The following is a 126,370-nucleotide window of genomic DNA, read 5'->3' on the forward strand; positions in this document are numbered from 1 at the left end:
GTGGTGGTGGAATAAACAAGCCAAAATCCCGTTCAGAAACAACTCTTAATGAGACGAGATTACCACATAATCCATCATCAAGGTCATCCTGAAAGATTCCGGTAATAAAAATAAGAGGAGTCATCTGCATTTAAAATCAAAACAACATCCAAATGTTTCATTTTCTGGAACAAGACCTGCTTCCTCTTGGCCCGTCGCTCTAATGGTTAGCCACCTGCTGTATGACCCACGTCATGAGGCTGCCTGCTCACATCTGCTGGACACTGAGGTAGTGATCTACTAAAGAAGAGAGACAGGCTCTTGGATCATTTGTTTATCATCCAGTGTGGGTGTAGTCCATATGCATGTTCTGTGTGAGTCACGTCAAAGTCAGCAAGACAGTCTTTCACTGAGCTCCACTGCACTAACAAAGCATGATTTACAGACATGTTGCTGGGTCTCAACTGTGGGGAAGCCCATAGCCTGCACAGAACATAAACACCCACGTTTCTGAACGACCTGGAATCAAAGGCAGAGTCAGGGTGGGCCGACTGATGTGTTGTACCGATGCGTAGCTGCGGGTGGTCAACCAGGAGAGGAGGGTGAAACCAGTCCTGGACTGTGTGATCCATTAATAAGAACCAGTCTCGCAGTGAGCCAATGTGCCACAGTGAAACTGGTTTACACTGTTTTCAGTTACATGAAAGGATCAAACCATAAACACTTTAATTCCTATCCAAGAATTTTATTCTCAAATTTGACATCTCACAGCATGTAAGATGTTGTGTCTACAGACTACTACTCTTATGAATGTCACAGTATTGGGTTTATCCCTTGTGCCATTGCCATTTAAAGCTTTATTGTATATTAGACTAAACTCAGCAAGCGGATGTCAGGGAAGAGAAGGAGTTCTTAGACTTGAATTTAACTTTTAAATTAGAATTGTTAAAGAATGTGGACACTGAAGTTTACCTGTAGCTTAAAGCTAATGTAGTCAGTTTGTTTTAAATGTGCTTTGAACTGGCTTTGTGTTTGAAAGGTGCTACACAAATAAATCTTCCCTGCTTTGCCTCAGTGGCTACACTGACATGCCATTACATTTTAGGTTAAATAAAAAGAAAGAGAGGAAAAAAAAGCATAATTCAACCTTGTAGAACGTCACCTTTTCTCTGGCTGAACATTCTTGTGGACAAAAGGTTTTAGTTTTGTGTAACACTTTGGATCATCAGAGAAATTGCAATGCAAGAAACTGATCAGTGAACTTACCAAACGTGTTCAAAAATTAAAAAAAAAAAAGGTGCTTCAGGATATTTTAAAAAGTCCTTTTTTATCAATGAAGGATATTCTCTTTTCGACAATCCAGCAATGTGTCACAATGTTTGACCAAATCTCTCAGTTACCAACAGACAACTTCAATTCAATCGTTTGTGTCCACCTGATGAATGTAATTCCAATTAGTCACCATTGAGCTTCCCATTGGTCTCCAAAAAAGTCTATCAATATTGGGCTTTTTCACACTCTAAACGATTCACTATGTTTATGAACTCATTGTCGTTATTGGGTTATTTTAGTTTTTTTTTTCTTTTGCTGAAAGCAGCTGCCTGCTGCATCTGGAGATGATGGAGAGGGGGAGCAGTGATATTGACTCTGAACTTTAAAGTTGCAGGTTGTAAAATCAAAACGAGCTGAAATATGCTGAAATGTTTTGTGAAGCTTAGGGGAACTGCAAAATGATCGTGTCTGTGGGGTAATCTACGAGAAACCACTCTCACATTTTAGATAGACATGTCATCAGAGCAGCTTTAACTAAGCAATAGGGAAGTGAGTCTGACTCAACAGAACAATCTAAGGCTTCAACCAGTCAAACAATATTTATGACGCTAGCCCCAAACACTCGGTCATGTCAGCCAAAGACTGAATCTGTGGCGCCTGGTGGATGACCAGCTGTGCCGCATAAGTGTCTCTGTCAACATTAACATTAGGCTACCATTATTCCACTGGAGAAGACCTTTTCCCGTTATGTTTCACCTGAAGGTCTTGCCAGAGTTTTCCAGTGTGGCATCAGGGGAGTGTACCTGCCATGATATGACTTTAATCTTCCGATCAAAACAGATTGCACATCAGCAGTGATTTGCATTATCCCTTGTCAGTTCAGGTGAAACTGATCATTTTACAGATGGTTTGGATTTCTCAACATCTGAGACTCAGCAACGACTGTGTCGCCAGAGTATTAACGCTGGATGATAGTGGTCACAATGTGATTACTGTGTGGAGGCTGGGGTGATGATTGCATAGCAGAACACATGATAATCCCACGGTAAACTCTTGCCAATTTAGAGGGCCAGGAAAACAATCACAGATCTTGGCCCAGGTGCTCTTCTCTGCATATCTGCGAAGAAACACAGTCTGTTTCCTCTCTTTTTATTTTAAAGATTACTTTTTTTTTTTTTAAAGTTAATGGTGACATCCTCAAAAGATGTCTGTTAATCCACAGTGTGGGAAAAAAAAAGTGACAAAGCACCAGGGGGTATACTCAAATCCCTAAAAAGTTACCACATGCAGAACCTTTATGTAAGGCACCAGAAGCGTCGCTGTCCAAAACATTCACATCACCTTCCCTCCATCAGGATACTTTCTCATCTGTTACTCAGGCCTGTCACGTCTCATCTGCTGTGGTTCCTCTGGACATCTCCACACTTATCAGCACCAGAGCATCAACATGCTGGTTTTTGCCCTCCAGAGTTTCAGCAGTATGTCATTTTAAGTGTCTCCTCTTTACTGCTTGCATGTATTAAAGTGATGAATGTGTTTGAAATGCTCCAAACCCTCTGTGCTCTGGTCCTCCGGTTCACTGTGAGCCACTTTCGCCCTCTCTTCAGGGACTTTTTCAGCTGTTTAATCAGCAGCATTGCAGGCAGACAAAATCCAGATGGGCATCACCCAGCGTTTAAGGGATAAATCAAATCAAAGTTTTTGCTGTGAGCGTTTGTTTCTATTTTTCTTCTTTATTTTGAACATAATCTTAAATTTATCCCACCAAACACAATAATGAAATCTTCACAAAGGTGGTTCTACTTATTCATTTGAAGTTTATTATCTGGAGTCTCACTTTTTTCTGAAATATCTAAACTTTATGTCCGACATTGTCTTGAAAAATGAAAGATGGCTTTAAAAACGTATTTCTGCAAAAAGCAACTGTCTGCTGTCTGTCTTTCAAGGTAAATCACTGTGCACTCGGGTGACAAAGGTAGTATCACCTCTAAGCATCTACAGTTACATCAAACAAGTCCAATACTTCCTCCCACTCCCCAGTTCAGTTGGTTGTCCATTGTCTCAAACAAAAGAACTTGACACTTTGAATTGGAGCCTGTGATGGATCGCTTTTGAGGTCAGAAGCCTTTACCGGTATATTGGTTTCATCCCAGCCCAGCCGAGCTTCCAGCCTTGAATAGATGGTTGCAACTTGTGTGAAGACTAAAGCATTATTAGGCACAGACTCATAGAGCCATTGTGGGAAAGACGGTTTTGGGGACTGGCTGCTTTTAATATATATTTTTTAATGTCGATAAGATGGATTTTGTGCTTGATTTATATGCACTGTGGTCTCTATTTGTGCATCATATTTTTCATTTTCAGAAAGCAAAGGGTTGTTGCACTGAGAGGATGATTATGATCACAGCAAAACAATGTACATACATGGTATGGTGAAGGGCAGTAGGAGGCATACATTAATACAGATTCAGAGTTGTAAAACTGATAACATCAGCAAAATGAATAATCTCCCGGCAGGACTTGTGTCCCTGCACTAAACACAGTATTCTTCCAAAATCATGGGCTTTACCTGCCTGAAACTGAAAGAGTTCATTGTATCTGCACATGTATTATCATCTAACCAACATGAATATAACTCAATCCTGATACAGGACTCTAAGAATCACACAAAGGCGCCTCTATAATACTTATATCACTAACTTTATCACCATTGGCATTCCTTTGCATCATGAGGGATGCCTATCCCACAGGGCGAAAACAATGGTTATCAGATTTTTTTTTTATTCTAAGTTATTCCGGAATGCTGCTTAAATGGACCCTGAACCGCATCCTGTTTATTTATTTCACATTTGTCAGAGCATCATTTCAGTGACAAACCCAGCCCCAGCTTTCATATGTGTTGAATGTGAATATTTTTACATTTTTAGGCACACAGGTAACAATTTCCCAGAAACACGGATTCGTTCTTGTGATTATAGAAAATGTTCCACGTTACCTACAAACCCTCTTTAGACCAGCGCTGACTCTGGCTTTTTTTTCCATTTCCTATGCGCCCAACCGCCTCGCAGTAAAAAGGGTCAAGCGCCCAGTTAAAATACACAGTGTATAATTTTATAGATTTTTCCCAACGGGGCTCCTGGTGCCGGTGTCGAGACGACAATGCGCAAGCAGCAGTGCCGCACACAGATCAGTTTCATTCTTTGTCAGTTGTGAATAGGGGCGGAGGAAGCAAACTCATTACAATCCTATAAAAAGAAAGTATCCGAGATCATAAAACACCCGGCTGCGGGGCTAAGTGCTCACTCACAGACAGAGACAAAGTGGAAACCTCTTGTCAAGTTTCTCTCTGACCCTCAGAGCATCACCATTTTAACAGATTCTATTATTCACTGTTTCCCTTCTACACTGGGCTCTGTGTTTTCAGGTGGCTGTGTCGATGGCAGTCATTCTTCTGAATATCTGATTTTCAGGAACAAAAACTTGGCCTCATCACTACGACTCTTATTTTGTAGTCGGGCAAGCGTGACGCATGGACACTGTCAGAGCGCACACTTCTCGCTGAGAAACATCGTTCTTCTGCGCCCAAAGTTCAGGTTTTTCAAGTGATTTTGCCTCTTTTTTTTTTTTTTTTTTTGATATTTCAGTATTTTTTTTTCTCAAGGATGCTCGTCTCTACATGGAATAGATGCTGTGTTTTGATGTTTCTCGTCGCTGCACTGAGGACGGGGACATCCCAGGTGTCTGAGGCGCGCCCGAAGGCGAACTCCATCAAGCCAGCTCTGTTGGAAGAGACACCCACACCCGCAACAAACGGGTCCGCCACTGTCCACAGCGGGATCACGAAGAAACATAACATCCTTGTGCAGGTAATTTGAATAATCTTGTATATTATTATATTAAATTTATAAATGGATAGGCCGGACTAATGTTTACGCACAACCTGAAACCGGTTAGAAGTATAAGGGCCAGTGGAATCATTTATTATTAGTGGTCATAATAACTTGTAGTACTTACTTATTCTAATACAGCTGGCATCTTTTAAATTTTAATTCGATTATGAGTGTGATGTCCATGTACATAGTCGCGCGTAATTGTGCGTCACGTCTTGAGAACTGTGTCCGTGGAGTTTCTTGAGCTGAACAAGTAAAATAGCCTTATGCCATTAGAACAAAATCTCTCACGTGTGAATCGTTATTGGAAATTGCAGGGATTGGACCCCTCATAAACCCTAATTGCCGTTCAGACCTGACGCCACAGCCGGGTGCAGCGCACTTCCACAGTAAATCATTAATGCCAACAGAAATGTGAGAAAAAGTTAACACTTGGTGTAATTTTCTGTCTGGGTCTTAGTGTCATTAAAGTGGTCCAGACGCTTGCTGGGATTATGAGATTCTTACTGTGGGGCCTCTGAGGGATACTCTTACCAACCACTTAATACCCACTCAAAGAGTTATCAATTCCTTCTGTTTCAACAAAGTGCCATATTATTGTAGTTTGACAGCAAACGTGGGACCAAAAGATTTGGCTGCTTTCATCCTGGGAAACTTAAAAAAAAGTTGTGAACATCATGGGTAATTTTTAGCAAGTTGGGAATTAAGAAGTGGGAAATACACTAAATCATTTCTTAGAGAAGTGGATGTTTTAGTTTTAGCTTTTGAAAGGAGGTTGGAAAACTGATATCCGTGAAGAAAAGAAACATGACATGTCAGTCAAACATAAAAAACAACAAAACGACAAAAAGGCCTTCCTGAAATGTTGATTTACTGAAAAGATCACCACTAACTGTACGCTTTAAGTAAAAATGGAAGAGTATGATTATGTTGTTCTAAAAGATACTGTTGATGCCTCACAGTATGTTGCTGAGCAGTAGATGGCACTGCCACATCTCCACCACATCCCCCTCAGCAGACAGTCTGTGTATCAGCCCACTGAAACAGCTGATTACCCTTGTCCTTACTTTTGAAGCATTTTCATTCTGCTTGATGGACTTGCCCTCTAGATTTAACACTGACTTGTGTTTATACATTTGGCCGCCTCAACCGTCTGTAATATCACTTGCAGCAGCGATAGTGTTGGATATCAGTGGAGTACGTAGTGCTGAGAGCAGCGCTCTGACATCCAGCTCAGACAGAAGAAAATTATGGAAAAGCCACTTTCTCTTCTCTGCGGAGTGTGGAGATCCAACCTCAAGCAGCACTGCCAGACCTCAATTTGAACGCCTGCTTACATCTTTGCCATTGCAATAATCTGGAGCGGTTTGGAAGGGTGGACTGAGGGGAAACAATATATGTGTGCAGAGACCACCATACTGTTATAAAAGTAAAATGCCATTGTGGATGGTTAGGGTGTGCAAATGAAGATGGTTAATAGCATTTGTGGCAGGAGGGAGGTATATATGTATGTGTGTGTGTGTGTGTGTGTGTGTGTGTGTGTGTGTGTTCTGGTTGCCAGGAGGTTTTCCAGAGTTGTAGAGTAACAGCTTCAGCTCTGCCCTGGCCAGATCGCGGCTTGACGCTGGCAGGCAAACGTCACTGACCTTCTGTCTCTCATCATACAGTGGCCATTTATGAGCAGAATAAATCAAAGATAACACGTCTGCCTCCACTGTGAGGTTGTAATGGCAGTGTGTGGCATAGATTTAGCTCAAGAGCGATTACATGCATACTTATTATCTTTCTTAATAGGTGTACAGCTCCGATTACAGCCTTGAAGCAAGCTGAATAACACAAAACAACATATTACTCAGTCATTCTCTCTTTTAAAGTGTTTCACAGCAGGCACCCCAAAATATTTTCATGTCCATCTGCATTTCTGAGGTGAATTACTGCTGATTAAGGCCTTGGTATTGGCCTTGGCCTTGGTGTAAGTGTGGAAAATGGGTATGCATCAACTCAAATTTCTCTTCATCTGCTTTATGGGAAACCTCAGTGCCAATATCCAGCAGGTAGATTTATGGTCAAGTTGTCATGCTGTTGAGTTTGTTACAATTGGTGAGGAATAGTTGGCGGATTATCACACCTCTGGAGAGTTTGCAGTGGGTTACGGATGGATGTGATTGTGAGCTTGCCAGTTATGTGAGTGAGAATCATAATAATTCACCACCATGTCCATTTTTCTCACTCAATTCTTTCTTTCTTTTTCTTTTTGCCTACTATCCCCTCTATAATCCGTAGTCAAACACGAGAACAGACATCATTTTTACACGGTGTGAGGCAGCTGTTTGGGGGCCTGATAAATCCCCTGACATTTAGAGAAAAGTGCAGAAAATTACAAAAATCTTCCAATAAACTGCCCTCATTGGCTTACTTTCAGATGCAGCAAATTATCGAGGGAGAGAGTCCAGCCACCCTGTGGAGACAAGCCGCTGAAGCAGGAAACAAGGGTGTAATTTGGTGTTTTATCCATCAGATTAGAAACGCTGGTTGAAGCCCTCGGTTATAGGAAGCATTTGACAGCTTAATGTGCTTTTATTTCCTGCAGCTGCTGACAACGTTTGGCGATAAGGGTTATATTAATCACTCAGAAACCAGGGTCAGGTTCTGGCTATCCCTTGGCGTTGAGTCAGCGCAAACTGCTGAGTGTTTTCCCCGTTGTCTCAGCCCTTTTCACATCAGCCTGACTGGAGTAAAACCGACAAAACCAAAACCTCTAAGACCTTGACAGCCGGCGCTCGTGGGTGGCACTGTTGGCTCCTTGGAAGGGAACCAACAGAAATGGATAGCACGGGCAGGCAGTGCTCACCACTGTAACCTCTGAACCCACAAGGGAACCGACAGCGTGGCTGCATTCATGCAGTACATGTCTGTAAAACATCAGCAGCCTTAACTAGTTGCTTTATTTAATTAAACACAGGGATCACTTTAACAGGCAATCTCTGAGGGCTCTGGCTATAAAAGTACAGCCACGTCTTTTCTCTCCCTGAGCCCTGCCTACCTCCTCCTCCCCAACCTAAAATGACTGTTTAGTGATCCTAATGAGCTGAGAAAGAGAGAGAAAAGGCAGCGAGAGGTGTGACTGCTTGTTAGCGCTCGGCTTCGTTTGTGCTTCGGCCCTCCTGTCCTGTGGCCTTTCCCAGTCTGTGTGTCCCTTGGGCACCGTGTGGGCCCTGCGCTGGAGCCATTAGGGGCCTCCTATTGCGACCTCTTTTACTTTAATTGGACCTGTTAATGGGAGAGGAGACCGGTGCACATCTCATTTCACAGGATTACACCTTTTAGAGCAACACACCTCCTAGATTTACCATCGAGAGCGTTCCCCTTGCCTTTGATAGTCTTTGAAGACAGTGCTCATGTGCGGTGACAGTGTGCCTTTCTTCGTGTCCGAGGAATAAGATCAACCCAGAATGTATACTTAACTTAAGGAGGGTCTAGTTTTTGGAGACTTTGGGTCCCTGCGCTCAAATGAGAAATGCCCATAAACACATGTGTTTTGAGTGATGAAAGACACAGAGCTGTGTTTGAAGACATGGTTTGTAAGAGTGACTTGTGCGCAGCCATCCCTATGTAATCTGATACTGGCTGTCTGTGCTTTCAGGGCATATGAAGTTTGTTTGTTCAGTGACATCGTTTATTTGACTCTGGCCCCTGCCAGAGGCCCCTGCCACTCATTAACACCATTCACAGTTTCAGGTTACGTGCTTGATCTCTGAAGGTCAAGTGCAATCATGACACGGAGCTCGAAAAGTGTGGATGTGGTACAAATGTGTGAAGAAGTCCTTGGCTTTAGGTTCATTGTGGGGTTTTTTTTTTGTTGCTTTTTGTTCCAGATAACTAATGCAAATACAGCATATATGAAATGCTCTACCTTGTTACTCATATAGAAATGGTAAAGGATTATTAAGGAGGGAGAGGGGGTCAGAAAAGGTGAGGGCAGACTTCTTTTCAAGGAGAGCAGGGAAGCATTATTTATATATTTTTTTCACCTTGAATTTTCACTCTGCCTTCCTTTGCAATATCATGAATAAGTACATAAAAATATATCGTTCTCATGTTCCATGGTTTATGCAGATACACTTTGTCACATGCAGAGAACAACAGCTCTGTCTCAGGCTTTATTAACGTGTTCGTTGCTGGCCCACGTCAGAAGTTTCATTGAGTTTAAATTGCCTCCTATTAAACATAAAACTATGTTGTTTGTCCATGACCTATGGAGCAACACCCAACGCCTGCACGTTTTTTCATCTGATGCTTTCCAAAATGGTTCCAAATCATTGTTGAAGAATAACTCTGTTTTATGATGTGACAATGCTATGGTTATGGTTTGGTTAGGTTTAGACACAAAATCGACCTGGTTTGGTTTAGTGACAAAAGCCCTTAAAATTAAAGTTGGGAAAACATTGATGTTTGGGTTAAAATGATCCCTTAGTTCAGGTTAGGGGAACCTTTGTAGTCATAGTTACAATAATGAACACTTGGTTAAAGATAGGGAATGGTTGTGGTCATGTTAAAAAAAAAAGAAAAAACAATGCAAAGTTAACTGTCGGTTGGAAATGGGAAATAAACAATGGTTTCCTGTGTTAAAGTCTGATGTGTTGTTGACCATCCGCATGGACCTCCTGTGTGGACTTTGTCACTCTATAACGTCACCTTACTTTGTCCTTGTGTGTCTTAAATTGGGGTACATGGTTAAACAATTTAATACTTGTATATTATTGTGGGGGATGGTCAGTGGGAGGATTCAAAGACCCCATGAGTATTGCTGGGAAACGGCCTTGCTTTGTTTGCAAAGTGAAACCCCCCTCACTTTTCCAATTATTTTCATCCTGTCCCTAAATCTGAAACCCTCACACGCCAACTAAGCAGAAGAGACTTTATTTTTATGCAAATCATATCAGCACTTTGAAATGACTGTACAGAGATAAATAAGAGATCCTGAGACCAGGGGGGAGGGTTCAAAGCCCTGTATATCCTGTAGTAAATCCCTTGTAGATTGTTGCTCCCGCACATGTAAGTTTCCTCTTCAAAGTCACGGCGCTTTACCAGCACGAAAGCATCACGAGACAGGGCCAGGGGGCTTCCCTTATGGCTCTATGTCTGTCTCTGCCTTTATCGTCTCACCAGCATACCAAGAGAGGCTGCAGAGTACACAGTTCTCAGCCCACTTCCTGCGCAGGGTCCAAGGCAGCGCTTTTATGTGCGAAAGCTGTCTAGGGAAAAATAAGGGAGCAACAGAAAAAAGATGTGAGATGAATGAGATGCATCCAAATGAAGCCCTGTCTCTCAGAAGTTGCGAATAAGGCATTTTAAAACATGACAAGATAAGGCGAGATTATCTGCCGTGATTTGGGGGTCAGCCTTGTATCATTGGGTTTCAAAGGGCTGTCTTGTGGTTTGAGTCATGATGGAAGAGGTGAGCCCCGTTCTTCTTCTTCTTCTTCTAACCCCGACCCCCCCTGCCCCCACATGCGCGATGCACTGTAATCGATCCAAGCCAGAAACACAGATAGAAATCAGAGCAGGTAGTATGAAGTACTACAGCATGTGGCCGGGGCCATTTGTCATCATATTTAGATAACAGCACATTTTTTATGTCAGGGAAAAAAAACTCCCACTGCACTTTCTCGAACTTCTCTTCAGACCATATATTTCCAGCATTTCACCATCTCCTCAGCTGTGATTACACCAATAGTTCATGGCAATATTTCTCTGAATGAGCAGTCGACACTAAAACAGAAAAACCCAGTTGGATCATGAAAGTTAATTCTAGACCTTGGACATAGTAGCTTGACAAAACCTAAGAATTTTGGACTTTATTTTGGGGAAAATACTTATTGCTTTCTTGCCAAGGTCTAGATGAAAGGATCAATACTAATTTAACATGTGAGTGTTAAGTATGGAGTTGGAGCCAGGAGATGGTTAGCTTAGCTTAACAGCTTAGCTTAGAGGGGAAACAGGAGCAAGCAGTTAGCTAGTCTCTCTGCAAAAATACACCTATTGTACCAGCAATAAAGCTAATTCATATGTCGTAACCTTTTCCCCTATTTGTATCCATACACAAACAGAAATGTAAAGGAATAATTTGCTCTTTTACAGGGAGTTATTAATATAAGTTTTTCTTGGTGGGAACTTTGACTTTCCACAGTCATAGTGCTGGACAGGCAAATAAATTGTTCTGCACAAAATAGTTACATTATGTAAACCCGTCTGAAACTATTAATTCTAGTTTCTTTAATTTCTGATTATGTAGGGATAAACAAATAGGAAACTGACTTTGGAGAGGCCAAGGCTAACTGTTTCCCTCTGCTTCCAGTCGACAGGAGATTCTTCTTTCCATTTAACTCTCAAGTGAGCAAAAAAGAGACAAGACTTTCCCAAAATGTCAAACCATTTCTTTCAGATGTTTACTGTCAAAGAAAAGCTTGGATTTCAAGATTGCAATTCAGTGAAGTTTAATACTACACTTCCCATAAACTTGATAGCATCTTTATTAGACCCTACCTGCCTGGTAAATGGCCATGTCTATCAAACACCATGCCTTTTGTGTAAACTTTTTGTTAAAAAAAAAAAAGAAAAAAAAAAGCAGTCTCCAGCTCAAGCCAAGGTAACTTTAATGACATCACTCTGCCTATTTTCTCACACTTGACGGAGCTCCTCCAGAACCACAGAAGACATCATACAAGTGTTTTTACAGGCTAACCTGTGTAGTCCTCATAACCAATAAACTGATGGCGTAAAATCAGTGTGTTTCCCCTATAAAATAAGGCCTTTGAATATTCTGAGAACAGTTCTCAACATTGTACTAATTAAGAAATATTTGGAATCCATCAAACACCAGGGCTTTCTTACTTTCATCAACACATTAAGCATCTGCATCATGGCAATCTGTCATAATGATAGATGAGCATTCAGCCTAATATTCCTGCTCATTTTTCTACGACTATCATTGCCTCCATGTGTTTCCAGCCTGAGAAAGTCAGTATGGCATCCGTCCAACGAGTCTAATCTTGTTCACTTTCTGAAGCACGAGGACACCGAGCAACAACTTCTAATGTGCTGATATATTCATATGTTTGAGAGCTTATTGAAACATGTGGTGTACATTCGTGTTTGGAGTGATGCCTGGTCTTGTGCGCATGGCCTCCCCTCTCAGCTGACCTTCATACTCCAAATGGTGTTTGCTATTTATTGTGGCTATAATGATTTTGCTCTGATTTAAACGTCTTTCATGATCATTCGTATGTTTATTGTTCTATGTTTGTCAGTGGTAAGCCATACTAAATCAGATCTGTCAGTGCAGTGCCAACTGAATGTGGCTGGCCAGCCAAACATGTTGTTCTAATGTCAATCTTCACTGGACATGATTTACACTGTCAGAATTCATATCCGGCTCTTTTTCTTTTCTTTTTTTCTTTTCTTTCTACTAATCTGCATATTTGAATAGGTATAATATTGTGCAAATGTCTGACAACTCATCAACCCATCCATTGTAATAACGATACCCTGAAATCAAATTGAATAGCTTGAAATAAGATAAAGATGTTCAGCCATTGGAGGAAACATAGTTGCCTGACATTACTCCGACCCGAGCCGGAACCCGAGTATTGATGCAGCTGTTCGAAATGTCCCTCTCCTTTGATGAGTTCAGTGCAAATTCATGACATTATTTCATTTGTCTGAGGAGTTCATTTGATTCGTGATACAATTTATGTCAAGCTTCTTTGCTCCTGCTCCAAGTCCAATGGCGACAGGACTCGCATGTGCAAGGAATTATATCAAGACAGCCGTTCCAGTAAAACTTCCCATTGTAACACATTTGTTATGGAAAAAATGAGCTTGGTTTTAATTGTACTTTGCACAGTTGTGGACAGTGGATTTTATGTTTGTAAGGTGGTGGTTTTTCTATCGTGGTCATTTCAGTCCACTTACAGAAAAGACCTGAGGGTTGCTCATGTGCTTTTCTACAGTTACTACTATTACAATTGAAAATTTTAACAGCAACGTCTCTTTCCAGAACAAACTTCTCAAACAATGAGGAACTTGTTGGAAAACCTTTGATGAAAAACAAAGTGACTCCAACAGTAACTGGGATATCTTCTATTGCCTGGTTTTCCTGCTGAGGAAAAGATAAGAGATGAGATAAAATAACATATGATAGGATTTTCTTGGATTGAATACCTGCTCGACATAATGCAATGCAGGTTACGTAATGTACAATTTCTCAGTGTTTTTCTGGTTTTGTTTTCAATCCAACCAAAATTTTGCACAGCACTTCAACACAGCAATATTGCATATGAATTTAAGAACCGATGTGGACTAGAGGGAATAGACCCAGCACAGCCCTTAGAGATTCAGTTTGAGCAGTCTTGTCTTCAGGGGATAGAGTCTCCAAAGACCTATAAACAGGAACATAACATGCATTTTATTTGGCTTGTTAACTGTTTGCTATAATATGAATTTTGCAGCCTGAAATGCATGGTGCAACTGGTGGTGCATCGATTAGAAGGAAGGCTGGGATTATGTTAGTTCTGTGTGAGCATGTGTTTGCTGGGTGTTTCTTTCCTTTCACGGCAGTCCTTCTGCAATACAGCAATCTGATCATTTGGTAGAAATTCGGTGGATATTGATGTCCTTGTGTGGGAAGATACAGAATCTCCACCATCACAAATATGAGCCATTAAACAGCCATCCCAAGACTGGAGTAAATTCCCTTTAGAAACGTACATTTTAATGACATTAGATGTTGATTGTGAACTGCATGATTGATGTGTCCATCAGCCAGTCTGCAGCATCTTTCCAGAAAGTAGCATCCTGATATGTATCATTCTGAATGAGAACAGAATGAAACCACAGATGTCATTAAGAAAGCCATTCACATCTATATCACAGCCACATGTGTGTGTGTTTCATATAGTTTTATTTTCCTTAGGCCAATATATCAGAGTCAAATATCAAAGGCAGCATTTATTGCATTGATCAGAAAACCAGTAGTTGAGCTTTTGAATTAGTCCTGCTCATGTCTGTCAATGTAAAGCCACAAACGTCACACGAAACACAACTGCAACTTATGTCATGCACATAATCTGAGCAGGTGGGCGATGCAACTGCAACCACACTGTCGCCAATACACTCCTTCAAATGCACAATGTGGTAAGAGCTGTTCATACTGTGGATTTAAAAGGCTGATATCACTGAAATGATGCACTCCAACCACTCTTTTATGAAGATGAATGTGTGCCCGTGCTATGTAGTTTGTACTGTATGTTTTCACAGAGTGAGTAAAGGCATCTTTTCCTCAGCAGGTGTATCCATGCAGCAATGATAAGGAGTGCACTGTAGGCAGCTACTGCCACAGCCCTCAACAGGCTCCCTCTCGCTGCCTCACCTGCCGCAGGAGGAAGAAGCGCTGCCATCGAGACGCCATGTGCTGCCCTGGGAACCGCTGCAGCAACTGTATGTACCTGACACATGAACACACACACACACACACACACACACACACAATTCCAGTTCATGTCAGTCTTAGTTATATTGTTACTGCAGGGTGCAATTTAGAAATTTGATTTCTTGTTTTATGCAAATAATCTGGGAAAAGTGACTTGTTGTAGGTCACTGAACAAATAGTACTACAGTATCTAGCCCAGAGACTGAGTGAAGGAGCCAATACATTTAAATAATGCTGAACACATGCCTTCAAACAGAAATCTGAACTATAGTTGCATTAAATTGATGCCCAGAGGTTCTGCTAAAATGCGCTTCTTTGCTTTAAGCTGACATAGCTGCACACAGTGACAGAGGTAACCTGCCTTCACAGTTACCTCTCCTAAAAAGTCCTGTTTCTGTTTTCATCTTTTCCTCTCTGCAGATATTTGTGTCCCCATCTCTGAGAGTGTGCTCTCACCTCACATCTCAGCATTAGATGAGCATAACAAACTCGCCACCAAAGACCACAACTGGAGGAAAAGTGGCAAAGCACATGCTAAGCATTCTCTTAAAGGTAAGATTTGCATATCTGTGGCGTAATGTTTAAAACATGTCCACCAGAAACCCTACCGTCTCTGAGCACTGTCACCTTTGTCTTTCTTCTCATCTCCTTTGCCGTCATCCTCACTAAACCCGGTCTGGATGGCTGAATCTTTCTGTTGTTCACTTTCTGCATGCCCTACAGAGTTCATGGGCGACGCCAGTCCACAAACTATGTTGATAATTACCCCTCTGCTCATATGTCAGTGTCTGGGAGCCCAAAGCACAGCATGGGGAGCCTAGAAGAAACCACAATGCCCCTGCTGTTTCTGCACCTACACAAACCCATGCAAACACTTTCCCTGACAGCGCATATAGTGTGGTGCACAAGTGAAAACCACAGAATGCAGATTTGGCACGATTATAGCTAATAACTCACCGAGCCCCCTGCTTTGCGTTCGTGTCACCTGATTTAAGGTAATGTAAGGGCCTATCCATAAAGCAATGCATTTAACGAGCCTCTTAAACCAACTCTAATGCACCTTCAAGACAGCAGGCTGTAAGACTAAAATCAATGTGAAAATAACACCACCACTTGATGTTGCTATAAATAAGGCCATTTCATTTTATTTGTGCTTGACTCACTCCCTCTCCTTAAACATTATTACTTTATAATGGCCTAACACGATTCGCTGCTTGAGAAAAATCCACCCAGGGAATCAGTGGTGTTAAAGCAGAGAACAAGCAGTCAAGGCTTAGCAGGCCATCGTGCTGATGGTTGGAACTTCATATTGAAATAACTAATCAGCAGAGTGTGGTTTTGTCAGGGATACAGGACGACTGGTTTGAATGATAAAGCAGCCTTTGGCAAGAAGTGATATACATTTAAATGTTTTCCACAGAAAAAAAACAAAAAAAAAAAAAAAACTGCATGACTAAATTGTACTAATTATGCATCCATCGGAGTAACACTGACCACCTGCCAAGAACATCAGACTCAGACCAGATGGGACTATATGGTTAATATACAGAATAAGCAAATTGTTTGCTTGATTTATGTCGAAAAGCTTCATGTGTTTCTTTGGTCTCTGACATGGCCACACATAATGCAATCTGAACTGAAATGTGAAGAAAGGGTTGCTAAACTTGTCCGTATGGAAAACATAACAGCTTAATGAACAGTGATTATACGTTTCCTTTTCTTTATTTAACTGAGGCACTATACAGCAAACTCCAAGATGCTGGAATGGTTTATAATTTCATGCGGGTCTTTTTATGTCTCTGATGAAGCATTTGTTTCTGTTTTTCCAAGTAGAGATATGCCAACTTGATATACAGTGTGGAGTTTGTTGTTGGCTGGTTCACCACTGATCAGTGCTGTTTCTTGTCTTCCTTTGTTAGGGCATGAGGGCGACCCTTGCCTGCGCTCATCTGACTGCTCGGAGGGCTACTGCTGTGCCCGCCATTTCTGGACCAAAATCTGCAAGCCGGTGCTGAGGCTGGGAGAGGTGTGCACCAAGCAGAGGAAGAAAGGCTCTCACGGCTTGGAAATCTTCCAGCGCTGTGACTGTGCCAAGGGCCTCTCCTGCAAGGTGTGGAAAGACGCCACCTCCTCGTCCAAGTCCAGGCTCCACATGTGCCAGAAGATCTGAAGCGGAGGCAGCTGCTGTCGGCATAGAGGCCTCTGTCTCCATCTGCCAGGGAAAGTTTTTTTAAAGGATGGGTTGTGGCTGTATTGAAAAGGAAAGGAGTAAGAGACAGAGACTAACAAGAGACAGAACAGACTGCGTGGGTTCAAGCTCGCTACTCAGCAAGCGCAGAGCGAATGGGGAATGCTTTAATGTGTTTGCTGTGAGTGGTCCATCCCTGCACCCACATACAAACACGCACCACCACCACACGCACACATACACCTCACAGCTTTGTGAGATCAATGAGCTCACGGTGTGTTTGCTCACAAATACAGCAAACATTTTACACAAACATTTTGATGACATTCAGGGAGCCACAGAGTTAGCCAGTAGATGCTGTGAGAGGTGTGGACCTTTTCTAGATAGAGCGGCAGCAGACGTAGCAGTCTTTTCATCAAGCTTCAACTTATATTAATAATAAGACAAGTAGAATATTTACATAGAAGCCATATTTTTTACTGCACAGCACATTCTTTACCAAAGTCCAAAATCCATTTGTATAAAAGATCAGATGTGTTTCACTACTGGATCTGAATTTTGCCATGATGCGTTGTCTGCTTTGTTAAATTTCAGTATCATATTGTTTGCTTTAAGTCTTGAAGAATTCAGCTATTACTATGCGAGACATTAACAACCAGTAACGATGTCCAGACCCCATAAATACCGGTTATATCATATGAGGAACTAATTGCATACACTGTTCACTCCAGAGCTTGACTTGTGCGAAGAATTAAAGAACATTTACATTAGAGTGATGAGTTTCATCTGGGGCATTAGCTCCTCGCCCGATTTTTAGCCACAAGAAGAGAGATAAAGTATTGTGTCCGTTGTGGGAACCTTGTTTGATCTGTCAGATACAGCTGCAATCTATTGTGATACAACTGCGTGGGTTAAAACGGTTTGCGCTGAGGTAGTGCTCTGCTGCAGACTTAGTGGTTCCGATACTAGACAGAGGATGGTTCTGCTTTTCCAATCACATGAACAGGATTCAAGGATACGATGGAAGTGCAATTTTTTCCGTTTACAAAGCCAGTAGGAATGTAGACGTGAGGAGATTGATTAGAGTTACAAAAATGCTCCATAAACCTGATGTTTTCAAAAAGAATCGCAGTTCGAATCAGCATTTTTGTGGATGGCACACGGCCTTGCATATTTTTCTGTTATTTCAAATATGACGGTATACTTTCTTCTCTGTTCAGTTTCCTGTTGTACTGGAGGTGAAGCAATGCTTTTGTCAGTACCATGCCTTTAAACAACCAGTACCTACATAGTCCATGTAATTTCACATTTGCCTCCTTTTGCTTTAATGTTTTTAGAGCATCAAATACACATATTTTGTAACCATTTAAAAATACCAATAAGCTCTTATATTGTAAATAGACTGGAAACAATGAAAATGTATTTAAGAATCAATGTATATCATGTACATATAATAAAAGTATGAATCTTAAACATTACAGCAAAATGATCTAGGTGAGAAGAGTATAAAGGGATGAGACAGGACAAGCACAGTTGGGCAAAATAATGTAGTAATGATAAAAGCTGTGTTTATAGAGAAGAGGGGAAAGGCATAGATAGCTTTGACTGATATTACAGACTAGATGCATCGGAAGGATAGTTCCTAAAAGAAATAAAAAGCACATTAATTTCCAAATAGTTTGTGTAAATGGTGTGTAAATGGTCTCAAGATTTATATCCCATTAAATATTGTTTGTGTGAATACTTCCCATTGATTTCTTTTGCGTATTTACAATGATGAATGAATAAAAGAATGTATTTTGTATCACTGGCTACACAGGACTTGTTATTTCTCATTGGATTGCTTCTTCTGTTGAGTTTTAAGACAGGTGAGATGAAAAATTAGATTACATTATTAATTTTGTTACCATTTACAGTAATGAAATGAAAATGATATAAGTTAACTAAGTAACAGAACAGGGCTTCTTTCAGACATACAAAACGTCAATTATAAATTGCTCATTCAAAAAGCATCAGTTGCTCCGCCTGCTTCTTTGCATAACATCAACGTTAAAGCCACTAAAAACTTGATTTCAGATCTTGAAGGTGCCCTGTTATGTTTACGTGTCATAAACGAGTTGAATGAATGCATTTCCTTTTTGAAGAGTTTGAAACCTGCGTTGTTTCCATCCATGTTTACTTGCTAACAGATTCCTTCTCTCTTGATTTTTGTTGGCACATTGCTGTGTTTCTTGGCATGTTACCATCATGGGCAGGAATACAGCAGGAACGCATATCTGCAACACTGTGAATGTGCTCCTGAGCTCTACTAGTGGTCAAAAACTCTACAGGGTAATTAGGTTTTTAACAATACCATCACATATATATGATTACAAACATCAATTATTATAAAGAACATAATGCGGGGACTACACCTCCAGTGTAATTACAATGAATTTATACCGTAAATAATACAAAAACATACGTTTTTAAATCAGATGAAAGCCATATCCATATATTATTACAAGTAACCTGCAGTGCTTTTGCATGATAAAAAAATTAACTGAGCTCTGAAAAGTGAAAATATTAGCAGGATTAAATGCTACCATCTAAACCAACCATCTAATCCAAGCTGAAATGATTATAATTCAAAATGTATCTTGGAGAGGGACTGATGCAATAAATCCTGAAACAGTTCAAGGGTCACAAAAACCACCGACTAACTGTGTCTGCATTAGAGATTTTTTCATGAGTACAAATAAGACTTCATAAGAACCATTATAGCCTGATGCATCGCAGATGTGATGTATAGAAAAAATGCTTTGATATCCTCCTTTTACGGCAAATGTGCAGGAAATGCACATTTGCCACACTTTTGTTGGGTAGAGATCGTTTAAGTTTTGAGTCTTATGAGTAGAATAAGTGATTATAATTTTTGAATCCTTTAAGACATATTTTAATGCCATCGTTGTCTTCACCACCTCAGAGCATGTGGCAATGTGTGCTGAGGCAATTTTGTAAACAACACTCAGTTCTTTTGAACATTATTGTACAATTTCACTGGGTCCTGTTTTGACTTTTCCCAAAAGAGTGACATATTTTTTCCATCATCATCAACAGAAGACGTGCACTTTGCAAAAACATCAGATGCAGCATCATCATTGTGGGGCTGCTATTGTTCTCCTCAGTATGTCTCATTATGTTCAAAATAAGTTTTATGTATTGGCCAAGGGACTTTTTCTTTCATATTTCAGCTTAACTTTTCATGCTGCCTCGCTGTAGATCACAAAAATCTTAGATAATATCAAAGCTGTTGAAAATTGTTTTAGCAGTAGTGCCATGCCGCTACTTCGAAACTTTTTTCAGGTTGTTGTTAAGGCAGCTCGGACCAGATGTTAGGTTTATGCGGCCCTAGAAACTGTTCCAGTGCTACAACGTATTGACTACAATGTTATTTGTGATGTACAAGCATTGTACAGTAAATTTCCCAAACCTTCTGTCAGTACACATTTACTTTAAGATATCTCCAGCATTCCAAGATAAGCTCTACTCATTTCAAACAATAAGCAAAAATATCCTTAGTTTAAACATGGTGTGACTATGAAATGTCCAAGGGACATTAGTAGGATATTTTCAGGATCTTGAAGGTGTTAAACAAGTCTTTCTTTAAATGATGGCTTCTGAGTTTGATTTGTTTTCTCTCTGTAAGTCCTCTGTAAATTGTTAAATAATACATATTCAGTTTTTCCTTCAGTCATTAGCTTGTTTTACAGACTATGTGGAAAAGTCTGGGAGTGACCTCTTATGTAAATGTGTTCACCAGATGTTCAATATTTTTATTTCAAAAAAGGTAAAAAAAACAAAACTACCTACTCTTAAAGGTATACATTTACACCATTATCCTCTTCTTCTGCTTTTCCTCTTCATCTTCTTATAATTATAACAATAGAAGTAATGTCATCTAAAAGAAATTATTAAGAACTTTTCCGCTACTTGCAACCAGTTTTGATGGATATTTCATTACCTTTTCAATTTGAGGTGGTGAGAGACACAATAAATCATTTTCTCACATTCCTTGACAGTAAAAAGCAGAAACCTGCAGTAATTATTCAGCACCACACTCTGCGCTCTGCACTTTACAAGGTTGTGTTTTCAATCCAGCAAGTGTCCAGTCTTTTTTTTTTTGTTCACATGTGCTTTTGATTGAAAGTAATGACTCTACCCTACCTTTGTTTGGATAAGGTTTCTATTTCTGAAATATTGGATGTCTTTTTATCTCCACAGACACTGGAAAGGGTACATTCATGGTGACTGGAGACTTCAGGTCGCCATGGAAAGAAGAGGTAGATACAGAAAGTAAGCACTTTTCTCCAGCCCAGCTCCAGGCCACCCACAGGCTCTGAAGTCTCCACCAAAAACCTGCTAATGAGAGAGTGACTGTCACTGGCTCTGCACTTTCCAGCATGTGTCAGCAGAAAATACAAATGAAGGAGTTCGCACAGACAGGTTTGACTGCCCATGAAGTTGCCAGCTAAATAAATATGCTAAACGATTCAGTGGAAGGCTTTGATTTTGTGCCTGTGTTGGCACCGTGTAAATCATAAATGTAATTTGGGTTTGTATGGCTCATATCATTCACTGTGGCAGAGAAGGAAAGTCTTCTCAAGCAAGCAGGCTGCGTGACTTCATCACATGGTCTTCTGCATCTGTGCATGATGGGATGTGTCAAAGTAAAAGCTGGTGAAAATGATGATGGTCATCCTTTTCATAATAATTATGGCACAAAAGTGGCTTTTATTTGTTTTGTGCTTTTATCAGTCTTAATGTCCTCATTCATCAAGAAAACAAATTTTGAGCAAAGCCAGACTAGTAGAAACTCTTGGGGAGAAATTCTTAAACATATGAAGAAAGTTGACCGCAGGAAACATGTGGTCGGATGCTTGGCGACATTTTACCCATCTGTCACAGGGTATGTTGGTCATTCTCTGATTTTCTTTTTCAGCCTGCATGGGAAAGCTCAGGAATTTACTTTTGTCCTGCAATTATAAGCAAATTATAGCAGTAATACTGTTCTGCAGGAAGTGGTGGAAGACACATGCAAAGTAAAATGATTAAAAGCAACAGCTAGTTTTCAATATTTGGTGCAATTTACTGTTGTATTGATGAGATTGACAAGTAGTTGGCAAGATTTATCTTTGTTATCTTTGGTAAATACCCTCCATTCAATATATTACTTAAAGTTCCTCTACAGACATGTTTTAAAAAACTATGTAAAAATATGCTGGTATGATTAATGTTTTGTTTAATATGGTTTTTACAGAAGAAAAGTGAAAAAAAGGCAAACTGAAGCTGGAAGCACAACTACGCTTACTTCCTCATTGAGAAATTCTGTATCAGGTCTTGTGCCCCGCCCACCACCGCTGTTTACTTCAGGTTGGCAACTGAAAGAGCAGAGAGTATCAAGATGGTTAAAGGATGACACATCAGAGAGACTCAGCCGCACACTCAGGAATTTGTTGAGGAGTTTGTATCAGAGGAGTTAGCGTAGTTATTTGTTTATTAGCTTGTAACTGGCAGTGGCTGACACAGTGTTAGTGGTTGTGCTAAGGCAAACTTTTGCTCTCTGTACCGACAAAGTTTTGATTGCCGGTGACAGAGCAGACTGAATCAAGATGGTTAGCGTTAGATGAAACATCAGAGAGACTCAGCCACATGTTTGAGCCTCAGTCGGACCCAGGCTCAGATGAGGACTCTACTGTGACCAAAATCAGTGACTAGCAGATGTATCAGAACGGTTAGCACAGTTAGCATCTTTTGTTTATGTAGTTTGTAACTGGCAGTGGCTACCACAATGTTAGTGGTTGTGCTAATGCTAACTCTGACTCTCTGAGAAGTATTGAGAAGGTTGCATGTTTATTTAGCTCCGCCCCACATTCCCACAAGTTGACTGGATTGGTTCCTTAGGTTTTATGACGTATGAATATATTATCTGAATCCATTTTTATGAGACTGGTTAAAATTTTGTTTTGGACCCCACTGCAAATTCAGAAACAGAACAACCAGTAGTGTAGTAACAAAGTCTTTTATCAACAAGTGATGGAGAGAGAGAGTTCTGGGAGAATGCTTGAGGACGAAGGATCCTAGTTATTTGCAGGAAGAGCATGGAGCTGGATGGTTGGCGAGCAGGTGAATTGTCTGAGTGGGAGCAGTGTTTGAGTGACGTGGCTGGAAATGGCAGTGAAGCAGTCAGGTTCAGCAGGAGCAGCCAGCAACACTGGAGCAGGCATGAACTGAGGTAGAGAGAAATACTGGTAAGGAATCAACCAAGGTAACAAGGAGCAATCAATCAGAATTCACACTGCAGCGTTTCAGTGGCCTGGGGTGTTACCACATAGAGCACGAAAGAATCTGGTGACAACTGAATGGAGACCCAGGATTCTTATACTGAGCTTGATGAGTAATGATGAACAGGTGAGCCAGGTAATCAGTGCTGCGCCACGCCCCTGATGAGAAGCACACACAGACAAGGGAGAGGGGACACAGTGGAAGACAGACAGAAAAAAATGAACACAGGAAGCACTGTGAAATTCTTATTGTCGCATGGGGGACTGTAACACTATCACTGGTTCACTGCAGTTCCAAGGTGGAAATATGCAGTCATTGTGTTGACTTTTAACAAGGTTAAACACTTGATTTTCATCGGAGGGTGTCTTTAATAAAAAGTTAATCAGCAAAATGTACTAAAGTATCAAAGTATTTCCATAGAAAAATATTCCCTGTCTGTGATATATTTTTAGGAATGACATCATCATTGCGAGTACTAATGCAGAAATGTGTAAGCAGCAATTTCACAGTTGTAGCTGGTCGAGTCTAGTGGTTTCCAAAGGCTCGGCTCCCTCCACAGGGTCGCAAGACAAATCTGGTAGTCTTGAGATGATTAATGTGGTAAGAAAGAAGAAAATACAAAGTTCTGCTACATAAATTTGTAATTGTTTGCAATTTTAGACTTTTCTCTAATGTTTTTGTGAAATAACAGGCCTCCTTTCAGCACCAAACAGTTATTTAAATGAAACCATCTGAGAATTTTACCGGGAAATGTCTCAACTCATGGACATTTGAAATGTGTCAAAGGGACATGGGATTTATTTGTATGGAGCTACGGGACAAAGGAAAAGGGTCTGGTTGAACCGGTTGAATTAACAAAGTGTTGTATTTTACAATGTAAAGTCGTGTTTTTTTTTCTTGTTTTTTTTACCTTAATCTGAAAAGAAGCTACTTACTATATCTGTTAAATTAATGTCACCTACCTCAAACTGTACTTAAGTACAGTACTTGAGTGAAAGTACTTGCCACTGAGAGCAGCAGGTGTTTTGATGATTTCGTTAGTGTAAGGATTACATGAAATGTCATATAGTCCATGCTGCTTTAAAATGGGAATGTTTTCAATTGCAATTCTTAAGTAAAAAAGAAATCCACTTATTTTACTTTCCAAGAAATCCATGGTGCATTTTTGGTCATGACCCTTGTTATCATCTACAGAGAACATACCTTATACTGAGGGCTATTGTAAATGTATAGACATGGCCAAAGCTATATCAGATATACAATAATGTCTCAGCCCGGGGGCTCCTTGTTGTGTGCTTTCTCCTCTATCTAAATCTACAGTCTGCTCTGATTGAAGCTGTCATTATAAGTGGCAAAGTTTTGGTTTTATCATTGCAGCAAGGTTCACGGTTATTATTTTCCATGACCTTCCTTTGCAGCAGCACATGGTCCAAGAAAAGAACCATTTTTACATCAGAGGTTATCCAAACAGATTAAGTCTCTCTGCCAACTCTCAGTCCCTGGACCCCTGCCTGGTCAACCACTGCTTTTTGTCAGTTCTCAGTATCTCTGCTCCACTGTTATTAAACAGTTGCATTAGCACTTAATGGAAATACTGCAGTGTGTGTAACAGCAGTCCAATATCCCAGTAAGACACCATTGTAAGTGTCATATAGAGAAACTGTGTCAAGTCATGCCAGATTAACTATACTGGCTGATAAATAAATCCTAATTTATCTTCTGGAAACATCACAGTGTTTCTTCCATCTGCAGCACTCGTGCAACACTCGATTCATATTTGTACTTTTTAAATGTGCCTAATTCCCACTATGATTTTCTCTCTCTCTCTCTCTCTCTTCACCAACATCATAACTCAATACTTTTAGTCTGTGGACCATTTGTTTATGCGCATCCATCTCACAACGCAACATGAACATGGGTTCTGTTCGATCATGTCTCATGGAAAACAGATGATGGTGCTGGGATACTTTTCACTGTGGGATGGGTTACAAAATGTAATGAGCAATTCTTTACTTCTTCCTCTACTGAGTCTATTAAATAACTTTTCTGCTTGGCGGTAGCTCATTCATTTCTGTTACATTTTGCACCTGCATTTTTCAGAGTCACACTAAGCTCGATTTAATTACATGTGCCACTTTAAAAAGCTACAGTAATAAATGTTTATTTTGTGAAAATATATTGCCATTATCTCAGGATAAGCTTTTCTGTGTCACACTATAATGTTTGAGGCCCCAGTCCCCCGAGATCCTTAAGATCCTCCCGAGCCGCAGGTTCACTGTGCTGAAGCCTGTGGAGGGACTGCACTCACAGTTTTCACACACATTGTATATCCCTGTATGGTATGGCTGGTGCTTGATTACGGATTGGTGACATTGACAGAAACTTTTTTTTTTTCCTGGCACACATTTGGTTCATGGGGCCACCACTTTCATCTTGTTGCTTTGTGTTTCATATTTAGAACGATTAAATTTTTTGACGTAGACAGCCCGATATAAACATTTCATTAAAAAGGGCTTTGTATTTAATTTGACCATGTGTGTATTTTGCTCTCCCAATATGTTCTGTTGATGCTGTTTCAAAATAAAGGAAAAAAAAAGGAGAAAAATGACTTTAAAGATCCCCTCCTGACATGTTTAAGACATGAAAAATATCCTGCTTTGAATAATAATTTGTCTGATATGTTATTTCCAGTGACAGAAAGTCTAAAGCTTACATATATTCCATCTACATCATTGAGAAATGCAGATTAAATGCTGCTACTGCAACAGGAACATTCACAGAGGACTCAAGCTTTCACATCACGTGTTTAAGTTGTTACCCCCGGCCAATGACTGTCATCTCAACTAGTTTTGATGTCGCAGAAACCTGCTCGCAGTAAAAGTCTTAAATTCTAAGCAAATAAAACTGGCATCAACAATGATTCCATGCAGGTGAGTCATGAGTTTATGTAGAAACCAGTTTGCTGAATTTTTTAAACCCCCCCGAACTGTATGTCTCTCATATGGGTTAATGTCCACCACTGCTCTGCGCTGTTGGACATATGTTCTTATAACTCCAGACTGTTCCACATGACTTTCCAAATAATTTTGGAATTTGGTCACACACGAATTCACATCTTAAAAGCTGTGATTCAAAGATGATTCGTATCATGTTGTTTTCGAAACTTTCCTATTGAAGTGCTAATTGCCAGACCTTTTTTTTATGGCTAAAAATGCTGTTAGAGTGGCTCTCAACTACACATGACCTGACCTTGTTTTAGTGGCTGTCATTTTTATTAAGTACGTTAGTTAAGAGCTTGTTACATTATTTTATCTGCCACCTGGGTGTATCTGAGAGGACATGTTGAGTACCAGTCAAATTCAGACGAGAACAGAAAAGGGACAAGTTTTCCGTCATTGGCAGGTTGAGATGCAGTGAGAAAGGAATGCTGGTTGATGTGCCAAACCTCAGGCATTTCCTTTCCTTCCATATTGTCTGTATTTGTATTTATTGATTTCTGTTTTTATACTTGAGAAGTTTAGATTTTGTAAAATCCCTTTTTAAAAAAAAAAAGAAACTAGGGCAGGGACACATTAGAGGAACAAAAACACATGGCATACTGCCAAAGAGTTTTAGCCGTATACTTCTGCTGAAAAGTTTCAGATGGACGGTTCATCTGGACATTAAGCAGGACATCCAAATAATAGATCCAATTACTTCATGCACAAGTTATGAATCAGACAACATGTGCTCAAACAATTTCTGTCTTTCAAGGCCTCACATCTGCATAACAGCCTGCATATATGCTCTCTGATGGATATACATCTAAATGTGTATACTCTCACGTGTATTTATATATGTACAGTATATGTATCCAGACCTTCTCAAAGCTTAAGTGCTTTCATTCTGTTTAGGTGTAAAATCATTGTCTGTGTTTTTGGAAATGTGCTGTATATCCAGCAGCACCTGAGCACAGAAGAGTTTGTTTCCGAGCTGATACCATTCTTCACGACAACGTTTCCATCATTATAATAAACCCATTTACACCTGCTTGAGGCTGATCTCCAACACACTCTGGGGGTCATGACTCTTTTCTCACTTTTCCAATCTTGGAACATCTGTTTTGGCTTCCTTGAGCTTTGCCTCTGCCAGACTACGGGGTGTTAAAATTTATGAGAGCCCCGGAGGGGACTCGTTGTTTGTTGGTACACACATTGATTTTCTTTTCAGGAAACAGCATGGGGACTGAGGCCAACTGAAATAGAGAGTAATTACAAGGGAAAGGCCACCCTGGTGAGTGCAGGTTCAGTAAGACAACAGAGAAAAAACATGTCAGGTCAGTTTGATTTAGGTACAACAAAATTAATGTTCGAATGCTCGCACTAGCTTGATGCCTGTTGTTAGTAATCATACCTAATTTTCATGCCAAACACATGTTTATGCGTGACCAATTGGTCTCTGTTACATGTCGCAGTTAAGTACAACAGACTTTTAAGAGCTAACTAAAAAAGACCTGCTATAATTCCAAGTCACACTAAGGTCAGATTCTCTACATCTTGAGCACAAACCAAATATACAATATAAAATGCACATTTTGTAATAAAAAAATGTAACAATAACATCTAAAGTGGTGTTGATTGTGCCAAACCGCAACAATCAAAAATCAGTGATGAGGTTACAGTGATGGCAGTAAAAGGCTGAATTAACAAAAGGGCAAAGCCAGCAAGTTGGGGCCCCAAACCCCCAGGTAAAAGATAGAGGCTAACGCTATATGTTCCTGGCAATCCATAAAGTGGGATTGGCTCTATATTAAATCTGTCAAATTGTGAAAATGTGAAATTGAGACTTAAAATGAGCTGTCAGGACTTTTGTAACTGTGTGATGTCACAACAAACCAGTCTCTGCCCTCAGCCATGCCCCAAGCCCAGCCCACCTGGACCCACCATCCAACCTTACAGAATTTGGTTTCTCAGAATTTTTTTTTTTAATCTGAAATCTACTTTTATTTTTATTCAATCACTCCGAAAACAGTCAGCCAATCAAAATAGAGGTTCAGAGCCTCTCTTCTGATTGGCTCACTGACCTGTTGTTACTAGAGTTCCAGAGAAAAAAGCCTGAGAGAGAGAGGATGTAAAACTAAATCGAGATGGTTTTTGGTTCTTAAAATCACAAATACATCTTCTCATAGATATCAACACATGTGTAAAATATGGGACATTATATGGAGCATTTCAAGAGAAAGGTTTTTCAGGATCAGGTATAACTGATGTGTTTGACAAATTTAATTTTTTATTTCTGACTCAGCTAAACTACCATATATCCAATAAAGAACAGCACAGAGCTGCTAAGATTAACCTAAACTCCTGATTGTAAACACTACACAGTAGATGTGTTAGTGTTGAATTTTTTGTAAATGTAAATTTTAACCAACAAAGTATTCAAAGAGTTAATAATGTGCTCTGTGGCCTTGGAAATAGGTTTCTATTATCATAACCAAGAGCAGAGGGTAACACTGTTTAATCAATTCCTTACACTTTTGCTCTTTGGAAAGGCTAAAAAAAAGTCTCTAATTTTACCAAACTTTTTATACATGGAGACAGCATCACTTCAGCATCCAAATCCAAAGTTTGACAGGCCTTCTGTGCTTGCTGTCGCTAAGCTAAGATTGGAAACTTGCTGTTTGGTGGAGGGTATTGTTTAACAGTCGACTGATTTGCAGTAATTTGAATAATTTCTTAATTAACAAAGGGTCAGGTGAGTCTTGCTCACTTGATCTTGAGTCCCTGTCTTTTCAAAATAAAGTTCATTATTTCAGCATAATAATATTGTGCGCAATGCACTGAGAGAGAGAGCGGGTCAAGCTTTTTCCTGGCCCATATTCCATCCATGGATGAGGAAGCCAGCGGACGTGATGAAGCATCGGTTCCCTGTGATCTTGGTAATGCAAACAGTCTCAAACAGTCTGATTCATCTGCTCCTATCAAGGACAAAATGACAGCACACTCTACAAGGATTTAACTGAGAAATGCTACTGCAGTTGGTTAGCATTGTCCTACTTAATCCAAACCGTTTAAGACAAAGTCTGCTTATAAAACACATGCAGAGTGTGACCAATCCTCTTGTTTGCTCTGAGAAAATTCTTCATGCCATTTACTCAGGGAACAGTCAGATGAATTCGGCTTCCAATAAAGCGAATGCTCAGTGCTTGAAATGGATAAGGGGTCAAAAAACAAGTGCTATGCTTTTGAGTGCAGCATGTGAATGTGTTTAGCGTGGAATGCAGGATATGCCATGTAAGATTCACAGCCCCGCTTTGATCAGCGCTCGCCCTGATTTACAGGGCCTGGATCGAAGATTTGTGTGTGGTTTTATTGGCGAGAGTAAGTCGAGGATAGCGTTCTCTCAGTTCAAAGGCTGTTATTTTTTTGTATATAGGTGAGGGCCATACTGACTTCATGGCCAGATATGTCAAAACAGGTTAGGTAATAGGTAAGAAAGTGTGTGTGGCGAGGAGCTGTCTTGTAGTCATGCTCAGGAGCAGTTTGTCGATGTTGACCTCCTTAAATCACTCCTTCGTGCCTGTGTGTGTTTCTTATCACATCTCCGGAATAAAAACTAAACCAAACACAATGTGAGGTCGAATGTGCTTTGTGCCTTCTCAGTTAGCATGGTGGGCGAATAGATATCTATGTTTCAGGGTTAAAACTAGACCGAATCTGTTTAAAACAGTTTTAGACATCTAGGTTACACATGTTTTTTAAATAAGTATTTAAATGACTGTGTGTCAACATGTATAGAAGGTTTACTATTCATGTTAGGACACGTTAAACAAGACAAAAAAGTTAAACTTTTAACCAAATTTGTCCCAGTTTTAAACTATATGCCGATTCATCTTTACCCATCTTTACCCACAATTCACCAAAACCATGCTTGCTATGTTTCTATTGTTACATGCATCAGTTCATTCAGACAGTTACTGTAAAGAAAATAATTAAATAAATAATTAATTTGAAGAGGGTGGCAGAGGCGTGTGTTTCAGTTTTGTTAGCACCGAGTGTGACCAACTGCAAACAAAAACAGCCTGTGTTTATTTTGCCATGGCCCCTTGGAAGTCAAGAGTAATGAGGATGTTGGTTTTGGGGGGTGAGTTGTGGCTGCCATTGTTTTGTTGCTCAATGAACATTACCATGGAGGAGTGCTTGGTTTATGTGGTAGCACCTCTGTGAAGCTAACTCTTCAGTCCCTCGCTGGGTGAATTTTCACATAATATTTCCAAGTGTAATCAGGGACAACTGGATTTTACATGGAGAAATTTTCCTTTGTTATTTCATATGCTGTAAGAATACTTGTTCACAAAATTTAATAAGATGCTCCATACGTATCTCCAGCCTCCATCCTGTTGTTGTTAACAGATAAGGGCTCTTGCACTCGCCACGATCACAGCAGGAGATCCATTTGTCAAACAGGCAAACCCGATACCGGGCGCCATTGTGCTCCTTTCAACAGCTCCAAACGGTGACACTGCCCCTCCTACTCCCAGGGGACAAGCTTTAACCCCCACCCCGTCCCCATCTCACTGTCATCCCTCATCTCTAAAAGGAGGCTTTGTCACAACGTCTCACTTTGGCAGTTTAACTTGATAGTTACCATTGAGTGCTTGTGGGTGGCAAAGGGTACAATTTCCTCTGGCTAGATAATAAACTCCAACAATTACTGGAACCTTCCCATGGTGGACCCACAGATCCTTTCTCTATTTGCCTGTCCTTCTTCCTTGATCTCTTGGTTCTCTGTCCATCTATCTTTCTATTATTCAAAACCTATAGCAATCAATCTTTGGTCCCCTCCCACTGCACCGTGGTGAAGATAGTGGAATATTCCATGCAGCCCTACCAGCAATGATTTAGCTCCACAGCTCTGCAGCAAGCATGAGCCAACCCACTCTGTAAGCAATCAAGACAATGAGACAAACACATGCACCGTCCCAAAGTCATGCAAGCTCATACTTGCTATTTATTTACACCATGAGATGCCCTGGCCTTTGCTAAACGTCTTCTTTACGCCATGTACGCCTAATTGAGCAGACTGTTGACATTACTTTTCAGTTCCTGCTGTAAAGCAGTACTGGAAGCTTCCCTAAGGTAATTTCTGTAGCACAAATTGCACAGGGCAGATGAGTATGCTGCTGAATGTTGAAATTGTTTCTGAGTCGATTCCTGCAGGAGAGCTTGTCTACAGCGGCCAAGGCTGAGCTGCGTTTATTGAAGGTTGCTTGATGGGTGGTTTGGATTCCAACAGGTTTCTCTGCTCTCTCTCTCTCTCTCTCTCTCTCTCTCTCTCTCTCTCTCTCTCTCTCTCTCTCCTCCTGGCTGGCCCAAATTCTTTAAAAAAACATGACTTCATTTACCAAGGGGGAGATTCAAATCCACACTTGTGCCTGATCATGTATTACAGCTAAATGAGTGTATTAATAGAAATGAACTCTCGCCAAATAATCTTTTCCTGTACTTGAGTGGCCACCCAGGTGTTTATGCACATACACACAGTGAATGTGCTTGGATTCAGTTTAAATTTGCGCAGTGTCACTAATCAAACTTGGAGGTTTCTTGTAAAATAGCAGCAAGCTGTGGGTGTTTATAAGAGGGGAAATGGCAGAGCATGAACAAGGAGCACTGAAAGGGCAAGAACACACAGCAATATAATGTAATCCAAGAAACTGGCCCTGTGATTAATTATTCCATTTTGAATTTTATAAAGTTCAATTTTGTTAAGACTGCTGGAAAGCATCTCTTAATATTTTTAGGAGCGAGGGCGAGAGAGAGGACATCCGTGTCTTGTGTAAAATGGTGTGATATGATGGTGGCCATAGCTGATGAGTATAGTGATTTAATCAGTTTAATTAATGACTCTCCAAATATACATTTTTTGGGTTGATACATAATAGTCAAGTATTTAGTATGAGTGAAGAAAAGCTGCAATAAGTTTGCGAATTGGTCAGAGGATTCAACTGAACTTCATGATTGTTTTTAATGCTGTTTTTAAAAACAATTTTAAAAATCAATCAACAGAAAATTACCAGTGAAAAATATTTTCACTGTTTTCTGATATTGTACTCCAAAAAAAAAACAATTAATCAAATGATTTATCAAGTAACTAATTTCCAAATCAATTAATAATGAAAATAATTGGCGGTTACAGCTGTATTTTTCTTACAGTCAAAAACCACCATTGCATAAAGGAGTTCAACAACAGCCCACATGTGTGATCCAAACTCAAACTGTGTGTTCATGGGAAAAATGCGAACCAAGACCACAAAGCAGACACACGTTAAGTGAACGTGTTGCACATTGAGGCCATTTACATGATGGTGTTCTTTCACTAACCATATGCCTCCTCTCCTTTTTCACCTGCAATCTTCCTGCCTACCCCATTGCATACACACACACACACACACACACACACGCACGCACGCACGCACGCACGCACGCACGCACGCACGCACACACAAACGCACAAACTCACACGCTCTCCCTTGAGGATGATCCTTTACCAGGCTTCCCTCACTCTCTGAGCAGCATGCTCAGTAGGGACCGGGGCATGAATGAACGACCTGGAAATCTCACTGTTTCAAATGGAGGGTGTGCGGAAGTGGAGCTGCGAGCCTGGCCCATTATGCTTCCCAAGGTTCATTCACTAAAAAAAAAAAAAGATGCACATGGGGAGAGGGAGGACAGAGGTATGGCCCCACCCAACCTGCTCATCCTCCCACCCCCACACCAGGGACTCCACTAACATGACATCATGTCTCTGTCACAGAGCAGACTGTATTGTTGTCAGTGACTGGCTCTAACTTTGTGCTGTCCCTCTCCCTCCCTCTGTCCCTCCCTCCTCTCTTCCGCTCCCTCGTGTTCTTCTCTCTCTCTCTCTCTCTCTCCTCCTCCTCCTCTGTCCTTCTCTCTTTTTGTTTTGTTTTCAGGAACAATAAAGGGACGCCAGAGTCAAGGCTGGAGACATCCTTCCTCTCTCTGGCTATTTAAAAAGACAGCTCTCCCTCCCACCCATCCCTCCACTTGAATAGACAACACACACCTATACACATGCAAACCTGCACACACACACACACACACACACACACACACACACACACACACACACACAAACACACACACACACATTGGCTGCACCTACAGCTTTACATTGGACTCTAATTTCCTTTTACAACAGTGCCAATGTGCATGCTGTGATCCAGTCAGCCATGATTCCCTCCTCTGTCTCTCTCTCTCACACACACACACACACACACGCACACACACAAAACCGCAAAACTGGGAGGTTTTCTCAGAGACACTCGAGGTGACATCCCACTCGCTTGTTGATTAAATGCTACCACCCAGTTTCATTTACCATTAGAGATAGGGAGTGAGGTCCTGTGTGGGATAGTGTTCAGATTGCTATTTTAATGTTACATTACATAACATTTGGTTTGTATTTATCATTGCCACAATGGTTTCAACAGCCAAAAACCTCCCAAAAAACTCAGCCATCAAAGGTAATATGGAGCTAAGATTAACGGCACGACACATACTCCAGATACAACTGTACCACAGACACCATGCTGTGATTCTGGATATTTCATTGCTCTTCCTGGTGTGTTTTATGTGTTGTATATTTCTTCTTTTGTTCTCTATCTGTTTGCAGTCAAAGCAAGTGTCGTCATGTATCATCGGAGGTCATGGCACTTGTCAAAGCGAGTGATCTATATTTATCTGAACTGCTTCTCCCTGTAGGGGTCTGACTGTGTTTGAACTCCGCACAATAAGCAGTTAGTCGCCTGATATGCCTGAGTGCTTGTGTAAAGGAAGGCTGTTTGAAGTATTTAGGCTTCATTTAAACTGTGACATATTGTTTCAATCAGTCATAGCACATGATCAGTACCATACTCCTAATCAAGTAGGTGAAATTAATGCTTCTCGGCTTTGGGACAGTTTTCTCTCTTCTCAAACTTCTTGCCTTGGAAACAATGAGAGACGTTAAGTGGGCTGATTATGACTCTTGAGTTCTTATGGGTCATTTACTCTCTTTTTGAAATCCACCTTTTCAGTTTAACAACAAATAAAAGTCAATTTAGAGGTTTTATTGACACCCTGTGGTACAGAACCAGAAATTACTACATTTGTTTATCCAGCGCAGCCAAGTAAGAGGTCTGTGTCCTGCTGCAGGGATGATGTAGTCTTTGGCAGGTAAACCAGTCCTTTATCAGAAACTATATCCTACACTGTCATAACAAATTAACAACTATGTTTCCCCCAAGACATTTTATGGGATATGGCAAAAAATGAGGTATCTATAACTGTTAATGGTGCACCATGTTGAGTATCCATAGTGACTGTAGCAAGATTTTCTGAAACAAATGGGTGCATGAGAAGAGCTGTGCATCTGCTTGGTCATTAGGAAAACTCCTTGTATGTGACATCAAAGAGATTCACAGACTTAACACTTTGCCACCCGTCGGCAACAAGTAATGAGACCTGACCGTTCACATGATGGAGACCTTCAGTGTTTTGTTTGGAAAAAAGGTGCAATGAAGTGTTTTTCATACTCATGGATCTCTGCATATTATTAATGAGCTTTGGTGTTTTCCTCTAGTAACTCTACCCATGCATAGCCATGCCGAATGATTGCTTTCCTTTCCTTTGGCACAGTATACCTGACAGACTTGATTACTCTTGAGTCAGACGTTGCAAGATTATACTGTGCATGTGTTCAGATATCTGTTTCACAGCATCCAGATAAAGGCCCAGTGGGGATTAGAAGTCAGCCTTTATATTAAATGGATTCATGTTTGGTACAGTTGAAAGTACTCCAGTGTACAAGAAATGTCTTGGCTCTTGTTGCAGCCTTTGTACACTAAAGAGAAAATCAGCCCTGACAAATCACACTGCGACTGTCAGGATGTCTGCATATTTGGGGTCTCTTCATCGTCATTGTCAGTACTCATCAGTAACCAATTGCTTTTTTTCTTCTTGTTTTATTCCAGTTGTTTGTTTGGGTACTTTTTTTTTTCTTTTTTTTTTTTAAATGTGGATTACATAAAATCAATGTATAATACGGCATTGATGATCATATGATTGATACATTTGAACATTTTTGCCAATCAAACCAATTTGAATACTACATACAGTGTATTATTGTTGTGAAAGATTTCAGAGATCAAAGTCAGCATCAGTGTATTTGGATGATGTGGAACTGAGGCAAGAAAATAAATACATAAATTAAATAAAATACTGCTCTGAACAGCCTGATGTAATATCATACTTTCCTTGTTGTTTTTTCCGCAAAGCTCATCACTCCTTTGATATTCATGGGCGAATATCAAAAGAGTCATGTCTGCCTTTAGCACATTTATTGTTTCACTGTTGCAAATTACTTGATTGCAAACTCAAACATCTGCATTAAAAGCCCTATAATCACACACTTGTATATTTGCATCAAGAGTTACTACTTTGATTTTATTTGAGCTCTTTATTTTTGCTTCCCAAAATATATCACTCACTTTCCAAACATCTCTGGTAGAGGATATAAAGTAACTAAATCTTTAATGACAGTTACAGTTAGTCTGACTCGGGTTTCCAAATGCTAGTGAGTGATTCAGAAGGGGAATTTCACTTTGGGCCTGGGTGTTTTGAAAAGGCTTTTACATTCATATATAAGGTGGAGCCCAATCCAAACCATTTTGCTTCCTGCTTCCCACTTTTGTCTTGCTGAACATCACAGAAACACAATAGATAGTTCTTGGGTAAATCAAAGTCTGCGTGGCAGTTACTTGGCAGTCAGCCAAAAAAAAAAAAGAAAAAGAAAAAAATAAGCCCAGATGTAAAAGGTAGAGCTGCACTGTGATTCAAACAGTGATTCACCATCAGTCAGTGGCAGTCTCACCATTCTTCAGGTGAAATGGGTAACGTTAAGTGATGACAGTTGTTCAGTCACGACCTCATTGACCATTAACTGATACACTTGGCCAAAGGCCCCTTCCAAAAGCCTCCTTGGTCCAGCTGTCTCCTCGGGCCATGAGTGACTCCTGAGACAAACCCACTATACTCACCCAACTCCAATTATTATATCAGGTCTCCAGGCTTTTGTTTTGATGCTTTGAAGGATGTTGTTTTGTGTTTGTTTGAGAAATTATGGGTGTCCGGTCTGCAAAGAGAGGAAAAAAAAATTACCTGGGATAGAAAATAGAGCGACCACAATGCTTTCACAATGCTTTTTCCTTCTCCTTTCTCTTACCAATACCTCATGGTGCAACCTGACTCCCTTTCTATTTTAGCTGTGTGTTTATCTAAGCGTCTCCATGGGACAGGCTGATGTGATTCTTTAGTGGACATCCTTTCAGTGTTCCACTATGAGAAAAAAGCAGGATTCCCATGCAATCTATTCCTCTCACACAACCAACAACTGGCAAATACACACATAGTACATGGACCCAAACACATAAATGATATATATATACATATATATATATATATATATATATAGATGATAGGTGATAGATGATAGATGATAGAAAAGTTTTATATTACATATATTAAACTAGTGATACAAAAGAGGAGGTGAACATTATCACACTATCAAGCAACCAAATAAAATACATGGGATTAACATTCTCAAAACACACAAACAAGCATCTTTAGACTTATACAGAAAAATAAGCTATAATTATTTTTCTCTATCTTTATGAGGGATTGTGATGGCATACTGTACATTTTACCCCCTGTATTATCTTCCTCTTGGGATTCAGCACGTTGGACAGCTCATTTTTTTTAGTGCCTGGTTTTGCCTCTGTCACATAATCTTGAACATTTGTTCACACATGCACAAGCCTTAAATCATATGCAAATAATTTCAGTCAAAGTGAAGTTTAGTGAAGATCCTTTCAAAGGTTCTGAAGAATAACAATTGTGAAAACCCTTTCCAGGCAAATGAGCTGCAACTGTGGTGTAATTGGTTCAGAATTGATTTCATTAGTATATTTAATCTACATCTGATGGAGAGAGCTACTAATAGTTTGTTTATCAGTTGAAATGGTTTGCATGTCTTTGTCATTATGCGTAGGAATGAGCCTGTATGGAACTCCATTTATCTCTGTGACTTTTTTTTTTGTTTACTCCTGTAACATAATCTGAAGCCTCCTGTGAGATAAGATCAGTGGAGGGATGGCTTTATACTCCTACGTGACACTGAGCATATCTCTCAATCAACTGCTGGATGATAAGGCAGACATGACTGACAGGGTTTAAACTGAGGGTCACTATGCTAAGATTCAGAGCCTGAGATTTATTATGGTTAACCGTGAATTGGATGGTTGCACTTTAGACTGTGACTGAGGCGCTGTGGTAGTTTGGCATGTGAGCTTCACTGAGGAGAAACAAGAGTCTATAGTCATGCTATAGTGGCTTTGTGGGGCTGTACTAAGGCAATGTGGTGCCATAGGGCTAAATGCTAACATCAACATGCTCACAGTGAAAATGCTAACATGTTGATGCTACCAGGAATAATGTTAACCATGTTCACCATCTTAGTCTAGCGTGTCAACATGCTAACATTTGTTAATTAGCACTAAACAGAAGAGCTGAGGTTCATGGGAACTGCATTTATTTGGTCCTAAAGCAAAGTACTGGAATGGACAAATGAAAACCTTGACCTGAAAGTGACAATATCACCAAACTTAGTACAGTTCCAGTACTAAATTTGTAAAGTAATCCAACCAACAGTTATTGAGACATTTAATGAAAACCACATCTGTCAACCCCACATTGTGGCGCTAGACAGGATCACTAAAATCATGGGAATTCTTTTTCTGGGAACCATGAATATCTGTACAAAATGTTGTGCCCATCCATCTTGAAGACACTGAGATGTTTCACTGGATAAGTGAAAACTCTAAACTCATGGTGGTGCTTGAGAAAAAGTCAGAGGATCAACATAGTTATTAGGATTCATCCTCTGGGAAACATGAATGCCCTGTACTAAATTTCATCATGACAATCCATTTCCCAGTTGCTGAGATATTTCTGTCTGAGAGTGGTGCACTGCCTGACAGGGTGTTGACATTACCATCCCCTGTACAGCAAACGTGGCTAAAAACAAACTCCGGAGATTATTCCTTAAAAGTGAGTGCTTCACCACTGAGCAAGAGATCTGTCAGGTACAGTCATGGCTCATGTGTTTTTCCACTCAGGGGTGTCATCAGAGCCCACCGTTTTGTAACCAGGACACACACACACACACAGTGGTGAGTCAGCAGCATAGTTCAGGTGTGTTTTTTCGGGGTCTGGAGTTCAGCCTGGTCTGACTATTAGGAGACACTGAAGTCATTACACTCAGTATTTCCATTGTCTCAAGTTGTGTTACTGGAGAGATCGTTTGTGTGAGTGGTCCCCCGAAATACTGTTTGCATTACTCACAGCTGCTGAGCCGTATGCAGCTGAAAAGCAGCGATATTTAAAATGGAATCACCTGTTCCACATCTGAATAGATTAATGGCATAATTATCTTAATAATGAAATACTATATGTACTATTATTACTAATAATTTTTGTATGATGGTATAAAACCCTTGTCCTTTTCTCAATGTCAAAAACATCCAGCTGAACTACTTTGATGAGGGATCAGTTTGTAGAACACGCCAGCATATTTCTAGGATATAAAAGGTTAGCCTGGCCTCAGTCTAGTTTACAGTTTGATTGTGTACATATGTAGTTATTTAGTGATTCAGCGCCAGGATGTCAAAGTCCTGCAAAGTCAGCACTTCCCTTTTCTGTCCATGAACGAGGGGGTTTTCCCCAAAATACTATATGGGCAAATAAACCAAATCAACAAGCATTAAAACAGGAACATTATATCCAATGTGGCAACTCCAGTAAGGACTGTGGGCACCAATAATGCTTGTCTTCGTTGTTTATACCTAAAACAGCTGCTCCGCTGAGTGCACCGCATGTTATTCAAGACAAAGCTGGATTACATGGTGCCTTTCACTAATATCACAATATCGCTTGTCCGCATATGGTAATTGACTGCACGTACACTCCATCTGCTTTGATGTGAGTTGGACTTTGTCCTCAAACAAAATCCCTGACAGAGCTTAGAAAGGTAAACTGATCTCATTCTCTGAATAATAATACATTATAAGACAACAACCACAGCGAAACAAGAGCTCCTTGTCCAAGTCTCACTCTGTAAATCAAATAATTGTGTTCACTGATTCACTAGGTATAAAATTACCCCCACCCTATACTTCTGACTGTCAGCCACCTTCATATCCAAGACCCCATCACCATAACTGGTGGCATATAAATCAGTTATGGTGTTATAAGAAGGCCCTTTAACAGGCAAGAAGCCATAAACCAAAATAGGTAAAGGGCCTCAACTTTAAGCCTTAATTTGTTCAAAAAAGCTCCCATTCACATCTCCTTTCCTTGTTATCTTGAGTTTCACTTGTGGATGCAGGGGACAGTGGTGTCCTTGTTTGATACTAATTATGGTCCTCACCTCAAAAGTTTCCCCCTGGGAACTTCCCTCCTCCCCCTCCTCCAAGGGGCCTAAAGACACACTCAGACTGACTCATTAAGTGTCAAGGAAAATTAAGACAAACCAGAGCTGTCTGAGAAGGCGAAGCTCCGCTGGAGTCTCACTGGAGACTCTCTCTGTCAATTGTCTTATCTTCTCTGGCATGTGGAAGTCTCTCCTCAGGCCTGCTGACTGCTGAAAGACGAATGAGCTCATCAAGATGCTAGACCCTGAGTGGGGTTTCAGTGTTGCAGCCCCAGACAATAGTCTATATGGTCAGTTTTGTGTGAGGTGTTTTATTTTTAGCCTAAAATGGGTTACCAAGCTGATCCATGATCTGTGCCGACAAATATAGCCCTCACAAAATGTTTTGAGTTACACTGTTTCTCATCCATCTCCTAAGACAAATGAGGTTATAAGAGTGAAGGTTGCAACTCAAAACACATGTCTCAGCAGCCTTTTCCTTTTTCATTCTTTGGCAACAGGTCCAGTAATTAGGGAGGCTAACCACATCCTTATTTACTCAGTTCTGATAGAGTTTTTCAAAACTTAAATCTCTGTTTCTGATATAGTCTTTCATCACTTAGCGCACTGATAAGAAATGAATGGCTAGATGTACCAGCCTAGTATGGATCAGTATCACCAATGGATCAGATAAGCACAAACAAAGCATTTTGCTCAGAAGGATAATTATACAGTCATATAATACTTCCTCCTCCTCTTCATCCTCTTACACGTTGCTGCAGAGATGAATGAATCGGCATGAGCAGGACTTTCCTCCTGCCACTTTGAATTGGCTTAAATGTCAACAGATGAGAAAAAAAAGGCGATTCACCATGCTAAAGGTCAGCTCAATCAAGCACATTTAACTCTTCAATGAAATGCATGAAGCCTATTCTTTGTGTGGTGGGGATGGTAATTTAGTGGTGGGGCTCTGCCCTCCTGTGGTCAGCACAGAAACTCTCAAGGTGTCTCAGAGGTACAATGAATTATCCTGTTCAGTGGTTTCTGTGACAAATAACTTTGAAGACAAAGACCCTTTAGTTGTATTTGGTTAGAAATTTTCCCCTTGTTTTGAGTTATGCGGTTTGTCAGGACAAATAGATCTTTTTCACAGTAGACTTTTTGACATGCCTCTGTAGCAAAAGCACAGGTGTAAATAACAAAGTGAACGACAGCTGAATTCCATTTAGCTGCTTCAGTTTCCTGGTATTATGCATGTTGGCGCACTGTCACACTGTCATGGGAACCAAAATATACCTGCGCTTTTCCTTGTATGACAAGTCAAAACATCTGCTGTGAAAAACTATGTTGCAGTGGGATGAACATGCTGCCAAAATGATGTCGGTACATTCAAGAGCACATATATAAGTTCTTTAAATTTGCGGGGAAGTGCTTGGAAATATACAAAAGACTAAAGGAAATAATCACATGACAAGTAATGACAAGAGCAACAATGGCAGAAAGTAACTAAGTACATTTACTCAAGTAGCCACTGTATTTAAGTACAATTGCAAGTACTTTACTCAAGTATTTCCATTTTGTTCTACTTCAGACTTCTTTCCCACTACAATTCAGTGGAAACATTGTACTTTTTACTCCACTAGATTAATCTGATAACTATATGTACTAGCTACTTTATAAATCCCAATTAATCAAACACTACAAATGCCACCATTAAGTTGTATGCCTCCTCCAACCAGTCAAGTTGCAGGAAATATGGTCACAACCTCCCCTTCTGTTTCTGATTAACAACATTGAATAATGGCCAGATGTGTTATTGCAAAACATCATGATGTAAAAGGGAAGTTGACCTTTGACCATTTGGATACAAAATGTCATCAATTTGTCAATCATTTTATCCTATTTGATGTTTGTGTTAAATTTGGTCATAATTAGCTTAAGAATTCTTCAGTTTTGGCCAAAAACATGTTTTGTTAGGTCACAGTGACCTTGACCTTTGATCTTTGATGACCAAATTCTAATCAGTTCATCCTTGAGTCCAAGTGAAAGTTTGTACCAAATTTGAAGAAATTCCCTCAAGGTGTTCCTGAGATATCTGGTTCACGAGAACAGGACATACAAATGGACAACCTGAAAACATAATGCCTCCGGCTATTGCAAACAAGGAGGCATAAAAATGTTGAAATGTTATTTATTACCAGTACTAGCCAATGTATCATTATGTTTTATTAGTGCTGCTCTGTCTATTTCTTGAAAATGCCAGACTGGAAGTGACTGCGGTTGTTTTGGTTCTTACTAAGTATTCTACAATCAAGCTAACGAGCTACATATCCCTAGCAAATTAAATATTAGAAAATACAGATACAAATATTTCTTTATCGTATAAAGAACTCTAACTTGCATCTAAATTTATTCTTGACCATTATAAGTAGCTAATCTTAATGGTTCACTTACTTGCTTTTTAACCACATCTCAAAGTCATCTCTAGTGTCACTGGGTGACCTAAGTGTAAAATTTAGGTCATGTGCATTCACTGAATTCAGACTGTGAAATGTGCTTGAAAGCTCTGACAGCCAATTGGTGGACCTTCAACATTTCAACATCTACATTATCTTACCTACATCTATATGTTCATTCAAAAAGGAAAATCGTGTGATGCAGTTGAAAGCTCCAGAACAGCAAATGAATGGAGATTGTGGTGAGATTATTTTGTCTGCTGGTGTTTCCAGGGTCAACAATGAACTTTTATATATCAGAATTGTTCCTTATGTCTCATACTTTCATCTTTGTTTTTTTGTTTTTTTCCAACTTCTATGGCACTTTTTTTTTTTCGGATGACAGCTGTATTTTTATACCATGTGATTTTCATGCATTATGTTCTTTTCCCACTTGCATTTTTATTGGATGACTGTGTTTACAGAGTAACTAGTGAGTTTCCTACTTTAAATTGGAGCTGTCACACAACATAGCCTAACCCAGACTGTAATTCCTGTGGTTTGTCTTATTGTTGCCTGAAGAATTAAGGTAATATGACAGAGAAGTCACGGCAATTAAGCAACGAGTGAAGACGCTGTGCAGGAGTTTGTTCACTAATGCTACCAGCTGAAAATATCTTGGCTCTTCAAATTTCTATCCAAATAGTCACGTCATTCAGCTGAGATACTGAAATGTTGGCTTCTATGTATCCAGTGCTTTAAAATGTCCAGCAGGGCCCATAATATGGATAATAGACTTCCTCCAGTTGAAAAAGAAGCTTGGATATTTCTGTTCATTGTGAACACTGGCGAAGCATGAAACCACACACAGAGGGGCATGCAAGAGCTGCTCTTTCAACTACAGCCAAAATATGTTCATGGAGGTTTGTCTTTCCCTCAGCACTTCACAACATTTTCCACCCAAAACATGTTTCTGTCCATCAACTGCTATTGATAAATAAAGCTGATGATTATAATTTGTTGGTTGTTTGTTTATTTCTGATCTGGGCTAAATTCTGGTCACATTTTAGCACATTTTCCAACCACCTACCATGAGGGAGTGTGGAAGGATTTTGAGGATTATGTCAAACGATCACAGAAAAATGTATTTGCTACTTCTTTCAATTATAAACACAATCTTTCTGAATTTAAGATTCAGGCTTCATAAAATTGTGTGGTGTCACAATCAATCAAATTAATTCATTACAGCTTAACTGATAAATTACTTACATGTCTTCTTTTTTTTTTTATGGTGGTTACTCGGTAAGTCCTTAATCTCAGTGAAGAATTTACTTAAAAAGTAAAAAGTAAAATTGCTCAAGATATGGGGCCACTATTGATCCAACAGCTCAAGGTAATTTGAATGGGGGAATATTATTGCTACACAACAAGCACAATGAAATGGATCAGCAGCTAATATATCATCTTTGAAAATAAATTGGTTGGGGTTAGGTTGGATAAAACACAAAAAAAACCCCAAAAAACAAAAAAAACAAAACAATACGCATTCATCGAATTGACAGGACGCACACCCAGAGGGTCTTGAAGTAATCAAGAAACACACAATGTCTTGATTCACACCAAATCAGAACTTGAAAAATTGAAATACAAATCATACTGTTCAATATGAATCATGTCTTTTACCCCCAAGGTCTGCGTTCCTTCTGAAAGACCTGTCATAATATGACTTTCACGCTTTTGCCACAAACTGACGACTTGGCCTCAAAAATGAGAAATGTTTTCCTTATTGTTCCTTGTAGAACTTCAAACCCAAAGTTTAGAAAAAAATAATATTAAATTTGCCTGTTAGTCATAGTTACCAATACACCAAATCCTGCTTTCAGATGGATGGATAAAGCTCCATCACATCAAAAGAGTTGTTTGGGTTTTTCCAAAATTCTTTCTCTTTTTCTTCATATTCAGTAATGTCTGAGGTGTATTTGTTGTTTGTCCACCTCCATAAAGGCCTGTTTCTTAACTCAGGTCAGTTTGAGGACATAATATCTTGGAGGATAAAGAATGAGGTGGGAATAATGAAACAGCAACACCTACAGGTCTTCTTCATTTTAGATTTTGGTATCGAAAACCAAACATCAACAATGCCAAAGCCCAGAGAATAGTTGCAGCAGCTGTACATGACAAAAGCAAAGGTGTTGTTTTGATGTATGGGTTATCACAAAGCAATTCATGGGCCAGCTATTTGTGAAATCACTACATACTACCCCAAAACTGCCCACCCACTGGAGAGTCAGCACACAGAATAATCAGGAATAATCTACAGTTAGATATGGATGACATATGTGCAGACACCGCTTCACATACTGCGCATCAGTTACAGCTGAAAATTCAGTTGGGGAACGTGTGGTCTGCAAATGTCTGAGTCAAAATATCCTGGAGGGAGCATTCTCTCAGGTTGCAACACTCCTTGTGGTCACAGAAAACCCAGAAGGAGCAATGTGGTTTAGGTGAGAATACGCTTCAGCGGAGGTCACTTATTAGAACTGTCTGTGTCATCTAAACCCAAAATGAAAGGTTTTCCTCTTTGAGGATCTCTAAATAGTTATTTTTACTTTAAGTGCATAGGGGTCCTGGAGAGGACAGATTAAATCATTTAAAAGCCTCTCCCTGCACTTCTTGAATAGATGTAGTACTTGGTACTTAGGCCAAGGTCTCCTACTGCACTGAAGCTTCAGTGATGTCCATCACTTGTAAGTCACTTTGGATAAAAGCGGCTGCTAATGTGAGGTAATTTAAAAAGCATACATAGATCATAGGACGCTGTCTGATAGGCAATCAGGCAAGCACCTAAAAAGTAGTTGTTGACTATTTGTGCTGCAACATAAGTGTATTTATGATTAAATAATGACACATCATCACTAATGTGAAGCACTCGAGCCGATATATTTTTCCCAAGGGCTTTTTTTAAGAGCTGCAGTTCTAATCAATACTGTGCCATCTACTGGCAACAAAAATAACAGGAGCAGCTGCAGGTTAGTTGATATGTGCCATCTACAGGTAAGGAGAGGAATGGCTTCTGCAATCAACACTTGTGCCACCTTCAGACAATGGGTATTACAGTTACGAACTGATTTCAACAGCTGCTGTTTGCATTTCACATTTTACATTACATACGTGCAAAATGTGAGTTATGTGAACTGCAGTTAGCTGAGAACATGGGCTGACTCAGTTCTGCATCTGGTGCAGAGAACTGGAAAAGACATGAGTTATTGAGATATATATATATATATATATATTGACTGGACAGTGATACTCTATGATTATTTTAGTTTAGCCAACAAGAGATAAAGGTGTGGTACCACTGATGCTGTTCTTCTACTTCCCTTTAGGAGGCAGTTTGGAGAGAGTGCCACTTATTCCCAGTGACTGAGCAGCTAAATGAGCCTGATAAACGTGAATGTGTGAGTTTGTGCGTTATGTATAGCCTAGTTCTATGAGACACTTTGCATCTAAAAAAAGACAGGGTGGTATGCAATCACACATAACCATAGATCTGTCTTCCTACCATAAAGTAAAAGAGAAGAATGTGCGGTTGAACATTAGCAAATATGCGACATTTTCAGAGTACTTATGAATAGGATTCAAATAGTAAGCACAAGTTCTGCGCGATGGTCGAAGTTGACCCATGACAGATGTTTTTGCAAAGTGGATGGCCTTAATTACTGGTGATGTAACATTAGAGGCTCTGGTGCACAGCTCTCTGTCTGTTTCTTCATTGTAGTCCGATACTTCCGGAGGTGGACGGACTTTTTCTTCTGAGGGGACAATAAAACAAAGCACATGGCACTGGCATCACAGAGCCTAGATTGAGATAATGACAGTGGGCCAGGAGATTGTAGTTCCCGAGATGAGTACCATCTAAATAGCCTCTACAAAGGGCTTGAGAACCCGATCTGTTTTTGTTGGGCTTTGTAGTAAAACTTCTCCGATTCATCTCCTGCTCATTAAAATTCCTGAGACTAGATGAAGTGGAAACCAATGATGCTCGCTCAAGTCCTGGACAGTATATATGCTTTAGAGTTATAACCTCAAAATCAAAGCACAATCAAGCTAATGTGCCCGAGGAGAAGAGACAAACTTTGAGAATTAAAAGCAAAAACACAATTGTATTGATTAACTACACTTTATAGACCATGACTGTATATTTTAGAAGTCAAAAAAGGACTGATTGTCATAGGACAGATTCTTATTCTTAAATCCCTTTATTGATCTTCAAAGCATTTACTTCCATCCATCACCATCCTGTTTCTGAAAACCCTCATTGTCATCACTGACGGTGATTGCCAAGTAAACACTGAGCTATTTCAAGCAGCTCTGTTGTTTTATTTGATTCCACTGTTGCTCATGGTCTGGGCTTTGCACACTCCCTTGCCGGCGACTTCAAAAGCAGCTCCCTTGTAGGTTGCAACACACTGGCCGTCTGTGCGGAGGTCTGGCTGAACCTGTTCCCATACCTTCTTTTTAGGGTTCAGCTCTTTGTCTGGTTCACCTGCAATGGAGAAGTCAGATTGATATATTAGACATTCTCTGGTCATCCATCACACATGCAGGATTTATGGATCCAGTGGTGATGTTTTATGAACTTTTTGTGGTATGTCATGCCCGCATATAACCTACTCAGACAGTGTTTTAATATTGGAGTGCTAAGACACATTGATGGATGACTTTAAATTTTCCTTCATGGATTTTTCACATTGAGCATACACTGACACAATCAATATAACAAGCCGAAGCCAATAAAAATTGTGAGCAAATGACCAACAGTTATATTGATGATTTATCAGGCTAATTCTAATTTTATTCCTCCCACATGAATGGTGAATAGTGTGACTATCTACCATGTTCTATTACAACATTAGCTTTCTGAAACTTCCATTTGTTCTTAGCTGTAATTCAAAACATCTAAACTGAACTACTCAGAATCAAAATATGCATCCAGGGAAAACAATTAAGTGAAGTTCTCATTTCACGATGGCTTTGTTTTTTTGATGTTGCTTGGCACTTGTGAAAATTCAAAGTCGGTACTGGCTGGCTTCTGTCGGGTGTCAACTTTTTTCCTCTCTGCACAGCCATGTCAGGGTATGAGGACACAAATGTGTTTCATATCCCAAGGCTGTGATTTCTGCTGGTTTACAACCCCAGAGTGGCAACAATCAAGTTTTGATCAGAAGCGTGAAAGAGATTTTGATGAGCAACTTGCGCACATTCTTAAGTTCAAGCAGAAGTACTGGGCCCCATTAGTCAGGCAAATGGGGGCAATTACAACCATACACTCACACCAGCAGTGGAGTGGCTCTATAAGTGAATCTATACCACAGGGCTCTGGTGGGAGAAAAGAGGGAAACAGGAAAAAGACAAGCGTTTTTCACCCCTTATTTCCATTATATTAACTTAAGAAAACAGCCCACCACACAAACAAACAATCAACCAATACAGTCTTTGCTCTACTTCCACTTCTGTTTTCTCTTGAACTGTGTTTTTATGGAATTGTTTCAATATGACTCTTATTTTTTAATGTAGCATCCATAAAAATCATTCAGGCCAGCTTTTGGAGTGGCTGGGACATGTGTACTGCAGCAATGAAAGCCTTGGCTGATGGAGTCGTCCTGTGGGTACTTGGTTGGACCACAGATCCACCTTCATCACATCCTCCTCTTCAATTTTTATCAAAGGGATCTCCCAATTTGGTTATTGTTCTAAAACAATATGTCAATAACAAGACCAATCAAATCTTCCCATATTCAGCTTGGAAAGCTTTTAGAACCACTGGACTGGATTTGGCGGTGGTTTTTCTTTTCAGGGCTACTTCGCACGAAGGACTTTGATTCTCATACGGTCGAGTTGATGTGTTCATTCGTATGTTCATGTCGTTTCTCTCACAACAGTTTACATTAGTTAAACTTAACGGGACAGTTAAGAACTTATCTTTCCAACTGGCTATTAAAAAAAAAAAAAAAAAAAAAAAAAAAAAGTAGGTTACATTCCTAGCAATGAACAATGATTAGTCCGTCAAATCAGCAGTCACAGACCATTTAGCCACCACCAAACAGAGCTGAGGACTCCTTTAATGAGAGCTTTGAGTGGGGTCTGAGAACGCATCATGATTGGTGTCTTCAGAGGGATGTATGTTGAAAATGGCAAGTTTTTTCTGGCAGCAAGAAGGTTCAATGACACCCTTCATTTCCTAAAGACAGAGGTACTTTGTAGATACTGATTCTTTCAGTGGAATCAACTCAATGACAATCACTCGATGGTGATGAAGCATCACGAGTGTCTGGATGATTTGAACATCTAAGATTTATGCTAATGATTAATCAGTAATCGGGTGTTGGTACCTGGGAAGCCCTGGAAAGTAACTCTGTCCCCTGGTGCTGCTCCAGTTGGAGGATCAAGGATTTCGACCTTGTCTGGTGAGCTGGCACACATGACCATAGCCTGGGACACCACTCCTCTCATCTTGGCTGGCTTCAGGTTACACATCAGGACTGCCATGCGATTCTGCATCTGCATAGTGGACAGGAGATTAAATACATTTTTACAGTCTATAGGCCTTACACAATAGAGAAGAACAACAAATTATACCCAATTTACTGAAGCAGAAAAAAAAAAAAAAAAAAACACCTTCATCTGATGTGGTCTGTTTGGCTTCGGGACAGAGAATTTCATAATCCAATATAAACCATAATGCCAAATACCAGTCTGTCCTTTTAAAATTATTGTGTCCAATGGGTTTATGCCTCATTTCATAACCCAAAGAGAGCAAACAGGAAAACATTAGATGCTTGAGCCTGGAGACCTCTGCGGCTCACCAAAATTTAAAGGAAGACTAAGCGTAAGTTTCTGCCAAAAGCTGAGAAGAAGAGAAATCCAGCATTTCATCAGATGATGTATGCCAGATCTTAAGAAATAATCATACCTTTCTTTGAAGGACATCCTTTTAGGAAATGGCAACATAAATCTAAACTCACTCATGCTGCTCTGACAGAGTTTTGGTGGTAGTTTTCATTTTTCATCTGCATGCAGTTTTGGCAAGCTGGGGATAGTGTGTGAATGTTTTGTAACGGTATTTACAAAATAGACTGTTCGACTTGAGCAATATTTCATGTGTACTGCAGACACTTGTCCTAACTGTTATTTTATGATTTGCCCGTCTCAGTCTTGTATTACTGAATATTTATCCACACTCAAAAGCACAGCCAGAAAACTTGTAATGTATCTCCTCGGATATTCCCCTCCTGCTTGCTTTGACAGAAATAGATAAAGCCTCATATAAATAAGACAGTTAACAAGAAAGTCAAACAGGAATTTGATTTTAGAGTTATTTCCTCTATGAGTAATAAGCCTGTGTATATTCTCATTTGTCCAGGTCATAGTATCCTAAAGGAGTTTTTTTAAAATCGAAAACAACTGGACTAGGTTATTTGTCTGTGAAGACGTTTCACCTCTCATCCAAGAGGCTTCATCAGTTCGTGTACGCATCTGACCAGGCTAGGACTGGTCCTACTTTCTGGTGTGGAGACCCAGGTATTTAACCTCTTGTGGGCGTTCACAAGGATGATGATGTCACTGGTTCCCTTTTGTGCTCCAAGTGTCAACGACAGTCGTTTGCATGACTGTTGGCATGACTGTTCCTCTATGAGTAATGTACTGACAGACACATAAAAAGCAGCAAATAGCACTACCTTTCTCACTGCACTCAGAGAGCACTTCTTAAGGCTGTAATACTAAATTCCACTGCTGCAACACACGCTTAGATTTGAAGAAACAACTGCGTAATATTTGTCTGTGCGCATGACAGAAACTGTGCTGCTGTTGTCCGACTGTGTTTTTTGTACACATGATTTCAGCAGGCATACATTTAAATGATGAGCACTGTCTACCTATGATGTGGAAAAGTAATATAAAAAGTCTTCCTGGTCTAAAAAACCTAAAAACAAATTCTGAAATACTGTCGACCATAAAAGTAACTGGTGCTTCTCGTTCAGATGAAATCCTACATACAGCTTGTTTTTCTTGAGGAACAAATCCAAACGAAAGAAAAATAAACCCTAATATTTGATGGAGATTGTGAATCACCAACATAAAATGTGTTTTACCACTAAATAATCAGAACAGCCATCCCAAGAAGTCACTTTTAATAGATGAATAACTTCTTATTATGACCATAGTGAGTCATAAATGTGGAAGTGTACAGCGGTGCTTTTGCGTCTAGTGAAAACGAATCTCAAGTAGAGAGCAGTTTATGAAGCTAATATAAAAATCTAATTTGAAGTCTACATCTTCCTCCCTCATGAGCAGGCAGTGTAGTATGGCTATCTTATTGGCAGGTGTTGCTTTTGACAACTACAGGCCTGTAATCTGAAACCTGATGGCACATTCAGTGACCTTCAGGTTGGATAAATACCATGAGACAACTACAAGGGAACTGGCTTTTCTACAGAGAAGTGACTTTTAAATTTTTTTCACCTTTGCATGCAGGAAACATCCCGATAGATTCTTGAGGAGGTAGCCAACGCATCACTTTACAAAGATCCCACTTCTAACTTCTTTTAATCACATCTAAACAACTAACATTGTACCTGGTCCAGAGGTATGTGTTTGACCAGTCCGCTGACCACTGTCCTGAGTGAAGCCTCTCCCACATCAACCTGCTCCACATAGAGGCTGTCGGCATCTGGGTGCTTCTCGGCTGTGATTATACGTCCAATACGCAGGTCCAAACGAGACACATCCACCTTGACATCCTCTTGGCTGGGAGCTGCCTGCTTTTTCTCTGCTTTCTCCCCTCCTGGCATCAAAGAGCAGAAAATAATGTCACACCCTGCCTTGAAATTTCACATTTCACTGCTTTGAATTTGGTCTGTCAGTGAAAGTTTGTAATGACAATTTGGTTGGGTGTTGTGCATTTCCGGCACAGAATGTCAGACAGCTGCTATCCATTGTATGTTGAGGAAAGGTTTTCTGAAGGGAGGCATCTCTGATAGTTTAAATGCTATCAAACTTAATGTGCATGATTTTATAAAAAATGTTAGTTTAAAAGCACTGAGCATATTTCAGCCAGCTGATATCTTTCCAAGGGAAATTATAAAAACAAATCATAGCTGAAACAATGCAGGGCATATGTCTGGAATCTGATTTAATTTCCTCCCGTAAATGAAAACAAAGTCTACCAATGACAGACCTCAGGGTGGCATGCGTTTCATGTGAAGTAAGTAAAATGTTAAGGAAAAGACAATTAATGTACTCTTCCTAGAAGTGTGGGCTACATAGCCTAACTAAATGACAATACCAATACCCACTTTTGGCTGAAGGTGAGCTCTACATGATACAATGACATTGCAGAATAACAGATGCTTCCTCCCAAAGAGACAAAGTACCTTTCACTGACTCGCCTGGCTTTCTTACACACATTAATTCAAGTGGATTGCACTGATCAAATGATCACAGTCTTTAATCATTCCTCTGAGCCCACACCAACTCTAAAGTTCCAACCCTCTGCCTTTGATATTCAGCATCCCTCCCTTGAGTAATCTTTGCACTGCTGTGTTGACAGTAACATTACCAGGACTCCGCTAAGGTTACACATCGGTTTGTAGACTAACAAGTGATGACTGTTTGGATGAGGTGAGAACATAGCTCCATTAAAGTAAGACACAATTTCAGCATGTACAATAGCTTATCAAGAGGTGTAAGTATCTCTCATTAATAGCTCTCTGACATCTGTATATGAGAAATACCAGCCACTCCAATGAATTTGTCAGGGTCTTACTGCTTGTTGCATCCTCTCTCTAAATCATAACCTCATAAACACATCCAGGACAGATTATACGCGGTCTATGCCTGACAGTTCTTCTAGCCCAGATAGCACATTGCTGAAACAGAACTAAATATCTGAGCGATTTGTTGCTAATTAATTGAAATTCTGTGCCAGGGATTTTTTTGTTTCGTTATTCTAAACGTATCATAAATGTAAAACAGTCAAACTGTTTAACTTCTTTATACTTCTTACACAGGGATACTTTAGTTTTTATGATAAGGATCTTGGAATGACGCACATCCACTGAATAGTCAGTCATTCTCATATGCTGGTGACATTAGACAAGGTTCCCTCCTCACAAATCATTAAACAAATGAAGCTTCATTAAACATATTCAAACTGAGGCCCAGAGATCTTGGATCCATTAAGAGGCAGATATTGCTGCTTTATAACCATTATCACCTGATATTAGAAATTCAAATAGAGAAACATTTTTGGAGAAGGTCAGATGATATTTGCATCCAGCCAGCTGCTGATAGGAAAACTGGATCTTCAACAAAACCCCAAGTTCAAAAAATAACAATAAATTAATATTGATGAAGACAGAGTAAATCCTTTAGTGGCGAGAGGTGAGTCACTTTTATTGCTTTAATCTGATCCTGCCAGCAAACTGAAAATGAAACACATGACAAGAATGTTGCTTTATAACATGTCTAAACAGGCTTGATTTAACCGTCTAAAACTGTTTTATTGGATGTGAAAACTTCAAAAAGATTCCTAATAAACTCCTGCAATGTGCCATATTTTTTTCATTCAGCCATTACCTTTTTTCTCAGGCTTCTTCTTTTTACTCTCTTCCTTGGGAGCGGGACTCTGGACAGCAGCAGCAGGGGAGGCAGAGGGTGCTGCACCAGTGGGTTTGGGAAGGGTGGGCTTCGAACTGCACTCAACAGTGGGTTCACCTGATGGCATGGCCACCTCCCGTACTACAGGAAGGACGTATGCAAAATGTTGGTACAAAGAAAGGGTGAAAAAGTGGATCAAGGTTACGATCAGAGACTTTTTCTCAGTCATCTGCGATGACTGATTTTCTCTGCACAGACTTGCGTTCTCTCAGTTGTCGTGTGAATGAAAGCACAGACAAGAGCACAGCACAACTACTTCCTAGACGGGCCTTTTCACGCACAGAGCTGGTTGCATCAACATAATACGGTGAAATGATACAGAGGGAGCTTTATTTACACACCAAGTGGGAGGACTGCTCTCCTGATGCAAACAGTTTTGATGGGAAAATGACACAGTGTCCAAGCTGATGGAAACAAGGAAATGGAGCCATAAAGCAAGGAACAATGTCCTACAATAACTCCCCTGAAAAAAATAACCCCTCATTTAAGGCGCCTGATGTTTGAGTTCCTACAAAATCTTGTGCCTGTGTCTGACAAACATCGGCCTGCAGGCACACCACCATCACCATAATGCTTTTAATTACCTTAATTGTATGTTAAGACCTGAGATCAGGACCTTTCCGGTTTACCTTGGAATTATGGGCAATAACCTTTTAAACTCTTGACATTCCACTTTAAGTTTCCTCTCAAGGCTTTTTACATTTAGAAAAAAAAAAAAAACAAACCACTGTGATATCACATAATGATACTTACAGCGAGCAACCCCAAGATGCCACATTTTTAAAAATATAATTACATATATAATATATACATAATATAATTACTTTATGCACATTACCCAAAATTAAGCCAGGCATGTCTGGAATCTCTAGATACATTAGATCTCGACAAGAATTTTTAATTAAAGCTACACAAATCAACATTGTAATTTTAACAATGGAGTCTTCTTTTACCTCATCGTTTTGGTTTTTAGAATCTGAAAACTCAACTCTCATCAAACAGGCTGCCAACTGCAGCAGACAGTTGCTTCAGAGAAAGAGCTGAGATAAACCCACTGTAAACTACCTGCTTGACAGACAGACAAAGCTAGAGTCTAGCCAGTGAATACAGTGGAGCATTTAGCAGCTGAAGAGACAGATACTTCCCTCTGGAGTTGGTGGTGACCAGAACAAAGCTAAAAAGGAGAGAGTACTGGACTAACACTTGGATTTGTATAGTGTTTGTAATCATATTTGCAATAACAACTTCATTAGATAATAATAGGACAACCAAATCAAGTGGGTCCAAAAAGTTAATGGAGCAATAAATTCTTTGGGTTTGAAAAAAAAATGCTCGTTTGCATGATACAGTTTAAAGGAGCCACAGATTTCCAACTTTAAGATGGTGTTGGAGTAAATTTGACACTGAACTTCAATTGTCACCATTTTCATTCCTTGGCTGTGGAAAAGTTGTTTTTCTGACTGGCTACTATTATAGTCACATTGACTAGTTTGTTTTTCTCATCTCAATAACAAATCAGCAAAGCTGAAATTCCTTTCAAAAAGGTTCATATTTATCTGTGTTTTGATTAAGCTATTTTATGCCACCTTAAAGCCATTGAAAAGAAACCCCAAAAATAAACATCACAATTAGATACAATATGTGGAAAAACACAGCCCCGGGTGTATTGGAACACATTCCTTCCACGTTCCAACACTAACATATTGAGTGCTTTTGAATAAGGTTAAATTGCTTATTTCTTCCAGTCCCCCATTTATTCCTGCAGCTTCTTTCTGGAAAACATTAAATGTGTGTTAATGTGTGTGATCTGAGCTATTTGGCCTTGAACGTATGTCAGACGCACAATAGCTGACAGACATGTTGTCCCCATCACTCTAATGGGGATTCTTGAGGCGCTATGGTTGCTTATAATAAAAACAAAAAAAGATCTAGTTATAATGGGCTGAAGCGAGAATGTACGAGATGTTATCATTGATAGTACAAACCAAACAATGCTCTAATGAGCAACAACTGACATCAAACGTTCCTAAGTCAGGCACACACAACTGCCTCTATAACTCGATATAAAGGATAACAACATCAAGGTCTTTTTAAAAGACAAACAAACATTTGATCTGCAAAGAAGTCTTTGCTGGGAACCAAACTCAGCATACCTCCCCTCCTCTTCTCTTTTTCCAGCAGCTGTTTTTTCAGTTCCTCGATGTCATTCTTCAGTTTCGCATTCTCCACCATCAGTTTCTTCTCTTCTCTGACACTGGCCTGGACGACTGCAGTGAGGGAAATTCTTATTACCACAGCACAGGAATTAAATTTCAACTTCCCACAGGGCATTTTAAGAACCGTTTAACTAGTACAAATATATTACTTACTAAAATATGTTGACTGCTGAAATCAATATTGTGAGTCTTCTGGGCTTAAAGACGTCATGAAATTGTGAACTAATACAGTTTTCGACCCTTGGTATAATTAATCTTTCTCAATTTGTGCAGGTGATAACATTCAAAGTGTTGAAGGATATGGCATTATTTAAACAACTGCAAGAAAAATATAGTCTATCTTCCCTTCAACACATTTATTTATTTTCTAGTAAATCTACAAAACTGTATATTTGACTGATGTGACCATTTAAATTATCCTCAGTTTTATAGAAGTGTGTTATTTAGTTCACAAATTAGTCTGAGGCCTCAGGTTTCATATACTTGCTAGTGGCCCTGTGGAAATTTTACTCATATAGCCTTTATCTAGATAAAATGAAACTGTAACTTTATGTAAATGGACTGCATTTATATAGCGCTTTCCTAATATGCCTCTCATTTGTTGACAGGGTTGTTGTGTTTGGGTGTCAGTGTGTGGCGTTCTCTTACTGGCTTTCTCCTTCAGCAGCTGGATTTGCTGTTTGAGGTACTCGATGATCTGGTCAGCCTCAGCTGCTCGCTGCTCCAGCCTCAACAAAGGTTTGTGACTTGACATCTTGAACAAGGAGCGAGCCAGGAACCTAACAGACGATAAAGATTTATAGCCATCTCACCACTATAACTGCATGATGAAAACAAGCAGATATTAAGGCTGAATAATACACTAAAGTCATTATTTTGGGATTTATATGCGGAGTATGTTTCCTTTCGTTTTAAATATAAGTAAGGGCTCATATATAGTGAATACTTAGTAACTTGCCCTTTAAAATCAACTTGTGTGACACTATGAAGAAAGACAACAAGACTAGGTCAAAACCTAGTTTGGACCGTGTTGCATTTGCATTCTGCCTAGTGCCCTTACTCTCTATGCTCACACACACACACACACACACACACACACACACACACACGCACACACACACGCACACACACATATATATATTTTAAAATGTACACACAGCTGAATTCCAAATTCATTTACATGTTTTTCTCCTTCTACAAGCTGCTGCTCTGCACTCCTAAAATTTTATAAAAATGATGTCATCTGACAAAATCACCATTCACATAAGTTAAAGACAATGGCTGTGCTGTGACATTGGCTACATTTACTTGTAAAATGATCACTCAGAGAAAAAAGTTAAAAGCTCATTTATGTCAGCTGCCATGCAGTCAGCATACAGAGATCTGTCTGCGAATGGAAGCCCGAGCACATGCTTCAGGGGGCAATACTGGCGGCTCTCTTTTATGGAAAGTAGTTAAGCTTTGTCCAAAAACTCGCTGGATTTGTCGCTAGGTTTGTTTTTTAGAAAGGTTAAGAGAGAAAGGTAAGTTGGCAACACAGAGTTTGTGCCAAATCATTTTGAAAGGGCAATGACCAATGGTGAAAGTCCAACAATGGTGTAACCTTATAAGTCAGTCAGTCAGTCAATGAGTCAGTTAGTCTGTCAGTGACATTCGTGTTTATAGGGCTGGGCCCTGCTGTTGCGGTCCAGTCAAAAAGAGATGGTATTTTCAAGTACCATGCTGAACATCTACAAAAGATACATGTTTGGAGTTACAAGGTTTGCATTCCAGTACAACCCCACCACAAACTGCAGCCTCCGAAATGACCACAGAGCAGAGTCAACTTCTCTCTGACAGTCTCAACAAAAAGTGAGCATTGTAATTTCGACAAAGGTGGTATGTGTTACAGGGCTCTTCTATAGTATTACATTACATTGTTTGTTTTCCTATTTTTGTGTAATATTCCATACTACACTGTTTATATGTTGAGGCAGCATTTCAACTACTGTTTAATACTGTATTCCTAAATAGAAAATAAGGCACTGTGGATCCTAAATTATCCCATAAATATGTCTGAAAGAACAATCATACTTTGACATGTTTTCCATGACCTACAGCCCCAGTATATTTTAAACGATGTGTTAATGCAATTTTCATGACAAATATAGTTCTGCCGCTTCTCCAAAGTGACAAATCTGACCTTTGCCCACAAGGCATGTTGAGAGATAATCAACACATGTTGATTTTCATAAAACTGATATTGCTGCAACATTTCAGAGTTTAAAAAGCACATAAAAGCCCTGACAAGGTCCATTGTCTTTCACAGTGGTGGTATGTCATTTCACACGTGTTGATGTGACATTCAGATTTATAATCTAAAAAATCATACTAGCATTACATTATACATTCAATTTTGAAGCTAAAGTTCAAAAAGGGATCAGCCATTCTTGTGCCACTCAACCAAAATACAGCTGGTCATCAGTTTGGGTTTGGGGTTATGTTCCTTTGTCTTACTGAGCATGGCAAATTACTTCTTGAAGAAAGAGGAAAAGAAAGATTTTTACAGGCGGAGGCATGGAGAAGAAAACTTCTTACACATATTACAGGGAGGCGCTGGAAAACAACAGCTGGCCCAAGATGAAAACAAAATGTTGGGGGATGAGGAAATTAGAAACACAAAAGAGCTGGAGTTGATAAAATCAAGGATCAAAGCATTGTTTTTAGAGAAACTGAATTGATTTAAACAGGACCAGTGGTGGAGTAATAACAAGAGCCACAAAAAGGCTGATCTCATTTGGATAACCTCTGAAAATGGGTCCTGGGGCCGAGGTATGGTCCGTAGCATTTAAAACATGAAGAGGTCGTTGAAACTTTGGATTTCAGATGGAAATAGTCAAATGTGTTAACAATATCAAAGTGACGTGAGCTTTCACTGGCCTTCAGCCTGCCTAATGTGCCTGTCTTCACTGTATGGGAATTAAATATATCTTTGAATCATCTTCTGGTTTGCAACTGTATAAATTTAGCTGGTTAACTGCACTAAACAGAGGACAGCTGGTGCTCAACTGGTAGAAGGCAGCTGCCTACTTGCATTCTTATCAATTTACTAAAAACAGCCATGACTGTTATTTTAGTCATGCAGTTCACACACACATTTTATGTCTAAATGTATTTTCAAATTAAAATATCAAAAGGTAAGGCTGTATAGCTATGCACTGGGTACACATGTGGTTTGAATCAAATCTGTAAATTTGTTACATTTAACCACCAGCTTTCTCTGGTGCGGTGGTGGTGTGTGAACAGACCCACCAGAAGACAAGTGTTTCCTCTTTTTATGCTCCATTCCCACAGTAAAAACACACTGTAGGAGGAGAGTTCCCTACCTGTCTGCCAGCCAGACCATTGTGAAAGAAAAGTCAGCGCAGTATGCCAGCACCACCTGAAGGCATTAAAAGGACTTACACATTTTAATTCATAAAATGTGTAGCCCTCACTCAAGATGTATGTGCCCTCCGCATATTCAGCCTCTAAAGGGATAAAACTCAGGCATGCTTGGCATCCAAGAAAAAATAATTGATATTTTTTTTTGTAGTTGTAATCGCAGCCCAGCAATAATTTGAGTTTGAAAAAGTCAACAGACAGAAGCCTTACATACAGGGCACTTGATGTAATCAGTTAAAATATGATGCATTGTCAAGTTGAAGGCAAGGACTGTCCCCGATGACCAATGCTCAATTCAGCATTTGTCTTCATTATTTTAGATTATATAACTATTATTGTTTAAATTATAAAATCTAAAAAACATGTCAAATGGCCATCACGTGTGGCCATATTTTGTAAACATATTAAAATACTGAATCTACTACAGAGGTGGGTCTAGGGATAGATCCCCATCCATAAGTAACACAATAGCAGAATATGCCTATTTTGGTCATGGGTTTCAAACACTTTCTGTAATAAAACATTTAAAAGCAAAAATCTTATGCAATGGTGGACCCTGGGAAAAAGTGTAATCAAATGGTGGTCAAATTTGTGTGAGTTTAGGGGTTTTTGATGTGAAAAAAAACTTTCAGAACCACTGTACTAGAGTGTTACTATAAAGTCCCATTAAATACAGATATAAAATTAACTGATGATAATTTTGATGGTTAATTGCTTAAGTCAGATATCATGGACAAAAACATAATATGTAATGTATATTATGTTTATAATATGTTTTTCTGTTGTAAATATGATGATTTATTAATCATTTGTTTCTCTAATGTCATGATTTATTTTACTTATACTTTATAATTCAACTGTATAAAATTTGAACACGTTTGGGTGTCTGGACGAAATACACAATTTAAGATATAATAATCTTGTTATTTATGTTAACCTTAAAGACAGATGAAAATCACATAATTATTCAATATTGAAACTGAACTCGTTGGCTGCAGCCCTAGTTTAGTACTGATAAAGATTATTACCTCTGTAGTTTCAGCCATTTGCAAATCAAAGTAATCAATCAAGAATGATCTTATTCCATATCGTGGTTGTGTTAATCACTGAATTAGATTTAAACGTGTATTGTTGAGAACAGATTCCTAAACACTGAATTGAAAATTACTTCGCGTTGCGTCAGTTAAATCAGTAAGCAATTTACTGTCATGTAGCTGTCGCTGGTAAGGCACTAGCTAGAGGGTTCCTCAGACGTTACTGACAGCTCACGATTCAAATACAACAATAGTTAGTTAACGCATTAAAATAAAACACAGAGGCTTTATAAACAAACATAAAAAAAACTTACATTGACTATGAGCAGCAGACCCAACACGTTTCAGGCAGCGCTGGGGGCTTGACAGCTGCAAGTGTTAGACCAGCTAGCCGCAGAGAGGCTAATTCAAGCCCCCAACGGGTAGATCTCTTCACCATCCGGATGTGAAGCAGGAGTGTTAAGCCCTCTCCGTTCGCTGGCCACATGTTCTATAGGTCGACACACAATGCAAGGCGGAAACGGCGATCGCCTGTGTGTAATTACGAGAATGAGAATTTATGTGTTCAAAAAATAACGAAATATCAATTCACGAATAACTCTGCATAAATATCTTTTTGGCTGATTTAAGCAGTTTTCTTCTTCTGGAAAGCGTCTTTTATACACTACTTTGTCGCACAAAATTGACGTCGACGATCACGTTCACTCAGCTGTTCCCATCACATCGAAGAGGCAGGAAAGGATTTCATTTAAAAATATATTTTGTTATTTTAATTCCTTCAAGTTCAATCTGTCGACATAACTATGCAGCCTTCCTCTTAAGCGTGAGTACATACATTTCTTCGGAGGCAGTGCACATTACATGATTGTTAATAAGGCAATAATATTCATAACTTAGCTACATACACCGTGGGTTTAGCACAGTGTGTTTTCTTTCCCGAAGTTGCTATGCATCTCAACTGTATGATGTAAATATGTTGTAATTACAATGACAGCGTCAACCTGTCACCTGCTCTAACGACAGTCTTTGCCTCAGACAACGTTAACACATTTATAAGCTTTAAGCAGTTTTAATGTTTTTAGCTAACACTGGATGGAATATGTGGGAAGCTGGATTTTCATATACCCCATTGTGCTGATGATAAGAATGCTCCTGTCATTCATAGTCATGTGTATTATCTCATATTATTCATGCATTGTATTGAAGACTCTCTTTCCCATCCTCAGTGCTTCAAGCCAGTGGCAGGATGAGGCCCCTCAAAGACGCTCAGCTGGGGGCCTTCACCTTCTTTGCCTCAGCTCTCCCTCATGATGTGTGTGGGAGCAATGGTCTCCCTCTCACACCCAACTCCATCAAAATCCTGGGACGCTTTCAGATCCTCAAGACCATCACTCATCCCAGACTCTGCCAATATGTGGACATCTCCAGAGGGAAACATGGTATGACTTTCTGTCTTGCCCTTTGGTAGAGGTCTAATGATGTTGTCCTTCCATTGCATCACATGTCATATTATTTCATTTTTCAGTTAGAGATATTCTGTCCTTGATGTGTACTCTCACTGAACTTATCCAAAACATACATGACCTTTTTTATTTGAGCAATCAAGGTAGAAATGTCTCTCTAAACCAACACTCTAGTCTTGTTTTATCCTGTTTCATCTTGTTGCTGTTCGTTCCTGATGTGGAATGCATGTTTGCCGTGTTTCACTGAGTCTGTTGTTGAAAGCTTTGCATTTACAAAAGGTGGACACAATAACATTGTGTCGGACTGCAGTTTTTGCAGTTCAACAAAACCATATGACAGCCCGTTAAATTATTATAAAGTCTTAGTCAAAACTTCTATGACACAGTGTCAAAAAACACACATGCTTACTAATTATAAATAACTATCAATAAATGTTTCCTAACTCAGTTGCATTTCTTTACTTTGGTTTCTTCTTCTCCTTGTTTTATAGAACGGCTGATTGTTGTTGCTGAACACTATGAAAGCAGTTTAAGCGATTTCCAAAAACAGGGGAAAACTGCCTGGTGAGATTGTCATTACACACCTTTGTTAACCATTCAGCTGTAATTAGAGTAAATGTCACGAACCGAAAGTCCACTTTCACTGGTGAGCAGTTATTGCTAAACCTTCTAGTGTTGATAAACTATGTGATGTGTAAATGATGGGCAGGGAAATTGTATGCATTAACCTTGCCATCTACTGGCAGAGGTTAGGTTTGCATAATAACAAGAGTCTATTGAGATTTTCATACTTGGGTGTTTAAAATGTAGATATATTCTCCCACATATCTCTTCTCTGACCCAGTCAGCCCCTGACCCTCAAAAAGGTTTGACACACAAGTGTGTCTGTGTTTGTGTTAGCCCAGAGAAGGTGCTGCAGATAGCCTTTGAGGTCCTTGAAGGTCTGGAGTTCATGAACAAACATGGTATGGTGCACAGAGCCCTCAGCGGACACAATGTGCTGATGGACTGCAAGGTACCGTTTCCCTCAAATTGAGCTGTTTTATGTACAGTATGTCTGAATGTCTGTCCATTACTGTCACTCTAAAATGGTTTTTTTCTTTGTAGGGGAATGTCAAGCTGGCAAAGTTTGGCCTTTATCACATGACTAATCATGGGGCTGATGTAGATTTTCCCATTGGGTATGTCTTTTTTCTCCTCATTTATCACAGTGAAAGGTTCATTAATGCTCTTCTGGAACTCTCCAGCTGGTTGGACTGAGCTGTCTGTTCAGGGTCGAAGGTTCACTTGTATCTGTTTGATGTTAGTCAGATAATGGAAAAAGGCAATTGACCATAACATTGATGCATAATTGCTCATCCTTTTTCATAGAAACCAGGTTTTGGGGCATCAAAATTGCTTCCTGGTTGAGGAACTGTAACCGATTGTTGGACTTTTATCCTAATCCAAAGGCCTTTGTGTTCTACCAAGTATCTCTGTGTAATATCCTTTTGCAAATTGAAAAGAGGAATGGTGGCATGTGCCCAGAATTTTCAGCAAAACATCTGGATGGAAAATGTAATGAATGTAACTGTCAAACAGTAATGTGTGTTTTTAGGAATAACTTTACATACATCTCCTAATGACAAAGATGTGAACAACGTGATTATTTTACATAGTTATTATTGTGTAACTTGAATCAGCACTGTTTAGATTGGATTAAGTATTTGCTATGTGTTATTCAGAGGCTGACAAAGTAATGTGCTACTCTTTTCTGTGATCTTGACCTCAGATACCCATCATACCTTGCTCCAGAGGTGATCGCTCAGGGCTCTTTCCACCCTAGTGACCCTTCCCATGATGAATCACCTCTGCCCTCAGGACCCAAGACTGATGTCTGGTCACTTGGGGTGTTGCTCTTTGAATTGTGTGCAGTAAGAGTCCAACAAATACTATTATAAACATTCAAACCAGGCTTTTTATGCTGTTTGGGTTTTGCCTGAATTTCATGCGCTGTGGATCATCTTCACCTTAAAATCGAATGCTGTGAATCTGTTACAGGGCAGACGACTGCTGCAGAATATTGATATAAGCGAGAGATTGAAATTCATTCTAACCTTGGGTAAGTGAAAAGGGCGTAATTATTTTAAGTACTGAGCAATATGCTCTTAAGCTCAATTAGGCTGACGCTGTGATATTGTCATTCTCAGGTTGCATGGATGACATTGTCACTGTCCTTGCAGAGGAACATGGATGCCTGGATACAATTAAGGTAGTAAAAATCATTGACTGCCTCAGTCTTAGTTATACATGAAGGTTTTTTTAATTGATAGTCGTGTTTAATGGCATTTAGTAAGGAAAGAGCCATTACAGCAGAATCAGGTCACATTATTGACATTGCGATATTATCTGTACGTGTAGTGTCTGTACCTGAACTAAGGGATTGTATTAAACACTCAATTGGCAGTTTGTTAGGTACACTTAGCTAAAACTAATGTGGTGTAATGCAGCAGTAATGCAGTAAATCCTCCTTTCATGACGGTTATGTTTCACACAGGATGTAGTTTTAGTATTGCTTTATGCAGAGAGTTGTCTGTTATTTAGCCTAGCCTGTTTATTATATCTGGGATGGACAAAATAAGAGGCACACCTGCTATTGTAATGTACTACAATTCAACAGCACCTCAGAATCTGACAGAACATTTGATGCCAACTTTACTTGACCTAATGATACTTGTCATTTTCATATAGATACGGTTAGTACTCAAAAGTGTTGATGTTTGATATCCAGCCCTGTAATAAATAGATTTTGTAGGTGTTTCCAAATGATCTGGGTTATTTGTATGTAAGCACTGTCTTGTGTCACTCACCAATCCCCAGTGCTGACTATATATACAAATGTAATCATTTCCAGTAAGTCAGAATTACACTGTACTTTTTTATTGTTTTTAAACATATTCATTCACATAGATCAAGTTTCAAAGGTTTGTGGAAACACTTTTAAATCTCTCTTGATTTAGATTATTTGCAGTTTATATGGTCTGTATTCTGTCATTATATGTATTATGTGTATTGTCATTTTTACAGGAGCTGCCTGAGAACGTTGTGGAGTTATTAAGGAAATGCTTGACCTTTCTCCCAACCAAAAGGTAAATACACTCTCTGTTTGATGTCATATCCTGTTGGAGGACATTGGCCGCTTAGTTTCCAAAACACTTTGGTTACACATGTTATGAAGTAGTTGCACAGCGTACATGTCAGAGAGGATTCCAGCACGCTAAAACCAACAAGTTGTATGATACCAGAATAAACAGAAGCAAGTTATTGGCTGACGCTGTGAGAAACAGCTTTTATGACTTAATATAGTAGTTTCTACAATGGTTTTTTTTTTCTTTTACAAAATTACAGTTTAAAGGCACATACATGTTTTTGGATATGTTGCTGTTATGACCAGGAAGTCTTTGCGTGTATCCTCCAGGCCAACCCCTGCGGAGCTGCTGGGCGACCCCGTGTTCAGTGGGGTCTCGTGCCGCTATACGCCCTTCCAGAAGCCTGTTAGCCTGTTCTCCTCTTCCCTGCGCTGTGCACATCTGGAGCTTCCAGAAGACATCAGTGACCTTTGCAAAGGTCTGCCCGAACTACACCCAACTGTGCAGTGCATGCACAGCATGAACACTGTTGTTGATGAGTTGAAGTTGATGATCTTGAAGTAGCTTTAATTGGGCGTGTCAGCATCAGTTTTGACAGTAGTAGCAGAGAGATTTGTCAAGAAGGGTCAAAACATCTCCTCTAACTGGGAGAATCCTCTTTAATATTGAAGATGTTTTTGATATCTCAAATAACCTTTAATCAAATCATCTTTTTCTTGTTTTTGAAAATAGAGTTTTGTACTTTTTTTATTCCAAGCACCAGACAGCTGGACTGAAAGATAATTGTATTAAATTTCAATACTAATCAGTTCCTTACTGCAGCTTCATTTGTATTTTTGCATGTTATGACATTGTACATTTGCTCCTGCCTCTTATTTCAAGAAATTGCACATAATTTAGTTTGTTTCATTCTAAAAGCTGTGAAACCTACTGAATGTCAAGGGTACCTAACATTAAACAGGGTTAAAAAATGAAAGGCACACAGGGACTATCTTGTGGATAGGAGATACACTGAGCATTCAGCATGAGCACAGGTGTCAGATGAAATGTCATAAGTTAAATTTATTGCTGTGATATTCTTAAAAGAGTACACCACTGACTGAGTATTTCTTGATGTCATGAATTCTTAATTCAACTTGCTGATACTGCACCACCTGTGCCTGTGGGGAGGTGTTTACTGATGTGTGTGTGTGTGTGTGTGTGTGTGTGTGTGTGTGCGCGCTATTAGACGATGATGAAGACTACCTGTCAGAGCGGGCCATAGATGAGGTGTACCATCTGTGGTGTCTGGCTGGGGGAGACCTTGAGAAGGAGCTGACCAATAAGGAGATCATACAGTCCAAACCTCCAATCTGCACACTGCCCAAGTAAATCACACACATACATAAACACACACAAGTGCATTTGCTTGTTAATTTCATACTCACATATGGTTTTTATGTATTTATTTATTTGCTTATTTATTTTTATTTCATTTTTTTCTGTAGTTTTGTCCTGGAAGACGGGGAGTCATTCGGCCAGGGCAGGGATCGGAGTTTCTTATTAGATGACACAACAGTGACACTGTCTCTGTGCCAACTCAGAAATGTAAGACAACAAAAACATATACATGTACAATGTAAATCGAGGTATTGTGCATAAGGGTAGAAAGTGATACTCTGCATCCAGTACTTAGTGTTAAAGCCAATTTGAGAAGAAAGAAAATGAGCAAAGAATAGTTGATTCATTGATGAGTAGATCAAAATAAAATTAACTGGCAACTATTTTGATAATTTATTAATTGTTTCCGTTTTTTTAAGCTTTTCAAATTTGAGAATTTGATGCTTTTTCTCGTTTTACCATCACTGTAAACTGCGTATGTTTGGGTTTTGGACTGTTGGTCAGACGAAACAAGACATTTGAAGACGTCACCAGGGAAGCCGTGGACATTTGTCTGTGAATTCTGATGTTTATAGCGAATATACGTATATATAATAAATAAATTGAGAAAATTTTCATTATTGTCAACTTGGAATTCTCTTCAATAAATAAGTGCTCGTTAATCACACAGGTTGACAGAACTGTGCCATAAACAATGCAATATTTGTGTAGTTAAGTTTGTGAAATGTGCCCAGAAATGGGTGAAAAACACAGTTGGGCCGTGAATCTGGGTGTTTCGAAACAAGGTGTCTGCGTAACAGAACCTAGCATTAGTTTTTAAAAATGAGTTTCTCTCTGCCTTATCCAGAGACTGAAGGATGTAGCAGGAGAAGCCTATTACCCTCTGCTGGAAGACGAGTAAGCCATCTCCATCCTTAACCCACTGCTGTCATCCTCTCTTTCCTTGTCACTATTTTTTACGTCTCCCCATCATTTGTTTTGGCTTCAGTATTGTTACAGTCCCTTCTCCCTCTTTCAGACAGTCAAGTCTCTCCCAGTCTAACAGCAGCCATGAGCTGTCGGCCACCGTCACGCTGCCACTCATCATCCGTGAGAGAGACACAGAGTACCAACTCATCCGCATCATCCTCTTTGACAGGCTGCTCAAGGTCAGGGCTTCATACAAATTCATAAACACACACATGCACACACTTTTAAGTCGCAAGCACCGAACACGCACATGCGATGATGCGCACAGGAAAATGTTTTTACCAGTGCCATCCCAGTGCCTAAAAGTGCTCAAACCTTTCCTGTATTCAGAATGATTATTATTTAAACAGGTCATTGTTGAATTAAAACTGAGTGATGTATTCTTTGTTCAATGTTTTGTCTTTAGGCCTATCCTTACAAGAAGAACCTAATGTGGAAAGAGGCCAGAGTGGATATTCCCCCACTTGTTCGAGGACTGGCGTGGGCTGCGCTTCTGGGCATTGAGGTATGAGAGAAATGTATAGTCGTGTGTCGAGAAAATGCCGGGCTTTAACTTTGTTTTGGGCAGCCGCTTATCTTACTTTTTCACACAGGGAGACATCCAAGCCAAATATGAGACCATAGACAAGGATACTCCCATTCCAACTGACAGACAGGTAGCTGTTTTTTTTTCATTTTTAATGTACATAGCAGCAAAATCACTTATTTACATAACACTTTTTAAATTGAAATTTTCATTCAAGCATTTTGTCTCTCTCTCTCTCTCTGTGTGTGTGTGTGTGTGTGTGTGTGTGTGTGTGTGTGCGCGCGTGTGTGCGTGTGTGTGCGCGCATGTGCGTGTGCGCGCGCTTGGTGCATGTTTACAGATAGAGGTGGATATCCCACGCTGCCACCAGTATGATGAGCTGCTGTCTTCTCCTCAGGGCCACATCAAGTTCAGGCGTGTGTTGAAAGCCTGGGTGGTCTCTCACCCTGACCTGGTCTACTGGCAGGGTCAGTCGCTCCCCTGTCAGTCTCTTTCGCTGTCACACTCTCCCATGTCTTGGTCTCCATATCTCTCTCTCTCTCTCATTCTGTGTGTCTCTCTCTCTCTCTGTCTTGCTCTCTCTCTCTCTCTCTCCCATTTGCACGATTGCTCATTGTGCTTTACATGACTGGACACTAGATGGTGGTCATGTCACATCTTCTAAACTTTGCCCCCCAGGTACAACTGTGTGACCTTACAGCAAAGTTATTATTATGAACTGTTTTGATTTTCTTTTCATTTCAGGTTTGGATTCACTTTGTGCTCCATTCCTTTATTTGAATTTCAACAATGAAGGTAAGACTTGTTAAATAGCTCAGCACTATTACTGCTCCATGTTTTTATCTCAACCTTCATTCTTATGTCCTACTCCTCACAGCCCTGGCGTATGCCTGCATGTCTGCATTCATCCCCAAATACTTGTACAACTTTTTCCTGAAGGACAACTCTCATGTCATCCAAGGTGAGATATACTACTTCTTGTGTATGGAAAAGTCGTTTCTGCTCTACTGTGTTTTGCACATTGATAAAGTACTGTGATCTGAAAAACACTGTATTTCTTGTTTTGTTCTGATTGTAATACGTTTTACAGATTTTTCGATATCACCTGTTTCCACTTCAGAAATCCAGTGATGTTGAGCTAATGTAGTCAACTGCCACTGGAAGTTAAATAATAAGTATTAAACATGGTCAGAGCATTCAGCTAAGTTCAAAAACAAATTAACATCTGCTGGCACAGAGCATCAGGCCGTCAGCTCAGTGTTGATTAAATTTTGGCTCCATGTTGCTCCTAAGCTGTGAAAACTAATTTCAGTCTGTCTTAATGGAGTTTGCAGCTGAGCCACATCATTTGGAGATAGGGAAACAAATGAAACCACACAAGCCTGCAGAGAAATGTCACAAGCAATTCCTACGTGACTGATAAACAGCTACACCATACACCTCTTGAACTCTGTGGGGAATGTGGCTATTATCATTTCTTTCCACTGCTAGATGTCCTGGAAGGCTAGCTAATGTTTATCTGTCTGGTCAGAGCTCCTTTTGTTGACTTACAGTGTGAAGAATGGTGGTAGCACAACATTACGCTGCTTGAGTTTCCATTCGAAATGAACAGAGGCTAGTTTCCAAGGTTGCAGCAGCAGTCTACCTGCAACTTTTGAGGGTTTCTGACTTTTTTTTGTTTGTGAAAACCACAGAAAAGAAAAAGAAAACAGTCATAAAATCACCACTTTTCTCCACAGTTCTTTATCACGAGACAGAAAATGGTCCACTAAATTATCTTAAAGGATCAGATCTTATTGCATGAGCACAAGTTTATGTATTTTGCAATGCCTCTTGCTTTTTTCTCTTACTGTAAAGTCCTCCTTGCTCAAACTCACTTCGTTTCACGTTTTAGTGCACATGTGGCAGTAGAGTTTAAATAGATCTTTTGCCCTTTTGCCTGTGTTTCAGAGTACTTGACTGTCTTCTCTCAAATGATCGCCTTCCATGACCCAGAGCTAAGCAACCATCTAAATGAGATTGGCTTCATCCCAGATGTAAGTTATCAAGAGTGCAAGTGTCCTGTCAAACTGAGGATAACAACATTTGTCTTTTATTGCAAGTTTACCTTTAATGGGAACTCAAAGACAGTTAGAAATTATTCCAGTTTCTGGCTCTGCACCAGGGGCAAAGTAAATGACCATCCATAGATCACTATGTATATTGTCATTGACATTTTTTGTTCCACATCCTCCTTTCCAGAATTTGTGGCCAGGGTCAAGTTCTCCCTATAGTCCACTGGTGATGATTTATACAACGACTAATGTCTGCCAGGCACACTTAATGATTGTCCTCTGCCAGACTTACCTTATTTCTCTTACTCTGTGCCACCTCTCCCTGCCCTTCACTTCCCTTCTTCCAGCTCTGCTCAGACAGTGACAAGGTTAAAGTCTCCACTGTCTCTCTAGGGTTTCAGTTAGTGTGCGGATGAATGTGTGTCACCTGTAGACCGGCCTCTGGGACATTACCCAATGAGAAGTGGGGTCTTTATCATAGAGGAGTCAGGGATCTAAGCCGCCCTCCTCCTGCTCGCAGTTTCTGACGCTGTAGCTCTTTTTATAAAGTGGTGCAAGTGAAGCTCCAAACTGTGCTTGTCTGTCATAATTTGTGTAGTAAAAAAAACAGAACATCAGGGAAGATACTTTGGCTTGTTGCACAAACGTTGCTTGTAGGTGTTGGTGCTATTTTTTTTTTTTTTTAAAACAAAACCACCCCTTGAACAGATGTCCCCTTGTGATTTAATATATTGGCTCTTCAGAGAAGAGCATTGTCTCATGATGCTAACCTGACAACTACTGCAAGCACTGTACTACCAGCAATGACTTGCCTCTCAAAGGAGACTCTGCATGCCTGTTTTCATTGTTAGGCCAGGATAATATTGGAACAAGCTTTGTTGATACAGCTTTTATGCTTGATGTCAATCCCAGTAATTAGACTTTACAGACCTTAAATCCCCTTTTCCTCTGTGAACTTCAGAGAACACTCTGAACTGTTGTTTTACTGAGGCAGTAAATCTGTCTGCCCTAAAAGACCAAATGCCACTGCAGAATGAAATGGATTTGATTTCCCATATATCCATACCAAAACATGGCTAGCTTAATACAGTTTGTCTTTTAGAAAAAAGACAAATCTTGTGCAAGCATGCAAAAACCACCAGTAATCTTTGGAAACACTGTGGCATTCAAGGTCTCTGCTCCACTAATGCCATAGGCAGAGAGTCAGATTGCCTGTAGCCAGTGGTTTAATTCAGGCCATTTTCAATTTGGCCGCATCTCCTCTCCTGGGTCTGCCATTTACACCTACACTAATCCAATCTGGCTGGACTTGCAGTCCTGCTGCCAAGCTGTTGAGACTGAGGCTGGAACTCAGAGTGCAGTGGCTTACTCTTTTGCTCATCACTCCCGGGCGCAGAAGAGGGCGTCGGAACAGTCACTAGCTCCCCTGCAATTAGCTATCAATTAACTGGCTCAGATAAGCTCCAGAATTCCTGCTCCAGACCCTTTGCTGCTGAGCCACGGTGACAGTGGCCAACGATTGGCAGGTGTTAGACCGGGTGGTTAATGGTGGATTGTGTGTGTATGTGTACATTAGTAGGTGGGTGGTCTATAATTTCAGTTTTATGCATTTCCCCCAGGGGAGGTGCGGAATGTAGAGATGAAATAGGAGAGACGGTGAGAAGAGGGAGGGATGACAAAATTGGTGTAAAGAGATTCACTGTTAGATTTTCTCCCCATTGACTAATAACCAAACTCAGCAGTTTGCTCTTTATTGCCATTTCTGTTTCTCGGGGGCTGTAGAGATGTGCAGCCATGTGTGCTGCTTTTCTTAAAGACAGAAATCCCTCAAGTGAGAAAGCGGTTCATTCATCTCATTTGAGCAAATTGACATGCTGAATATTAAATACAAAGAGATGCTAAATTATCTCCTAAATGTGCTTATATCTTATTCTCTTTTTTTCTTCTGTTCTGTGCAGCTTTATGCTATTCCATGGTTCCTGACAATGTTTACACGTAAGTACCTTCTCTTTGTGCTCACAATGTGGATATGCATAATCCAAAACTCTGGTATTTTGAGTCTGCTTCAGTTAGAGTAACAATAAACGAGACAGAAAAGGTCAGGTTCTCCAGTATGGACAAGTTAAGTAGGTTTTTGTGTGTTTTTTTTTTCTCTTGGTGACCTTTGTTCCAGCTGTTAATTAATTCCAGTCCTAAGGGAAAAGGACTTGAAAGCTCAGTCCTGCGCTACCTGAGATTTTTACCAGCACATCTTTATTCATCTGTAATATGTATCTAACGGAATAAGTTAAAAAATCCCATCATAAAGCTGATAAGTCAGCTGCTCGCAGCAATTTTTCTCCTCCATGTGGGAAAAGATCAGAAAGCCAAATACCAGAGCACCAGAGGGGTTATTGTTATCACATCAGTTATCATTGCTCAGCTGATCCATCACAGGATCCACTGTGACAATAACAAATTCATGTTTCACATACAGTTGTTCTACTGAGTTAAATTTGAAATTAAGAAGCTTTAATATTTACTCATATAAAGTAGTTAGATAATTTTGAGTTGCTTTACATATACAAAAAATATGTAATAATAATACCTAGATTAAACTTCCTCAAAGTATATAAAGCAGTCCAACTACAACATTAAAGTTCTGCTCACATGTTTTACACTTTTCAGTGTTTCATTTGATGTGTTGATCCACATGAAGATATATTTGTGGTTTTAAGTACCAAAAACCATCTCAGTGTAGTTTTATATATCCTCTCTCAGGCTTCTCTCTGGAGCTCCAGACAACAGCTCGGTGAGCCAATCAAAAGAGAGGCTCTGAGCTCCTCCTCTGGTTGACTGTTTTCTGAGTGATCTAATAAAAATATAGCAGATTTCAGGTAACCATTCAGAGATGCCAGATCCTGCAAAGTTGGATGGTGGGTCCAGTGGGCGGGGCTTGGGGCATGGCTGAAGGTGGTGACTGCTTTGTTGTGACATTACAAAATCACAGAAGTCCTGACGGCTTGTTTTAAGGCTCAGTCTCTGAATACTTTCTGTGTGTATTTCTCTGTGGACTGGGAGCTTTGATACTTTCACAGTATTAATATAGAAGCTAAACCTGCTTTATAATCGAAATAGACACGGAAATCTCACTTTATACAATGTGGGACCTTTAATGCATAAATAATAATCATCGGTTCTGATGAGTACTTTTACTTCTGATACTTTAAGTACAGTGTGTTGCCAACCGTTTTGTTTAATGGAGTATTTGTTTAGTTTTATATTTCAACCTTTACTTGACTAAATGACCTGAAACTATCTCCCACCACCATAAAGCTGTGTCATTGATAAATATATAAAAATTAAGGAAAGTCAATTCCTATGTAAGGTAATGCACCTATGATGTCTCTCTTAAGACATTGTTATGCACCAAAATCCAAAATTCCAGGCTAGAAATGGATGGTGGACATTATATTGTAGTGTTTTAAAATTCAAGGGTCTTTTGTATGCAGATACATGTCTGTTCCAAGTGTCACGTCTCTGTGACTCTGTGACTAAACAGAAAGGCGAAACTGAGCTGTAGTCTTTACAGGCTTATTATAGCGCTCCCTATGGAGCAGTCTGCACCATTCTCTGCATCCAAGTAGTGACTCACTGAGACTATCAATGTAGGAAAGTAGAAATATAACACCCAATTGTGTGGAGATATTTGTGGAAATACAGTATAAAAGCAATTGTGGGTGTTGTCATCACACAGCTTATTCAGAAATATTGATTACAATGTCATGATTTTACAGTCAGCTGAAAATGACCAATTAATTTATTCTAACCTGCAGCTCATGAAAATGATGTTTGAGTTGATATTATAAAAAAAGGAAAAAAATCCAGCATGTCTAAGATACACGGGTAGGATGTGGCAGACAAAATCAATTCCAGGCGCTCACTTCCAGGATAGTAACAATAAAAAGCCTATAATAAATATGGATTTAAAACATTATAAAAATTCATCAACACTTATCAGCAAGCGTGTTTTCCTCAGGAGAACCTGGAGGATGGCATGATGTATTTCTGTAACGTAAGATTATTTATTTTTACTATCTAGATGCCATAAATTGAATTTTGCATCCTACCCATGAATCTTTTCCCTCGCCTAGTATAACTAAGAGTGCATATTGGTCAGGAAAAAAAACTCCTGCTGCTTGTTCTTTTCTTTTTTTTTTCTTTTTTTGTCTCAAAATTTTAAAGCTTTAAAAAAAAAAAAAAAAAAAAAGAATCAACAAAGGCAAAAACAAATATTTGAGGAGCTGCTGAGGACCTTCTGGCAGACTATGAGAAGATTCGTTCATACACTCAGCAAAAAGCTCCTCTCTAAAAGAATCCTTTACAGCAGCCCGGAAGTATCCTGCTGCCTCCTGCGTCACGCTTGGGATGTTCAGCTTCTGTTGAGACTTACAGGCTTCTATTGTGAGAGTTGAAAATGGTTGATTCAGCTAGTCATCTAGTTAACATTAGTTCAGTAAAGTCATTACAGTTGCGGGTCACTATGGTGGTGATTGGGGTTCATTTTAGATATTGATGATAGCTAGATCCATATTCTTGCAGGACAAATTCAGTTTATGTTTTACTGTCCAAAATGTAAACTTGAATAAAGTTTTGTATTATTTTTTGACCGTGTAGAAGCTGCGATTCTAAACGATTTGATTAAAATTGACAGGTAGGAGTCATATGATTTCTGAGTTCTGTCTAGTTTTAGCAAAACTGTTGAATAAGGGGTTTTATCAAAAACTTCCAACCCTTTGCTTATTAGTTGAGACTGAAATATGAGCATCATGTATGAATTCTTTTCGCCTTCTGCGCTGCATGAGAGCTACATAAAGGTTTTATTTTGGCTGCTTCTCAGGGTGCGGTTTGTCAGGTGATGGCAGCATTACGCTTTTATCTTTCACTGAGCGCAGCTGGAGCTCTGAAATATGAGCATATGAACAGAGGTTACAGATCATTGCTACAAATTAAATTATATGCAATTAACCTTTGTGTCTTATAGGTGCAACCCCATCATACACTATAACTTGAATAACTTTTTGCCTTCTTGGTGTAACTTTGCTCGTCTGCAGACTCTTACACATAGAACACATGTGATTTACACTAATTGTAGCCAGATTAATCTTGACGTACTCTGTCCATTGATTTATCTGAACCCTGCACTTGGCAGTGGGATATTTCATTCCTCAGTTACACACTCACACGGAGACCACTCCTGAGGTAGAGGGTGGGAGGTGTGACCCTTTTACCCCTTATCCTCCCCCTGAGGCAGTGCGTGAGTCCAGTATTCAGGAGGTGCACCCCTCTGACTGCTAATGTCCCCAATCCAATATGAGACAAGGTTGGAGGGTCATCTTCCATTCACACATAGACACACACACACTCAAACACACTGCCTGTCACTCACATGCACCAGTCTGCTCAGCTGACTGCTAATGTGGCGCCGACCCTCCGAGGCATTTTCTCACCCCTCTTGCTCTCTCAGCCTGTCTCACCACACTCACACTCTTCCCACCCACACACGTCTACTGCTGAGCATCCACGTTAACGGTTGGCGTTAACGAATGGTGATATGATATAACCAGGTGGACAGTGCTGGTTCTCATGCATAAATCTCAATAGGGAGGAAACATAAAATTTTCAAATCCTGAGAGGAATATGACTGAAATAATAACTGCACTGGGATGCATTATCAGGATGTGGTTTTATTTGGCTCGAAATAACCTGTGCAGGTTCCTTGCTCTGAAGCTCTTCAGCCCCCTGATGTTCTTCCTGTCATTTTTCCACAACAACACCCACCTAAAAACATTTTCCCAGCTGCCTCCCCCACATCAAATATCCCTCTAGGCAACCTTGCCAATGCACAATTTTGCTTAGTGAGCTTCCCATTTTGAAGCCATAGAGCCATGCTAAGTAAATATACTATGCACATGCAAATCATACTCATTATGTACTGAGTGATTCGCCATTTTACACTGCGTGCACATTGAATGCTGTTGTCCTGCTTGCAGGATCCTATTGTGCAGCCCTCGAGAGATTTGTCCTCTCAGACACACTTGTTTTTAGTCGTTTTGTAAAATGTTGCCTTCTTTTGTTTATTTCTCCACCTGCCATACAGATGTGTTTCCACTGCACAAGATCTTCCACCTGTGGGACACGTTGCTGCTGGGTAACTCTTCTTTCCCCTTCTGTATCGGTGTGGCCATACTGCAGCAACTCAGGGATCGTCTCCTGGCTAATGGCTTCAATGAATGCATCCTGCTCTTCTCTGACCTGCCAGGTGAGAATATGAGCTGGTAGTTACATCTTTGTATGTTCACTGTCTTTTGGGCTTGTTTACCTTCTACATGCCTTAAGCTGTAGTACCTCGGTGGTTATAAACAAAATCACACCGAAATACTTTTCCCTGCCTTCCCTAAACCTGACTTGAAGGTTGCCCGACTGCAACAGAAAGTGGTATTTGCAGGATGCCGTGTTTCATTCCTGGGAGTACTAATGTGTGCTGATGTGTCTGAGTTAATGATATCCTCAAAGCAGGCAGCTCTGCACTCCTACACAGACATACTCCCTCCTTGATGTGCTCTAGGCATGTCTCACTTTGCTCTGCATCCTTCAAACAGTCAACAACTGCACCCTGGGAATTGTCTGCCACTGAAATCATAACCTCTGTGGTCCTCCAGTGTTTCCATCAACTCTCATCTTCATTGTCAAGTCCATCTTTAGTCTGTGAGGGGCATTTGGACACGCCGATACAATATTCATTAAAGAAAGTTGTTGCTGTTGGGTTCTTTAGTGCTATTAGACATGCACCTGAGAGGCTAAGTCAGACTTTTTCAACTCTCAACCACAAATGCAGGATTACTCATGCAAGAAATGGAGATAGAGGGTTAGCATGTATATGTGAGACTAACAGGCTGCCTGAGGCATCTACCTGATTTGCAAGTTAAAGACCCTGAGTTTGTATTAAAAACTGCACTTAAACAGATAGGTGTAATGATGGGAAATGACACTGGCAAAAAGAGTAGAGTAGGAAATGGGTGTAATCCACCTTAAGAAACGTCACACGTGACACACCTGCGTCTGTTTTTTTTTCTACACTCATTAGCAAACATGGCACACATTGCGAATTATAGTTCTTTAACTTCTCATTATGCTGCATTAGGGAAATATCCCTGCGGTGCAAAAATAAGGTGTGGGAGGAAGTGGGTGGGGTGGGGTGGTAAATACTGAAATATAGTCTTTTAACTCAGCAGTACAGTTGTTAATCCCTGCAGGTTTTTAGTGTAATACAGGCAAGAGGAGCAATTCGGCCTCCTTTCTTAAATAAGACACAGAGGGAGGGCCGACAAATCAAGGAGGAATTCGGATTGATGATTGTAATCATACGGGGTTGATGGAAATGCATACTTATTAGCTTTGCTCTGTTGGTTACATGTATTTTTTAAATATTTTTAACAGACTGACTCCTGCTCCAAGGGGTTTATAAAGTCATATAGGCAGACACTGACACGTTGTCCCCGGGATTTCGCTGTTTTTGTCGACTGTATATGCCACAGAGAGTGAAGACTCCTAACAGTGTCTCTTAATATGTGCCCACTTTACTGCTCCTTTTCACTTGCACAAAGCAATTACTTGAGCGAAGTATTGGTGACATAAAATCCAAGAGCAGCATTCATAATGTATGTCTTCAGAATGTACCTCTCTGTGCCTGAGGGATAGCTCAAACAATTTCCTTTTAAAACTCTATTTCCAAATGCTGCTTAGCCCTCTTTTTTTTTGAGCTGAAAGGCAGAATGACATTGGGGTTTTAAAACCAACAGAGACAGGGACGATTTGTCCAAACGGGGATACCGGAGTACTCTGTAAACTAAGCCCAGCAGCCTCCCCTTCTGCCTAAATTCAGTGCTGCCATACTTCACTGTGCTTTACTGCCCAGGTCCAACAGATTCATGTGATTGAGGCGGAGGGGAAAAGGAGAGCCAGTTCTCCTTATAAAGGTAAAATATGTTGGCCTAGAGCTGCAGTCAGCTTCTTTGGCAAGATTTCCTGGGAGAGGCAGCTTCTGCCAGCCCGTTTCTGTATATCTCTGCCAACCTCATTATCGCAGCTTGTGTATACCTGGGTAGTTACAGTGTCGTATCTGGCAGTCTCTCTTAAACTATATTAGGAATGAATCCTGGGCTGTAGAGTGACCTCAAACAGGACTTGTTTACTTAAGCTTCCAGCATGTTCTGGTCCACACTCCAGATAGTTTTATATAACTTGTTACAGACACAGGCTGCTAAATCCAATCAAGTACCAAACAGTTCAGCACAGCATTTATCACCTCTGCTAAATGACAGTAGGGGTCTTACTACTGTGAGCTTATTGGCGTGGAATGTACAGAGTTTATTTACTTAGTTTTTTAGCCTCCCCGGCTGTATGGCTCTCGGGAGAGCAATTTGGATCTGCCTGTCAGTCAGTCCACCAGTGTGGTTCCCCTTTTTTTTTATCTCAACAACTAGTGGATGAAATTTCACAAAGACATCCGTGGTTCTGAAAGGATGACGGCCACTGAATTTGGGGATCCTTTGACATTTCTACCAGGACCAACAAGTCCAATCAAAGTTATTTCACTTTTACTAATATTCCTAGAAAACTAGTAATATTCTCAGCTGACTCAGCTGTACTCAGTGTTAAATCTAATTAACAAATTTTAGCTTGCCATTGACCATATCACCCAATATATCTGCTCAACATCAGCATGTTAGCATGCTGCTAGCAGCCTAACAGAGCTAGCATGGCTGCAGTCTCTAAGTCTTGTTCCTTCCCTGACCCTTCTTAACAGTTAAATGGTAAATATTCTGTGATTTAGCAATGTGTATATCGTTCATTGCATGTGATTCAAGGCGAAGAACTTGAAAGTAAACATATGTTTGGCTTTGTTTTATCAGTAAATTATACGCATAGTAATAGTGCTTGTCAGCCCTTGTGGGAAGCAAGGTTTTGGTGGCCAGTGTGTATGTGCTCTGTCTCACCACATTCATGTAGTTAAAACACACATACCATATGCACGCACACATAAAGTACATAGACTGTGAGTTATGGTAGATATTTGATTTGTGGCTCACACCTGCTCCTTTCTGCCATCATGCGTGCAGAATTGATGTCCTCGTACAAACTGAGGCTCACATTCATTTGTTTCAGAGCAGACTCCACATGCTCCACATGCTTGTAACTACACGAGCTGCATGTGTGAAGCCAGAAAAAACATACCCTGATGCTGGCTGGACAGTATGAAAAAAAGAGGAAAAGTAGACTCAATCTCGCTTAGCACAGACTGAAAAGGAAAATCAAAGAGAATGTTTGAGATTTGAATGTGCATGTTGTCTTTAGGCCCTGCAGGAAAGAATTAATGATTTCACTCAGTAAACATGTTAGCACTGTATTTACATTATAAACTAGCAGTTTTTAACTGAGCCATCATGCACTTTAGTGACTACACAAACCTGTTTCTGTAGCTCATCATTTCCTGGCACATTAATAATAGAGATGCATTATGATTGCCATTTTGCCTTTGCATGATGGAAGCTTGTACTTAGTTGTGATGTCTGTGTCAGTGCTAAAAAGGTAAAGGACATTGCAGGAGACATTTTCAGATGGATGAACTTTGAAAGATGCATAAGTACGCATGACATTTAGTTGTGAAATTAAAAAAAAAAGAAAAAAAGTGCTCCCTTTCTATTCCTGTCTACGACTGTCAGAATAAAAGTTAACGGTCAAGATAACGTTACAGGACAGTGACTCTTAAATGATTCAGACACACTCCTCTCTTTCTCTCTTTTGAGGCAGTAAGTGGGGCCAGTGACCATAATTCACAGTGACAAGCCTATTACACATAACACTGTGAAGTCTATAGTTGCCAATATTCTGACGAAGAAGAGAGGTCCAGATTTAAGGGCAGTGATACAGACTATGAGGTCATGTTCAACAACAGGTTCCCCAGGTTGTCAATATGTCAGTTGCATCATATATACTGTAACTCATCCTCCTGTATACAACCTTATCCTCAGCAAAACATTCCTTAAGTCATCTTGACCTTCCAGACCATCACAGAAGACTAAATTATTGTTGAACTGAATTTATATCACACTCAGTGTATCAGAGTTTAAAGTTTAAAACAAAATCTAATGTGAAACAGGTCAGACCTGTGCCGCAACATTTTGCCTTGGAGCCAGCAAGACGTCTCAGCCCACCATTTGTTGGCAATTAATCTTATTTTGTGATTCCCATTTGCCTACTCTCGTAGCCTCAGGTAATCTATAACTTTCTCTTGTTTGGAGACTTCATTGATTCACAATGGAGAAGAGAGCCTCTCCGGCTGACAGGAAGCGTGTGTTTACTGATGATGCGGCAGCATTTGCCTTCCTTCACGGGACATTAGCATCTGTCTCAATGAGCAGAGCTGGGCACAGAACTGATGAGCTCTAGCTATAGACGTTTAGTTCTGAAAGAAACAGCGTTGAGCCGCTGACACTGCTGACGGCAACGCTGCACACAGGGACACCGCGAGAATACGGGCAGAGGGAGGGAGAAGCAGAACATTGATGGTGAAGGTTTAGTGTTTGAGTGTGCGTGACAAATTTGGCATGACATATTTACATTTGCATTCGGGATTTGGCTGATCGTCTGGTCTGTGGCATTTTAAAACGAGTAAATCCTATCCTGTTAGAGGCAGTGAGCAGCAGAGGTTAAGGTGGACCTTGGTAATATCTATAGTGTCTCGACAATATTGACCTGCGGCCAAATTTGTCAGTCATCTCAGATTCACTCACAGTTGTGCTTAAAGTTAAAAAATCCTCTGCCCTGAGAGAATTTGAGTTATTTGTGAGATTCCTAAAGCCACTCTTAGCAAGGAGTAGAGGTTCCCATTTTAGAGTGACACTTGACTGGTTTGTGACACTCAGAACCATAAAATTGAATTAATAATGTCATTTTATCATTTTTCTGAGTGGTTTCCGATGTGCAGTCAGCGCATTCGGAGGACCGATGGGCCTATCTAGATACAATTTCATGCAGGAAGTCACAACAAAAAACGAAAAAGGCCAATAGCACCACTTTTATGACAGGCTAGCTGCCCAAAGGTAAAGACTGAAAACATATTGAATCTAAACTGAAAATGGCACACAGATTTCACTGAGGATGTAAGATACCAGTTTATTTAAATCTGATGTTGTATCTTGTACTTTTTTATCCAATAGGTCTGTTTATGTTTTATGTCAGTTGGACCATTAGTCATTCCCCTGCATTTCATGTCTGTCTCCACTGTCTCTGTCCAATAACGGCATAAAATGCCCAAAAATAATTAAAAGAAAAAGCTTTACACATTTAGTATAATCCTATCAAGTGTGAACACGCCTTGGCCACAGCAATATTTTGGACGATGCTTTGGCATTGCTGTTTCTCCCTTTCAGTGTTCCTGGTGCATCTGTGCATCATGCTCAGCCAGGCCATTTGGCCACAACATCATTTACATTTATTTTTTAATTTGTAAATCTTGTAATTCAAGTCCATCAGAAACAATCACAGCTGTGGCTTCCCAAAGTGTTTTCTTCGTCTTCAGTTAACCTTCAGTTCAGGATAAATGAACATGCTTCCTGAAAATCGGCACTAACGCGTAGGTGGACTGATTATCCCAGACAAATTCTGCCACCAAAAGTTTCAGTAGTATCAAAATATTTGAAGGAGCTTTTCATCATTTTAAAGCAACCATCATGGTTTACGTATATATTCTTTTCACACCCCCTGGAATAAGCATGCATGTTGCAATGCATGCGTTTGTGCTCTAGTATCATTGTCTATGCTGGTAACTGCTTTACAACTCTCCGAAACCATATGGGAGATAAGATTGTATCCAACGTTAAGAAAGGTGATGAAATGCGTTTACTCCTAAACTTGAAATTAGAACCAAATACTTACCTTGTTGATGACTTCAGGTCAGTCAGGACACTCTGTATGTCTTAGTATCAGATAAGCATTGATTGATGACTTCATTTAGAGCCGCTCTAAGCAAATAAATAATTATGGTAACTTTTATCCAAGAAACGCTGAATCGAGGGCAACTGGACCTGTTTGTCTACAACCAGGTCCAGTTGCCTTTGATTCAACTTTTCTTGGATGACCATGACTTGGATGACTGAGAGTTTTCAGACATATGGTAACTTTAGTTTTATCCCCCATGAATGATAAATGCGTCTCTTAAAGTTATACAAACACAATGCTCCTCATCCCCCTAAGTTTCATCAGAACAAACAAACCATTAAAATACTACCTTAGCATAATCACTTTAATATTGAAATGGAATAATAGAGCATGGGCAAAATGTGGAGAGTGGCATGTCTAGTGGCATTACTATGTAAAGATGGATGGATGGACAAACCCCTGGACAATAGATAGTCACCTCCCACTTCCACAACCCCATCTAATATTATCAATTTAATTGTGGATTACAATTAAAGAGCCACCAATGGTTGGCTTTATATGGTTATTGATCAAGAGTAATTTTCCTGATTTTCACGGTGTATTTGTGATAAAATAACGAATTGGAACGTTATAGTATAATAGATTTTCTCTATTTATTTTAATTCACTAAATTCTTTCATCTCATTATTGCCAGCTCTATCTTCCTTTGCACCACAGTCCAATTCCACCAAACCCCCGAGTTGCTCTTAACTAATCATGCCGTTCTACTCTTCGTGGCAACAAGTCACAGCCCACAGTCAACGCCTATACATAATTACTAAAATGTAATGTTGCCTGACTAAAAAGAAAAATTGCTCCCTAACAGAATTGGCTGCTGTGGAATGCCCAGCTGAGCCCAGGGCTTGTTAAAGCTGCTATCAATCTCCTCTTCCTCATTCCTGCCCTCTTTTTTAGCAGAAGGAGTGATTGCATGCAGCATTCGTGGCCCTAGAGAGAGAAAAATGTGTTTCCGCTGAACTGCCTGTGAGCCAGTCGGTGAAAGAATCTCTGACCACCAGTGTGTTTTTCACTGGAATGATCCTTGTAACTGAGTCTGTGAGGTCCTAGCCCCTGAGAGCTGACAACCCCCTAACCTTGACATCGCTGTGGGACGGGGTACATCTTCTATATAATTTCACTTGAGCCTGGCCCAGGTGCAGGTCATACCAAGGAGTGCTCATTAGCCAGACTTGCTTATTATCCACAAAATAGAGGAGTGAAAGAGAGAGGCTGTCAGTGTGAAAGAGTGTGAAGGAAAGAATTCCTAATTTACCCAAATCCTCGGCTAATCCAGTGAGTCCCTGCTCCTTAATCCTCTCTATTCTCCATGCGAGAAGCAGGAGAAGCATGGATACTGCTGGAGAGGCATTAGGGGGAAGAGAAGAAATTTCACTTTGCACAAAAAACTTATTTTGGGACAAGAGCTCAGATGAGGGACAGCTGCTAAACAAAGGACAGTTAATATCTTAAAAGAGCTGTTGCCGGTGCCGGATGACTATTTAAGATTATTAATGGCATCAAAATGCCAAGGTCAAGCTAAGCTTTTGTCTTCAACTAAACCTCCCATAACACATATACATAATTTCCTCTGCTTTATCTCTGATTCAAGGGAGGGAATCACATTTTTTATTCTCATGCTTTTCACTCTGTTTATTCATTAGTTTTTTGATTTATTCATTTTCTCACAGAGCAGTTAAATAATTTGTAAAAGTAAAATCAGTCAGTGGTAATTGAGAAATCAGAGATAAGCAGAATACCCTTCTGAAGTTTTAAGTGAAATGTCTCCACAACTATTTAATGGATTACCATTAAATTTAATACAATAATTATGACCTCAGCATGAATTGTAATAGCCTTGGTGATCCATTAACTTTTTATTTAGTGTCGCCATCAGGACAAAATTTATGTTTGTCCAATACTTTACTTGTGATGTAAAAAACTGCTTTCTTAATGCGACTGCTGATGTCCACCATATGTATTTGATATCTTAGGTGGATAAACATAAAAAAAGATTTTGATTTCGCGAACTGAGTGCAGGTTCAGCAGTCACCAATCACACCAGCGCAATCAAACCAATGGTCAAAATAGCACTTAGACTACAAAGAGCTAATGTTTGCTAGCTTTTTAAAATGCAATATTAGGCCCGCTCAGCTGTTTATGACTTTAATCATAGGTTGGGAGCAACTCAAACCTTTTCAAGTAACATTTTTGTACTTCCGTGCTTTTTGTTGCACAGAAATTGACATTGAGCGCTGTGTCCGTGAATCCATCAACCTCTTCTGCTGGACTCCAAAAAGCGCCACATACCGACAACATGCTCAGCCGCCAAAGGTCGTTGGTGACAATGGCTTTGGGAAAACAACAGCTTGCTACTCGTCTGACTATCAAGACATGCCCAAGACAGACCTGGTGAGTTTTACTCATCACACACACACACACACACACACACACACACACACACACACACACACACACACACACACACACAGTCATACACATAACCTTTACAAAAATTGTAACCAGTTTTGCTTTACATATATTATCTGCACATTAATTCCAACTTTTCCTGAGCCAGTGACTGTTGAGGTTAATTCTTTTATTATTTCTTTCCTGGTGTTAGTTTTTTTTTTTTCTTGTGATTTGTTTTTATGTTGTATCCTGTTCAACGCACTGGAGGGCTTTGTTCTTTAAGGGAACCAGTGTATCTGGTATCTGAGGTCATGAGCTGTGTCATTCAACCAACAAGATCTCTGTCTTAACAAACAAGTGAAATAAATAATAATTAACACTTTATGTTTCAGCTTGGTAATAACATGGTAGTTAAGGGGTAATGTTTGGTCATTTCAGAGGGGTTAGCCTGGTAAGAACAATTACAATTGTTCAATTGCTTTATTATTTTTGAGAAGAATACCAGTAATGGATTAAAATATCTCAAGAACATATAGCCTAGTATAGGCACCTAATCTGCTATAAATGCCCATTTTTAAGCAGATAATATTCTCTTAATAACAATTGGAGCAAAATCAATGTAAAATCTTACTGTCTCAACTTTGAGCTGATGCAAATGCAGAGTAATAATACGCAGTGTATGTAGAGGTTGGATTTAATGAAAAAGAGGGTAATAACAGGTTAATATGCTTGTTGATATTGTGTGTATGATATCAGTGTAATATCCTCAAAATCATAAGAAATTACCATCAATAATTACCAATAAAAGCTATTGAAATTCAAACATTCAACTCATCACATTTCGCTTTCAAACGCACTGATCAGTAATTTCAAATCAACCTATAAATGTCAAAATATGTGCTTTCAGATTTCTATTTTTGAATAAATCTATACCATGTACCATTTGCTTACGTAGTCAGTACAAACTGTGCGAGTGTTCTGTAAAACAAGGCTGCAGGACTATTTCTACATCCCAATCACTGTCACCCATACAGACAGGTATTGACATGTTAGATGATTTTGCCTGAAGCTTTTTGAAAGGTTTATCAAATATGTATCATCAGCAGCTGATTGAAGTTGTGAGGTAGATTTCACTTCTTCTCTCTGAAATAATTCCAAAACGTTAAGACGTCAGACTGTTGCCATCCATTTTCCGTGCTGCACATTACCCAGCACCTGCTCTTTTCCCTAATCAACACCTGATTGTAGATCTGCAGAGCGACCCCCAGTAGGCCTGTTAAGCTGTATTGATTTTTCATGTTAGAGTGAGTTCCCCAGGAATCAAAAGTTATACTTCGACACAGTACATGGCAGCTCCAGTCTGCATTTCCCGAAGTGGCAAAAATATTGATTTGTTTAAAAATGCATTCGCTTTAGAAACACAACCAGTCAAAATATCTCGGCATAAAACTTTATTTATATAGCACTTTTTAATAACCCTGTTACGAGTTGCTTTGCACTGAACAAAATATATTACGTCAAAATAGATTCATTTGGCAGATGTTTTTGTCCAAATCAAAGTGCATATGTGGTAGATGTCATCAAACATTTTAAATCCATCCCTCCTAAGATATAGGAATGCAGATGTATGAGCAATTAAACACATAGCAAACATGTCTTCAAACAAACCAGCATAAAAGGTTTTCATACTTAGTTATGAGGAGTGTTTATTGATGTGATGCTGTCTTCCATACAGGCCTTTTGTCTTTGTTTAGTTTTTGTGGCGCAGCCCTGTTTGCCTTTCACACCTGAATGCATCGTGTCCAGAAAGCTCACAAACACTCTTGTCAGCCCTATCTGCTGTGTGCCCAAGTGATTGCTGTAATCTTTCTCATTCAGCCGAGGCTCATTTGTATGGGTGGTGGCATTGATCCATGGCCACATCTATCCGCACCCCGCCTCCTCCTCAGAAAGAATTCTGGCACTGGGTTGAAATGTCACTCTCATCACTGGAGTGACCACAGACACACACATACTATACTCTACATAAGACTAAGTGCACAATACAGCTGCAGAGAAGTAATCCAGAAAATAGGAAGCTGAATGTTGATCTAGAAATGGCTTCGCTCATTACTCATTATTACACGTGTTATCACAAATTATTGTTTGACCTGAAGACTGCTAATTCAGTGAATATTAAGTTATTCAGTTGAAGCCTGGGAAAGTTTGTATTGTGTGAGAAGTGATGCGGGTAAAACTGACAACCATGGCAACAGCAAATAAAGGTTTATGTATCGTCACATGTGCTAACCATAAATAAACCCCTTCTTAGTTGCTATTATGAAGCTCAAATGGAAAACAAACATAATATGTCAACACCTTGATCAGAATAAACTGGCCCAGGGTTGAGATTGAAAAGGTTGGGTTTTAAGGCTTTCACAGCCGTTTCACCTGATTAAAATGTGGCAGGATAAAACACACACACACACACACACACACACACACACACACACACACACACACACACACACACACACACATAGCCAGTATGAACAAGAGGAATGATTACAGCTAACCTTTTCAACCTGTGTTCATCTGGGCACCTGAGGATCACTTCAAGACAATCTTGGAAGAAATGTGAACCGTTCCTTTAAGTTAAAACTAAATGAAACAGACTGAATAAAAGTTACTGCACAGTTGCAGTGGAGTGCAAAATATGAATAAATAATCTCAAATTTAATATGATAAAAGGCAGCGGCAAACAGAACTGTCTTAAGCCTTGATTTTAAAAGAACTAAGAGTTCTTGCATGAAAAATTTCCAAAAGGGAACTCCTAAAAAGTGTTGTCTCAGCACAGAGTTCAGTGGCAGAAAACTCACTGGTGCTATAGACGTGTAGAGCTACAGTCATACAGTGAGTTCTGTCGTTTTCTGTGGGGGATCCACAATGTCTTCACTGCCAAAAAATATTCCAAAAAGTGGGATGGCTGATATTGTAGTGATTCATATACAGGTACTGAATGTTTGTGTTTCGTGCCTCCCTGTTGCCCGTCTCTCTGCTAACAGAGCAGGAAGCTCTGTCAGCAGATTTCCAACAGACATCCATCTCATTGGACAGCTGCTCTCCAGTCAGCCTGGTCTGAGCGAATGAAAAGGAGAGAGCAAGCTCTAGCTCTCCTTTCTCTTAGTCACTAACACGAGAATGTAAACATAGCAAAATAAACACAGAAATATTGTCCTCTTAATGAAATTGCATGTTTCATCAATCTTTCCCATGAAGGTTCTCTCCAGTTAGTTGATCAACTTATAGATGGTCTCAAATTCCTTCTTTATAATGGCTCATGTGGATTTGATGCATGCTGTATTGAGAGGCAGCCATAGTACAGCAGCTTTTCCGAACACAACCTAAATGTGTCCCCACATGTATAAGCCGCCCATCTCATTAAAACTAAACACACGATGATAAATCTGTGCATTTCATTTTCCAGCCACTGTAAAGTACATTAAGAGGCAGGTGTTAGTTTGAGAAAATTAAAATAAATCATAATGTGGTACAGTGCTCAGGAGGCTAGTGCCATTCCCTGTGGATGAGCAGATGTTTTGCTTACTGTCATCTAACAGCCGGCAGAGCTCATATTTCAGTGATTGAGCAAACGGATGTCCATGAGCAAACAGGAATGCTCCCTTGTTCCAATTTCTCAGTATTTTGCGCAACATGTTCCCATGAACAGTGAGAGTAAGCAGCATTCCCAATTAGCTCAGGTCATTTTTTATTGTATTATGTCTTCATTTACTATGACTTATCTTGCACAGGGCTTAGAAACAAACACATGCACACCTATATAATACATACAGCATATGATGCAATATAATACAAAACCTATGCAATCAATTGTAATGTATTGAAGCTTATTATGTACAGATTTGTTGACAATATGACATGTTTGAACTATTAAAAATATCTCTTAACATTATATAATCCAAAACAACACCACCACTAAGTATGAAAAAGGCCAAAGAGTTGAATGAATACTTCTCTGACATCTTGTCACCATACATGTTTCACAAAGGTGAGCAAAATATGAAATAATATTTCAGTCATTACACTTAAAGGTGTAATGTGTAAGATTGTGCTACTTGCTCCACCTCCATAGGGGACAGAATTCCACCTCTTTGCTCCTGTCCAGTTAATCATGTTGTTTCCCCATGTTCCTTATAATTTATTATTTAGATGTGCATTTATTGTTGATAGTTAAAATTGTTGAAAGCACTGAAACAAATTATGAGTACTTGTAATAAAAATGGTTTATTTTTATTTACCTATAAAAATATGAAGGCAAGGGGATACTGCATCACATTGGTGTCAGGCTACAGCAGCATGAGGAAGGGATGATGACATCATCACAAAGGCAGAATCAGGAAATAAGGTTTATTGCCAGTTAGATTTTTACTTACTAGATATTTGGCTTGGTGTTTGGGGCAGTATTCAATAAACATATTAACAGGAAATAGAAATAAAAAGGTAAAATACTGAGACAGTGAAAAAGATAAATATACATAGATACACATATTAAAAATATAAAACTATGAAAAAAACTATGTACAAAAGTGTTGACAAAACTCTGCTGAGCAGAATGTGCAAAAGGTCACAGTATAGACGATATCTGTTTTGTGCAGGAATAATATTCCATGGTGTTACTGCAATGTGGTTGTTGATGATTGATGTGGCCAGACGCGATCATACAAGTTCTTTATATTCAAACATGTTAGGTCTGTTGTGTGTGTATAATAAATAGTAAGGATAGATATGAATATGCTAAAATAAATACAGTATTAGGCAGTGGATCCTGAACCTGCTGGTTCTGAATCAAACAGTCTCTTTGTCTTACTTGTAAAAGAAAAGTTACTGACGGATCTAGCTGGACAACAGTCCAGGAACAGGCTAAATTCTACTAAATCGCTAAAACGTCTGTCTGCATCATCAATCATACATTTTTGCCACTTGAGGCGTTTGTCAGTACGGTTTGTCATTTGCGCTAATGATACTTTTCAGTACAGACCAACATTAGATGTTACTCACCAGTCTAAAAGAAAAGTTGCGAGCTCGGCATCAAACCGCGTCTCTTTACCCAGAGATGTCTCCAGAGGTGGAAAACCACACCAGGATTCACCTGTGTTTTGCTTCTTTGCCATTGAACATGGTCTCTTGTTGAATTGGTCCTTCGTGATGGAGATAAAGATAGCTTTCTAGGCGCTTCAGCCATCTCTGTGTTTCTGTGATGCTAGTCAGCAGCTTTTTTTTTTTAGTCGGGAGCTGTTGCGTAACTTCAAGCTCTGGAGGAAGCTCTTCTTTGTGGGACTGAGGGCAGACTAGACACTACACAGACTCACACAGCATTTAGTGTCATAAAGTGGTATTACAACATGGTCCGGGATGCAGCTAGTTGGTTAGCATGCTCATTTCAGTAGATATCTGAGTTTCAATAGATTAAGGTCTTGGTCATGACATCATCACTGTGGCTCCCTCACATACTATTGATAGTGTTAGTTCATTTTTTGAACATTTTAAACTAAAATTCTGGCCAGATCTTACACATTACACCTTTAAGTGCAAAGCAAGTTGTTTATGCAACACTAAAACAACATTATATTTCAGTCACTGTAACTCAGTTGTCAAAAGGCACGTCTGGACTCAAAGTCTGTACTTTCTCAGCAAAAACAGGGATGAATTTTCATTAGGGGAGGCTGGTTTTTTCTACCCCTCCCAAGAAAAATTGTTCGTTTAGACTGCTTTCGGTAACTGCTGTGTGGCCAGAACAGGAAGTATAAGAAAAGCTGGGAGGGTTTTTCATTTTAAAATCCTCCTCTATGTGGAAATTGGTATGTGTGTGGCTGCTGTGAGGGGTATTTGTTGTCAGCATTTTTCTCAGATCATAGCCTCAATTATGCTCTGCTTTTCTTTGTCTGACTGCAAACTTGGCAGATAAAATGTGTTTTTATTTCAGAAATTATGCTCAAACACCACAGACCATGTTGGTTGATATGTGAAAATCTCAGCACAATTACAATCACGCACTGTGAAAGCACTTTAAATGAGTCATTGACCTTGTCATCAAGCTGTACAACACTGTAGCTCCTAGCTCAATATGTTAAAGTGATAGGATTTTTCTGTCAACTGTGTACAATGAGCATTCGTGCGTAGACACACACACACACAAGACACAACACAGCATTTGTGTGTGTTTATCAGCTGCTCCAGTTTAGGCTCATCACTGTCAGGCCAGTGAAATGTGAAAGTGTCATTAAGCCATTCTCGGCTGGCACACACCGCTCATCATGACATTTAAGTCACCACAGTGCTCTGTCAGCCTCAGGCAATCCCAGGCTGCATATTTTACCTATTTGTGTCAGAATATCACATATATATGGATATATTTATGTGTATGTGCAGAAAGAGAGAGACATTATTTGGTTTTACTGAAATAGACCTGTAGGTTTTGCCACTCATCTTTGCTGATCAGATCATATGAGCCCAGCCAAGCAGATGAGCCCATTCAGCTCTATGGAGCTGTCCAATGTCGTCCTCATCCACTTTTCAGACACTGTCACAGACAGTACAATGCAGTTGAATACAACAGTGCACAGCTTAGCATTTAGCTCTTAGCACAGGACTCTGAGCATCAGGGTGGTACCTCTGCTTCGACAGTACATGATGACTGAGCCGATAGCACCGATTTGCTGCCATCAAATTAACCCACAGGTGTTGTATAATGATTTAGCAGGATCTCCTACATTTTGTCATAACAGTATGTAACCTAGCTGATGACCTTCCACAGAAATGTTCAAAATTTCCAAACACATCATGTTGGCTGAACACTCGTCCATCAGTTATTCTTTAATGATGTCTACCGAGATTAGTATTGGTGTGTCCGAAATCACTTACCACTCCCAATAGTCCACTATATAGTGAGTTTGCCATTTTGTAGTGCTTTTTGAATGTACAGTGAGAAGTATACCCTATATAGTGGTCTTATAGTATCCCACAATGCACCGTGTAAAGTAGTGTACGACTGTGCAGCAACCCCCAAGGCTGAAAAATGAAGCCAACATAGAAGAACCAAAAATTGCAATTCCTTGAATGACCACTTGAGGCTGGCTCAAAAAGGGAGTCAGTCGCCATAGACTCCCATGTTAAAATTTCCAACTTTACAACAGAAATAAAGATGTTTACAGCCTAAAACAAAAAACAGTTTTGATCTCTATAGCTAATTTTCCTCCTTCATGACAACTGTACCGGGGGGGAATTTTCATATAACTCACCTGTTTTAAATTTTATTAAGGCTTAAAGTTATACATAATTGAGCGTGTTGCACTTTGAGTGACAGGTGGGTGAGTGTATGTTTGCCACAAACCGGCATGAACTGATGTCTCTGCTTCACATGTGCCCCACTATTTTGCCCATTTTTGGATTATCTGGGAGTTCGGCTGAGTTAGGCACTGCCAAGATGGCGAATGCGGAGCAGCCTATTCTCAGCTTCAAAACTGCTCTTCAGAAATCTATGGGTGATGTCAAGGAGGCTACGTCCATCTTTATTTACTGACCGATGGTCACTAACCAAGCAATATACACCATCATGCATTGCGCGTATGTTTATAGTTTAGCAGAGAAAATGACCCGAGTAGTGTTAATTTTGCTGATGAGCTCACTATATAGTCCTCTACACAGGACTCCCTAGATGGTGAATAAGGAGTAATGAATGAGTGAGTGATTTCAGACACAACCATGGTCTTTTGCTAAGTGCATACCATGTACTTAAAAGGCTTTTCCTTTTACTCTAGTGTAATCTTTAAAAAGTGTTCCTTAAAGGCAGACTGACGGACCCACTCTGCCATTTTCACCACTTTTTTGGTCTGTTTAGTGTTTATTTAGACAAAAGCTGAGCAACATATACAGGTCACAAGAGTCACTGAACAATAAACTGAAGTACGCATTTACTTATCAGTAAATACAGTTCTTATTGTACCCCTTCTTCTCTTTTACCCTATCGTTACCCATTATCTGGAGTACCTGCCTGCATGAGACAAGAAGCAGATTGCATTTTATATCGGCCAGCATCTTTACACCTAACACGCTACAGTGTGTGACTCCAGTGATTATTCATACACACATGAAAACAGCTGCATGCACCATTGCTTCAGCCATAAACTGGCATGTGTGTGAGTCAACAGGACTTGCTGTAATTGTGGCTCATCACAGTGAAAAGCCCTGTCAGCTCAGGAGGTTAAGACCCAGCTGAACACACACAAACTCTGTCTGGTCCAAAAGCAAACTACCCTTTCACATTCAATGTGGTGCCAATGTGATCCCTTTGGAATTGAAATAACCTTCACTTACCAGAAGTAAGTGCTATCGAGGACGCTTAGGTATCTTTAAAGAGAGCCCAGGTTTCCCTGGATCCCATGAAATTCAACCATGACCTCTGCATTTGTGCAGTAAAATGTAAATTGAAAAGCAGCAAGGCCAGGATGAGAGAATATTCTGATATTTTGATTTTTCATAAGTTCAAACTCATATTCATAATATTTTATTAAATATTTACTGTGTAACATATCTCAGTGAAGACATTTACTTTTGAGTAGTTGCTGGGCCATTTTATCATTTTGATCTGCCTGTTAATTTGTTCAGTTTTGAACATTTCATTTATGTCTAGCTGCTGCAGAGAGTGTCATCATGCAGAAAATTATTAATTTCAGTTTACATGTGTTTACAGTGACAGTATGTAAATAGCACTTACACTACGCTGACAAATTGAAAATGTATTCAAATTGCTTACCATGTAGCATGTCATTTTATCTATCGCTCAAGCATGCTAAGTTATCTCTGTGGAGATTCATTGTTTTCTTTTAGCCTGCTAGTCTCGCTTGGATTGTTTCTTTAGATTTGTGAAGCAATGAAATAAAATCTTTTTCATTGCCTTTACCATATCTGAAAAAAGAATAAATAAAATGGTGCTGTGTGATATAAGGAAATCATTTGAAAAAGATGTAGCAATGGTTGTTTTTTGATAAAACTTGCATTGAAGTATACACACAGCATCAATTGCATGAGGGATCCCCCCCCCCAGTTCCTCTTCCTGTGGTTTCCGTTAAACGGTTTCTTTGACAAGTGAAAGATGCATTAAGTGTCAAAACAGACAGAAAACAAAACAGTAAATGAAAGACATCAATCACCTTACTGTTGTTTACATTTGCAAGCTACAGTCTAGAGCTGGAGTCTACAGCTTGTCTACACAGGCGGCTTTTACTGAGCAGGTGTGTTCTTTGGCAGTCACATCCCAGTTTACTCTCAAGTTCTTCATTGTTTTCGCGGCACCTGATCAAGTATGTCTAAGCTGGTTTAGACATACTTCTCTGATTGTAACACTATAACCATGCCTTATTACAATTACATTTTTTAAAGGACATTGCCATGAAATCTCTGTCTTTTCCCATTATTTTCTTGTAGCCATCAAAGTCAGGACCAGTTAGTGTCACAGCAGCATGTCAGCAGCAGGGCTGAAATCTGGGATTGACATGCACACTGTGATGTCAGTGATGTAATAAATGCTGCCTATTTGAAACGTATTATCACTTTGATGTAGAGGTGTAGAATGACTCCATGGGAAATTTGCTTGTGTATTTTATAGTGGTTTTTGTTTCACTGTGTTATATTCAGGGTTTCCGTTGTCTTTTATAGTTGACGTGGCCTGAAACAAAGATCAAGTCCATGAACATTTAAGAAAACTTTTATAAAATAAAATATCAGCTTTCAGAGAAAAGAAACTATTTAGAGCAGCAAATGGCATTTATTTAAGCGTCGCTATTGTTTAGGCACAAGATGCATCAGGATGTGGATGGCTTATCACGTCAGCTAAACAATTTGCTGTTAGGTGTTTCTAATATTTTTGCATCTCCATATGTGTCAATGAGGAGAACAAAATATTGGACGCAACTGTCAATAAGATACAGTTCAGTATTCCACCAAAACAAAGTACCAAAACGTACCATGTTACTGATTTAAAACTTGAGTGGTTGGCTCGACAAAAAGTGAACATTATGTGTATGGTAGTATTTATTGCAGGGCTGATGTATTGCATCAACGTGGCGCAGTATGTATTTACTTGTCAGCAGTTGTTAGACATGAGATTGAAAGTTGAGAAAGAAAATCCCAGAGGTGAGTGACATTTTCTCAGCAGCACAGCAAACTGTTGGTCATGGCAGTAAGACATCATGAATATGTAGATCCCAGCTCTGCTTGAGCTCTCTCGTGTTGCTTAGAATAACTATTGTCAAGCTGTCTGTAGATAATTCAAGAGAGCAGAATAAAGTTGTTTGGTGAAAAAGATGCAACACTCCTCAAATCCCTTTCTGACTCTGTGTCGATGCAGCACAGTGAGGCTGCACCCTTTAGACACATCTATACAAATGATTACTGCAGAGAGTAGAGACAAGAGATTTTGCCGTGATCACAGCTGAAAATCAGATACCTATTGAAATAATCAGACTCTGAATATTTATTAGAAGCAGAAACAAAAACCCAATTGTTTGAGAAAATTTGAAAGAGGAAATGTAACAACTTTACACTTCTCTTGTCTCAGCCTACAGCCAAGCTTTACAAAGAAAGAAATTGTTTCAGATGTACTCAGAATAAGGCCTCAGTAAAACCCTGCAGTCACAGTATGCAAGACTGACAGTGTGAGTCAAATAACCACCACTATATGATTTTGGCTAGAGGAACAAAACTTGTTTTTTACACTTCATTGGAAGGGTTTGTTTCAGATGTTGTACTACTTAAGTTTATATGATAGAGTAATTACCTAGAGTAATTTACTTATTCTGTATATGGGTTAATGTTTTGCTCAAATTAAACTATACAGAAGAATTAGAGATGGAGACGACAATTACTCAAAGGGACTATAAGTAAGCTATTTCTACACAAACCAATGTTTACAGTAGCAGCTGAAGTTAATGCTTGTCTCTATCTTGTATTTTCTTCTACGGAAGTTAACACACCAACCAGCTAGCCCCTGCCCGGTGTCGTCACTATCCAATAGTGACTCACTGTAGCCTCTAATCTGCCCTGAGGACGTAGCGTGGCTCAGAGGATGTATTATAAACTCTTGTCTTGTAAACGCAACGATGGCCAGCGACAATCACCACCACTGCCCTGGTAAAAAAAAACAAAGCACACATAGAGAAAACGCAGAGAAAACTTACAAATAGACTTTAAATATCATGATCAGCAGTGTGTGCCGGTGGCTAGAACAAATGTTTATGCAGTGCAATCAGCAGTGTATAAACTGCTGTATAGGTAGTTTAATCCACAGCAATACATCATGCTGACATACATAAACTGATCATATGTTTAGATGTAAAATCCTGGTGGAGTAAACAGTACAATGTTTCTGGTTAGTGGAGTGGAAGCGTAAAATGGAAAGACTATAAAAAACTACTTAAACACACTACTTGAGTAAATGTACTTAGTACTTTCCACCACTGTGTACAGTATTGTAAGTTATTAGAACTTCGCTTGGAGGGCTAAATATTTATTATATGGTAAAGGAATGTGTAAATGAGAAACATTGTGTACTGTAGGCTGATTAAAAAAAACTGTGCTAATACCTGGATTTCAGGACACAAGCTCAAGTCCACAAAATTGTTACATTAAATTTTTACAATTCTTGTCCAAAAAAAAAAAAATGTAAATCCTTTCTGGACTCTGGACGACTGACTTCTGCTTCACTGTTGGGTGGGCAGAAGATTGTTCAGCTAGCCAGTGGAGTTAGCTGCTTTCAGACATTTTATTTCATGGATGGCAGAGCCTTGGCACTTAACCTACTCGACGTGCAGTTGGCCCTTCTCTCTTCTATAAATGCCTTTCACACAGTGTGCTGAAATTCATAGATAATGCTGTTAGCATTTCTCACCTATTTAATTTGCATATAAATGAAGAGAAGTACCAGGCTGCTAAATAACCATTCATTAACACAATAGATTTGTTTGTTAGGGGGGTTTTTTTGGAGGGGACTTGGGAAAAACTGTCATCATCTTGTTTGGTTTTTTTTTACATGTTATGATTGTAATGCTTCCAGGGCATCTGGAAATCACAGAGGTATAACACTTGCTCACCAATGCGGACCTTGGTTTTGTCCCCCGCAGCCATGCCTGGGGTTGGTTGGTTTAATGAACTCATTTTGCAGCGCAGGTGGACACTGGCAACAGATCATGTTCTGGCCAATACCGCTGGTCATCTGCTGTGGTTTCTCAGCTGTGACACTGCTTTTTTTGTATGATAATACATAATGAAATTTTCTTCCGAGTTACTGGGACAAACTGTTTTAAAGGATGGTGTCAAATATATATTTAATACAGAGGAGATTTAGTTCCCATAGATGACATTCAGGCCTAATTACTTGTCTCCTGGTTTTAAAGAAACTATAATATCCAACCCGACACTATTCTTTCTGTCTCTCTTGTGTCATTTTTTAGTGATTACTTTTCCAAATTCCATTATTCAAATTATGTTCAGAAATTCTCTGAAAACCTGCACTATAATTTTCTCCCTCTTCATCTGATCTCCTGTGACTTCCTCTCTTGTAGTCCCGGGAACCTCTGGCGCTGTGTGACCTGAAAGCAGAAGTATCGCCCAGGATCTCGGCTGAGGACTTAATTGACCTCTGTGAGCTGTCACTGACTGGGCCCACCAAGCGAACCAAAGCTGGCAAGCCCAAAATTGTTGCTGTCGACATCCGCAGTGTAGAGGAGTATCCTTACCAATTTCTGTGTAGCTATGAAACTTACCTGTCAGTCTGTCACCTCTTCATCTTAAATTTGATTACATTTGAAGATATGAGTGCATTGCTCAATTTTTGTTTTGTCAGCTTCGCAGATGGTGAAGCTTGTTTAATCAACCTTGGATTGTGTCACACAAAACCAAAGGAACAGTTTTTTTTTTTGTAGCACTGACAGTTAAAGGCAAGGCTGTTGTTACAGTAAAATTTATGTCAGCAAACATGCTCCAACTTGAAGCTTTCTGGTGGTGATACTTAGTGAAAATCTCAGGCTGACGAGACAGTATGTGATGTGGCTATGATGTAGATATTAACGATGGGGGCTAGCACGGCTACATGGTTAAAAGCAGCATTCCACAAAGTTGTAAATTATACAGCCTCTTATCAAAGACAACATACACAACATTGCTTGAAAACAATATAAACAAACAGTATTTTCTGGATGCCAGTGTTCAGTCTGACTGAACTGAAAAGAGGCTGGGTCAGTTCACTTGCCAGTGAATGGCAAATCTGGTGTTACCGTACAGCAGAGGGTGTTTGTCTGCAGTAAGGATATAGTACAGACAATAAAAATGAATGAAATTCGGAAAGAAAACAATGGGAAAGAATGATATGATAAAAATATTGACTGAATTCTTCAGGCTCCATGTGGGGATTGGCAGTGATGACATAGATTCTGGAAGACTGACTCTAAAGGAGCTGAAAAATAAAATCATTTGCATTAAAAATATCACTGGAAATTTACAGGCTACATTGTGTCAGAGGCTGTAAAAAAAAAAAATCTTTAAATAAGATCCATGCATGGGTTTTTGTGCCTTAGGCTGCTTATAGAAATGAATCATGTAGCAGTACTATCAACCCATCAGATTACCTACTAAATTAATTGCTGTGGGTCGGGGGAAACCCTTTGCTCTTCAGGTGATTTGCTCGACATCACATGAATAATAATAGAAACTCTAGACATTCTGTCACTTAATGCTGCGCTAGTGACAGGTTTAGGTTAAACAGCACACAGCTCCTTTGTACAGACAGTACCTAGTTTCTTGTACTTTCTTCCAGCCTAGAAATGTCTAGATTTCATGTTCACTTGGCAGCAGTGATCAGTGCTGCCCAGAATTGGCACTGAGCTGATTCTGCCTACGGTGGTCTTAATTTATCGTACAGTACAGGTATAGTACTTTAACAGGTACTGTTCAATCAGGTGTGTGCTGAAAAAATGTTGTGATTTGCTTAATGAGCTGTTTTTGTTTAATTCGTTGTTATTTATGATAAAATAGTAAGTCCTCAAATCTTACTCATCGCTCTGTTACCATCCCACATTACGCTCAGGTTGTTTTTGTTGTTAAGCCTTCTCTTAAAATGTATTCTATTTTATCAAAACAATGTATGAAAGTTATTTTTCCTGTGCAGCACATTCTTCGCTGCTGCTTGTTGTTAGGAGACGGTCTCACATGCTTAAACACTGCTGGTCTCTGACATTCAGTAGAAGCATTCTTGGACCCTACGTTTATTTCTTTACAGATTTCTACTTGCCTTTTAAAGACGTACAACAAAACTATTTGTCCTGTTTAGTCTAGTAGGTTGGAAGGTGACATGAACGAAAAACGCTTACTGATTTTATGAATGTAGAATCAAATGGAGTCATTTGGTAAAGTTACAAAACTGCAATCTTTCTCCGCTGTTCACAGAGTGTTGTGATTGATTCCAGTTGCGTTTTCCTGTATTGGCTCAGAGGTGGAGGCATGCAAGAATAACACAAATGCAGGTGCACAGAAAATGACTACAACTCAGTGCAAACAGCCTCACTGACAGTTAAGTTCTGGCTCACATACAGGTAAACTCCTTAGCTTTTGAGATTTGTTACTGTTCAAACTCTGAAGTGTGCCAAACCGATTCTGCAAGGTTAGAGCGCAAATCTTTGAGGGTGTGTCATGTCTCTATAAAAGCTGTAACCAATCTGCCTCTGAATTAATGCATGGTGTGTTTATATCATGTCTGTACTTGTTCGTATGTGATATGCCTGTGCCATATCTACGCTGGTCTGATATGTGAAACTCTGTACTCTACTGTAAAACTGTCATTTCTGACCGACTAATGTTACCATTCACCCATGAATGATACAAAAAGAAAGGTTAAAGGGTCATGACACACAGAAAAGAAAAAAAAATTGTACACAGTTGCGAACATGCTTGCAAGAAGCCTCTCTCTTTACCCCAAAGTGACTCTGATCTCTCACTTACCTCTTGACTTGGTGCCAGAGTTTTAACCAAACCACAAGCAAAGAGACTACAACAGCTTGGTTCCCATCAAAGGCAAGTAGGGGCAGATTCGGGAGGAGTGATCTGCTCCAGTTATGTGCTGCCAGATTCTGCAACATTCAGTTAGGCCCTTCATACCCACCCAAGCTGCTCCACCACGTGCTGCAGTCTGAGAAACAGACCATAAAGCAGGTGAGATTAGCCTGTAGACCCGAGCAAAATGCATTCTCCTGGCCATAACTTCCTCTTTTCCATAATATATTTGATCTTGATCTTTTTCTTTACTCTTGTAACAGTCATCCGATAATCACGACCAGTATATTTTAATGTAGAATGTACAGCCATGTGAAAAGGAAACTTTGTTAAGCTAAACAATACGATACCTGTGAATATGAAGTGGAGAGTCTCTTTGCGACCACTGGTTGTAGAATATGTGTGTTTGTTTGCCTTCCAAAGAAAACCACGTATCTCCACGAGTGGTGATTTAAATTTTTTTTGACAAAACTGAAGGATCAAGTGTTCCTTAATGGGTGCTTGAAAAAAATTCTCATGCTTCTTAAGCTAAATAACCAATAAAAAAAAAACTCACTGGGTTAGCTGAAATGATCAAAACGATGAAAACAAGGCAGTTATTTTTAATGTAGGTCCCATCCAAATACATTCCCTGTAACGTCCTTAGATTAAAAATGGAAATTTCTTCTGCTTGCCAAATTCATTAGCCTCTTTACCCATCTTTTTAGTAGCTCTGCACAAAATTACAGTATTACATAAATTAATTTTGCTTGCAGGTAGACAGTTTTTATTTATTACTAGGCATATAGTGGCCCAGAAAACCCTGTCTATTAAAAAAAAAAAAAAAAAAAACTGCTGCACACACAAAGGAGTGAGCCTCACCCTTCAGCTCATCAGTGGAATGGTAATTGTCTAAGAGGGTAAAGAGCCATTAATCAATTAGGATTAGTGGATAGAGTAAGGATTTTGAAGTTTTGAAGCAGTTGTTCTTGCCAAATTCCTGCACCGGAGCCTCCTGATAGACAGACTCCTCAGGCTAAAACACATGGACAAAAGGGATTTGACCACTTTCACAGGATTTGGCAACCCATGTTCACCTTTATTGTGATCTTAGGCAAAGCTCTGTTGTGGGTGTCTGCGGTCACAAAAAGTGGATTAAATTAAGACCTTTGTGGGGGGAAATCAGGGTAATCTAGATTTAGCTGTCTAGGTGCCTGGTGGAAATTCTCTTCTGTAAAACAAGAGACATGTACCTCTTGTGATTTCAGGGCTAAATGTAACACAATTGGATTTGTCAGTTGGTGGATTATACTGTACACGGCATTATGTAACATCCTGACTCTTTATGTTCGTTTAGCAGCTGTGTGTATGTTTTAGTGATCATGGTAATGTGACTGTCGTGCACCACTTTTCTTGAAATATTCAGCAATAATGTCAATAGCTACAATTCAAGAAATAGGACAACCTCAGTTTCTCAGGAGTTATTATACAACTATATACCACTTTTCCAGCAAATCTCTCACTAAGATCTAGTCATTCTCTTTTTCCTTTGGTTTCTCCTGCTGACTCCCCTCTTGTATCTCCTACGTTTTTATTCCTCCACCTCCTCCCCCCCCATCAGAGCTATTCTCTCCATACTACTACCTTGAAACCTGTTTCAAGTGTTTCTTGTATTGGAAGTCAGTCACTCTAATTAGGGGTGTCATTGACATAATTAGGGCATGAACTTACATGAAGCAATTTAAGGTGTACCTGTATGGTAAAAAAAACAAACCAAACAAAAACAAAAACAAGGTGTACTGCAGTTTTTAGGCGGGTTGGCGATCTCAGGAAAAGATGTACCTGTTCAAAGCTGTGTTCCTTAACTCCCCTGCCTCCAGCTACAGCAGAGGCCATATTTCTGGCAGCATCAACATTCCCTTCAACGCAGTGTTCAGCCCCGACGGTGAGCTGGTGCAGTGTCCTGCAACAGGAGTCCTGCAGAACTACAGAGGACGTGTCATTGTTGTCATCAGCCACGCCATGAAGAGTGCTGCTATGGTGAGAAAGCAGCCACACAGATGCACCTCTGTTAACCATATCAGCATATTTAGTTCTCTGATATAATTACATATGAATGAGCACACAGCACCATCATATTTCATAGGACTGAAATTATGGTTTAGGCTTACACCAGTGACGTTATTCATTAGTTAAATATTTTGGAGTTTCGCTCAATGCATTGGTGCTCAATTTTGCTGCAAATTATAACAAGGTAAAAAACACTGTATATTGGATTGTTAAATTAAGTAAATTAATCTCTTGAGCTGTTGTAAGACTTTTGTAATATCTTAGGCAAACAGGTCGGCATTGTTTTAGTTAAGTGCATTTGAAATATTGAGAGAACAGAAGTTAATGCAGGTGTAGTGTAGATAACCAAGGGCAGTGTTGTGCAAGTTCACACTTCGCAAGAGCTAGTTCAAAGTTCAATTCACACAGAATAAATGAATGTTCATAGTTAAATTTTGAATTATGTTCATAGACCTCAAAAATGAACTAGTTCACGTTCATTTCTTCCATCTTTTATTAATGAGGTGCTCTGAGCTATTCTTTTTCAGTAGACCTCCTCCTAGCCATCCGTCCCCAGCCCCCAATTATTGCCACATTACTGTGTACTACTACAAAATCACAGATAGAGAATACTTTTAAAAGTAAAAAAAAACCAATGTGGGAATATGTTTTACCAATTCGACAATGTGTCATAAAACAGGACACCTCGAAACAGAGCAGTTTACAGATGTAATTCAGCTCCATGTACATTTTTATTCTGCAGAAAATTAAAAAAGAGGTGCACGATAAGTAAACTGGCGATGCAGTGGAATTTTTATTCAGCCTGCATGAACCAAAGTGTGCAGCAGTTCAAAAACATGAAATAGATTACAGGCTGCTACAGGCTCCACCACTGGCTTCATTACAGGCGCTAGCTGAAAGACAAAAGGCAAATTGTACAAAAATTAGTATTAAAAATAGCTCCTTTAATCTATGGGTTAAGCCCATTTAAAACAATTTCAGACAATTTCAGGGATGTAGGATAAAATCTAGATGGGATAATATCTACAATTTTATAATGGATGAAATTACTTCTTGCATCCCCTAGCCCAGCCTACATTTGAGATCACATCCTGCCATAAATCTTCCCTAATCTCACTATCAAGATCCCTTAACCATATTAATATCTGCATCAGTAAATTATAAAATACTGATGCAGAGTAATATGCCAGGAGAATTCTCTTCTTGTTCCTCCCTCTTTAGCCCAGAGATGGGGCCCGCTCTGCTCCTCAGCTGTATCTCTATAGAGGTCACTGATAACATGGATTTCTTTTGCCGTTATCCTATAGAAAGGATCTTTCACTATACAGAGTGAGGGGTTATTCCATAGGAAGAGTATCTCTGTTTTTCTTATGATATTGCCAAACTTGTATCTGCTCTTGCCCATGCCCATTGGAGTGTTGTAAAATGGTCTTTTTCTTCTGTCTTTTTTTTTCTGCCTTCTATGATGATAGTTCTATAACATTAGATGGAGCTGCAAGTACTTTTTCCTGCTTTACCTACCCAGGGTTAGAATCATAATTTGCCAAGTGTCTTGCTAGTTTATTCTTTTCTTCTTCTAATGCAAATGCCATGTTATAATTCCATGTATATAATAATATATAATATAGTAATATAATAATATAATTTCATGAATTGGGAGAGCCAGTCCTCCATTATCTCTTGAGGCACACAGTTTTTTCAGACTGATTCTTTGTTTTTTACATTCCGTAGATACTCAGATGATTATATAAAGATGTAATTAAATTGTGGGGGAAACAACTATCTTTATCGTATTCATTTTTCCCATTAGAGGTTTATCAGTTTCCATTTATCCATATTGCCTTTATTTCTTGAATTGGTAGGACCGTCTTAATAGAAGTGATACACAGCCTAATACCTAAATATTTCATTCCAACTGGAATCCACTTAAACTGCTGTTTAAACCCCCCTGTGGCACATCTAAATCCCTAAATTCTCCCCCAGTTTACTGTTACATTTTTAGACTTGCTAGTGGCAGTGCCTTGGGGATGGCAGTGTCTTGGTTCATAGTCTGTTGGTTCATAATGAAATATCTCAACAACTATTGGATTGCCATGAAATTTTCAATGGAGATTCATGGTTTCCAGATCCCAGATCCCAGATAGCATTATCATTCTGAGCATGTTGCAGTCATCTCAAAGCACCAAAGTGCCTAAGTACTGTCTCACAGAGCCACTGGTATGGCTATAGACTCTGGTAGTCTTGTTTCGGGGGTGCTAATTTTTCTACGATAAACATGAAAAACAAAAGGATCGGTAGATTGACTGCTGATTTCTGTACCTATCAAATATCCTTAAAAAAATTCTGTTTTATTTTATTTTATTATTTTATTTTATTATTTACTTCTGTGTGATGGGTAGTCACCCTGCTGCAGGGTTCAAAATAATGTTCAGCGGGTGGCTGAGAACATGTGGGTCAAATAAGTGGGTGGGCAAAAAGGGAAACAGAAATAACACGAAAAACATATTTTTGTATTATGGGTATGACTGCTGTCATTGAATTTCCAATGAAAATGTATATTAAGAAAAAAAGTTCCAACATTTAAAAAGAAAACCAGAATAACCATGTGGTAACTCAGCAAGTAATCCTTACAGATAACAACACAGGGGTATTTTTAAACCCAAAATCAAAAAAAAAAGTTAGCTCTGTATTCTTCTTTCCAAGATTTTTCATGAAATGTGACATCTTGTTAGTGTCCTGCAACGGGGTCATAAGCGGGCAGTGAAATCAGACCTCAGGGTCATATTGTCTCCTTTTAAATCCCTCTGATCATCCACTGGATCACACTGGCACCATAGATGAACTGCACAAGACCAGGTGTTTAATACGATCATGCTACTGTTTGACAAAATGTTTCATTCTGCCAGGAATTGGTAAATCAGTGATTGTTTTGAATTATCCTAATCCCCACCCAAAAGAAACATTTTCATGTGAAATAACTTACCAGCATCATTATCACAACTCTTCCAGTGTTTCATAGTCCAACAGCTGTTGCCATGACATTTTCACATGAATGATGCTCAGCTTTTTATTTAGTGTCTCAAACAGATTCAAGTCTGCTCTGATTCAGTGAAATATTTCAACATCTAACTGGTGGACTGGCACAAAATTTTGTTTGTGCGTTCACACTTTCCAGATGATGTATCCTCATGAATTTGGTGATCCCTTTACTCTTCCTCTATCTCCACCATGAGGTTGACATTTGAGGTTATCAGAAATGCTTTGACAGCTATTGGATTGATTACCATGAAATTTGGTACATTTGGTATAATTTTGGACATTCATGACATTCTTCAGGGTAAATAATAATGGCTTTGAACGATATTATGTTGGCATATGATCTCATTTTCAGATGAATCACATATAGATTGTGTCATTAAAGGGGATTATACTTGGATATTTAATTAAAAAAGTTCAGTCGCTGCTAACCAACCCATTGTCAATTGTTAAACAGCTAGCCCGCTAGCTGCAGCTGGGCGACGGCAGTCCTTGCTCTGCTCTGCAACTTTGGCGTAGCAGCACATATACAAGTTAACCACCGGAGCAGAACAAGAACAACCATCTCCAGCTGCACTCCCAAGACGATGGAGTTTCAGTCCACCTGCAGGATGAGAAACCTGCCTGCAGGCAGCGAAACATGAAGTGGGATGAGCTTCATTAAGTCACTGCTAGCTGGCTGGAAATACTTAGATATTGCACCTCACACATAAATAACAAAATAGTATTGTGGGCAAAGGGTTGCAGCAAGCGGACAAACATCCGAAAGAAGTGCCAGAGTGGTGGGAAAATACAAATCTCTAGTCAGGATTTTCAGAATAAAATTGTAGCGCAAAGAGGATGCAGAGATTCGTGAGTTGGGCCTTTAGCCTTGGGTTGAAGTGACACAGTTTGTCCATGCAGGCAGCCATATGCACAACTAATCATGTGATCACATGAGGTCAACTGAATCTGTGGGCAGACTCACGATTCAGATCGTGGATTGTGATTCTACCCAAAAAGATTGTCATATGATCTTTTGGCCTGATCAGCTAGTCCTATGCACAGTAGTACTTTTTTTTTTTTTTTCTTTGTCTAAAAGACACTAGAACATTAGCCAACGCTGAAACTGTATTTTACATAAATCATTGACATTTCAGAGCACAAAAATAACTTTGCTCACTTCAGCGTAACAGAACAGAGAACTGTATTGATCATTATAAATTCTCCTTTTGTGCTCTCTTTGGAATAAATTAGCCAAACATAAATTCAAAAACTCAGCAGGGATGTTGCTTCAGGCAACATCCCAATTTAGAAAAGATGTCCTCCTTCCATATGTTGGAAAGTAAGAGAGAAAAATAATAAGTTCTTCTTAATTGAGGAGAGGGTCTTGCATTTTTTAGGAAGCAGCAGCAGGATCTCACTGTCTGACTTGGTTGCAACTGCTCCAAAAACTAATTGGTACAGAGTAATGGAAGAATTCATTTGCAGAGAGACTGGAGTATTAATTTATCTATTTGTAAACTGTCAATGGCTCATGTGTAATAATCAGCACATGCACATAGTCTATTACATTTTGTGGCTTTTGTGCCTCTGATATTTTGCACAGTAACTATCATGTGCTTCAAACTGAAGCTTAAGTACAAATTGTTGTTACACAGACATCAGTATAATGATTGTTCATCATCATCATCATCATCATATAGGCATTAGGTATTATCACTATTAATCATACTTATGATATGATCAATTGAAATTCGTTATTGGAAAGGGTTTAAAGATGTGTTTTTTTGCCAGACCACATATCCCTCAGCCACACTCCAACCCCACACCCCACCTGACCAACCCCGCACTTGAAATTCCCCATTCGAGTTTCATTGTAAAGCCCAGTAATTCATCAGCCCTTTCAGCCACACGGGTCACGAAATTAAAGGTCGACAAAAGGACTCAATTGTGCTTAAATGTCATTCACATTTCTGTGTACCGCACCAGTGGCATTATCATTAGCTCTGGGGCAAAACAATGAGTCCACTCACTATGTGGTCAAGCTTTACTGTAAACCTTTAACATTTAAACCCTATTGACATTCAGAAGAAAGACAGATTCTTTATGCGCTTTTTTTTTTTTTTTTACGTGAATATTTCAGCTAATTGAATCTGAAATTTTAAAACTGCGCTTTGTTGCTTTGTGGTAGACACACAAATGAAATGAAACGAGTGAATGAATCTGTTTGAGTATTTTTGCATGTAAGTTGTTGTTGTTGTTATTCACCTATTAATTTACTTTATTGTTTCCATGACTCCACCATTTGTTTTGTTGTACTTCCCACAGTGGCACAAAATTCCACTTTATGACATTTATTGGTATTTAGAGCGCTAGGACCTTGGTTATTTCCCAGCATAGCTCTAACAATCATTCAACCTATGCTCAGTCCACATAACCTTGTTCCTCTATTACAGTCAATATGTCACACAAAAGTCTTCACGTATTTAAAATAAAAGCTTCAGTAATTTGTTGTATTAATCGCTATTTATTTGGAATCATTTGGACAACATAAATTTGTAAAGCAATGACATGATATGACCATATCAAAAAATAATTGCACTGATGATAAACGATAATATTGAATTACTCCAACTGTGAATGAAGATAAATTACCAGACAGAAGGTCAGAATATGTGTCAATTTTGTGGCATTTTTTTTCCTAACATTTAAATAAAGCTATGCATCTCAGATTAAGTCCCAACTCGTGGTTGTACATTGCATGACACAGCTGAATCTCATTCATCTGTCAGTTTCAGGTTTTGTAAAAACTGTTCTCTGTGATGAAATCTTTCATTTAGATGCCCAGGTTTCGTAATCAGATTGCCTAACATTGCTGTAGTGGAACCACACACTTGATGTCACCAGCTATAGTGAGGTCCAAATGTTGAAGGAGTTGTGGCAAAGTGTTCTCAGACTTGTCTTGAGTTATTATTTCATCAACAGTGAGCACAAAACCTGAGTATTTGGCCCTTATGACAGAGAGAGTAAGCCCCTTCATGACCTAGACTCTAGGTCTAGAGGCATGTTCATTCATGACGTGCAAGTGCTTTTTCTTTTATGCAATTCATTGTCCTCTATAATTTTCAATTTACTTCCTTGTCTTTTACGCATATACTGGCACTGACACACCTCACATATTAAGTAATGCATTACACATGCTCCATCAACAGGTTTCCTAATTGCAGACGGGTTGTTTTTGCGTAAAAATGGAATCTCCTTTGTAAAGCAACTGCAGGAGTTCAGTGTTGAACAATGTTGGAGTTGTATAAGGTCGCAAATCAATGGAGGGAGGAAAATTAAACGTCTTTCTCTCCTCTTTGTTTTCTTCCCAGTTTGCAGCACATCTGGTCAAGGTAAATTTCCCACGGGTTTGTATCTTGGACGGAGGGATCAACAAGCTGAAGCCCACTGGACTCCTGACTGTCCCCTCCCCTCAGATCTGACCCCGTTCCTCAGCCTCACATTAACACAAGGGACGAGAGGATGGACTGTATATTGCATTTTGAGCTGATACTGAAGTGAAGAAAAAAAGCAACAGAAAAAACAAAACAATGTCATCATTGTATTTAGACATTTTTTTACACATTCTAATTAAACTGTGCTCAAAATGATAAACTGCATTGAAATAATTATCTTCGTAACCCAGTTTGATTTCATTTCCATATATACTTATAAGGGTTTTATTATTTTCTTTTGCAAAACAAAAATGAACGAATCAGTTTTAGTTTTTTAGTTTTAGGAACAACTGCTATGTGCTATAGTAACCTTGCACTGATGAATTGAGCTGCCTGTTGATGTGTGTCAGTCTGTCTGTTCTGAGCCAGTTGATCATGGGAATTGTATTGAATGTTTATGTAAGAGACAATAGAAATAATACAGTGATTTTTGCATTTGGTGATTTATTTGCATTTGCCTTGTTAACAAGTCACTGAATTATGTCTGTATACTGCAGTATGTATGTACATGCTATAGAATTTTTTTTTTTAATGATGTTACAGCTGTTTATAATAAAACTATCAGGTAAATCTGGATAAACTGTTTTGGTGAAAGCTCTGTTTTAACATTTCAATCACAGCTAATATTTCTAGTTGACTGTGATGGTGTCAATTTTAATGTGAAAAACAGGGTTGAGTTTATTTATTGAGCCATGCCTTGCATAACCCTGTGGTTTTTCAGGTAATTGTTCATACATGTCCAACATTCCATCAGTTCAGTTCAGTCAACTTCCATTAGAGTTCAGCATTGCTTCTGTAGGGACCCTCCCACAAAAATGAATAGTATATAAAGAGAAACCAGTGATGATTTCCATCAAAGGAACTTCTTGATCTCATTAACAGAGGTAAGACAGATACTTGATTTGATGATTCAAGCCAGCAACAATTGGACTGGAAAAGATCAATGGCAAAAAGCAGATTTAATATTAGTCGTTATAACTTTTGCCAGTGCCAGTTGAGATACCAGTATTTTAAAAGTTCATGTAGTGACAGTTAACAATCAGTTATTGTTATTCTTTTCTGACCAGGATTTTTCAGCTTTCCAGAGTGACAATGGTGGATTATGAAGTGACAGTATCCACGACCAATCTCGTCACTGCCACCACTTTCAGCAATGTCTTCATTAAGCTGGTGGGCACAGACGGGGAGAGCGAACGAACATGGCTCCTAAGCTTCAAAGGGGCCGCATCCTTCTTCAGAGGAGCAGTAAGTTGGGAATATCCTTCTCTATGTTTAAATGTACTGCACGCTTTCTCATCTTTGCCTATAGGCACATTTAATACCAATTTAAGGGGGCTGATGTAAACCCTTGCCAACTCAGACTCATGTGTGCAGCAACAGGATATGTGCAGCTCTGCAACCTACAGCCACATAGTAACAAAAAGCCTCAGCTTCACAATATTGATATTACATTCAGGGCATGTTTTGTTTTTTCCACTCTTCTGCATTCAGTAATTGTATCCTAATTATTTGGATTATAGAGCTCAGTTCTTGGTTGTCAAATCCATTTTATCTCCATCTCATGTTTACATTTTTTCCAAACTGTTTCTGTCATTACTCCAGGTGTCTACTTTTACTGTGTCCTGCCCTACCTCTCTTGGAAAGCTGGTTCTGATAGAACTAGACAAACAGCATCTCCTGCTCTTCCCACAAGACTCGTGGTTTCCTGCCAAAGTGGAAGTGAAATCCCCAGAGGGAGACACCTACCATTTTCCCGTCTACCGCTGGATCACTGACAGTGAGGTGCACCGCTTCAGAGAGGGAAAAGGTTTGTGGAAATTGCCTTGTCTGACATCCTGTATGCTGTACACTGACTACAGAAGACATACAAGATAGACAGGTTCTGAAAGCGAGACTATAAAGATGCTATAGAGCAAATCCATGCCAACATACTGTATATGTATATATCAACAATTTAAAACCTTGCTGAGGTTCTTGTTTTTTTTTTTTGTTTTTTTTTAAGCTCTGAAAGTCTTTGAAGACAACCATAATCTTGGCCAGTACGCTCGGGAGCAGGAGCTGAACCAGCGAGCGGAGGACTATCGGTGAGAGATCAGAGCTTGTACAAATTTTAGCATTGTACACCCCAAAGCTAACATACATCCAAACCTCCCTCACCTTTGGTTGGATATATTCATGACATATATACTGATGAATTATCCACCATATGACACTGTGGCACCTGCCAAGGTTTCTGAAAATGCATTACACTGTAACATATGTTGCAAAGTTGTAATATTGAATACATGAATACTTGCCATGTATATTATGCTTGCATGCTCTAAATTAAGGCTGCAGATGCACTGCAGATACACTGGTATCTAGACTGTTGAAAGTTCCTCACGACTCTGCTTGTATTATAATTTTAAAATTGCCGTCCCTGTTCTATTTTTCCCAGCTGGCATGTGTACGCAGAGGGAATACCCCACTGCATAAAGGTAGACAACCCTCTTTCTCTGCCTTGTGAGGTCCGCTTCTCCTTCACCAAGACTACAGAGTTTTTCTTCACTGCATCAGCTGGGTAAAGTCCTCAAATTGTGTCAGATATCTATTTATCTTTTAACCTGCCTGCTTATCATAATTAGTTAAGGGATCATAATAAAGTAACTCTGTTTTTGTTTTCTAGGCTGACAGAGCTGAACCTGAAGGGACTTGATGATTGCCATGAGAGGTGGGCTGATATTGATTCGATCAATCGGGTGTTCTGCTGCAAACGGACGGACATATCAGGTGCCGTGCTATCACGATAGGTTAATGTAATACTTGATACTGTATGCATAATAGTATTCATTCCACAGTATTCATTCATTCAGACATTCAACTGTATTCCATTACGCTAAAACCTAAAAAACATTAAAAATTTTTTATCCCTAAGATAAGATGAATGCTGAATAGTCTACCAGCTTCTTTACTTGCCATGTTAAATGGAGAAAAATGTGACTGAGACGGAAATGTGTGTTCGTCAAAACATGGAGAAGTTTCCTTCTTATTCTAGGCTTTGCTCATGAGAAAACTATTAACTGTGGTATGTGGTAATTGCAAACAATCAAGACTCACAGCTGATTTTGAAACAACTATAAACAACACTGAATCTTACCAGAGTCACTGAAGTCTGCGAAAACATATTGTTTCCCATTTCCCTGTTTCACATGCAGTGTACAGTTAAGATAATGATAGTGGCAGAGCAAGTTTTAAACTCAGTAAAATTCATTTCTGCTCTTCATCCAGACTATGTCCAGCAACATTGGAAGGAGGATGCTCTCTTCGCCTACCAGTTTCTAAATGGTGTCAACCCCATTTTGATCCAACGTTGCACAGTCCTACCCAGTAACTTTCCTGTCACTGATGACATGGTCTTCCTCCATGGTCAGTGTAGCTTGGCAGATGAAATGAAGGTAATTGTTTCCCACTGACTGAAAAATGTCCTTGTATCTTAGTGATAGAACAATGTTTACCTCATGATTGCACTTACATGTTCGCTATGCAAATGTCCACACTGTATGTACGAAGGTCAAATAATTTCTTATCCTCACTAAAATTTCAAACAGAAAGGCAACATATTCCTGTGTGACTACAAGCGTTTGGATGGACTTCCACCAAACATCATCAATGGGAAGAAGCACTACCTGATGGCTCCCCTCATCCTGCTCCACAAAACACCTGATGACAAGTTGATGCCAATTGCCATTCAGGTGAGATTAGCACTAAAATGTGGCTGATCCTAAAGCTGTAAATTAGAGTATTGATTAAGGTGGCTATCACTGAAAGGTGAGATGTTGGCTCCGCTGCAACATGAAGCATCTACTGCAGACAAATCTGTCCTCAAGCAAGACACTGGGTATGTATCCTCTCTGCTGATATTGGGATGAATTAACCTTCACCCTTTATCTTGCCCTGTAGCTGAAGCAGACTCCAGCAGATGACAATCCAATCTTTGTTCCTACTGATTCTGAGTACGACTGGTTGCTGGCCAAGATTTTTGTGAGAAGCGCGGATTTCAATGAGCATCAACTCAACTCTCACCTGCTGCGCACTCACCTGCTGGCCGAAGCTTTTGCAGTGTCACTGCTGCGCAACGTGCCCATGGTGCATCCGCTGTACAAGGTAACTGAATGGTAGAGTGCATGAACTTACCGCAATTTGCTGATTAATTTATCTACCGAATTTGATGAACAATAATGTTCTATTTTTTATATATTTTCAAATGTTTCACACTGCTAAATGGCATAGAAGCATTAAGATTTCTGGCTTTGTCAACAAGTGATATTGGTACTAACAGAGTTCCTTCTTTCCCTCAGCTCCTCATACCTCACACTCGCTACACTCTGCAGATCAACTACTTAGCTCGGCTTCTTCTAATATCTGAGACTGGAGTTTTCACAAAGGTAAGACCGCGACGCTCGGTAGACGATTACCTACACAATGCTTAGTATCATGAACGCGTCTTACTATTCCTTTTATATTTGACTGTTCTCTAGTTTGCATCCTCCGGGGGAGAGGCTATGCTCACAATCCTGAATAGATCACTGTCATCAGTGAAATACAGCTCCCTCTGTATACCAGACGACATTGCAGAGCGTGGGCTACAGGATGTGCCAAACTTCTACTACAGGGATGATGGACTCCGGCTTTGGGATATCATCTACAGGTACTATAGGCAGTTTCCTTTCTGCATGTTCCTTGTACAGTATAAAGATTAACCCTTGTTAGGGTTAGTTAGAATGTATTTAGAGGCCTTGAAGTTCAATGAAGTGAAAAAACATAATTTACACAGTGTGTCTCCCAGATGAGAGTTAGGTTTATGGCTGACATCAGAGATCTCAGCAGAAGATTTGCTTTCCATTTCCACTTGCAGGGAAAAACAGCTGTTAAACATAAGTAGTGTTGTTTACTAGAACCCAAGAAAACAACTGAATCACATGCTTTCCTCAACTGAAGCGACAGTAACGAGGAACAGGACAGATTAGCTGGTCAGCACAAAGGCAACACATCTGTGTTGGTGAGATTGCTCCAGCAGAGAGCACCAATACTCACAGGAAAGCAACCTGAAAATACAAATTCAGGATAAGAGGTTACATTTTCTTCCATTGAGTTCACCCCCAAAATTGTGCTCCACGCCCTGGTAAATGACACCTGGCTGGGCCATCCTACTCCACAACGGGAGACTAGACTGATATCCAGACTGGGGAATCGCCAACCTATTATTTAGTCAGACTTTTACCATGGAGTATGGGTTTAATTTTACCACTACTATTCAGTAATGACTGAAATATCAGGCTGTTCTGACATTTACATTTGACTGCAGCTGGATTAGTCAGTGTACTGTAAATTAAAGTCAAGCAAGTTGCTGTGCAGAGAATGGCAGTTCTGGGGATACAATATATATTGTTAATGCAAAGAGAATTTGCTGTTTAAATAAGTGACCATGCTCAACAAGGTGCCCTAATGTTGGCAAATAAGATATCCCAGTTCTTGCCCTTTCTATTTGCTAGTTTTTGGTCTCTTTATGTTTCTCATAAAGAATTTCCATCATCAACCCTGAAACATGTGTGCATGTTAAACTGTAAACCCCACTCCATCTATCCCACTTCTTCTCCTTTTTACCAACAGTTTCTTTGCATTAATTCTTTCAGTTAGCCCAGCTTAATGCAATCTCCTCTGAATGGTATATTTTGAAAGACATGTTCTGTCATTCTTGCAAGAGGCACTACTGGAAGTAGTTGCCTGCTAAAACCAATGCATTTCAACAGCCCCACAATAAATTCTCCTCATCGTGAGGACACATACGCATACCAGGAAACCATATATAAAAAGCATATCATTCCCTGTAAAACCACAACCTGTTGTTTTCACATTTCTGCTCAAACAAAAGAGATACAACATGTTAATAATTATGATTTAGAGGTGCTGGTGGGCGTATATTTGAACTTTGAAGCAAGCATCTGTTTGCCCCTGCATCCAGTCCTCATGCTTAGCTAAGCTACTCTGCTGTAAGTCCATGGTTAATGCACAGATATGCGAGTGCAATCGATCTTCTCAATTAACACTAGGCAAGACTGTTCTTTTAAAGTTGTATAGTCCATTCTGTCAAACATTGCACCAACTTCCCAAAAAAGATAACTTTCTAATGTCTTCTGCTAAAGGGATGGCCATTAAATGATCTGACAAAAAGGTTTCTTACTACTACAGTGTGTATAAAAAATGTATAAGTCAAGTAGGAATGTGTTTTACAGTACTTATCCACATTTCTCAAAGGTTTGTGAAGGGAATACTCAGCTACTACTACAAGAACGACGTTGAGGTCCAGCAAGACTCTGAGCTGCAGAAGTGGATTATGGACATTTTTGAACATGGATTCCTTTCTCAAGAAGACACAGGTGAGGTTATGATGGTAAATAGTGCTTTATTAGCACATATACTGTATGTACATAATATAATTATAAATCAATCATAAATCAAACTTTAATTTAATCTTCTAGATTATTGACTACCTATTTTACTAATGCATTTTATGCTCTCTAATTCTCAGGAATTCCTCAGAGATTTAAAACTGTGGCTCAGCTGATCAAGTTTGTCACCATGGTGATCTTCACTGGCTCAGCCCAGCACTCAGCTGTGAACACTGGACAGGTGAATCCTTTTGTTTTACTGGGGTAATCAGTTATAGTGTTGATTTTTTTTGGAATGGGTTGATGAGGCATTGCAGTTTTTCTCTGAACTGGAGAGAGATGGATGAATTCTGGCCAAATAAATGACATCTGACCTTGAGGATAACCTTTACACAAGGCTAAGAGTCTACAACCAGCAGGGCCGTGAGACTGTACTTAGACACACTGGTGCTTTGAGTTAAATAGTGCAAATGCTAACATGCTCATTCTGATTTTTATTTTAACATTTAAAAATTAGCACAAAACACAAAGAATCTCCCAAAGTCAGGGAATCATGACAATCATTAGGATTCATCCTCTGGAGACCATGAATGTCTGTACAAAATTTCATGCCAATCTATCCAATAGTTTTTGAAATATTTCAGTCTGCACCAAAGTAGTGGAATGACTGAGCAACAGACTGACATCCAGCCAAGCCACCAAAAACATACTGCTTTTAAGATTACTTTTTTTTTTTTTTAATTGAACATAATAGTTTTTATCAGAAATCCAACAGCGTAGTCACAGTGCTACTCTATATTTCAAAACATATTAACTAGTTATCTGTTAATTATCTGTTTATTGTAGTATGACTATGGTGGCTGGATGCCCAACACTCCCATCTCCCTACAACTCCCTCCACCAACCACAAAGGGGACAACAAGCGAGGCAACGATGCTGCAGACTTTCCCTGACATCAGCACAACAGTTCAGGGCATGGCCACCATGTGGCTACTGAGCAGGCAGTCTTCTGACTTCGTAAGTACTTAAGACTTCACGAAAAATGACATGAATCATAACATTACAGAAATGTTAGTAAAAAGCAAACAAACAACATTTTAAGATGTATCACTTATCATCAGGTCCCACTTGGCCAGTACCATGAAGACCATTTCAGTGAGGAGATTCCCCACAAGCTGATAAAGGATTTTCAGGGAGAACTTGAAGTGCTGAGTACAGCCATCAAAGTCAGGAACAGGAGTCTGGAAATCCCATACACATACATGGATCCACAGGGGGTAGAAAACAGTGTTGCCATTTAAAACTCAGAAGGTGTGGTGACCTCCTCAGCTGCTGCTCAAATTCAGCTGCACGTGGTTAAAAGGGAGCAGGGGAAGAACTGCAGGCACTGTTTTTAACTGATACTATAGTGGAAAGAAACTATTGATGAGTAGATGTATAAAGTTAATATATTAATCAAACTATGTTAAAAAATGACTTTTTTCCTCATGCTTCACTAGTTCAGTACAGGCCAGTTTATCAAAAAAAAGACATCGTAAAAATACAAGATGTGAATCTGCTTTGACAAGTTTGCCATTGTTTGCTGTCATTGGACTATTGTTTTATTCTTTTTTTGTCTTGACACAACAATTAATAAAGCTGTTATTGATCCTGAATCAACTATTACAGGAGTGTATGTGTGTTGTGTAGTAGCTGTGCGCTGATAAAAAGAAGCTACAGTTTGAAAATGTAGCTCTGAATATGTTCCGGATAAAAGAAATGTTCAATCAAGCTTTTGTCATTGAGCTTCATGTGCTATAAGGATGAAAACAAACGCGATGGTGTATATAATTATAAAATTCATGTGCCTGCTTTATCATTTGGTAATCACAGCAAACACCTCATTAGAGACAGTGCAAAACATATTCTTGATTAAAAATTTCTTGAGTTTAAACTCCCACTTCTCAGGTTAGTGCACGTAGGTGGCACATCCCAAATTCCAGTATTTATATAAATATCTTAAATTAATGTGGATCTGCATTTTTACAAAAACAAAGATAAGAGATGCTCCTGGCAATTATATTAATAGATGGCATTAGCTGTGCCAGTGCATTCATATATGTATTTTTCTATTTTCAATGCTCATCTTTCCAGGTTTAAAGGCTTAAATCATCGCAGGGTAAACTTTCCATTTGTTTATGTTCCGGAGGGAGGGATTGATTGAAAACCTATAGCACACTTGACTCCTGACTGTCTCCCCACAGATTTTTAATTTCGTTTTTGTTATTGTCAGGAGATTTTTTTTAACAAAGGGACAGACACTGATACAAACATTACATTACTAGACAGGTTGATTGGTAGCTGTGTGTCTTTGTGTCTTTGTGTGTGTGTGTGTGTGTGTGTGTGTGTGTGTGTGTGTGTGTGTGTGTGTGTGTGTGTGCGTGCGTGTGTTGTTTTTTTAACCAGTTTAATAATCTGATGAGCGATAGGAGAACACTGTACAGCTACCACATTTTCAAGCACTGATTATATTGTTGAACTAAATTAAATTTTCTGTTATCTATTATTATTGTTTTTGTTTCAGTTGCTTAGAGAGCTTGTACAACATTATCCCTGATAGTTCAAGTCAACCTGTACTTGGTTATTTTTGCATTTCACTGTTTACATCTCATTGTAAAGCCTTTGTTGACTTGACTTATAGCATTTACATAATACTGTACATCGACATTTTTCATCACTATATGTTAGTCTTAAATTAGCTGCACTTAGCACAATACATGCTATTGTTCAGTTCAGGGTCAGTTTATGGCCAAGTCATTTCTTCAGTGTAACCTCTTACCCCTAAAGTAAATGTTCTATCGATGGACATCAATCATTGACGCAGCCTCACACCTGCACTGTATCACTGCAGGGTTCATCTCCTGCCCAAAGCCAAAACGATGAAGTGTGCAGTGTCTGTAACCACTGCAAACCTCACTCACTGCAAATAACGTTTTCACATTAAGATCGTGGGCACAGATGGGAAGAAGAAACACACATGGATCACAAGCATTAAAGGGACTGCCGCTCTCTACCTAGTAGCAGTAGTCAGGCTTATCCCTGGATTTCACACTTCATGTTGAAATGTGCAGCATATTTCTTTAACAGCATTTTTTTTTTTTTCACAAATAGGCCATTACATTGTTGTATGGCAGGTTCATTCATCTAAATAAGACTGTAAGACTCCAATAACACCAGCATGTTAGTGGATGAGCCTCACTCACAAAAATAATTTTCTTTTTTATCCTAATTTTCATTTTGTTTTTAAATTCCTTAGAAGAGAGAGAGCAAGAACATGAAAATAATCTAAAATGAAAACAGGTAAACTACAGTCTGAATTCATTAATGTTCTTTTCAAAATTTATACTTTCCTCTCCTCATTTTCCAGCTTCAGAATTATGGTTTTAGTTTATTAATGAATCACTTAATAGAAATTTGGATGGGAGTAAATGTGGATGGGCTATTTGTTCATCCTAAAAGCATTTGTGAATGAAATTACTTTGAGTAATCACCCATTAATAAAATCCAACCTTGACCATAGTCAGATTCATGTATTTTGATCTCTTTTTTAAAATGAAAATGAATGTCAAAGTTAATGAGGCAAAGGGCAGGGCAGTGTGTTTTTGCCAAATAAGGGCTCTAAAATTGCTTTGTGCACTTGTCTTTGCAATAAGCGCAGCATAATCCCAGAATTTCACTTCACTACCCTGATCTGCATAAATACCACTTCAGCTGCAAAGATAATGACTTAATCCAAACAAAATTCTATTTGCAATTTTTAACTGCGCCCACATTGCTCCTACCACAGGCTGTGCATCTGCAGACAGAAAAAAACACAGAGCTTCTCTCACCTTCTCTTTCTAGTCTACATTTTCTGTGTCCTGCCCTGTACCTCGCTCGGAAAGCTGGTGCTGATTGAGGTTGACAAAAAGCCTCTCTCACTGTTCCCAGAGACTCTTGATTTCCCTGCAAGGTTAAAGTAAAGTTCCCTGGAGGGAGTCACCTACAACTTTTCCATCTACCACTGGATCACTGACAATGAGGTTCACCTGCTTAGAGAGGGGACATGTTCGTGGAAGTGTACTGGACTATTACAGAACCTTGCACTGTTTTTATCATCTGTATCTGTAATTATCATCATGGCAGGTACAGTAGAGAGAAGGAGCTGAACTGTGAGAGCAGTGCTGGGAATTCATGTATAATATTATGCACCACAGAACCCAAACCCATGAACGCTTTATATCATAAAAGTTAGTTACACATAAACCTGCCGTACTTACTGTAATTTATGGCTAATTTTAATCTCAATGTTATAGATTCTTTACGATTTTGTAAGAATATATGGTATATTATACTGTACTCATACTATAATTTGAAATCACTGTCCTTCACCAGTCTGCACGATTATTCCCTGCTGGGATGTGTATAAAGATGGACTACCTCACTGTAGAAACCTTTCTCTGCCTTGTGAGGTCAGCTTCTCTTTCACCAAGACTATAGTTTATAGTTACATATACGGGTGAGGTCCTCATATTTTATCAGACAGTAGTACCAGACATCAGGTACTGCACATGATTGGATATTCTGACACAATACACAGAAACATTGATAAATCTATAATTTTTTTACTCATGTAATCATAAATGAAAATGTTCTGTAATTCGAGAATATGCACTTGCTAAGTTAGACTATATTCAGGTTAACATGCAAGTGGTAAAACCCTGCTTTCTTTCCAGACCATGTCCAGCCCTGCCTGAGAACTTCCCAGTAACCTATGACATGGAGTTTCTCAGTGGCGGAAGCTGCTCAACTAAAGAAATGCAGGTTTGTTTCTGGGACAGTGTACTAGTTAAATTAATGATTAAGCTGACTTCAAACTACTGTCAGTCATGTCACTGCAGTGGTTTAGACAGTGAAGATTAAACCTGCAATGAAGTCTTGGAGCAAGCAAATGTACAAAACATGTTTTTTTCCCCCAACTTTGATGTAATTTAAGATTCAATTGATGGAGAAAATCAGGGTTCAAATGACTGAAACTCCACGCCACTCTTAAAGGTCAAATCCTGTCAGCAGCTGTCTTTAGAAAAGACAATGTCAATATTCTGACTTATTAAATGTGTGACTGGCCTGTTACACTTCATTTATCATTCCTCACCAAAATGCACAAGATTATAATTTGCTCTAAAATGTCAAATGTAAAGGTGTTCGACACCTGTGTGACTCCAAGCGTTTGAATGGAGGGAAACCAAAGGCCATCAATGGGAAGGAAGCAGCACTTGCATGCCTCCCCTCGTCCTGCTCCACAAAGCACCTGATGATAAGTTGATGCCAATTGATATTCAGGTGAGACAAATTTACACAACACTTGAGCTGAACATTAATGTGATAGGATACAGCCAATATAAATGTCAGTGGAAGACACTTTACAGATTTACTATTACATAAAACAGGTTTGACTGAGTTTGTTTATTGGACAAAGGGCATCGGATTTATGGCCTCATTTGAAATGTTTTAACATTAAACTTTTATAGCACCACCATGTGGACTCCTTCAGTAACATTCTGTCAGGGACCTTTATAGAATAGTCTACTTACCATATTTTGTTTTAAATATACAACTCTGTCAGTCAGTTTTATAGTTTGTGGTGAGTTTTACAGTGTTCCCTACCTGTTGAGTGAGTCTAGTGATAGTTGGATCAAAGCTGAATGAGTTAAGTGAAATGCTTGACTCACATCTTACATATATATATATATATATATATATATATATAGTAGGTTTATTGTTACCAAGTTACTAATTTTCCTGGCATTGTAATGTATAGAAAAAAAAACTGTGGATTGTAATGGCAGATATTCATAATAATGGACTTGACTGGGCTCACGGAAAATGTTTAAAGCTTGAAGAACCGAGTCAGCCTGTTAAACATGGGGTGAGTCAGGCTGTATGAGGAGACACTACTTTTTGAAGTCCTTCATGCCAAATTTGCCTGTCAACTTTAAAATGTATTCCTCGACGAATACTGAAAAGTTCGAGAGCTTCCAACAGCAGCTCAACGCCTCACAAAATTGGGCCTCTTTCTTGAGTTCATCTCATGCTTTTTATTGTCCAAAAAAATACATTTTAAGAAACTGCAAAAATAGAAAATCAACTAGTGCTTGGAGTGGTGAGGACAGGACATTAGTCTGTGTTGCATAATTTTTTGGATAAACATCTTACTTAGTGCAGTTTTAATGATTATGTTCAATGAATCAATCATCAATGGGCTGTCTCTTTCTGCAGCTGAAACACACTCCAGCAGATGACAATCCAGTCTTTCTTCCTACCAATTCTGAGTACGACTGGTTGACGGCAAACATTTTTGTGAGAAGTGGAGATTTCAGCGAGCATCATCTCAGCATGTTACTGCTGCACAACATGCCCACGGTGCATCCACTGTACAAGGTTCATGCATAAGAGTTTCTAGTACTACAGGTTTTTTGGAAGCAGATAAACCCATTGACTTACACAAACCACATTATTGAAAAATGTATTGTAAAGTAATTATGTTTTGTCTATCCAGTTTGAGTTCATTTGATCTTTATAATATAAATTAGTCAGTCAGTTTACTATTGCTTAGCACAAAGCCTAAAAACAAGAGGAAACAGTTCATTCATCTCAGCAACAAAGCTTTATTTCAAAGAGTATTTCCCAACATGTCAAACTATTCCTTTAAATCACCCAGTATTTTCTAAAAATGTTTCAGACTTATCTCACTGTGATCCTATAAATAGTATAGCAGTTTGTCAAACAGGTGCTATTTTTTTTTTACTTGTGATAATCTCTAAATTTGCCATTTCCCTCAGCTCCTCATTCCTCACACCTGCCACACGCTCCAGATCAACTACTCAGCTCCACTTCTGCTTATATCAAAAGGATGGAGTTTTCACACAGATCAGATATTACAAACATATTAATGCATTTCCCAGCTGATGAGATACGAGTCAAATAAATTGTTGATATCGATCTTCTATATCTGTGTTTCCCTTATTTATTTGACTGGTTTGCAGCTTCTATCCTGAAGAGATCACTGTCCTCAGTGACCTACAGCTCTGTCTGTGTACTCGACGACATTGCTTAGCGTAGACTGGAGGCTCTGCCAAACATGTACTACAGGAATGATGTACTCCAGCTTTGGGGTATTATCTGCAGATACTATAGGCACTTTCCCCACCTTAGCTATGGCTGTAGGGACACTGAGTATATAGGAGGCACTGAAAGCACTTTTTATAAGCATCTTTAGACAAAAGCATCCGTCAGATCAATGTGATATGCAGCTATGTCACAATTTAGTATCTTCTTTTATAAGATAATGAGAGTGTGTTTACTCATAGGTGCTCAGAATTGAATCAAACATGTAACTGAACCTAAATCTCACAGAGATGTTCTTGCCACCTAATTCTGTGGTTAATATACAACTACATTACACTTGACTTCATATGTAATTTGTTTCCCCTTGTAAAAAGGTAATGTCAGAATACAGAAAATTTACTGTTACATTAATAATTGCCATATTTATGCGCCTATACCTATTAATGATGCTAATGTACTGTTTTGGTCCATGTCTGCCCCCTGTGTCAGGAATAACTAGTGTGAGAAAGTCTTTTCAGTGCCCAGAGAGTGATTTGTTTTACATATTGAAGGAAGACAGAGCTGAACTGAGCCAAGTTCTGTGGGCTGTTTTAAAATGTAGTAGGTAGACAGCTCTGCAGGGACTGTTTCTCTGCCTTTGCCCTTTCCAGAAGAAACGAATGTTTGGAAAGTCTCTAAATGGAAGAAAGGGGAGTGATAAGCAGCACAATAAACAAGCTTCCTGTACAAAATGGTAAGAACTAAAACTGGCAGCAGAAACAGTGGTTCGTTTTTTAATAAGCATCACTTTACTCTCACCTCAACACCCAAGAGCCCAGAGTGTATGTTGTGGTTGTTTGGCGGGATTGTTTACAAGGCCTCCTGCATGTTATCCCTCATGTTTCTATGTATTTCATGCTGATGTGCTCTATTGCTGCAGCAGGGAACACCTCCAAGAGTAGATGCCAAGTCATACTGTATTGCCAGTTTCATTTGCTATGTGACATGAGTGTTCCTGAAGGATGTCAAAGTAATAATATAACATTGTAGAAAGAGCCTAACAATATATCCAATGGTCCTGAATGCGCTGCTGTGTAATGGTCTAAAACCTGATTAGAATTTGTCCCTCTGTTGTTGTTTAAAATACTAATTTAAGAAGAGGATTACTTCTCATAAAGGTCTGTGAAGGGAATGCTTGGCCGTTGCTACAAGACTGATGCTGAGGTCTGCCAAGACTCTGAACTGTAGAAGTGGATTCAGGACATTTTTGAGCATGGATTCCTTTCGCAGACATGCACAGCTGTGCTTATAGACAAGCTGATGTTTATTATTCAGAAAATACATATTTTTGATTAACATTACTCTGCAGAATACAGTTTTAAACACAACCGTCCTTCTTCACCAATCTAAATATATTGATTCTTGCTGATGTTTTTTTAGTCCTCAGGAATGCCTCAGAGGTTTTGCACTGTGGCTGAGTCAGGCAAGTTTGTCACCATGGTGATTTCTACTTCCCCAGGCCAGCACTCAGCTGTCAGCTCTGCACAGGTGCATCACTATCATCTACTGTAAAGGGTCCATCAATGAGAAAAAAAATTATTACCCAGTGTAGTTTTGTTTATCTCTTTGTGAGGAAGACTGTGAGGAACCCTTATTTTAAATTGACTCTTGAGTACTTTTTTAACTTAACTCTTAACTACAAATAATATTTACAAAATGCCCATCTCATGGTTTCATCCATGATGCTTCTTAATATCTGTAATCTTTGTCAGTGACTTGCAGTATGACTATGGTGGCTGGATGCCCAACAGTCCTGTATCCTTGCGATGTCCTCCACAAAAGGGACAGCAAGCAAGGCCACAATGCTGCAGACATTCCCTGACTTAAATACAACAGTTCAGGGCATGGCTGAGCCAGGAGCAAGCAGTCTCCTGACTTTGTAAGAGTTCAAAACTGCATTAAAAAAATTACATCTCACTAATGTTTAGACTATATAAATTCTCAAGCAGTTTCAGTGAAATAAAATCATAGCCAACATACTGTCTAATCATATCTTGAAAATGTTAACATGCTTTATTCTTGGAATTGGACCTCTGCATATTTCTGAAATTACACTTCTATTGAAACCTTACGTCAGAAAAAAAGCAAAACATGTCTTGTTCTTCGTCTTATTAACACAACATTACATTTTGTCAGGTCCCTCTTGGCCAGTACCCACAGGAGCTTTTCTGTGAGGAGCTGATTTTCAAGGAGAACTTGAAATTTTAAGTACAGTGATCAAAACCAAAAACAAGACAGTGGAAGTCCCATACGTGAAAACAAAGCAAGAAATGCCTGGAAGGTAAAACTCTGTGGAATGCTTTAGAAAATGATCAGCCGTGGTACAAATAATGTGCAATTTGTGATGTATTTACTTCAAGATGAAAATACTTGGATCTATTACAAGGGTATACTGCCCCCTTGCTCCGTCTGCTACAGGGGAGGGGAGCAACAGCAGCCCCCCACGCACCAACCAGTGTGACTCTCCACAGGCCCTGTACCCTGCGAGTGCCGGACTGGCAGTTCACCAGTGAGGACCTCCTGGTCATTTGAAGGACTATGTGGTGGATGGTGGGGTTGTTGAGGAGGACTGACCCCTCAAGTGGGGGCTATGAAGCGACCAAAGGGAGTTATCGCTATAACTACTGATATTTCCAAGTGCGAGGACTTATGGGAGTGTTAATGTTCATGTTTTCATGGTTGTTTTATTAATGCTGTGTTTAGGTTTGATGTGATTCATGTTTGGTTCTGGATGTGTGAGGTGGTTTTTCTGTGCTTTTGTGGCCAAGAATGTGTTGAGTTGTAGCTGCCAGTGATCCTCCAACTGAGACTCCTGTGCTGATTGTTGGACTCCAGTGAATGTTTGTTTACTGTAGTCAGTTCTGATGCTAAATATGTTGCATATCCTTTGGTCCCATGGTGCATTGGGGTAAAGAACTTGTTAAAAGGAAATAAATTCTATGCCTCCTTGTATTCTTCTAAGAGCTCTCCACAGTATGGTAAGGCATAAAAAATGTAAAGAAAATGTCATAGTAAGTAAAGCGAATAAAACATTATAGGAAAAAAAAGTCAAAAACCATGACAGTAGAATAAAGCATGAAACCTCATAGAATGGTAAGGCATAAAAAAGTCATAAAGCATCATAGTATACTTAAGTATAAAACGTCATTATATAAAAAGGAATAAAAATGTCAAAAAACGTCACAGTATAGTAAGGCATGAAAAGTCGTAAAAACGGCAGTTATAGTAAGGCATAAAAAGTCATAAAAATAACATAGTATGGTAAGGTATAAAAAGTCATAGTATAGTAAGGCATAAAAAAATCATGAAAACGACATAGAATAGTAAGGCATAAAATGTCAGAAAAACGTCATACTATAGTAAGGCACAAAGAATAAGAAAAAAGTCATAGTATAGTAAGGCATAAAAAGTCAAAGTGTAATAAGTAATGAAAGTCATAAAAACGACATAGTATAGTAAGGCATAAAAAGTCATTGTATAGTAAGGCATAAAAAGTCATAAAAACGTCATAGTATAATAAGGCATAAAAAGTCATAAAAACGTCATAGTATAGAAGGCAAAAAACGGCATAGTATAGCAAGGCATAAAAAGTCATAAAAACCTCATAGTATAGTAAGGAATAAAAAGTCATAAAAATGACATAGTATTGTAAGGCATAAAAAGTCATAAAAACAACATAGTATAGTAAGTCCAAAAAACGTCATAGTATAGTAAGGCATAAAAAGTCATAGTACAGTAAGTCATAAAAAGTCATAAAAACATCATAGTATAGTAAGGCAAAAAAAGGTCTTAGTATAGTAAAGCATAAAAAGTAATAGTATATAAGGCATAAAAAGTCATAAAAACGTCATAGTATAGTAAGGCATAAAAACGTCATAGTATAGTAAGGCATAAAAAGTCATAGTATAGTAAGTCATAAAAAGTCATAAAAACGTCATAGTATAGTAAGGCACAAAAAGTCATAAAAAAGTCATAGTATAGTAAGGCATAAAATGTCATAATATCGTAAGGTACAAAAAGTCAGAAAAAAGTCATAGTATAGTAAGTCATAAAAAGTCATAAAATGACATGGTATAGTAAGGCATAAAAAGTCATAGTATAGTAAGGCGTAAAAAGTCATAAAAACATCATAGTATAGTAAAGCAAAAAAAGGTCATAGTATAGTAAGGCATAAAAACTAATAGTATAGTAAGCATAAAAAGGCATAAAAACTAATAGTATAGTAAGGCATAAAGAGTCATAAAAATGTCCTATTAAAGTAAGACATAAAAAATCATAAAAACAACATAGTATAGTAAGTCCAAAAAACGTCATAGTATAGTAAGGCATAAAAAGTCATAGTATAGTAAGTCATAAAAAGTCATAAAAATGACATGGTATAGTAAGGCATAAAAAGTCATAAAAATGACATAGTATAGTAAGGCATGAAAAGTCATAAAAACCTCATAGTATAGTAAGGCGTAAAAAGTTAGAAAAAAGTCATAGTATAGTAAGGCATAAAAAGTCACAGTATAGTAAGGCATAGAACGTCAAAAAAACGTCATAGTATAGTAAGGCATAAAAAGTCATAAAAACGTCATAGTATAGTAAGGCCTAAAAATTCATAAAAACGGAATAGTATAGTAAGTCATAAAAACGACATTGTATAGTAAGGCGTAAAAAGTCATAGTATCATAAGTCATAAAAAGTCATAAAAATTACATAGTATAAAAAGTTATAAAAACGTCATCTTATAGTAAGGCATAAAAACGTCATATAAACGTCATAGTATAGTAAGGTATAAAAAGTCAGAAAAAAGTCATAGTATAGTAAGGCATAAAAAGTCACAGTATAGTAAGGCATAGAACGTCAAAAAAACGTCATAGTATAGTAAGGCATAAAAAGTCATAAAAACGTCATAGTATAGTAAGGCCTAAAAATTCATAAAAACGGAATAGTATAGTAAGTCATAAAAACGACATTGTATAGTAAGGCGTAAAAAGTCATAATAACGTCATAGTATAGTAAAGCAAAAAAAGGTCATAGTTTACTAAGGCATAAAAAGTCAGAAAAACGTCATAGTATAGTAAGGCACAAAAAGTCAGAAAAAATTCATAGTATAGTAAGGCATAAAACGACATAGTGTAGTAAGGCATAAAAAGTCATAGTATCGTAGGTCATAAAAAGTCAAAAAAACGTCATAGTATAGTAAGGCATAAAAACGGCATAGTATAGCAAGGCATAAAAAGTCATGAGAACATCATAGTATAGTAAAGCAAAAAAAGGTCATAGTATAGTAAGGCATAAAAAGTCATAGTATAGTAAGGCATAAAAAGTCAAAAAAAGGTCATAGTGTAGTAAGTCATAAAAAGTCATAAAAACGACATAGTATAGTAAGGCATAAAAAGTCATAGTATCATAAGTCAGAAAAATCATAAAAATTACATAGTATAGCAAGGCATAAAAAGTCATAGTATAGTAAGGCATAAAAAGTCATAAAAACGTCATAGTATAGTAAGGTACAAAAAATAAGAAAAAAGTCATAGTATAGTAAGGCATAAAAAGTCAAAGTGTAATAAGTAATGAAAGTCATAAAAACGACATAGTATAGTAAGGCATAAAAAGTCATTGTATAGTAAGGCATAAAAAGTCATAAAAACGTCATAGTATAATAAGGCATAAAAAGTCA

At 39.2% G+C, this 126,370-nt stretch overlaps 4 protein-coding genes and 1 pseudogene across 6 annotated transcripts; 4 read left to right on the forward strand and 1 right to left on the reverse strand.

The window, feature by feature from the left end:
• The first annotated feature begins 4,530 nt into the window (after positions 1-4,530).
• On the forward strand, positions 4,531-18,623 carry dkk2 (dickkopf WNT signaling pathway inhibitor 2). Of its 2 annotated transcripts, none has more exons than XM_023428188.2 (4): positions 4,531-5,117; positions 14,486-14,639; positions 15,052-15,183; positions 16,551-18,623. In XM_023428188.2, the coding sequence occupies exons 1-4, from the start codon at positions 4,914-4,916 to the stop codon at positions 16,799-16,801; spliced, it is 741 nt and encodes a 246-aa protein (XP_023283956.1). In that variant the 5' UTR covers positions 4,531-4,913; the 3' UTR covers positions 16,802-18,623. The 2 variants fall into 2 exon arrangements, with proteins under 2 accessions (XP_023283956.1, XP_087035952.1); XM_087179826.1 differs by having other exon boundaries at positions 14,489-14,639.
• A 27,701-nt stretch (positions 18,624-46,324) lies between these two features.
• Positions 46,325-59,939, reverse strand: aimp1a (aminoacyl tRNA synthetase complex interacting multifunctional protein 1a). The gene is made up of 7 exons (XM_023428215.2): positions 59,791-59,939; positions 55,668-55,798; positions 54,957-55,070; positions 52,723-52,884; positions 50,721-50,929; positions 48,477-48,645; positions 46,325-46,630 (listed from the first exon to the last, which is right to left on the reverse strand). Coding segments are annotated over exons 1-7 (954 nt in total). The 5' UTR covers positions 59,793-59,939; the 3' UTR covers positions 46,325-46,463.
• On the forward strand, positions 56,661-107,683 carry tbck (TBC1 domain containing kinase). Of its 2 annotated transcripts, none has more exons than XM_023428213.2 (26): positions 56,661-56,870; positions 60,703-60,915; positions 61,431-61,503; positions 61,840-61,954; positions 62,047-62,120; positions 62,711-62,852; positions 62,980-63,040; positions 63,129-63,190; positions 64,006-64,067; positions 64,397-64,545; positions 65,296-65,434; positions 65,555-65,654; positions 66,295-66,344; positions 66,466-66,595; positions 66,823-66,921; positions 67,010-67,072; positions 67,283-67,409; positions 67,687-67,737; positions 67,820-67,903; positions 68,893-68,978; positions 70,955-70,991; positions 75,136-75,297; positions 83,254-83,426; positions 96,044-96,207; positions 100,385-100,544; positions 106,967-107,683. In XM_023428213.2, coding segments are annotated over exons 1-26 (2,688 nt in total). In that variant the 5' UTR covers positions 56,661-56,869; the 3' UTR covers positions 107,078-107,683. The 2 variants fall into 2 exon arrangements, with proteins under 2 accessions (XP_023283981.1, XP_023283982.1); XM_023428214.2 differs by lacking the exon at positions 56,661-56,870 and adding an exon at positions 60,104-60,299.
• A 193-nt stretch (positions 107,684-107,876) lies between these two features.
• LOC111671171 (arachidonate 12-lipoxygenase, 12R-type-like) lies at positions 107,877-115,179 on the forward strand. Its single transcript, XM_023428192.2, has 15 exons — positions 107,877-107,973; positions 108,157-108,334; positions 108,692-108,896; positions 109,092-109,173; positions 109,527-109,649; positions 109,755-109,858; positions 110,357-110,523; positions 110,677-110,820; positions 111,029-111,232; positions 111,427-111,513; positions 111,607-111,776; positions 113,384-113,505; positions 113,658-113,758; positions 114,364-114,534; positions 114,639-115,179. The coding sequence occupies exons 2-15, from the start codon at positions 108,182-108,184 to the stop codon at positions 114,816-114,818; spliced, it is 2,013 nt and encodes a 670-aa protein (XP_023283960.1). The 5' UTR covers positions 107,877-107,973; positions 108,157-108,181; the 3' UTR covers positions 114,819-115,179.
• A 2,495-nt stretch (positions 115,180-117,674) lies between these two features.
• On the forward strand, positions 117,675-122,910 carry LOC111671202 (polyunsaturated fatty acid lipoxygenase ALOX15B-like; annotated as a pseudogene).
• The last annotated feature ends 3,460 nt before the right edge of the window (positions 122,911-126,370 follow it).

The sequence above is a fragment of the Seriola lalandi genome, unplaced genomic scaffold (genome assembly GCF_002814215.2).
Source record: "Seriola lalandi dorsalis isolate HSWRI2012SDOR001 ecotype SW California unplaced genomic scaffold, Sedor1 jcf7180002054872, whole genome shotgun sequence".
Classification (NCBI taxonomy): domain Eukaryota; kingdom Metazoa; phylum Chordata; class Actinopteri; order Carangiformes; family Carangidae; genus Seriola; species Seriola lalandi.

What these genes read in the sequence shown, in the direction of transcription:
- aimp1a (XM_023428215.2), bottom strand. An exon ending in GCTGCTGAAGGAGAAAGCCA is followed by an intron (nt 55,071 to 55,667) that starts GTAAGAGAACGC and finishes CCCTCACTGCAG; the next exon opens with TCGTCCAGGCCAGTGTCAGA. An exon ending in TACTTTCCAGGGCTTCCCAG is followed by an intron (nt 46,631 to 48,476) that starts GTACCAACACCC and finishes TCTCCATTGCAG; the next exon opens with GTGAACCAGACAAAGAGCTG.
- tbck (XM_023428213.2), top strand. An exon ending in TGACCTGGTCTACTGGCAGG is followed by an intron (nt 67,410 to 67,686) that starts GTCAGTCGCTCC and finishes TTTTCATTTCAG; the next exon opens with GTTTGGATTCACTTTGTGCT. An exon ending in TTTGAATTTCAACAATGAAG is followed by an intron (nt 67,738 to 67,819) that starts GTAAGACTTGTT and finishes TACTCCTCACAG; the next exon opens with CCCTGGCGTATGCCTGCATG.
- dkk2 (XM_023428188.2), top strand. Translation starts at nt 4,914, where the DNA reads ATGCTCGTCTCTACATGGAATAGATGCTGTGTTTTGATGTTTCTCGTC. An exon ending in AACATAACATCCTTGTGCAG is followed by an intron (nt 5,118 to 14,485) that starts GTAATTTGAATA and finishes TCTTTTCCTCAG; the next exon opens with CAGGTGTATCCATGCAGCAA. An exon ending in TGGGAACCGCTGCAGCAACT is followed by an intron (nt 14,640 to 15,051) that starts GTATGTACCTGA and finishes TCCTCTCTGCAG; the next exon opens with ATATTTGTGTCCCCATCTCT.
- LOC111671171 (XM_023428192.2), top strand. Translation starts at nt 108,182, where the DNA reads ATGGTGGATTATGAAGTGACAGTATCCACGACCAATCTCGTCACTGCC. An exon ending in CAAACGGACGGACATATCAG is followed by an intron (nt 109,859 to 110,356) that starts GTGCCGTGCTAT and finishes CTCTTCATCCAG; the next exon opens with ACTATGTCCAGCAACATTGG. An exon ending in CCTTTCTCAAGAAGACACAG is followed by an intron (nt 113,506 to 113,657) that starts GTGAGGTTATGA and finishes TCTAATTCTCAG; the next exon opens with GAATTCCTCAGAGATTTAAA.